A 144,179-nucleotide genomic window follows, 5' to 3' on the forward strand; every position below is an offset into this window, starting at 1 on the left:
GAGGTTCATTTAGTTCACACTTGTGGAGGATGAAAGTCCAGACAATATGGTCCAGGCCCAGCGGAAGGTCTTGTCAATTGTGCCATGCCATTGTAAAAAGGAGTGTAAACTCTTATCTATGTATTGTCTCTGTGCTTCTGCCCTAGTCAGGGTTTTTGTTGCTCTGATAAAATGCTATGACTGAAAGCAATGTGGGGTGCAAAGAGATCATTTCACTTGTACTTGCACATCACACTCCATTATCAATCGAAGGAAGTCAGGGCAGGGACTTAGTAGGAACCTGGAGGCAGGAACTGAGGCGGAGGGCATGGAGGAGTGATATTTACTGCCTTGATGGCCATGGTTTTGCCCAGTCTGCTTTCCTGTGCCATCCAGAACCAGCAGCCCACCCACAATGGGCTGTGCCCTCCCACTAGGTAAGAAAATGCACCACAGACCAGCACACAAGTAAATCCTATGGAGGCATTTCTTGACTAAGAGTCCCTCTTCCTAAACGACTCCAGCTTGTGTCAAGTTAGTAACAAAGCAGCCAGGACACCTTCTTCCTATAAAGCCATTTAAATTCAATCTTGGAACTCTACCCTGGTGATCCTATATAAGCATGATCATTCCTCAAAGGATCCCTCTCTAAACATAGTCAGATCAAGTTTCTGCTCTTTTAATATTATTAATGCATTCCCTTAAGGTTTTATTTAGATTCTGGTGCCCATTCTTAATAGTTCTGTAGTTTTCTCGTGCCAACCAGTTGCTCTTAATTTCACCTGTTTTGGTAGCTGGTCCTTGGAGATGCACTTCCGCAGTCCGGGTCCAGTCCCTGAGATCTTGGGCCCGCTCAGATTGCAGGAGTGTCCTCCTTACCCTTTGTCTATGCACAGAGACCTGCTGGTCCTGTCTTCCTGCTGGTCTCTATGGACTGCTTTGTGATGCTGGCCATGAGCAGCCTTATCTGCAGCAGACCATCTGTCTGTGGCTCTCTGACTACAACTACTCTTCCTGTCTCAAAGCTCCCCTGCACTCCATTGCTCTCCAGGCTCATGGGCTTATCCATCCCATTAGGTCCTGGGAGGAAGGCGTTGCTTCTGAGAACAGCGTTGCCAGGGAGACTGCAGCCTAGAAATAGCAGCTACTCTTCTTAGTCTATTTTCCAGTTCCCACTTTCAAAATCTTTCCCCTTTTTTTCACAGCTTCAGGCTAAGACACAAAACAGCTGTGCTACTGTTTGAAAACTGCAGCTCCCATGTAAAATGCCCGGATCCCAGAAGAATGCCTTCTCAGCACAGCTCCATGTCAAATGCCTGGATCCCAGCAGAACGCCTTCTCAGCACTTTTTGTTTTTAGAGAAGGAAGCAAAGCCTATCTTTCTATTCTGATGCAACTCTGCATGTTTTAATTGCATAAGTGATACTTTCTCATTGTTAGAAATTTGGAAAATACAAACAATAGAGGAAAATAACTGCTGATAACTTCCAAAATGAGCTTTGCCAAGAGATACTATTTCTACCATCTCTAAATTCTCTAGTTCATACACTTTAGGAGCAAAGTTTTGCCTTCAACTAAATTCACACTCAGAAGTCTGATGTGCCCGAGTTGGATTAGAGGTGGAGAGTTGGGGCCCGCTGCTCACCTTGACTGTCATCTTCCCACAGCAGACTCTCAGGTACCTCTGTGAGCCTCTTAGCATCCTCCATGAGGGTCCTGCAAGGCACTGGCTTGCAGACACACTACCAAAGGCACAATAGCTTTAAGACATTGCTTGCCTGGAAGGTAGAACACATGGTATTTTGGGATTGAAGAGCCTTTTATTTCTCCATATTCTACCTTTTTCTATTTTTAAAAACCTTGTCATTTATTTGTGTGTGTGTGTGGTGTGTTGCACAAAAATGTCAGGACACTCATGTGGAGGTCAGAAGACAGCTTTCGGGAGTTGTTTCACCCCTTTAACCATGTGGGGTCCAGGGGGAAAACTTAGGTCTTTGGGTTTGTGGGGAGTTCCTTTACCTACTAAACCATTTTGACATCCTTCTGCTTCTATTCACGTATTTAATTATTTATTTTAAAGAGCATCATTGGCCTTAGTCCAAAACAAGTTGATTAGCTTGGAACTCAATTCCTGAGAAATAAAAAAAATAAAAGAATTCCTGAGAAATATGCATTCACATAAACTTTAGTGTAAAGATCATGCGAATTATTTTTTCTTGATAAGTTACATTTTTGTGGATCTCAGCAGTTTTCTGTTCAGCACTATAGATGAAAACTAAAATTTAATGGTGAGATGGATTAAGTGTTAAATATTTAAGAACAAAAATAGAGGAGAAACTATTTGAACTTTTTTTTCTCCCATTACTTTGAAGTTTGATGTTTGACCTTGATGTGATACACACACACACACACACACACACACACACACACACACACACACACGCACGCACGAACGCACGCACAATGCTGATTGGCATTTTGCTCCCTCACACATTCAACTTGAAATTGAAATGTTGTTTTACATTTGACATCTCAGCATCACCATTACAAGGGAGTCAAATAACACAGGACACTAAACTTAGAATCAATCTTTGTAGTGAGATATCCACTCTGCCCAACCTGACCACGCCCGTTTGGGTGTGGACGTGACGGGTTTTAGGTCTGGGGTGCAGACAGGTGGCTCTCTCTTGCTTCTGATTGGGTCACAGAGGGCAGCCTGGTTGAGTCCTTGGAGCTGGAACTTGCAGCCGTCACCCACTTCTTGCATAAGTGCATTCTCCCCGAAAAAGGTTACATTAATCTACTTTGAGACCAGTCCCGAGAATCTTGATCTGTGCATCCACAAACATGGATGAAGATGGAGCTGAATTCTTAAAAGATCATGCTTTACTTATTCTAGTGTGATAGAGGATGTCCTTCTGCGTGCTGTCAATATGTGTTTCTCTTATTGGTTAATGAATAAAGCTGTTTCAGCCAATGGACAGGCAGGATGTAGCCAAGCAGGAAATATAGGTGGGGCTCCCAGACTAGGAGAATGCTGGGAAGAGGAATGCAGAGAATGAGCTGCCAGGGAGACACCATGTAGCTACTGGGAAGGTAGGATGCCTGAGCATTCTAGTAAGCCAAGACTACATGGAGATACAAAGATTAATAGAAATGGGCTAATAATTAAGAGAGAGCTAGCCAGTAAAACGCCTAAGCCATCAGCCAAACAGTTTATAATTAATATAAGCCTCTGTGTGTTTATTTAGGACTAAATGACAGCAGGACTGGGCACGACAGAAACTTCTGTACACACTAGTAGGCCATAAACATTGCTGGAAGGTCGGGTGTTGATGGTGCACACCTTTAATCCCAGCACTTTACAGAGACGGGTGGATTTCTGTGAGTTCAAGGTCAGCCTGGTCTACCCAACAACTTCCAGGACAGCCTCCAAAACAATACAGAGAAACCCTGTCTCGAAAAAACAAAAACAAATGCAAAAAACCAACCAAACAACCAAACAAAAAACACTGCTGAAGTGTTCACTTTCTTAAGTTTTTATGGTTTTGCATAATTTAAGAACCCTAGCAGGATCCCCGTCCCCCAACCCAATTATCCTCACTAAGTACATTCTTTAAAAATGTTCTCATTGCTTAGAGAGGTGGCTCAGTGAGTAAAGCGCTTGCTTCAAAGCCTGAGGTCCGGGTTTGCATCCTGGTGCCTACAACAGAAGCTAGACACAGTGGTACACACCTGCACTCTCAGGACTGTGAGGCAGAGACCCGAAGACTCCTGGGGTTCCCTGGCCAGTCAGTCTAGCCTAGTGAGTTCCCCTTTCAGAGGAAGACAGAGTCTTGTAAAATAGGGTTAGAAAAGACAGAAGAAGACTCTTAACACTGACCTATAACCCCACCTGCACATGCACACACGTGCACACACCGCACACAGACACACCACCACCATCAATTATAATAATGTGATCCCACTTTGGTAATGCATGTGCTTTTCTCATGTGAACAGAGCTGGTATTGCTTACCAGTTCCCATCTTGTGTTGAGTTTTCTGTATGTGGGGCCAGTTCCGGGTGGGAGGTTCTAAGCTAAGCGCCTGCTCTGTGTAGGGACACTCCAGTCCTGTGTTTTTGAACTGATAGGCAGCTAATCCATATTCCTCTCATCTCAGTCCTGGGCTGTGGTGAGACGGGGTGGGGCTGTGACTCTGCCTTCTGTCTCCTGTCTCATCACCCTGCCTGGGCATGCTTCATTGATCTCTTTTGTGATAGAATTTATGATAGAGCTTGAATGATTAAGGTAGGACCCTTGCCCTGCCCCGGCATGGATCTCCCTTCTGTTAATGTGGTTTGTTTTCTTAAAGTATGATTGCAGCAGTGTGTGCTCTCCCAGAAATAAATGTTTCCGAGAAGAGGTAGAATCCCACAGATGTGATTTTGAAATCAGCTACACAGTGAGTGATAGGCTACACAGCAAGACCCTGTTTCAAACAGACAAATGGACGGACGGACAGACGGACAGACATACAAAGGAGTTGTGAGAGACAGAAATTAAAGTGTAACAGGAAGCATTTGTTGGGCTTCCTTGAGTGATCCAGGGCAGATCCCTTCGAGCCTTAGAACTGTGGCGCCCTCTAGTGTCTCCACGGAGCTTCTTCCTCTAGGTTTCTGGCAAGATTATTCGATGGGTGGGCTTCCCCTCCTGCCAGCTGGTTACTTCTGAGTTTGTCACAGCAGGCGCTGTATGTCTTTGAAATCAGTGGGATTCCGGGATTTGCATTCCCTTTTACATGGCTTTAAATGGAAACAGATCACAGAGCATGAAACCATCACGAAATCCTTCATTTCCCGTGCTGAATGTTCACTGTAGAAAAAAGCGATCCTTACCATGTTTCGGGGTGAGCCCACAGTGAGATGAGGTGCACCAAGCTGTGGAAGCCGGCTTGTTGAGGGCATAGGTCTCCACAGGTTCTTATGAGGGTGCATCTTGGCTGATGCTCCTCAACTACAAGCTACAAGAGAGCTAGGCAGCTCCACAAGCCACAAGAAATCTAGATAGCCTCTTAATCTCTTGTAGCAACTTGCACGTGCCTTGAGACCCGGGAATGCACCCACCTGAACTGCACACAAGCCTGTGGAGGGCTAGATTCTCTTTTGTCTTTGCAATTTAGGTTTCAGCATGACATTTTGCATGTAGTATGCACTTAATAAACACTAATTGATAAATTAATGAATAGGTTTTTGTGAATAGATGACACTCCACTTAACTCTAGTTTCATATGGGAAATTTGTTACTTCCCTTGGCTTAACCTTGATGTGGGATGTCCTTCTATATGGTATGAATATGTGTTGCTTTTATTGCTTGATGAATAAAGCTGTTTCATCCAACAGACAGGCAAAATATAGGTAGGTGGGAATTCCCAACAAAGATACAGACAGAATGAGGGTGGCGTGAGAGACACCATGTCGCTGGAGAGGCAAGATGCCAGGGCATCACTGGTAAGCCACAGCTACATAGTAATACACAGATTAGTGGATATGGGTTAATTTATAAGAGAGAGGACTAGCCAATAATAAGCCTAAGCCATTGACCAAACAACTATAAATACATATTAAGTCTCTGAGTCATTATCATTTAAGTGGCTGCAGGGACCTGGTGGGTGGAGAGAAACTGGTCCAAGTGGGACTGAACTACATGGAGAAGAGTGTCTTCAACATGACTGTCTATAATGTCAATGCATACTCATGTAATGTCAATGCATACTCAGGAAGAGTCCTTAGGTTGATAAAAACCATGTTGAATAACAAAGTATTACTGTTTTTCACCCTTTCTCAGGGAACAAACTGAATTCTTTGTTTTTATTTTATGTGCATGGGCTTTTTGCCTGCATGTATATATGTGCACCATGTGTTTGCCTGGCACCCAGGGAAGCCAGAAGAGGAATGTTAGATCCCCCAGGGCTAGAGTTAGAAACAGTTTGTGAGCTGCCAGGGAGATGCTGGGAACTGAACCCAGGTCTTTTGCAAGAGCAGCAAGTGCTCTTAACTGTTGAGCCATTTCTCCAGCCTCTCTGTTCTAATTTCTGATGGGCTCCTAGGAGCAGCAGTGCTATGGAATCTTGTAGATGTCCTAGCACTCTGAGCTGCATATGCCATGACCTTGGGTGCATCTGGCAGGAGTACTGTAAATGGGTTTTAGCAGAGACCTTACTGAACTTGAAGCTCTCTGCCATCTCAATGGCATAAAATCCTAAATTATCTGATGCAAAGCCTCACGTTTTAGGCTAGTCCTTTGAGTCATTTGCCATAACGTTGCTTTTGAAGAGCTATAAAGGTTTAAGCGAAGGGGTTTGGATCAGCGCAATTAACCTGTAGCCCGAGGCTCACTCACCCCTGGGAAAAATGGCTCCTCTCTTGTTCTACAAGTACCCCATGAATGCTCCTACACTACAGGGCCCTCTTCCTACTTCTCACCACGCCTTTCCTCCTCTTTCCTGTCAAATAGATCTCAGTGCCAGGCTTTGCTTTTTCTGGACAAAGTGCACCCTCTGCTGTCCCCAGCACCCCACCCCCATGTCTTGTTCTGATGTTGACCTGATCTTCTGTTTCTCTCTAGCCTCCACCTGATTATGTGAGGCAGGGGTAAGTGAGAAAGAAAAGACTGTTATTCTCCGGCCATGTATGATGGTGCATGCTTATAATCCTTGCAGTTTGGGGGGCTGAGGCAAGATGGTACCTGTGAGTATGAGGTTAGCTTAATGATTTCATGCTAACCTGTGTGTTTTGATCTTGTGTGATGTGGTCTTGCCTTTTTAGAAATGAAGGAAGGAGCCGGGCGTTGGTGGCGCATGCCTTTGATCCCAGCACTCGGGAGGCAGAGGCAGGCGGATCTCTGTGAGTTCGAGGCCAGCCATGTCTACAGAGCGAGTTCCAGGACAGCCTCCAAAACAATACAGAGAGACCCTGTCTGGAAAAACCAATAAATAAATAAAGAAAGAAAGAAAGAAATGAAGGAAGGGAGGGAGGGAAGGAAGGAAGGAAGCCATTCTCTCTCTAAATCCTGGCACTAGACCCCCCAAGAGCTTCCTGCACCTTCTGATGTAGCTCTTTTCTGCTTCTGGACATCTTGGTTTGCTACTGTCTTGGAATGCTGGGGAAGAATCTGAACTATCTAACAAAGTGAAAGGGAGTGTGTGTGCTCTGAGTTCCCCAAAGGTCAAAGAGTCTGGGTGTCCTTATTTTTCTCACAGGGTGAGTTTTTCACCGTCATCCCAGAAAGATGATTGATGGATGGCCATTGATTCTTGTTTTCCTGCCAGCTAAGCGACAGGGGTGGTGGTACGGGGAAGACGTCCCGTCGGGCTGATTACTACCTCCTTTTTTATAGCGCGCATTAAGGCCTCCGTGGAAGCACAACCCGAGTGGACTGGCTCAATAGTCAGAATATATCTGCATTTGTAATTAATATATGTGTAGTTTAGGGCCTGCACTGATACTCGTGTGTGTATCTGTACATATATACATATATGGATATATGTGATGTATTTAGCTGATATAGATGCTGTGTGTATGTAGCTGAACTGAGATATATGTATAAAGAAGCTGTAGAAGTTACTTCCTGTATTGGTAGGTGCATGTGTATATGTGTGTCTGTGTATGCGAATATGTGTCTATGTGTTGATGTATGTATGTCGGCATCTCCGTGTGTATTCACGCATGTGGGTAGTCTGAGAAGCGTCGCTCCCAATGTGAAGCAGCAGACTGCCTCTGCTATGTCAGAGAGGCAGGTCAGTGACTGTGGAACAAAGATAAGGAAACTCTTTCCCCACCACCCATGGGCCTCTGAATCCATTCAGCTACTTATCTGATCCATAGGGGACCATTGGGAGAATTAAATATATAGTGCATAGCACAGTCACCTTAGTCAGGGTTTCTATCACTGTGAAGAGACATCATGACTACTAAAGGAAAACATTTAATTGGGGATAGCTTACAGTTTCAGAGGCTTATTCCATTATTGTGGCAGGACATGGTGACGTGTAGGCAGGCGTGGTGCTGGGGAAGGAGCTGAGAGTTCTACATCTTTTTTTAAAAAGATTTATTTATTTTATGTATATGGTGCTCTGTGTGCATGTACACATGCATGTCAGAAGAGGGCATCAGATCCCACTATAGATGGTTGTGAGCCACCATGTGGTTTGCTGGGAAATGAACGCAGGACCTCTGGAAGAACTCCCAATGATCTTAACTGCTGAGCCATTTCTCCAGTCCCTGAATTCCACATCTTGACCTTCAGGCAGCAGAAGGAGCCTGTGCGCCACACTGGGTGTAGGTTGCATGTATAATCCTTCAAAGCCGACCTCCACAGTGACACACTTCCTCCAACAAAGCCACACCTCCTAATAATGCCACTCCATTTGGGCCAAGCATTCACACACATGAATTTATGGGGGCCATTCTTATTCAAACCACACACTCCCCTTCCTGACCCCCATAGGCTTGTAGCAATACCTTAATGCAGAAATGCATCCAGTTCAACTTCAAAAGTCCCCATAGGGGCCGGGCGTTGGTGGCGCACACCTTTAATCCCAGCACTCAGGAGGCAGAGGCAGGCGGATCTCTGTGAGTTCGAGACCAGCCTGGACTACCAAGCGAGTTCCAGGACAACCTCCAAAGCCACAGGGAAACCCTGTCTCGAAAAAAAAAAAAAAACCAACAAAAGTCCCCATAGTCTACAACAGTCTCAAACCTGTTTAACAGTTAAGGTCCAAAGCCTCTTCTGAGACTCATGCAATCTCTTAACTGTAATCCCCTGTAAAATAAAAATAAAAATGCTATACAAATTTATTTTTCTTTGTTATTAACTTTTAAAGCTATCAGCAAAGGAATGGGATTTATTAATGCACTTTCATGCCTATGTGCCACCATTATACTTTGTTCTAATTTGTTCCCCCTCCATCTTCTCCATGCTACCATTGACTGGTTCCCTTTCTTTTTCCAAATAGTCTCCCTTCTGATCTCATGTCACATGTATTTCCATCACCCTCAGTCCCCTCACCTTAATGTCTTCCTTTCCTCTTATGACCATCTTTTGAGCTTCATCTTCTTGTCCCCTCCTCCACATACAGTTTTAAATCTAGGTTCTGCATATGGGAAAATACAGTGTTTGTGTTTCTGGGTCTGGCTTATTTCACTTAGCATAATGATTTCCAGTTGCATTCATTTCCTGCAGCCCAACCCTGAGAGAGCCCAAAAGCTTTAGCCGAGAGCCCAGTAACAGTGCAAGTGCCTCTTTGGAGGCTCCCACAATTCCTCTTCCTGTGGGCTTGTCTGCTGCAGCCTAGCTAGCTGCTACTGTGTGTTGCCAGTGTGTATTCCTCCACCATACATGAACCTTGACAAAGCAGCTGGAGATATATGCAGCAAAGCAGCTTTGGGCTGGGAAAGCCGGGTGTACAAAGTCATTCAGTGGCATGGAATTCTCCACATCTGGTTCATTTTTTAAAATGCTGCTACGGTTACTGGGGCACTGGAGACTAAATATAAAAAGGGGGAACAGAATTGCCATTGATGACCAGGTTTTCTCAGATTTGGAAACACCATCTGACACTACATTTGCCCCAAGCAAGGATGAAAAGTGCTGAAATCAAGCTCCATTAGAGGGGAGGATGTATAGACATTGCTTGTGCTGACAATGTCTGGTTTTGAAGCTGGCTTGCTGGATATCACATGACCTGCAGGACAGTGACAGATAAAAGCTGACACAGAATACCCTTGCAGTAGGCTGCAGGACTGGAGACTTTCAGCTATACACTAAGGTCACAATGAAACATGATTTGGAGAATCAGTGTTAAGAAATCATGTGGAGGTCTTAGCACTTCACTAAGCCTGTTGTAGAGGGACATCCATCAGGTGACACCTGCACTCTTTGTGGCATCACAGCTAGGTTCCATTTGCATCCCACTGTTTTCACTTCTGCAAAATCCATGGAAAAGGCATACTTGACTCAGAGGCCTCCTGTGAGACATATAGTACTCTGTTATAGAACGTGATCAGTGCTGGAGGTCACAAACTTGAGCTCGCCTGAGATTGGAGGTTTAATCCAGCAGACAGAAACCTCTGGGAATAGCATACATCTTAGCCTTAATGTATTTCCACATGACCAGCACCCACCCCTCCACCAGGGTGACCAAAAGCAAAGGAAGAACTGAACATGACCTGTATTATATTCATTTGGACAGTTACTGGTTATCCTACTGGTCATCATGTTACTGATGGTGTAGTCATCATTGGATTGTTTAAATGTATTGACTGCTTAATATGCTATGCAAAATGAAATAGACCTTTGTAAAAATTGCATTTGTGTGCATGTTTTGTTTTATTTTTCCTTTAACAGTGATGACTGCTGTTTAATGAGATGCATCCGTGGCTGTTTTAAGAATTGTTTAAAGACGTTGGTTATATGAAACTGCCAGTAGATCTCCTTTACAATCCCCAAACACTACAAATTATGAATCAAAGAGTGTACATTAAGAAACTAAATTGCTTTCAAAACTGTTTTACTGAACTACACTGACACACAATAAATGAAACACACATCAAACTGCCGTTTCCTAAACTTTGACATGGTTACACATATGTTCAGACACCAATCCTCTGCAGATGCTTCCTCCGCCGCAGCCCCGATGTCCTCATTTCACCTGACAACTCTGCCTCTCAGTCTCCAGGCAACAGCTGACCCCTTTCTGTCACTGTGAGTCACTGTGTATTTCTTCAAATTTTATGTAAATGAATTTTTATGAGGCACTGTTTTTAAAACCACCTTCTTTCACTTTTTATTAGTTTGAAATTCACCCATATTAATTTAGGTATCACATGATTTCTTTAACTGTGTGCTGGCTGGTTTTGTGTGTCAACCTGACATAAACTAGAGTCATCGGAGAGGAAGGAGCCTCAGTTGAGGAAAATCCTCCATGAAATCCAGCTGTAAGGCAGTTTCTCAATTAGTGATCAGTGGGGGAGGGCCCAGCCCATTGTGGGTGGTGCCATCCCTGGGCTGGTAGGCCTGGGTTCTATAAGAAAGCAGGTTGAGTAAACCATGAGTAGCAAGCTAGTAAGCAGCACCCCTCCATGGCCTCTGTATCAGCTCCTGTGTCTAGGTTCCTGCCCTGCTTGAGTTCCTGTCCGGACTTCCTTTGATGATGAACAACAATGTGGAGTGTAAGCTGAATAAATCCTTTCCTCCCCAACTTGCTTTTTTGTTATGGTGTTTTGTTGCAACAATAGAAATCCTAAGACAATTGAGAAGTCACACTCTGCCACCATTTGCTCATTCAATTTATGTATCAATGGACATTGTTGTTATGAAGTCATGTTCAGTTTGGAGCAATCACACATACTGCTATGAACATCTGTACAAAAGTCTTTGGACATAGGCTTTCCCATCTTCTAGACATGGAGTGGAGATTTATAAGACAGATGCATTTTCAGCATTCCAGGGAGCCACGAGCTATCTTCTGAAGTGGTTCATAGTCACTGGCTTGCATTTCTCCTGGTGATGTGTGACTTCAGGCCACTCCATTTCTGGTTTAAATATGATATGGCTAATATTTTTGAAAAGCTTAGCAATTTTGAAGGTACATAATGTCCTTTCATTATTTTTAATTTGCATTTGTGAAAAATAATTGAATATAGTTTTGTTTGCTTATCTTCTTCGGTGAGATATATTTATTTTAATCTTTTGCCATTTTGGAGACTGGTTGTTCTTTTTTAAAAAATCTTTGTGATTTAATGGTTCTTTTTAAAAGAAATTTAACTTCTTTATTGATTCTTTGGAAGTTTCACATCAAGCAACCCAGTTCTGCTTAACTCCTGGTTCCCCCACATCCTCCCCTCATCCCTGCAATACCTCCCCACACAAAAGAAAACAAAGCAAGCAAGCAAGCAAACAAAACAAGAACAAAACAAACAAACAAACAATAAAACCTCTTTGCTTCTCCTTCTTCCCTGCCTTCCCAACACCTCTTGTTTCATCCTGGTGGCATTGGAGCTTCAGTGTGTCACTTAGTATACCCTTTTGTCCTATCAGCTTTTTGGCAAATGTTCATTGCAATGAGTCACTGGTCTGGTTCAAGGCCGCTGGTTTTTGATACATCATCGTCACTGGATCCTCACCAGAACTCCTCTGGGATATCCCACAGCATCCCCGAGTCACGGAGATCCTGCAGGCATTGTTCCACAGGATCACAAGCTCCAGCAGGTCCGTACATGGGGTAGGTATTAGAGTGTGCTGTGGGCCTGGCTGGTAGCTGAGTTGGTCAGTCTGGGCCATTGGGGTCACCTGCCTCAGGCAAAGGGGCGAAGTCAGCACCCTACAACAATGTCCTCGGGGTTGGTTCTCTCTTACCTGTGGTGAGGAGTGGGGCCATCTCTTCTGAGTGCAGTGACTAGCTCTCCCACGATGGTCAGGGTCAGCTCTCGCTGCAGTGTTCAGTGAGAAGCAAGGCCAGTTTTCCCTGGGCCAGTGAAGAGCCGGGCCAGCTCAGCATGGACCTCTGATTTCATCTCTCATGATTCCTAAGGGCCCTATTGGCTCCGTGAATCCCAGAATTCAAACATAGTCCCCAGCTACAACTGGTCCACTGACCCAGACATGTCCTAGGCAGCAACTCAGCCCGGTTGACATCCTAGCTCCAAATGGTAGCCTTGACCACTCAAATCAGGATACCGTTGGGAGCAGCATGGCCCCCAGACACCAACAAAGCCACAAGTTGTGGCCCATACTTCTCACAGACCCAGATGTAGTCCTTGCCAGCAGCCTGGATTTGGTTGTCACCATGGCCCTAGGTGGTGCCCCAGACCAGCAGAATCGGCATGTCTCTCGATGACAACAGGAGCCTGGGCATCAACACAGAACCTGGCTACTGTAGGATGAGGAACCCAAAAATGACCCTTGGCAGGAGCCCAGCCCTGACATCACCATAGCCCCGGGTGGCAAGCAGGCTTCTAACACCAGCCTACTCCTCACCATTTTCATTCTTCCTTTCTGCCTCTTTCCACATTGCATGAACCGGTCTGCTTTTCTTTCCTTTCTCTCCCATTTCTCCACCACATGAGCTTACCATAATGGGGCCCATGGATGTCTTATCACCAGCCAGGGCCTTGAGGACCCTGGCAGGCCTGTGGCTAGCTAGTCCCCGTCTGTGCAGAATTGCATGGCATGTCTTCCCTTAATAGTTCTTTATATATTCTGGATACAGGTCTATTTTTTATTAGATATGAATTGCAAATATTTTCTCCAAGTCTGTTTGCTTTTCATTTTCTTAACTTTTTTTCGTGTTTTTTTTTTTCTGTGTAACCTTGGCTGCCCTGGAATTCCCTCGGTAAATCAGGATGGCCTTGAATTCAGAGATCCACCTGCTTCTGCCTCTCAAGTGCTGGGATCAAAGGCATGCAGGACCAACACTCATTCACTTTCTTAGTTTTTTGAAAAGCAAAAATAAATCTTGATAAAGCACAGTTCATCCATGTTTGTTTTCCTGAATTGTGCATTTAGTGGTGCATCTTGGAAATCTTTGCCTAATTTAAGATCTTGAAGACTCTCCCTATATTTTCTCTTACAAGGTTTAGGTTTTTGGCTATATGAGTCATTTTAGGTTTAGATTTAATATATGATAAAACTATAGATTTCTGGATAGTTTACTGGAAAGATAAATTTTAAGAGAATATTGTGACAGAGAAAATTCAGCGTCTTACTCAGTCATGTATTGTTCTTCCTAAGCACACAGAAGAGTGCATCTTCCAGTTTCCTTACATGTAGTTAAGTATGATTGTCTTAATCTACACCATGACTCTCAACCTGACCCCCTTGGGGTTGAAAGACCCTTTCACAGAGGTTGTGTACTGGATATCCTGCATTTTAGATACTTACTCTATGATTAATAGCAGCAGCAAAATTAGACTCATGAAGTAGCAATGAAATAGTTTTATGGTTGGGGGGTCACCACAACATGTATTAAAGGATCACAGCATTAGGAAAGTTGAGAATCACTAGTCTGTATAATATTGAGAGAGATAATGTGCCATCTTCTTAATTTCTCCATGCAACTCTTTGCATGATCATGCACACTCCCCATATATATTTTTAGGCAAACTCCACTGCCATGTGTCCAAAATAGCAGAACTACAAAAGGATTTCAGATCCTGAACTAGCACAGAAAAGACCACTATTTTAGTTATTTACTGCTGTATAACAAACTACCCAAAACCTGAGTGATTCATATAACAGTGTTTCATAATCTCTTTGATTATCAGTTGACTGTGCTCAGTAATGGTTCTTGCTTTGGACCTTGCACAATTACTGGCATTTGTGGCCTAGGGCATAGTTGATCATCTGATGACTTGGGTGGAGATGCCTATGTCCTAGGGTCTTATCTGGGTTCACCAAGCAGTATGTTGACACTTGGTCTCTACATGTAGCCCCAGAATCTCAGCCTGGTGGTTGGGTTTCTAGAGGAGGCATCCCATTTCTGATAGCTATACATATATGTGTGTATATATATGTGTGTGTGTATTCATATATTTTCATTATATATAATATTCATTTTATATATATGTACATATGGCCAACTAATTAAAGACTATACCTAGTAGGTTCAACATCATCTCTACTATATTCTATTGATCATAGTGGTCACAGGGCCTGGATTGAAGAGGACAGTAAATGTTGCTCTTGATTGGACATTGGCAAAATCCCATCACTGAATAGCATATGTCACCGGCCTCTTAAGGGATACCGTATTTCATGTCTTGTCATCAGAACTGTTTTAAACATATTGATGGCAAGTGTGAAGCAAGCATTTATGATTGTTACAGGTTTCTGTTCCCTTCACTTAAAACGTAACAGTGCTCATCTCTCCCCACAATGCTTATTTTCTACCAGTTATGTTTTCTGGGTTACTATTGCTACCCAGTTCTCTTACATCTTGGTTTAACACTTTATTTTCCCATTCGTTTCCTCTGTAGTAGATATTTTGCATTGTTCCCCTTCTCTTAGTTGTTTGCTATGTTTGATGATTTGTTTACTGAGTATGTTTATGATGATAGTGTACAGTCTTGGTATACTACCATAAATTATTTATTTTATAATGATGAATGCTATAATTATTTTTTTTTTGTTTTTGTTTTTGTTTTACGAGACAGGGCTTCTCTGTATTGTTTTGGAGGCTGTCGGTCCAGCCCGGCCTCGAACTCACAGAGATCTGCCTGCCTCTGCCTCCCGAGTGCTGGGATTAAAGGCGTGTGCCACCATGGCCCGGCTAATTCTTTAACTCTATTTGTTAATTCTGCCCCCCAACAATCTCTATATTTTAAATTTCACATGACATTATCATTGCTGTTTTAAACAGCCAATACTTACCCCATTTTTCTCTTCTTAAGGGTACTTTTCATCACTTTTTACACTCGTGTGTTTTCACCTGTCATTTTCTTTTCACTTAAAGAACCCCAAGGTTTCCTTTGACATGAGTCTGCTGGAAACAATTCTTGCTAAGTTTTGTTTCTCAGAAGATGCTTTTTTGTGCTTTTCTTTCCTTTTCTTCTCCCCCTATCCCTTGGCTGTTCATTTGTTTTGTGAGACAGTGTCCCACTTTGTAGCTCTGGCTGTCCTGGCACTCACTATATAACCCAGCCTAACCTTGAGTTCACAGAGATAAGCTGCCTCAGCCTCTAGGACACAGGGATTAAAGGCGTATGGTGGCTTTGCTTTTATTTCTTAAGGATGTTTCTGTTGAATCTGAATTTGTAGATACTGTTGGTATTTTGTTACTCATACATTCATAAATGATCAGCAATACAACATAAAATCTGAGTATGTATTTGGGATCATCTATTTGGTTCTACATTCGTAATGAAATAATACTCTTGATTCCTTATTAATGTCAAAGCACTGCTGAAGATATTGGCTCAGTGGGCTTATTTATACATATGCTGTTACTTTCTACTGGGGATAATTACAGTTTCTTTCCTTCCTTCCTTCCTTCCTTCCTTCCTTCCTTCCTTCCTTCCTTCTTTCTTTCTTTCTTTCTTTCTTTCTTTCTTTCTTTCTTTCTTTCTTTCTTTCTTTCTTTCTTTCTTTCTTCTTTTTTTCCAAGACAGGTTTCTCTGTGGCTTTGGAGGCTGTCCTGGAACTCGATCTAGAGACTAGGGAGGCCTTGAACTCACAGAGATCCTCCTGCCTCTGACTCTCAAGTGCTCCGATTAAAGGCATGAGCCACCAACGCCCAGGGACAATTATAGTTTCTTTGAGAATTTTTGTTATAAAAAGTGAGGTGTGTGTATGTGGAGGGGGAGTCACTGGAAAGTTGGCTCTTGGAGGCTACTCTTCCAGAGGACCTGGTCTGTTGCCCTCTGCTGTCTTCCAGGGCACCAGCACATACGTGGCACGCAAAAATATACACCAAAAAAAAAAAAAAAATCTAAGGTAGGGGAAGTGTCCAACAGCTAAGGGTTGAATCATGATCTTAAAAAGATTGACTTTAACACGTGGGTAAGACTTAACACAAAGAGACACCTTTTTATCACGAACACATGCTTATTTTTCATTATGTTTTTAAAAAACGTCTATTATTACAAACATGGTTTTTAGGCTGTACTAAGCTTGGATTGTTTCCAGGCCTGGATCCCACGTGCTCTTCCATGGTCGCCATGGCTACCTGCCCCGGAACCTTGGCGTGATGACGCTGGTTTCCGGCGGGATTTTTAGAGTGACGAACAGTTTTGGACCAAGCGACCATGAGAGGCCCAGAGCTCGGGCCCCAAACAAGCATGGAGGGGGACGTACTGGACACCCTGGAGGCCCTGGGGTGAGTGTTCTCGCGGACCGCTTCCCCGGGGACGTACCCTGGCCCTGCGCGTGGCCGCTACAGCCGGGCGCGCGCGCTTCCCAGGCCCGCGGTGTGTGGGGCCGTGCACAGGCCTCTGCGCTCCCGCTACCCGGGATCTGGTGAGCCGGGGGCACGGAGCGGCTGTGGCGAGAGCAGGCCAGGCTGGCGCGGGGCAGGGTCCCGCTGTGCTGCGCGTCGCCTTCACCCCGCAGCCGGCTCTCCCCGGCCTTCGGGGCCCTTCTGTGGGGGATGTATAGCCCGCGCGCGCCGCACCGCACCGCAGTCGCCTCTGGACCGTTGTCGTAGCACGCCGCTCAGTCTTTGGCTTTCCCTGGGCTCAGGAGGGCTCACTCCAGCTTCTTAGATCGGAGACTCTCTTAGTTGAATGCGAGTCCCGATACTGAACCTTCTCTGCTCCTTAATGCACGTTTGTGTGGTAGGCAGGGAAGAAATGACAGTTTTCAGAGCGACATTGGCTGTAAAGGATCTACGGTCTGTTGCGGTTCATAATTCTGGGCGTTAGGTGCTATGACGGAGGACCACAGGGGTGGCGGCGATGATGCGATCTGGACACGTATTACTCCCTCCCATCCTGGTTTTCTTAACAACCCTGCTCCTTCCTTTTTCGTGAACTTCATCCAGTTCCCGGAAAACAGGTGCAGTGTCAGCTTCTTTCACTGATGGATTCCTGGCGACATACTAGAGTGGGGTCTTGGGTAAATGAATGAAGAAGTAGAAAGGAGGGTGCATACATATAAGCAAAGGTCCAAACGGTTGAGGGTTGATAAACAAATCTCTTAACTCTAGTTGGTGCCATCTGCACAGTCGTTTGCCCCCTTACGTGCAAGGGGTAACTGTGTTCTTAAAGAAGCCCGAAACCTTCAGGCCCCGCCCCCTTACTTTTGTTCCCTTAAACTTCTTTGTTCCACCAGCAAGTGTTACTTTTATTGTACTCTGATAATGCATACTTTGTTGTTACCCAGCATAATAGGACCTTGCGTTCACTTGATCTTGAATAAAATGTTTGTTAAATGAAGTAACAGAACCAGGAATTGTTTCAGGGCCATTTGTACTTTTGTGAAATTCTCTTAGTTCTCCTGGAGATGTAATTATATACTAAGTTATAGTAGTGGGAAGTGTTTTGGCTCTCAAGTCCGACTTTTGAAATTTTGGGGTTCTTGTAAGTCATTTATGAAGTGGGAAGACAGTGGGTTTTATCCTTTTTTTTTTTTTTTTTTGGTTTTTCGAGACAGGGTTTCTCTGTATTGTTTTGGAGGTTGTCCTGGAACTCACTCTGTAGACCAGGCTGGCCTCTAACAGACAGAGATCCGCCTGCCTCTGCCTCCCGAGTGCTGGGATCAAAGGCGTGCACCACCAACGCCTGTCGGGTTTTATCCTTCTTAAGCTTATTGTTCTTACTCTAGTGTTTAAGAAAGTGAAATTTGCAGTGTTGTTAACATTTACACTAAGGAACATTTGTTTACATTGAATATGAGAGTAAAACAGCTTGCACACTTTAGAATTGGGTTTTCCTGAAACGGTGAAGGACAAGATTGTGAAGTTTGAAAACTCCCTTTAGGATGATGAAATGTGGAAAAAGTTACTGATTATATATGTTGAAATTGATCACTGTCTCCAGATCTCCATGAAGATTGTGAGTAATGTATTTCCATCAGTGAAAGTGCTTTAGGTTGTCATGTAAAGTAAGAAATTAATGAAATGACTCAAATAGGAAAACTGTGAAGACCAGTTCAGAGATGCAGCAGGTTACAAAAGGGAACCAGTTAGGAACCAGTTTCCTCTTCCATGAAGTGAGCATCCTCACACAGATGATTCCATGCTTCTTTAGTTCTAGTGGTCTGTGATTTTATGAAGAGTCCAGCTCAGCTAGTTGGTCAGGCTGTACATTGCAACCTTGCTGATGAAGAGGTTCTGGTCTGGCATACACTACCAACTCCCCGAGTCCTCATCTTCAGAGGCATTTTATAATGTTGCAGATGTTCCAGAACTTCACAGTCTAGGGTGAAAACCACTGTTTAGTTCAGACATTTATGGAGCATGACTGTGTCTTGGACACTATTCCCAGGAGTCAGTGGTGAGCAAAACAGACTGGTGCCTGACTTTATGGAGCTCACAGCTAAGTGCAAAAACATAATGTCCATTTCTACACTGTACTAAGTGCTTCAGAGGAGAAAGCAGGGTGATAGAACAAGAGGCTATGGCTTAGTGATAGTTCCCTGAAGAAATGATAGTTCAGCTGAAGTGGGAAGGATGAGTAGAGATTAACTAACCGAGATTAGATGGGGAAGGAAGCTGGTGTGTTCTGAATGTTAGAGTAGATGTGAAGACCTTGAATCCTGCAGGATCATGCTGTGTGTTAGAACAAAAGGAGGTAATATGGCTGGGAGGCATTGTGAAGGACTGCAGAGTTTGAAGGGGACCAGAGCATGCAGTACAGTACCTTTACAGCTAGCTATGTGGTTCCTTTCCTTCTTTATCTACTGGTAGGACCTCCCAGACAATTAGAACATCGATTGGGGAATTTTATGTAATGGTTTGGGAAAGACATGAAGCTGCTTAGTGGTAGTGGGTGCATCATAGTGTAGAGGAAAGTGCATTAGTGATGCATCCTTAGTACTCAAGGATTCAAAATTGGATAGGGAAGACAGTGAAGATAGGAGGGAGCCAGGAAGTAAGGAGGACACAGAGGAACAACTGGCGTGGAGGTAGCAGCCAGGTCAAAGAACATTTGTTGGTGAATGATGACAAAAGCTGGGGAGATAGGAGGTATGGTCAGGGAGGGGCGTGCTTGAGTTCATGATTCGGGAAGTATATTAGTTCTGGTGATGGCAAAGTCCAGGGACAGAGTGAGTGGCATGAAGTGGAGAAAGTTGGTAAAAAGGAGGCTGGGGAGTTGAAGGCTCAGGGTGTTAGATAGGTCTTGCTTGTGGGCTTTGGAGAGACACAGCATAATGAGCAGGGGTGGAGAAGAAAATTGACCAGAACAGTGTTAGCTGCACAAGAGGCTCACAGCTGGAAACCCTAGAGAAACTGGCCAGAACTGTGGACAGCAGTGGGTAGGTGTGAGAGCAAGGAGAACAAAACTCCCAAGGAGCTGCTGGATGGTAAAGTAGTAAACACTTCAGGGCTAGGCTTAGCCTGAGATGAGGTGGAGATGGTAGGGGAGCGCTTTACACATTGGACAGCATGGGTGTGGAAAGCTAAATTGGCAGCAGGACCAGTAGGGTGGGTTAGTGGCAGGAAAAAAAGGGCTCGTATTGCTTAGGCTGATATTAAAAAAATTAATAGGGGGCTGGAGAGATGACTCAGTTTTTAAAAGCACTGGCTGTTCTTCCAGAAAACCCACGTTCAATTCCCAGCACCCACATGGGGGCTCACAAACTATTTGTAACTATAGTTCCAGGAGATCTGGTGTCATCTTCTGGCCACAGGTACCAGGCATTTCCCTAGTACACAATCATGCAAGCAAAACACCCATATTCATAAAATAATAAATTAGAAAGAAGGAAAAAAATAGGCCTGGCTGATGTCTGTTTGAAGAAGGTTCACAACACTTTAATGGACTAAAGCCATGGTTCTTTTATCAATCTTGAGGCAATGTCAAACTAGGAACTGCAGTTCCTGTGAGAGGCAGTGGGTCCTCTAGGTTTCTGGAGTAACAGTAACAATTCCCCAATTAAATAAGAATGTGAGAATGCTAGCCTCAGTCAGCAACAGAATTTCATTGAAATCAAAGTGGCAGACTACACCTCTTACATGCTTGCTGTGTGTTTTCATAGAGAAAGTTGTGGCGACAGTAAGAAAAAGCACCCGGGGCTCTGCTCCTGCAGACCGGCTGCTGGTGGATGCTGCCCAAAGACTAGGAAAGCAGTTTCTAGACTGTACCCAGCACTGCTGACTTAGACTGCATCTGGACAGATACACTGTTTCTCATCCAACTTATTATTATCCCACAGAATAATTTTAGATACTGCTGCAGTATATAAAAAAGAGACATTTCTGGAAGGTTCTGTAGGCAGTAGAGAACCCTAGGCAGTAGAGATTAGCCAGTTGCCATGATTATGGCCATCCTGAGTGAGTTTCTACTTCTCTCACCTATAAAGTGAGCCCAACAGTAGTACTACTCACTGTGTGGGGTAATATGCACATTTGGCACTGGCCTAGCATAATCTGAGCAGTTTACAGATAGGATGCATTCCTGATCCACATTCAGGTTTGCTAGATGCACTGTTTTCTCTGTTTTTCCCTTACCCAATGAGTTAAGATGTGGAAGATTATGGTTTTGTTTTTCCTTTTCCCTAAAGTTAGTATTTTTGGTGATTTGATCAGTTTTTATTGAAATTTATAATTGAGATTTCAATGAAAAATGACCTATGTATAACTTAGATAATCATTTTATTGTAGAAATGAACGCAAGTAGGGAAATGAATGTTTACTCTTAGTCTCAGTAGGAGACTTTGTAAGGCCTAGAGGGAGGAGGAATATGTAGAGGGGCAGCCTTTAGCCGGTGCAGTGTCCCAGCCACAGCTCTGCCTTGTTTTGGCTGCATCATCTCAGTTATTGTTTATTTTATTTAGTTACAGGAGTTGACAGAGGTTCAAGAGTTTATGCAGAGTGTTTAAATCTGAAACCATCACTTATCTGTTGGCATTACAGAATTAGACTAACATGGACTTCACAACATTGCTACACAGATTAAATAATTAAATAATTTATAAATATGCATGTCTAACCCTGTGCCTGACTTACTGTTTAAATCTTATTAAGACTTAATTTCTTTATCCGCAAAATGCAGATTTGAAAATATTCTTCATGAAAGACAACTAATTTTTGACTCAGCAGGAGGTAAAAATACAAAAGTTTGGTAACTTTAGTGAGTTATGGAGGAATGGGTATTATTTCTACAGTAGAGAAAATGTATGATTTATTATCAGTAAATGCTAGATTTATTTACCTACTTCACATACCTGTGTACTCAAGGTTACATAACAAGTTCTCTGTAGAAAAGGGTGACAAGTAGGAAAAGTGTAAGGAGCCCTGCAGTGATATGTCTGCAGGTTTGTCTGAAGTAACCCTGTGTGTGTAAGTGAGGTGCCAAACAGTGTGTAGCAGCTCTCTCTTATCTCAAAGAGAAAAAAAGGATGTTGATTTTTAGGTTAAAAATAATTGCAGCCCCAAATGAATGAATATGGTTATCTATGGGGTGGAAGTCCAGTAGAGGAGACACGATTCAGATGACAAACTGGGAATGTGGTTACACACAGCTGTAGTTCAGCACTGAGGAGGCAGAGGTAGGAAGAGCTAGCCTGACCTGTACACTGAGGCCCTGCTTAAATTAAAAACAGACAAAAACATGGTTGGCTAGATTTGTGTGGATGTACCTTATTTTGAAAGTTAGACTTTAAAACTATATATTCTATATAATTATACAGCAAAATCATAAAAGTGAAATGAAAACAAAAAGCAATTCCTAAAAATTAAAAAGCAAGCAAAACTGTTTATCAAACTGTTGACTAGGTGAATGGTCTAGGAATGAATTCATATTGGATTTTGAGTTAAAGCTTCCTCTCTGGAAGAGAAATCCTGACTGGATTGTCAGGAAAATAAGGAACTATTTGCAAATCATGGGGACAAGTCATAAGACTCACTGTCCATGTGAATAAGCTTCTAATCAGAGAGAGAGTGCAATTTAATCTCAAAGTGAAAGCTGAGTAGCTTCTATTACATTGAATATGCTAAAATCTGTGAGTATATGATGCCTAAGAAAACCTTAGTTGCAGAAAGAGTAAGTGTAGAAAATTATTATCTAATACAGTTGAGGTGACATATAAGGTATCTTGATAATTTAGTGTATTGGCTAATACAATTTATGGAAGTACATAAATAATAAACTATGAAATAAATAATATAGGTTAAGATTCTCTTTAGCTTTACTAGAAATTTGCATTTATGCTTTTTTTCACTGTATTTCTTACTTTTGGGACAACACAATATGGGGCTATTAAGAGCATTTGGTATTGTGGCTTTTGTTGTTTTTTGTTTTTCTGTTTTTTTTTTCCCCGAGTCAGGGTTTCTCTGTGGCTTTGGAGGCTGTCCTGGAACCAGCTCTTGTAAACCAAGCTGGTCTTGAACTCACAGAGATCCGCCTGCCTCTGCCTCCCGAGTGCTAGGACTAAGGGCGTGTGCTGAACTAAAGGTGTGCACCATCTAGCTTGTATTGTGTTATTTATATTTTAAACTTCTAGAAAAATGTGAAAAGCCAAATACTAGTTACATAGTGTAAGAATAATCAGTAAATTGTATAGCTATTTCACTCTGTCCTGAAAGTAGCTGTGATCACAAATCAATGTAGTCAATGTCTATATTCTGGGAAAATAATTATAAAAACAGGCAGCATGACTTGGCAGAGGGGACTAGAGGGTTCCCCCTAGAGAAGCTAAGAAATTAAAAAAAAAGAGAATTTAGAAGTAAACAAGAAAAATTAAGAGTTCTTTTGCTCTTACCTTTCCTCCTTCCATATCCCACAACCTCAAATTGATGGCCTCTTTTTATTTATTATTGTTACATATATCTCTCTCAGTTTACACACTAATATATAAATGCATCCTGCTGAGTCCATTTTTGTTGGTATATAGTTTCAGGGCTGGATATCTTGCCATGCTGGCCACTATTGTAGTTCTCTGGTGTTGCAGCAGGGTAGGACTATTAATGCTGCCCTCCTTGGCAGCTTGTCTAGTACTTTCTGGTACATGGGAGCTAGGTTGCAGGAAGGAGGCTTTCTTTGGGTTAGATTCAGCTCTATGTCTTCAGCAGTAGGGGCTTACTTTCAACCTCTGAGAGGTATCCAAGGACAATAGCAACAGTCTATATTGTTTGGGGAGTCATCTGGACTCCCGTGGGGCTATGGATCTGAACAGAGATCAATAGAAAAAATAAAAATGGTAGGACACAGCCCCCAAAATGTTCATCATCCTTAGCAGTCAGGGAAATGCAAACTAAAACAACTTCATCTCACCCTCATTGGAATGGCTACTATCAAACAATCTTTCTTCATTTTTAAACTGTTGTTTCTTCCTTTCTAGGTATAAGGGTCCATTGTTAGAGGAGCAGGCGCTCTCCAAGGCAGCAGAGAGTGGACTGTCTTCACCTGAGTTTTCGGAGCTCTGCGTTTGGTTAGGCTCTCAAATAAAGTCCTTGTGCAACTTGGAAGAAAGCATCACTTCTGCCGGTATTGCTGCCTGCTCTGTCTACCTGTCCACTTAATAGGAAAGCAAATTGTATCTTTGTCAACAGTGCGACCACTGTATAAGGAAAAACCACTAGTACGAGGAACCTCAGTACTGGGCATTAGAAAGTCGGAATTAAATTTTGTAGTAATCCAAAGCTGATTTTTAAATTTGCCCTAAAACTGTAAGCCATTACTGCCTGTCTGGAAAAGGTAGTACGAATTGGCTACTTTAAAAACTGAAGCTTTTCACTATGACTCATTTTGAGTTAAGTTTTAAAAATATGTGCTCTTCAATTTAGATGTTATTCTAGTCTTTATCTTAGAACATGGGTTCACATGGCAATATTGTGATTATAAACCTCTTAGTACCTTATGCTGCTCTTTCATTTCATCATCATCTGGTAACTGGAGTCTTCCTGCATTTGGTAGAATTTCACATAGTCCGATAAAGTGAAAAATGAGTAACTATCAGGTATTCACCGAGGAAAAAAACAGCATTCTTTTCCAAAGCTAATTGCTTTCCTTGTCATACATGGCAGAACTCATTTGAAATAAAATATCTCCATTTAAAGCATGATGCAGATTCCTCATAATTATATTAAAGATAGCAGTGAAGGTAAATTCCATGATTGCATTCATTATCTGAACACAAGAGAACACAAGAGAAGCAGTAGACTTGGACAATTGCCCTGGAACCAGTTAATAGCTATTGCTCCTACAAATGCTTTTGAATATTCTGGTTGCTAATACTCAAAATGCCCTGCTTATCTGATTTCATGGAGACTCCTTTTGGAGAGACTTAAATGTAGAAATATTTTCAGTCCTGTGATCATGTCCATCATGTTCTTTTTTTTTTTTTTTTTTTTTTTTTTTTTTTGGTTTTATGAGACAGGGTTTCTCTGTATTGTTTTGGAGGCTGTCGGCCCAGCCTGGACTCGAACTCACAGAGATCCGCCTGCCTCTGCCTCCCGAGTGCTGGGATTAAAGGCGTGCGCCACCACCGCCCGGCTCCGTCATGTTCTTAAACCTAGATGTCACCTTCTGTGTGCAGACAATTATGTGCTTGCTTCCAACCAAGCGTTGCAGTTACCTATGTAAAGATGAAAGTGAAAGTGAAAATCTGGACCTGAATGTAAAATGGAAATTAACTGATGAGTTTTACAGTGGTGGATTATGTGGTAAGTGCTCAATGAATACCTATGACTTCTTTTTTAAAGGGAGAGATGACCTAGAGAGCTTCCAGCTTGAGATAAGTGGATTTTTAAAAGAGATGGCCTGTCCGTACTCGGTACTCGTATCGGGAGATATTAAAGACCGCCTCACGACGAAGGATGACTGCTTGAAACTTCTGTGTAAGTTGTCTTTCCTTGAACATTTAATGCATGTGTTCAACAAGTTCTTGTTATTTTCAGATCAGAATTCATACTCTGATTATTGAGACATTAGATACCTTACGTACTGAAAAGACTTTTGTGTTTGACTAAAAATATTGCACCATCTTAGGCATTCTTACGTAAACAGCTTACACTCTACTCGCATACATTTAACACTCACAGTGTAGTCAGTAAAACCCCGTGTTTGTGCTTTCTGCTGTATTTTAGCAAGTTGTCCTTTGCCTGGCTCATCCCTCACCATCTCTGAAGCCTTACTTAATTTTTTAAAATTCTTGGGAAAATTAGGCTGTTGTGCTGATTACTGTAGTCTTCTCAGCAGTGATGGGCACAGGTTGACTGTTGAGACACATTTATTGATCACCTTCTCTTAAACCAGAAACTGCCCTAGGCACAAGGAATACATCATAGAAAATCAGATAAAATGTAGTTTGTGCCTTCAGGGTTCTTGATTGAACCTTATTTTTATTAGGGGGGTTTGGAGCATATATCAATCTGTATTCCTACTGATGCTCTAAGGGTGCCCTTAGAGTATTATGTAGAACTTTGTGTTGTTTTTAGAATTCATTGAACAATGGCTATTTGTCATTCAAGTTTGAGGAGTTCTGTAGCTGCTCTTCTCATTTGTTCTTTGTAATTTAGTCTTGATTTTGATATTGTTAATACTTGTGTATGTAATTTGGTTCAGCAATTGTTTTTCAAGAAATTCTCATGCATGTATTAATGTTATGTTTCCGATTTTTTTGTTACAGTGTTTTTAAGTACAGAACTTCAAGCTTTACAGATATTGCAGAAGAAGAAACATAAAAATTCTCAGTTAGATAAAAACAGCGAAATTTGCCAGGAAGTTCAAGCTGTGTGTGATGCCCTTGGGGTCCCCAAGTCAAACACTTCTGACATTCCACTCCTACTGAGCCAAGTGGAATCAAAGGTATTATTTTTATTTACATATATATGTACTATATATACATATACATACATATTTTATCAAAAATTCAACTAAATGCTAACATGTCAACGCTGTATTCTAATTGTGATATGGAGTATCAATTTCAACAGAAACTTGTCTTACTAGAGGTTTATATTGGTGGTAAAGCCCTGGCCTACCATTTGGAAGGTCCTGGGTGCCCTCCACAGCACCAAAACAAAATATTATCCCCAAATTTTTATATGTAAGATAAATTTTTGATTTATGTTTAATATACATATAATTTAATTTGTAATTAATATTCAAGAATTATATCTTGATGAATGAGTCTTAAGGCTTTGCCACATGTTCCCCTGATAAAAGTCACTTTTCAAATTCAACGATTACTTTCTTAGCTAGAGTTGTAATGCAATACACTGAAAGAAGTGGTTATTTTGCAAGGTGAAAGACACTCGCTTCCCCACACCCCATGGGATATTTGCACTCTAATTTCTTTGGCAGTGAACAAGCATACTTTCTTGATTATTTAAGAAGTGTGTATTGTGTAGCGAATGAATAAAGAAGTACACCGATAGGGTAGTTAAAAGAACTATAATCTTGTACCTCCTGCGTTTTACCTTATCATACCAGCTGGACTGTTTACCTAAAAATAGCTTCCTGAGCCATTCAGTTCCTATCAGAAGTAAAAACTTCTGTATTTTATTTTTTCTGCAAATGATATTCCTACAAGATACTCTGTTATGATTGAGAAAGACATTTTTTGCCTTCTAACTTAAGCTGTTCAGTAATGTGACAGCAAATCCATGTCATTTACTGTTAAGCATATTTACATGTTGTGATAATAGGTGTTTTTATTGCTTGCAATCTCCATGGGAGGAAACTGAGGTACTGTTTCCCAGTGTGGTAGACCTGGTGTTTGAGAGTAAATCTTTCTCTGTCCTGCCAGCCAGCTCCCAAATAATAACACAGAGACTTCTTGTTAACTATGAAAGCTTGGCCATAGCTTAGACTTATTTTTAACTACCTCTTGTAACTTAAATTAACCCATTTCTATTAATCTATATTCTGTCACGTACTGCCCAGGCATCTCCTACTTCCTGCCTAGCTATGGACTGTTCAGCTCTTTGTTAAACCCATCACAAGCAGTATATCTTCACACAGTGTACAAATAGCCCACACTTGAGTGTAGGCAGTCAGTTCCCAGAACTGCTCCTCTTGGCTCAGTCTATAGCAAGTTTTTTTAAGTCTCATTGCATTTTAGAAATCTAAGAAATTACAAATGTATATACATTTAATGTCATCTTGAGTGAGAGGTGACAGCTGACTCATAGTTGTTAAGATATATATAACCCTACAGATAGTTAAGGTGATGGGAAGCTTACAGAAACATGTAACATGAGTAAGTAAAAGACCCAGAGACTGATACTGGGGTTCAAACTTCAAGTTGAAGATCAGAAAAGCAAAGCAACCAGCCACTAGCTGTCACCTCTAGTTCAGCCTGAATGGGCTGATTCTGTCTCCATGAGCTCTCACCAAGTCTCAAATTGTAATCTCTCCTCAGCATGACTGGAGAATGAATGCCTCATACTGAATCCTGATACTGACTTATGTACTTTTCATGAGTCCTGGGATTAAAGGTGTGAGCTATAATTCTCCTTTAGACTGATGCACTTGTGTAGGTCTGGGTGACCCTGGACTCTCAGAGACCAGTCTATCTCTTAATCCTAAGTACTAGGATTAAAGGTGTGTACCACCACCTCCTAGCTTCTGGCTGGTGGGATTAAAGGTGTGTGCCTGACTTCTATGGCTTGTGACTGACTTTGCTTTCTGAATCCTCAGGCAAGTTTTAATAAATCATAAGTAATATATTACTACAGAAACAGCATGTTTTAAGAAAATTAGTGAATTTAAGCCAGGCATTGGTGGTGCACGCCTTTAATCCCAGCACTTGGGAGGCAGAGGCAGGTGAAGCTCAGTGAGTTTGAGACCAGCCTGGCCTATAGAGTGAGTGCCAGGATATGCTCCAAAGCTACACAGAGAAACCCTGACTCGGAAAAACACAAAAACAAAAAACAAAAACAACAACAACAACAAAAAAACCCATAAACCAAAAAAAAAAAAAAACTCAAACCCAAAAAACAAAAAAAGAAAATGAATTTAGAAGTGATACCACATCTCATACAGTAACTATATGGTCAGTGTAGAGATAGATGGAATTTGGGGCAATGCTGCAAGGCTCATTCTATGATAATGTTTACGTATAACTCTCAAGATCCAATCTGCATGTCAAAATCTACCAATATGAAATGTACAAAGTAATGAATTTATTATAATTATTGACTAACTTTAGAACATTCTTAACACCAAAACCCTTGCTCCTGTTTACAGTTTTTCTTATTATCATCCCAGTTTTTAAGGTGTTTTGAATTTTTCTTTGAGTTTGTTTTGTAGTCATTCACTTTATTTTCCCTGCATGCATGGATGCGTGCCACATGCATGCTGTTGGGCCCTGTGGGATTGGGTTACAGATGGTTCTGAGCCACCATATGCTTTCTGGTAATGGAGCCTAGATCCTCTCAAAGAGCAACGAGTGCTCTTAATCGTTGAGCCATCTCTTCAGCCTCAGTTTGAATTCTTAAAGCAACATTACTGCTTCTGATTATTTGCTGTGGCTGTTGTATAAGACACCAAACCACTCTTTAGTTAGGAGGACGAGCCCAACTTAGAATGTTACTCTGCAGTCAGTTTCTTCAGGCTTAATTACTGTTATTGGAACCTGCGATGATACTAAAACATAATTGTCTAATATCTTGTTTTGAGAATAAAAATGATTCCTTAAATCAGTGGCCTTGTAAAAGTGATTAAAATGTTTGTGTCAGGACTGCAATAAGCGAGTTTATCCCATGTTGTCTTGTAGAGCACTAAAATAAGAAGTACAAATTGCAGTATTTATTTGAGAAAAATTGATGTACTTATTAAATGTCATGGTTTCTCTCTTGAGAGTTTACCAGAAAATAAAGAGTTCTATCTTGAAAAGAAATTCCAACTTGATTATACACACACCATTTTAACTTCACTTGTATACTCTCTTACTCTGGCAAGAATGCTCTGGTTCTTATGCACTGGCAATTTGGCGCTGCTATGACCCTCTTTCCTGCTGGCTGAAGATTTGTTTTAGTTGTTTTATTTTGACATGATTATTATTTGGTGTTCAAAACAACACATCAAATAAGAATAAGATGGTTTTAAATTATATATGTGTATTTTTTGTAATCTTTCATATTTACTTTTAGGTGAAGGATATTCTCTCTAAAGTCCAGAAAAACCATGTGGGAAAACCACTGCTAAAGGTTGATTTAAGTTCAGAACAGGCAGTAAGTGTTCCTCTTACTAATTCTATAACTAAATTAAGGCATCCCTATACTGGTTCATTTTTACCGTTTGTTACCATCGTGAAGAGACCTAGCTCACAGCTTTAGACTCAAGGTGTACATTGGCAAAGTGCCAGCTCTGGCAGCGCCACCTCTGTCACTTGCTGATGGCTAGGAAGACTGGTGTGTGTGCTTGTGAAGCACATACCAGATGAAAAGTCATGAGGCTGGTATCCCACAGTTCTCTTCAGGGTCATTCCTACAGGGAACCTAAAACTTTTCCCTGAAGACTCTCTGCCCCCTTTCCTATTCCTTCTCAACCCCTGCCACCTTGCAGACCAGACCTCAACACAGGTACTTTTGAGGGGACAAGCAGCATCCAGTCCATTGCACTGGTTTCCTTAGTATTTTGGAGAACTAGAACAGATATTCTAGAGTACTTTATCATAATACTTTAATCAAGTTATTAATTTAAAATGTCTACCTAGCCAAGAATATTTATAGTGACCAATATATTAGCAGAGCTGTGATTTGAAAAGGTAGTTTGTGAGACCAGCAAGATGGACAGTTGTTGGCATATTATTTCCATAGTGCGCACTGCTTAGCAAATTGATGTTTTACTTAAATAAATATATCTAATGAAAGATAAGCTTCTTTAATAGTTTCTGACCACTATAAATGTTTTATCATTAAATGTTAGTTAAATATTTTTCCATAGTCCCATAGGAACATAAAGTAATCATTAAGTATAGCATTATTTAAAAGATGGTAATATTCAAATTTCACTCAAAGAGCCTAATCTTGTGGTTTCATTCCCAAATTCTCTAGGAAAAACTGGAAAGAATCAATGATGCTCTTTCCTGTGAATATGAATGCCGCCGGCGGATGTTAATGAAACGGCTGGATGTGACTGTGCAGTCGTTTGGGTGGTCTGATAGAGCGAAGGTGAGACTGCTTTCCCGTTGGTGTCCTGTAGGTGGTAGTATGGGGCAGCTTCTGTCATGCTCTCTCTTGTTGTTAGTACCTAGGCGACTTTCACACTTTAATTCTATTCTGAACCACATGTTCAGTTTACCACTGCCCTTACATACAATGATTATTGTCTCCTATAGATTCATGTTTGCTGCTGAGTTCTTCCCTGGCTTCCTCCTTTGGTTTTAATTTGCACGGTTTTATTTATTTAAAGGTTTTAATTTTTAAAAAAGATTTGTTTATTATGTACACAGTGTTCTGCCAGCATGTATGCCTGCATGCCAGAGATGGCATCTGATGTTATAGATGATTGTGAGCCACCATGTGTATTCTGGGAATTGAACTCAGGACCTCTGGAAGAGCAGCCAGTGCTCTTAACCTCTGAGCCATCTTTGCAGCCCACAGTTTGATTTATGTTATTGTAAAACAGGTATTTCTGTGAGCGCACTAAGGTGGCGATAGTAACTAATGAAGAAAACAGTGTGGAAACAGGTTTAGGTAGTACTGATGCTGGAATAGGTTTCTTGTTTCTTAGGCATGTCTGCTCATTGAAGAGAGTTGTGGGATGAAGCCATTCCCAAATAGCTTTCCAGGTAGCTTAGTGCCTTTAACCTTTTCTAGTGTCAGTCTGGGCTTCTCTCTGCTCCTCCCTCATCATAGTGTAAAAACCTTCCAAACAGTAAATAGGGACAATCATAGGACCTTCCCTCTGTCAAGGACTGCTATCTTGGGCTCTGTGATGGCCAATACACGACAGTCATTGATTGCCATTGTGTGTCTAGCAGCTTTTAGTCCATACCCTTCTGGTGCCTGTTATTCAACTTTGACCACAAGTGGAGTTCTGATTGTTGTTATTGTTTGGAGCAATTGAGCAGTTCTTCCTGTGTGATAACACTTGGTGTCACATACCACTGTGATACATATTCTAGAAGCTTGGTCCCCACCATGGTAGTGGTCAGAGGAGTCTACTGGAAGATAGGTCATCCGCCCTCATGAATGGTCTAATCCTGGTCTCGAGGTTTGGGCTTATAAATGAATTAGTGATTTGTTTAAAGTGCAGCTGTCATGAAGTTGGCCCTTTGTAACACAGTTTTCTCGTTCCATGTTTTCTATTTCATTAATTTTGCCTTCTGCGGGGCTTGGGATTGGCTGCTGGTTGCTTTTCAGGACCCTTGAGATGCACCAGTAGGTTGCTGATTTGACATCCGTGAGAAGACTATCTTTTTAGAACCCCAGAGGTTCGGAGAAGTTGTCTTCTCATTGTCACTTATCACTAGGAATTTTACATTTTCTTGTATTTCTTAGATGATGCACTGCTAATTCAAACATGTATTGTTTAGTCTCCAAATCTTTAATTTTATTTCATTGTGTTCTAATAGGACATAAGGGATTCTCTCTCTCTCTCTCTCTCTCTCTCTCTCTCTCTCTCTCTCTCTCTCTCTCTCTCTCTCTTTTGTATTTTTTGAGACTTAAATTTGGGTCCTATTATAGGTTTGATTTTTGGAAAATGTTCTATCTGTTGCTAAAAAAATCTGTGTTTCTTGTCTGTTAGGTGGAATATTCTGCATATATCTGTTATATATATAGTCTAGTTGATCCATAGTGAATTTTAGATCTCAGTTTCTTTTCTTGCTTTCAGTTTAGAAGATTTATCTAAATATGAGAGGGGAGTATTGAAGCCACAACCCCCATTATTGTGTCAAGACTTATGTGGCCTTTTATGCCTTTTAGTGTATGAAATTAGGGTCTCCAATATATTCAGTGCAAAATGTTTATAATTATTGTATCTTCTTGATAAATTGTCTCTATGTAATGTCCCTTTTTATGTCTTCTAATTAGTCTTAGTTTGTGTTGTGGAATATTTGTTTACACTGTAAAGATGTATCTCTGCCTAAGGCACTTTTGATTGGTTTAATAAAGAGCTAAATTACCAATAGTAATGGCAGGAGAGAATAGGCAGGACTTCTGGAGAGAGGGAGGACTCTGGGAAGAAGAGAGGTGGGGATAGCAGTGAGACATTCAGTACAAAGCACAGGTAACTGAGACACATGGCAGAATGTGGAGACAGGTTAATTAAAGTTATAAGAGCTAGTTGGAAAAAAGCCTAAGCTAAGTACAGGCTTTCATAATTAATAATAAGTCTCGGTGTCATTATTTGTGTACTGGTGGTCCTGACAAGAAAGTATTACTACAGGTTTGAAGTTTACTTTATCTGGTGTAGGGATAACTATGCCTGCTTGTTTACAGTTTCCATTTGCTTGGTAATTTGTTTTTCATTTTTCATATCTTCGCTAGCTAAGTGTTAGTTGGAGACAGTATATGGTTGGTTCTTGTTTTTTAATCCAGTCTATTAGTCTATATCTTTATAGTGGTGAATTGAGGCCATTTACATTTTAGGTTATTACAGACAGAGGCTTGCTATTTCTTATACATATTCTTAGTGATGTTCTGTTTTGCTGAATTACTGATACTTCTTTTCCTTTTCCTGTGTTAGTTTTGAGGGTTTGCTTAGTTGCTGTGTTGGATGTGGTTGTTTCTTCCCCAGCTCTGGTTTGTTTATCTGAACTGCTCATGTGCTCTGCCTGCCTGCCTGCCTCTCTCCTTCCTTCCGATAAAGTACTCTAATAAGAATTTTCTACAGTGCTGGTGTTTGTTGTGAATTGCCTTGATTTATATGAAATATCCGTATTTTTTTCCCACTAGTTTTGGAAGATGGCTTTTCTGGGAATAGCATTCCTGGTTCACAGTTGTTTACTTTCAGAGCTTGAAATATTTCATCCCAAGGTCTTCTGGCTTTTATGGTTGCTGATGAAAAGTCTGGAGTAATCCTGGTATTTCTGCCTTTGTGTGTGAGTTGATGTGTTCCTGTGCTTTGGGGGTTATTTTTCTATGTTGTATTTGACATTCTGACTGTGACATGTAGTGAGGAGTTTCATCTCTGGTCATATCTGGAGTTCTATATACTTTTTGTGTTTGAATACTATTTCTCTAAGTTTGGGAAGTTTTGTGCTATATCTTCAATAAATAGTGTCTATTCCATTTCATTTTAACTCTGAACTTCTACACCAGACCCTTGGGAAATTTCATTCATGTTCCTTAATATTTTCCTCTTTGTATGTCTATGTTTTTGTCTCAGCTTTGTCCTCTGTCCCTGACCGTGTGCTACTGTGCTCTTGTCTATTAATGATACTTTCAGATGTGACTTTTATTTGATAAACCATACCAAGTATATATCTGTTTCTTTTTCAATATTTCAGTCTCCTTGATGAATTTTTCCTTCATAATTTGGACACCTGCCTCTAATTTTATTGACTGTCATTCATTTTAGAGACTGTCTCATTGAGGTCATGGGTGGAATTCCTTAATTTGTGCATCTGTTTCTTTGAACCTTTATATGACCATTAATTCTTTGCAAAGTCTTTGAATTATTTCTCAGATACTCAGCTATCTATCTCTATAGCTTTGGATTGCCTCATAGGTGTGTTGGTCCGATGGGGATGGGTCACGGATGGTGGCTGTGTCATAGTATTTGTGTTTCTATGTTGTATTATGTTGTATTTTGTTCATCTGTTGGAGTGGGCTTGTCTTTAACTTTTGACTTCCTCTTCCTCCAGTCCAGTTAAATGTGTTATATTCTTCCTAGAGCAGTGGTTTTCAACCTTCCTAGTGTTGCAACCCTTTAATACAGTTACTCATGTTGTGATGACCCCAACCATAAAATTATTTTTGTTGCTATTTTGCTTTTTTTAATTTTAAATTTTTTTATTTATTTAAATTTAAAAAAGGCTTGCTTTACAATCCCAGCTCCCTCTCCCTCCCCTCCTTCCCCGCCCCCCACCAGCTTCCTCAGCCCCCCATCCAATCCCCACTCGACTCTCCAGGGAAGGAGAGACCCTTCATGGGGCATCTCCAAAGTCTGTCATATCATCTGGGGCAGGGCCTAGGCCCTCCCCCATGTGTCCAGGCTGAGAGAGCATCCCTCCAGGTGGAATGGGCTCCCAAAGTCCACTTGGATGCCAGAGATAAATAATGATCTAGTACCTGAGGCCCCAAAGATTGCGGAGACCTCCTCACTGATACCCATGTTCATGGGTTCTGGATCAGTCCCATGCTGGCCTCATCAGTCTGGGGTCCATGAGCTCTCCCTTGTTCAGGTCAGCTGTTTCTGTAGGTTTCACCCACCTGGTCATGACCCCTTTGCTCATTGCTCCTCCCTTTCTGCAACTGGGTTCCAGGAGTTTAGTTCAGTGTTTAGGTGTGGGTGTCTGCCTCTGCTTCCATCAGCCACTGGATGGAGACTCTAGGATGGCATACAAGGTAGTCATCAGTCCCATTATCGGGGAAGGGCATGTAAGGCAGCCTCTCCACTATTGGTTAGATTGCCAGTTGGTGTTATCCATGTAGATCTCTGGAAATCTCGTTAGTGCCAGATTTTCTCCTCAAACCTATAATGACTCCCTCTATTATGATATCTCTCATCCTGCCCTCCTCTATTCTATCCCTGACTCAACTTTCCTGCTCCCCCATGTCCTCCTCTCCCCCTCTCTTTTCCCCTTCACTTTACCCCAGCTCCCTGTCCCCTCCCACAATGCTCCCAGTCCACTCAGGAGATCCTGTCCCATCCCCCTTCTCTGGGGTACCATGCATATCTCTCTTAGGGTCCTCCCTGTTTCCCAGATTCTCTGGTGCTGGGATTGTAGGCTGGCATGCCCCTGTTTCATGTCTAAAATTCATATATGAGTGAGTACATACCATGTTTGTCTTTTTGTGTCTGGGTTACCCCATTCAGGATGGTTTCTTCTAGTGCCATTCATTTTCCTGCAAATTTCAAGATTCCATTGTTTTTTTTTTTCCACTGAGTAGTACTCCATTGTGTAAATGTACCACATTTTCTCTATCCATTCTTCAGTTGAGGGGCATCTAGGCTGCTTCCAAGTTCTGACTATTACAAATAATGCTGCTATGAACATAGTGGGACAGATGCCCTTGTTGTATGGATGCACATCTTTTAGGTATATGCCTGAGTGGAATTGCTGGATCTTGTGGTAGACTGATTCCCATTTTCCTGAGGAATCTCCATACTGATTTCCAAAGTGGCTATATGAGTTGGCACTCCCACCAGGAGTGGAGGAGTGTTCCCCATTCTCCACATCCTCTCCAGCATGAACTGTCATTGGTGTTTTTGATTTTAGTCATTCTGACAGGAGTGAGATGGTATAGTGGTTTTGATTTGCATTTCCCTAATAGCTAAGGATGTTGAGCACTTTCTCAAGTGTCTCTCAGCCATTTTCGACTTCTCTATTGAGAATTCTCTATTTAGTTCTGCAGCCCACTTTTTAATTGGATCCTTTGGTGTTTTGGAGACTTGCTTCTTGAGTTCTTTGTAAATTTTGGAGATCAGCCCTCTGTCAGATGTGGGGTTAGTGAATATCTTTTCTCATTCTGTGGGCTGCCTTTTTGTCTTGCTGACTGTGTCCTTTGCCTTACAGAAGCTTCTCAGTTTCAGGAGGTCCCATTTATTAATTGTCAGTCTCATTGTCTGTGCTACTGGTGTTATGTTCACGAAGCGGTCTCCTGTACCAATTCTGTCAAGGGTACCTCCCACTTTCTCTTCTAAGAGGTTCAGTGTGGCTGGGTTTATGTTGAGGTCTTTGATCCATTTGGACTCAAGTTTTGTGCATGGTGATAGACATGGATCTATCTACAGTCTTATACATGCCAGTATCCAGTTATGCCAACACCATTTGTTGAAGATGCTTTCTTTTTTCTGTTGTATAATTTTAGCTTCTTTGTCAAAAATCAAGTGTTTGTAGGGGTGTGGGTTAATATCAGGGTTTTCAGTTCGATTCCATTTGTCTACCTGTCTGTTTTTGTGCCAATACCAAACTGTTTTCATTACTATAGCTCTATAGTAGAGCTTGAAGTCAGGGGCAGCGATGCCTCTGATGTTCCTTTGTTGAACAGGGTTGTTTTGGCTACCCTAGGCCTTTTGTTTTTCCATATAAAGTTGAGAATTGTTATTTCAAGGTCTGTGAAGAATTGTGGTAGGATTTTCATGAGGATTGCATTGAGTCTGTAGATTGCTTTTGGCAAGATTGCCATTTTTACTATGTTGATCTTAACTATCCAAGAGCTTGGGCGATCTTTCCATTTTCTGGTATCTTCTTTAATTTCTTTCTTTAAAGACTCAAAGTTCTTGCTATACAGGTCTTTCACTTGTTTGGTTAGCGTTACCCCAAGATATTTTATATTGTTTGTGGCTATTGTAAAGGGTGATGTTTCTCTGATTTCTTTCTCAGCCCATTTATCATCTGTATATAGTAGGGCTACTGGTTTTTTGAGTTAATCTTGTATCTTGCCTCTTTGCTGAAGGTGTTTATCAGCTGTAGGAGTTCCCATGTAGAATTTTTCGGGTCACTTACAATATCATCTGCAAATAGTGAAAGTTTGACTTCTCCCTTTCTAATTTGTATCTCCTTGATCTCCATTTGTTGTCTTACTGCTCTAGCTAGAACATCAAGTACAATATTAAAGAGGTATAGAGAGAGTGGGCAGCCTTGTCTTGTTCTTGATTTTAGAGGAATTGCAATTAGTTTCTTTCCATTTAGTTTGACGTTGGCTGTTGGTTTACTGTATATTGCTTTTATTATGTTCAGGTATGTTCCTGTTATCCCTGATCTCCAGGACCTTTATCATGAAGGGGTGTTGGATTTTGTCAAAGGCTTTTTCAGCATCAAGTGAGATGATCATGTGGTGTTTGTTTATATGGTGAATTACACTGATAGATTTTCACATGTTGAATCATCCCTGCATCCCTGGTATGAAGCCTTACATGGTCATGGTGGATGATTTTTCTGATGTTTCTTGGATTTGATTTGCCAGTATTTTATTGAGTATTTTTCCATCAATGTACCTGAGGGATGTTGGTCTGTAGTTCTCTTTCTTAGTTGTGTCTTTGTGTGGCTTGGGTACCAAGGTAATTGTAGCCTAGTAAAAAGAGTTTGACAACGCACCTCCTGCTTCTATTGTGTGGAACACTTTGAGGAGTATTGGAATTAGCTCTTTGAATTTCTGCACTGAAGCCATCTGGGCCTGGACATTTTTTGGTTGTGAGACTTTTGATGACTGTTTCTGTTTCATTAGGGGGTTATAGGCCTGTTTAAATTGCTTATCTGTTCTTGATGTAATTTTGGTAAGTGATATCTATCTAGAAAGTTGCCCATTTCCTTTAAGTTTTTGAATCTTGTGGAGTATAGGTTTTCAAAGTATGACCTGATGATTCTCTGGATTTCCTCAGTGTTTGTTATTATGTCCGTTTTCATTCCTGATTTTGTTAATTTGCAAGTTCTCTCTCTGCCTTTTGGTCAGTTTGGATAAAGGTTTGTCTATCTTGTTGATTTTCTGGAAGAACCAACTCTTTGTTACATTGATTTTTATATTGTGTTCTTTGTTTTGACTTTATTGATTTCAACCCTCAATTTGATTATTTCCTGTCTACTCCTCCAGGGTGAGTTTACTTTTTTTGTTCTAGAGCCTGTGTTTTTTTATAGGCAAATTAAGATCATTAATATTGAGGGAGATTAAGGACCATTGAGTGTTAATTGTTTTTGATTTGTTGTTGTTGGTGTTACTGTTTATGGATTTATCCCACTTTTTCTTTTGACTTTTGGTAAAGTGGGATTATCTATTGCCTATGTTTTTGTGAGTGTAGTTACCTTCCTTAGATTGAAATTTTCCTTCCAATACTTTCTATAGGGCTGGATTAGTGGATATGTATTGTTTAAATCTGGTTTTGTTGTGGAATATCTTGTTTTCTCCAATTATAGTGATTGAAAGCTTTGCTGGGTATAGTAGTCTGGGCTGGCATCCGTGGTCTCTTAGTGTTTGCAGAACATATATCCAGGACCTTCTGGCTTTCAGAGTTTCCATGGAGAAGTCAGGTGTGATTCTGATAGGTTTGCCTTTATATGTTACTTGGCCTTTTTCCTTTGCTGCTCTTAATATTCTTTCTTCTGTATGTTTGGGGTTTTGATTATTATGTGACGAGGGGACTTGTTTTTGTAGTCTACTCTATTTGGTGTTCTGTAGACTTCTTGTACTTTCATTGGCATGTCTTTCTTTAGGTTGGGAAAGTTTTCTTCTATGATTTTGTTGAATATGTTTTCTGCACCTTTGAGTTGGGTTTCTTCCCCTTCTTCTATCCCAATTATTCTTAGATTTGACCTTTTCACGGTGTCCCATGTTTCCTGGATATTTTGTGTTAGGGATTTTCTTTGTCGGTGAATCTATTTCTCCTAGTGAATCTTCAATGCCTGAGTTTCTCTCTTCCAACTCTTGTATTCTGTTGGTTATGCTTGCATCTGTAGTTCCTGATCGTTTAATCGTTTACTCACCTTTTGTAATTGCAGCATTCCTTCAGACTGTGGTTTTTTTTTATTGTCTCTATTTCAGCTCTCAAACCTTGCACTGTTTGAATTTTTTCTTGCAATTTTTGATTTGTGTTTTCTTGTATTTCTTTAAAGGATTTTCTCATTTGTTCTTCTAGGGTCTGTATCAGCTTCATGAAGTTGTTTTTAAGGTGCTCTCTTCTGCTTCCTCTGTGTTGGGATGTTCCAGTCTTGCTGGTGTAGAGTACCTAGACTCTAGAGGTGTCATATTGGTTTGTCTGTTGTTGAATGTGTTCTTATATTGTCGTCTTCCCATCCTCTGTTCCAGTGAGTGGGGGGGATCTCTTCCTTTCCTGGTAGGTACGGGTCCAAGGTTCTCTTCTGGTGAATGCAAGCAGGTCCAAAACTCTGGTGGCTCTTATGGTGGGTGCAGGTGTGTATGAGGCACTCCCTCTCCTCTGCCCTGAGTGGGGACCAGAGTAGACCTGCACTCTCAGCATGCTCCTGGTTGCTTGGTCCTCTGGGGGTGAGTCGGCCTGGCTCTTTGTTGTTATTTTATAGCTGTAATTTTGCTACTTTTATGAATTGTAATGTAAATATTTGATATGCAGAATATCTGATATGTGACCCCTGTGAAAGGATCATTCAATCCCCAAAGGGTTGAGCTCCACATGTTAAGAGCTGGTATCCTAGAGGGATGTCTCTGAGTTCATCTTTGGGGACTGGTGAAACTTGGTGTTGATTGTCAAATGGAAGCTCTGACATGATTTCCATCTTGGCTGTGCACCACAAGACCAAGACATTGCACACTAGATCTGGAGACAACCACATGGAGTCAAACCTTTGGTCTGCCCTTGGAGTCTACGAGCCCGCTAGGGGCAGGATAGCAAATTTCAGACACACTGAAGTCTGTGTACTGTCTGGGGCCTGTGGCTATAGTACAGGGCTGGAGTAAGCTCTGGAACCACAGAAGTATTGGTTTTCAGTCCTATGGTAATCAGAAGTTAAAACCTCACAATAGTACTGACCTTAGACCCCTAGATCCAAAGCTCAGACCCTGCATGGGTCTCTGAGACTGCAGGAGATGGGAACTTGGTCTCATGGTGCTCCTGGGTCCCTCTGGAGCATCTTTCTCAGGTACTCTCTGGATCCACTGGAGCAGGCGGCCTGTACCTATGGGAGCTAGAGCCCTGGACGCACAGTGCTTTCTGTACCCTCAGGAGCTGGGCCTAGGTGCAAGGTGCTCTCTCCAGTGTCTTTTGAAGATTATACTAAATTTACCTTATGATGCCACAATTTGCTTAACTCTAATTTTATACCTTTCCCTATATTATTTAACATCAATTTTATATATAATTTTTATAACTTTCATAATTTACTGTAAATTTCAATTTATTATGGTAGATTCCTAAAATGGTATTTGTTACGTGAAATGTTATTAGTTTTAATACTTGAAGCTTCTGTACAGGGGTAAATACTGTCATGTCTCACTTTATCTTCATACTAGAGATATCTATCACCAACTTTATTTCTAACTTGATAATTTGATAGATAAAAAGGTTAACTTACTTGTTTCTTCTTATCAGGAAAATTAAACTTTTTCATAGGCCTATTAGTCATTTGAATTTCCTGTTTTCTATTTGTGTCTGGATGCTATTTCCTGTGCCTTCCTGGTTTCCTTTTAATTGATCTTTTTTGTTAAGAAAGTTCATGTATTACTTTAAGAATATTTCCCAGTTTTCTCATGATTCTAGTTTAAACCCTTTGATGTATAATGTATGGAAACAACTCTGCTCTATGGGATGTCTTTTGGTGAATGTGTGCCTCACTGCTGATGTCATCACTGATGTTCTGAGTGTCCACCAGCTCATGCCACCCCATGGGAAATAATCTTTTCTTTTGCTCATTAATCTGTGTTGCTTCTTGGATTATTTTTACATTCACTTATTTACGAGACTCTAAATATTCATTTTCTGTCTTGTTTCATCAATCTTTTTTGTTCCAAGTTTCAGTTAAACAGATAGGCATGGCAGTTAGTTGATGTCCTGAGTGTTGTGTTCAGGGTGCAGTGCTACAACTGGGATTTCTCACTGTGTTTTAGGGACTTAAGTTCTCTCCCTCCCTCCCTTCCCTCCCTCCCCTCCCTCCCTCCCTTCCCTCCCTCCCTCCCTTCCCTCCCTCCCTCCCTCCCTCCCTCCCTCCCTCCCTCCCTCCCTCCCTCCCTCCCTTCATCCTCCCGTCCATCCCTCTTATATCTGTAACTTAAGAAATCTGCAGATGGGGGTGATAAAATGAACAATTATGGAAGGGTGGTTTGAGGATTAAATACCTGCTAAGTTGAAAGCATTTTAGCACATTTAATAAATGTAAATGTTAGCTTTAAAATGATAAATTCAGCTGGGTGTGGTCGTCACGCCTTTATTTCTGGCACTCGGGAGGCTGAGGCAGGTGGATCTCTGTGAATTCAAGGCCAGCCTGGTCTACAAAGCAGAGTTCCAGGATATCCAGGGCTACATAGAGAAACTGTCTCAAAAGAAAAAAAAAAGGTGAATTCATATTTCATTTAAGCATATGTTAGGACTCTTCTTTAAAAATACTTTAAGTCATTCTTCCATATTTAGGTTCTAGTTAACATTAGATTTTTATTTGTTTATTTTCTTGTCTTGCTTAAAACCATTCCCAATAGGACTCCAGTTGCTCTACATGTGTAAGTTAAACTGAAGGAAAGTGACAACAGCCAGTATACCCATCAAGACATTTGATGGTCCTCACCATTTCTTCAAGTTCAGCTTTTGTTTCTGCAAGATTTATTGCCTGTTTTGTATTGTGTTATATAATAGTATTGTTTTGTTTTACTTATTGTATTATTTCTTCCTATTTATTTGACTACATACATTGCATTGTGTTTTGGGATGCTTCCTCTCTTCTCTGTTTCCTTACTTGTTTATTATGAATTGTCTTCTTCTAAAGATTATGATCACTACTGCTTTTCATTCAGATTTGCTTCTGCTAATCCCCTCCCCTCCATTATCATTTAGGCAAAAACAGATAATATAGCAAGAATTTACCAGCCCAAGCGGTATGCCTTGTCGCCCAAGACAACAGTCACGTTGGCACATCTACTGGCTGCCCGTGAGGATCTGTCTAAGATCATCAGGACAAGCAGTGGCATCAACCGGGAGAAGACAGCATGTGCCATTAATAAGGTCAGTTTTTCTTTCAGCTTCATGGAGAATAATTAACAACTTTCTGGTTTGCTATTTTTATAGATTTTAGTCCATTTTTTCATGTATGTCCATGGATGAGAAAAGAGTGGTAGAGGGGCTTATATCCTCTACATTTATTTATCACTTGTACGCACCTTTCCATTTTTGTAGTCATGAAGTTAATCAAAGCTTCCTGAACTAGAGGAATTGAGAAGTAGATTCACAGTAGATTCACCAAGTATTTGCTCTACCCATTTAATTAGTAGGAATCTGTAGGAATTTTTGCCACTACTTATTTATTAAATTAAAACCTCTATAGCATTGTTCAGCTCATATGACAGTGGTGTTCATGAAGTTCAAGATGTCTGTGATTTTGCCTGTGTAATGGCAGAGCTCTGCAGACAAATCCAGAATGTCGCCATCAGCTTGAGTAGGAAGGTTTCTGTATCTAGTAGAGCATCCACAGGCAGTTTTATGATGACTAGAGAACAAAAGTATCCATAGCAGTGGTGCAGCAGTTGATTTGAGATAGGATCCCTTGCCAGTGGCATTGGTTCCCCTCCCTCGCCCCTCCTGCATGCTAGGTAAGTGCTCTGCCAAGCCCTCATGCTGTCCCTCCTCCTTGCTGTCCCTCAGCATGGGTGTTTTAAGACAGTCTTTTCTGAGTTTTTACTTTATAGTTTGATTAGTTGAGGGAGAGTTTATGGGCTGTTTTGGGGCAGCATCTCTGAAATGCTTGTGTTTTTAAACGACATTTAATAAAGATCTAAATTGTAATTAAAAATTGATTTAAATGCTATATATTATCTACTTTTTTATTTATTTAGAATAGCCACATTATGATCTTGGGATGAGACCAGTGTTAAAACACAGAATTTGTTTTATGTGTACCTTATACACACAGTTTGAGGGCAATTCTGTGCCATATTTTTTGTGTGCCTGTGCTTCTACTGTGCAAACCAGGATGTCATTTGTAGAATTTTTCACTGTGCCATTATGTTGGTGCTCAAAAGATTTGAATTGTGAAGCGGTCACGTCTTGGATTTAGAGTTAGATTGTCTATGCTGTAATATTATAGTAAGTACATCACTGATCTTAAGTTCAGGAGAATCCTTCTCTGTGTCACTTGTTATGAGACAAAATTTGTCTGTGGCGACTCTACCCAGATTTGGAGTCTAGACAGATACAGAGTAGGAATACCCCCAACTTCCAACCAGTGAGTTTTATTGGAGTTACTCACAGGAATATGGATGAGGGGTTACTCACAGGAATATGGGGGAGGGGCTACTCACAGGAATATGGGTGAGCAGAAATGCCTCAGACAGCTATATCAGCAAAGCCAACCCTAGCATGGTGACAATTCACAAAAGCTGGGAATCTGGAGCACACTGCACAGTCTGCAGGCAGCTCAGCAGGTGGCACAGTTTGAGCTTCCTCCCAACACCTGGGCTGGTCTTCATTTCCTCATGCAGTGCTGCCTGTCTCTGCTTCTTCAGGGCAGCCCGGCTTCTTTGCAGCTTAGCTCCTGCGAGAGATGCTCAGCACTCTTCTGTTTGCACACTTCAGGGAAGGAGGGACCTAGTGAATCTGGTCAGTTTTAGGGACTTCGGGTTGTTTTCTTCCTGTGTGAATGAGCTCCCTGCAGGATGGAATGTCTCCCTCTGCAAGGAAACTACTAAAAACATGACTTGGGAATTGTTGTTACATTCAAAGGGTGCTGCATGTTATATAATCTTTATACACTGATGAACTAAATATATCTGAGGAGTGCAGAGTTATGGATAACCCAGTGCCAAATCAACCCTTGTGGGAAGTCAGAGTTGTATTAATAAGTGGATCTGAAGTTGACTAATGTAGGTTATATAGTTTGTGTCTTAAAAACATTTTGCTAAAATAGTTCTTAATGTGACGGATACCATGCTCGTCATAAATTTTGCTAAACAAATTTAATTGAGAGAAAATTAACAAGACTTTAACTGTAGGGAATACTGCTTTAATTTGTTTAAAAATATTGTACTCTGAGGAATTTGTCAAACATCACATTTATATTCTCAGTCTTAATTCATATTGCATTCAACCCTTTTATGAATTTGGCTTCTTTATTTAGAAATAATAACTTTAATATTATCTGAAACCTTTATGTAAATTTTAACTTTGAAAAACAGAAACTTAACGAAAACTCTTTTTACACAGGTGCTTATGGGCAGGGTGCCTGACAGGGGAGGACGGCCGAACGAGATTGAACCCCCACCCCCTGAAATGCCCCCTTGGCAGAAGAGACAAGAAGGCGGAGGGAGGGGTGGTTGGGGTGGTGGAGGTGGAGGTGGTGGTCGAGGAGGCGGTGGGGGTGGAAGAGGAGGATGGGGTGGTGGAGGAGGATGGGGAGGGGGTGGAGGAGGGGGAGGAGGGTGGGGAGGAGGTGGAGGAGGTGGAGGTGGTAGAGGAGGTTTCCAGGGCAGGGGAGATTATGGTGGGAGAGGAGATTATGGTGGGCGGGGGGGCTATGGTGGGCGAGGGGGCTATGGTGGAAGAGGTTATGGAGATCCATATGGAGGAGGAGGAGGAGGAGGAGGTGGGTATAGAAGATACTGAAGACTGCACATGTTAGAGCACTGCTTACTAGTACAATGTAGTGATAGTGTTCCGAGGAGCATACTTGAACATCACCCTGAGGTAGATCATGGTAGTGTCTCTGAGGGTGGCACTCTTGAATACAGAAGACCGTTTTATACCACCAGGTGACCCTGCAACATGATGTTTTCCATATTCTGTGTACTCCAGCATGCTGTGTCTTTTTAAAAAGAAAAAAAAAACCACCCAAAACTATTTTTAAAAATGTAAATATTTATTACCAGCAACTTGGAAAATGGAATGTATTTTATTGTCATGATTGAATTTAGACTGTAAACTGGTATTTTGTTTAGGGTTGAAACACAAATGACCCTCACCTGAAATAGAAAGGAATCTAGACCTTTGTTTTATTTGTATTCCTGTGGACCTGCCCTATATTGTTGATTCTATTTTACAAAACAGAGAAAGTGTCTAATATTTGTGCTTAGTAGGCAGTTGTCATTTTTTAATAGGATGAAATTCCTGCAGTTAGGTTTTTATTAAATTTCTGTTAACTAAAGCTGAAGTCTTTATTTCACTATGTATACATGGCTTATTTTTTAGTTGGATATGACTCCTGTGTGAATGGCTGAATGCTAAGTTAATGATCGGAAGACCCAGTGGTTGTTGTGGGTAACTACAATGAAATAATGTTTTCTGGACACGGATAGTTACACATATAAATTTATAGCAGTTGTGACAGCATTCACAAGACTTATATATGCAAGATGAAGCCAGACAAAATCCCTGCATGGAGTGGGGAGGTGGTCCTGAAGTCCCACTCCCCTAGCTGAGAAGCTGTTGGCAGTTTTCTTCAGGGATGTGGGACAGACATGAGAGGTTGCCCATGCTCTGGTACATGTCCTAAGCATGCATGTGGACACAGGACTAAGTGGCCTCAGTTAAAGAAAACAAAACAAGCGCATGAAGTTGAGAAAGGAAAGTCTGTGGTTTGTGTGTGGAGGAATTTAGGGGTGTAGGGGTGGATTTAATCAAAACATACTATATGCTTGTGTGAAATTCTCAAACAATAAAAGAAAAGAATTGAGACCGAAATTACTCTAAAGGAACAAAGATACATACTGATTTTCCTTGATGCTGTGAAAAATAACCTGTTTCTACTAAGTACCCTTGCTTTAGTTCTAAAAGGCAGTAGTATATCAGAGGGTATGATAAGGTATCCTTCGGGAAACACCAACTTAGGGATTGCTATTGGTGACTTGGTAATGGGAACAACAGTCAAAGGCTTGGTGACCAGGAGTTGTGAATTTACATTCTTGGGGACAATTCGCCCACACCCCTGTCAACAGGGTCAGTTCTACTGTGCTGCCCAGGTGAGGACCAGGGCCTGTTCTCCCAAGTGCTGCAGCTAGTGAGGGTCTGGGTCAGGTTCCCTGTTTGCCACAGGTGGCAAGGGAGTAGGTAGGCATCTCTCTCACCCATGCCACCTGAGTGGTAGATTAGGGCAGGGCTGTAAGCATTACAGCCCAGATGGTATTCTGGCAATTTGGAGCTCAGAATCCCACAGGTCACAGTAAATGTAGCATCTTACAGCCCTGCTCCAGGGAAAGGCTGCCCCAGTGTAACAGCTCTGCTCCAGCAGCAAGGGCTTCCCCAGTGAGGTTGCTACAGTTTAACTCCAGGAGTTTTCACTTTGCTAAGGGAAGTTTCCTAGGTTAAAGTGTTACAGTCCTGTTCTGCTCTCCCTCCATTCTCAGAAGGAAAGTCTCACCCAAACCTCATTCAAGAGATTTATTGGGAGGAAAGAATCCAGGAGAATGTTTGCCTCTGCCAGGGTGGAAAAGGACAGCAGCAAACTGAACAGACACTGGGTTTATATGTGTCTTCTTAGGGGCGGAGTTTTTCCAGGGTGGAAATTGGTCAGATTTCAGTTCTTTTTATTTTTTTTATTTTCCAGTTTAAATTTAGATAAGAAATGAGGTTGCTTCACAAGTCAGTTCCAGGTCCCTCTCCCATTCCCTCCCCTCCTCCCGTGCCCTCCCCCCAACCCCCTCCCCCCCCCCCCCCCCGTTATCCCCTCATTCCCTCAGGGAGGGTAAGGCCCTCCATGGGGGTGTCCATAGTCTGTCATTTCATATAGGGTAGGGCCTAGACCCTTCCCCAAGAGTTCAGGGTGAGAGTGCACCTCACATTGTTCTATGGGAGTCCAAAGTCCGTGTGTATACTTGGGATGGGTACTGATCTGCTGCCCAAGGCTCAATAGATTCCCTAGGCCTCCTCACTGACACCCAAATTCAGGGGGTCTTGATCAGTCCCATGCTGGATTCCCAGGCTGATGCCTGGGATTCAAGAGTTAACCTTTGTCTGGTCAGCTGTTTCTGGGGGTTAAACCAGCCCAGTCTTGATCCCTTTGATCATCAGTCCTCCCTCTCTGTTACTGGCTTTCTTGAGTTCAGCTCAGTACTTAACCAAGGGAGTCTGCCTCTTCTTTGATCAGCCACTAAATGAAGTTTCTGTTTCCCAGATTCTCTGGCCATAGGATTGTAGGCTGGCACTCCCCAGATCTATGTCTAAAATCCATATATGAGAGAGTACATGCCATGTTTCTCTTTTTGTGACTGGGTTACCTCACTCAGGATGGTTTCTTCTAGTGTCATCCATTTGCCTGCGAATCTCATGATTCCATTATTTTTTTCTGCTGAATAGTACTCCATTGTGTAGATGTACCACATTTTCTCTATCCACTCTTCGGGTGAGGGACATCTAGGTTGCTTCCAGGTTCTGGCTATTACAAATAAAGCTGCTATGAACATAGTGGAACAGACATCTTTGTTGTATGAATGGGCATTTTTTGGATATATGCCTAAGAGTGGAGTTGCTGGGTCTTGTGGTAGGTTTATTCCCATTTTTCTGAGGAATCTCCATACTGATTTCCAAAGTGGCTGAACCAGTTGGCACTCCCACCAGCAATGGAGGAGTGTTCCCCTTTCACCACATCCTCTCCAGCATAAATTGTCATTGGTGTTTTTGATTTTAGCCATTCTGACAGGAGTGAGATGGTATCTCAGAGTTGTTTTGATTTGCATTTCCCGGATGGCTAAGGATGTTGAGCACTTTCTCAAGTGCCTCTCAGCCATTTTAGACTCCTCTATTGAAAACTCTCTATTTAGTTCTGCAGCCCACTTTTTAATAGGGTCCTTTGGTGTTTTGGAGACTTGCTTCTTGAGTTCTTTGTAAATTTTGGAGATCAACCCTCTGTCAGATGTGGGATTAGTAAATATTTTTCCCATTCTGTGAGTTGCCTTTTTGTCTTGCTGACTGTGTCCTTTGCCTTACAGAAGCTTCTCAGTTTCAGTAGGTCCCATTTATTAATTGTTGATCTCACTGTCTGTGCTACTGGTGTTATGTTCAGGAAGCTGTCTCCTGTACCAATTCGTTCAAGGGTACCACCCACTTTCTCTTCGAAGAGGTTCAGTGTGGCTGGATTTATGTTGAGGTCTTTGATCCATTTGGACTTAAGTTTTGTGCATGGCGATAAACATGGATCGATCCGCATTCTTCTACATGCCAGTCTCCAATTATGCCAGCACCATTTGTTGAAGATGCTTTCTTTATTCCATTGTATATTTTTTGCTTCTTTGTCAAAGATCAGATGTTCATACGTGTGTGGGTTAATACCCGGGTTTTCAATTCGATTCCATTGGTCTACCTGTCTATTTTTGTGCCAATACCAAGCTGTTTTCAGGACTATAGCTCTGTAATAGAGCTTGAGGTCAGGGATGGTGATGCCTCCGGACGTTGCCTTGTTGAACAGGGTTGTTTTGGCTATCCTGGGTCTTTTGTTTTTCCATACAAAATTGATTATTGTTCTTTCAAGGTCTGTGAAGAATTGTGCTGGGATTTTAATGGGGATTGCATTGATTCCGTAGATTGCTTTTGGCAGGATTGCCATTTTTACTACATTGATCCTACCTATCCAAGAGCATGGGAGATCTTTCCATTTTCTGAGGGCTTCTTTAATGTCTTTCTTTAAAGATTCAAAGTTCTTACGATACAGGTCTTTCACTTGTTTGGTTAGCGTTACCCCAAGGTATTTTATGTTGTTTGTGGCAATTGTAAAGGGTGATGTTTCTCTGATTTCTCTTTCAGCCCTTTTATCATCTGTATATAGTAGGGCTACTGATTTTCTTGAGTTGATCTTGTAGCCTGCCACTTTGCTGAAGGTGTTAATCAGCTGTAAGAGTTCCCTGGTAGAGTTCTTTGGGTCCTTGATGTAAACTATCATATCGTCTGCAAACAGTGAAAGTTTGACCTCTTCCTTCCCAATTTGTATCCCCTTGATCCCCCTTTGTTGTCGTATGGCAATAGCTAGAACTTAAAGTACCATGTTGAAAAGGTATGGAGAGAGTGGACAGCCTTGTTTTGTTCCTGATTTTAGAGGAATTGCGTTGGGTTTCTGTCCATTTAGTTTGATGTTGGCTGTTGGTTTAGTGTATATAGCTTTTATTATGTTTAAGTATGTCCCTGTTTTCCCAGATCTCTCCAAGACCTTTATCATGAAGGGGTGTTTTTTTTTTTCTATTTTTATACTTTCTGTTCCCCCATTTCCCCATGTCTTTGTTCAGCTTGTGGCACCTATGAGCACCTGTGGACATGGTCTTACTGAAATTTTTTGAATTAAATAACTGAACTTTCCTCTGGGCTGAGAACATCATTGCTGTTGGACCACATGGACTGATGTCAAAACTGTTTAGCTGTTTCCTTGTACTCTGTAGATCTAGATCTTATTAAATAGAAAATACATAACATCTAATTCAAAAACATTTACCAGCACTTGTGGCAAACAGTGAGCCTAACACAAAAAACAAACAAACTTATAGCCAGAAAATGTCCTGAGCAATGTTTGTCTCTACCATGTGAGGAAGACAGAGTTGCGGATTGGGAATGAGGGTGGATAAGGATTTTCATCTTTCCTGCAGGGTCAGCGTGTTAGAGTGATTTCATTATTCCATATGAAATACTATGAATTGTTCTTTTTTTCTTCCCACTCCCAAGCAAACTTAATAGAATGGAGTAGTTTTACTTTGAATTACAGTAAAAATTCAAATGAAATGCATGAAGTTAAGAAACACAAGACCAGCTGGTCGGTGGTGGTGTATGCCTTTAATCACAGCATTCAGGAGGTAGAGGCAGGCAGATTTCTGTGAGTTCAAGGACAGCCTGGTCTACAGAGTGAGTTTCAGGATAGGCTCAAAAAAAAAAAAAAAAAAAGAAAGAAAGAAAGAAAGAAAAAAGAAAAGAAACACAAGACCTTGAAGTTGTAGGGATCCAAATGTCTTTTATCATATAAATAGTAGACACAGAAAACTTACAATAGGTATCAAAAAGTTTACAGTCTGTACATTTTTTTCCACAGCTTTTACATTATACATCTTTAGACAGAATTTCACACGTGGTCAGTAAGGGGGTGAGTCAGTCAACAGAGAAGCCACATCGCTATCGTTGATAGGATCTGTCTTTGTTTTGGTGAAGACAGATCTACTGAACACTTCAAGCAGTATCAGTAGGTCCCACCTGCTCCTCCAGCTCTGCTGGAACAGATCCATTGCAGACTCCAGACATCTTTTGTCCTATCAGGACCTTAAGAATCTGATGTGATTACTGCCTCTTGCAGTCTTCTCTATGGGTTCTACAGTGCATGAGATCACCTAGCCATGACAAATGACCGGAGCCCTCTGGATTCCTATGTTACATGCTATTTACATAAAAACTCATTGGTTGATCTTTACTGGGGATGAGTAAGAAGAAAAAGACAGTACTTAAAGATTAGGCTATACACTTGTACTGGTGCATAGCAGAGGAAATTATCCATAGTGAATAATAAAAATTTGAGGTTTGCCTTTACTTATAATGGTTCCATATAATTGTTCCACACCGTATTACACCTGCTAGAGGTGTATGTACCAGGGGGTAGCTATATGCTTTGAGAATTTCTGAGTTTGGATGTAGAACTAGGATAAGATTGTGTATAAAGTGGTTGGTTAAAGTCCAGTGAAACTTTAATCACCAGCCAGTTCTTTGTCACTAAAACTCCACCAAGAGGGACACAAATGGGCAATAGTCTTTCATCAAATAAACTTTAGTGATCTGAGTACTTTAGGGGCAGCACTACATACAGTTGGCAATCCTCTGGAGACTGAGTGCTGCTGGCTGTAGTTTTGGAACTCATTTTGCGAGATGGTACTCTCAGAAGTTGTTCACCCTGTGTATGGATCACAAGTTAGCATGGTGCCAGACCTTCCAAGCCTGGAAGCAAAGTCTCCCTCAAAAGGACACAATCAGATGAAATGTTTTTGAAAGCTAAAAGGAAGCTGATAAGAGAGTTTGTGAATAGCTTCCCAGGCAACAAGTCAAACCCACTGTTTTTTTAACCTTCATGATAGAATAATCAGAGACTGTTACTCATGGGTTTGCAAGACAATATAATTTACATTGTGAGGAGTTTGTCTTATAACAAACAGGACTATATTTGTGAAGTTGTGTAAATGACTAAAAGGTGTTTGATTCACGTCTGCATTCTCTAAAGGAGAAAGTCCAAGCTACATGCATGCCTGCTACTGTATATACATATTCTGTACATATGTACATGCTTTCAGCTGTTTAAGCCATCATTTCTGTTAGTTTACTTCTAGATAGTAAAAGTTAAGACAGTTTAAGCACAAATTCAGTTCAAAAGAAAACCTTAAGATTTAAAAAGAGTGAGAGAGAAACTCGAACATGAAGAATTAAACACTGTCCACAGATCATTTCTTCTCGAAAGTCACAGATTCTTAATTGTACCCACTAGAGACTATCTGGACAAACATGTTTATGTTGTCTTAGCTAAGTAGCTGTGTATGACATGGTAATTGCTGTTTGTGGTTACTGAGATTTAGTTTGTATTTCATGATGACGAAGACCTAGAGCTATGAGTTGACCTGCATTTGGATAATGTCAAGTTCAATTAAAAAGCTCTGGATTTATAACCAGGCTACATCTCTACGAGTTCACTTCTAGATAGATATGCTGATGTGCCTACAAGCAAGGGAGGAAGGAGGGGAAGCAAGTGAGGATGAGCTGGGAATGAGGCTCTTGATCGGACCTGAGGTAGTGAAGTGGGGATCAGTTTCACACACAATGCAGGCATATCAAAGTCACCACTTTTAGGGTATTGTTTCTATTATGAACAGGCTTTGGGTCGAACTAAGTAAATATCTCAGTTTGCAGAAGCCCTGGGGAAGGCAGCAAATGGATTCTCCAGGGACTTTTTATCGACGACTCAGTAAAGCAGGCTGCCCGAGATGCTATCAGGAAACTATGGTCTTATTTTAGCACTCGTTTGGTATTGGTTCCAGTAAAAGAAAGAAAAGGCCGTTAATACGAATGCTCAAAGCTTTACATACTTGAGCTTTTCTTCCCATTGAGTCAACTGACTGAAAACCAATGACTCACATTAAGAATATTCTAGGTAAAAACAAAACAAAAAACAATGACACTGATGCTAGTGACTGACTTTCCCCTTTTCAAGACTGTTAATCCGAAGTTGCCCGAACTTCTGCAGTCAGTTTTTGAAGTGAGATCCCAGTATACTCCTCCACAGATTCTGTTCCTAGGATTTCTGGATTAAGAACAATCTCCCCGATCCATCTGTGCTAAGACATGATTGTTTTTCGAAAGCTGAAGGGACTCTATTTTCTTCTGTGCATACTTCAGTTGGATCTTCAGGGCATCATTATCTGCTTTCAAGGTATTTATTTCCTAAAGGGAAATGAGAATAAGGCATGTTAATAGAGAGGCAGTGAATGGGAAATCACTTATAGTATCAAGAGTATTAGATTTGATTGACATCTCCTATTTACTGTGGTTACGAATTACAAACTATTTTCAAAGTAGTTATTTAGTTGTGAGCATAAAATAATACATTAACTATCATGGACATGTGCAAATAGCAATTACTCTTTGCTATCATATCACAGATGTGAGTGGCTAGCAGACAGAATGATCCACTCATGGGAAGTGGGTGGAGGAAGACACGACCTTTGGATAGTGTGTAGCAGGCATTGTTACTTGGCAGAAAGTGGTCTGTGGTCTGGTCTGTCTGAACTATGAAAGCAGTGCTTCAAAACTCTGCGAAATGAGATGTTATAGTTCATTTAACCTGGTTCACCACCCCCACTACAGATAATTAATGTGCCTTTTTTGGAGGAAGACTTTTGTCTCACCCTCAAGCTGGGATTCCGTGTTCTATTGGGAGTAATTTAGCTGTACAGCCATTGGTTCATCTCCAGGCTTCTGGTTTCGAGGAAAGGTGTCCTCATGTCAGACTGACTTACATGGGCATCAGAAAATATAGGTGCAATGTCTGGTTAACTGGGCTCCCTTTGGGTTCTCAGACTGAATCACCCAGAGTGCTCTCTACCAGTATACGGGATTAAGTGCTGCAATAAACCCAATGCACTGTGTGATAATAGAACACTGTCGAAGACTAGGATATCTTAATCCTCAAGCATACCTTGGAAATCAGTGTTGGCTTTATAGGAGCAGAAAATGCTCACACATAGTTCTAGAGCCCAGGCACATCTGACCCTAAAGTCTTATTTTCCTTTTTTATTTGGTTCCATGCTGATTCAGTTAGGGCATGAGCTAAAATAACACACATTATTTTAATATGTACTAAAATCCACAGCTGTAATCAGCTGTCCTTGTTGCATGCTATTTTAAATACTGGTTTAATTGGACTCCTTCCTTGTGGTGAGGACTGTTGGACTAAAGGCCAGTCATTGCATGTCCCTAATGGAAAAGTAGGGTACATTATCCCTCTAAAATGCTCATGGAGAATTCTGGCCCTCGGGTCTCTGATTCAGGTAAAAGAAAAGAGAAGCAGCTAATTAAACATCAGGGCTTATGGCCCTGATGACTGGGTGGGGATTATTTTGTCACCTGTTTCTCATAGCATTTTTCACAACTATATTGCAACCATTAATAGGCATGTCAGATTTGAAACCTCAGCATGGACTCATAGCCCTGAACTTCACAGGGGATCAACCAGTTTTCAGTGTTTAACAACTGGCATAAAAATGTCTGGGATTAGGTCTCCACATTTAGGAGGCAAAAATCAGGCAAATCTTTGAGTTTGAGGACAGCCTAGTCTACAAAGTGAGTTTCAGGACAACCAGGGGGCTATATAGAGAAACCCTGTCTTGAAAAACCAAAACCAAACCAAACAGCAACAAATAAAAACATCAACAACAAAATGTCTTAGTGTCTCAGACCAAAGTCCCATACTTATATCATGTTCCATTTTCAAGATTTTTTTTTATTCTTCTAAGAGGCAACATTTGGCAGTTTCTCTTCCTAAGGTAACCCAAGGGTGGCTTCCTTCTGATTAACCTTGTTTGCTAGCATGCATTTTAAAGGTACTTTTAGTAAAAGACATGTTTTCTTCCAGCAAATCTGTTGCTTTTTTGTCCTCCTGATACCCTGTTCTTCATTCCAGTCACCAAGTCATAGACATTGTCTAACACATAGCTCTCTGATTCTCCTGGGGGCCTGGCAGGGAAGGAACCTCATTGGTAACAATGTTGAGCATCCTGGAGCCTTGCCGGTGGCAGCTTCCCTGTATACTATGCCAATAAGCACATTGAGCTAGGTCATGGTGGGGTTATGTACTGACAGGCCTCCTAACATGATACAAATCTTGATGTGTGAGGGAAAAGGGCAGGAAAACAGTAAAATTAAACACCGTTAAAGCTAATGCCTCTTTCTTCCTTGACACTAAAATGGCTTAGATTACCTACATCTGGCAACTTTTTCCCCTTGTCTTGCCTGCTTACTTAACCTGCTGGTAATCAGGTTGAATCTTCACCCTTATGCTTTTCCTTATTGCATTCTACTTCAGCAGGAGAGATAAAAACGGGAGGGGCAGTGCGAAGGGGACACCTGTTCCAGTTCCTGGTAGGTCCGGAGCCGGAGGTGAAGCTCCTGTTTTGGTTTTATCAGCGATTCTTTGTTCTCCCACTTGACGAATGCCCGCTTTCGGAGCAGCACTGGGCTGGGGCATGGTGACGTGGGGCTGGGAAGCACAAAAAGAGCATCCTGTGGCGGCTTCCTTGGGGATGACAGCACGAAGTGACCAGCAGGCACCTCGCCGCCCACCCAAGGGAACGACTCTGTCTGGGTGGTCTTGTGGGCAACAGTCCTCTTCAGCCGAACCGAAATCTTCTGTGAGGACACGCCCAGGAGCATGATGGTCCGATCCTTGCTCTCCTCGCTGTGGTCCACAGCCTCCCCATTTTGAAATATAAAAGATCCTTCCTCGGGTGCTGTGGAGAGAGATACATTTGTTAGCGCTCTCAGACGGCGATGAACTCAAGACTCTCAACATTGGTTTCAGGTGAGAACTTTTCCTATGTCAGGAGTTCTGCTTCTACGTGGCTTGTTTTCCGACATGCAATGTCAGGCTCGAGTAGACGCAGAAGCCTAGGGATTTTGTGTCAGGATTCATCCACACCAAGGAAAGAACATCTTTTCTTTTTCACTTTTTAAAAAAAGATTAAAAAACGTATATGATGTTCTGCCTGTATTATGTATGTTTGTGTGTAAGCATGTAGATTACATGCATGGAGTGCCCTTGGAGGTCAGAAAAGGGTTTGGAATCCCCTAGAAGTGGAGGTACAGGCGGTTTTGAGATACCATGTAGGTGCTGGGAACTGAATCCAGGTTTCTGCAAGAGCAAAATGTGCTCTTAATCTCTGAGTCATCCTTCTAGACCCCAAAGCATCTTTTTCTTTTTGCACAAAAGTTACCCAGATAGTTGCTGTTCCTGTCAGTAAGTTAGAATCCCTGCCTTGACATAGCAAGGTTTCCTAGCACGTCTAAAGACATCAGGATAAGCATACAGATAAATCCTGTATGTGCTTTCTCTGGATTCGAGCTGTAACTCGGAGTTTGAGCCAGGTACCGGAGTGCTACTCAAGCAGATAGACAGCAGGGACTCTGTGGGACTCCCTTGTGTGATTGGTACAGATTAATGGTGGGGTGGCAGGATTAGCTTTGTGGATGTGTATTCTAAAATGTATCACCCTTATTTGATTCTGGAGGGGTAAGGACAAACCAGCCATCTGGTTTTCTTTTAGTCAGTATCCCTGCCTGAGACGAAGTCTGGAAATATTAACTGGAAGGAGTCATTTCCTGAGAAAGTAGAGATTAGTGGATGCATTTGAGATGAGTGGGAAGATAAACTGGAGGCCATCCAAGTTTACCTTTTGCAAAGATTTAGCACTAATTTGAGCTCTATGCAAAGTAATCAGGGTTCCAAGCAATAATACATCATTTATTGATAAACACATTTTGGATTCTGTTTATTTCATTAAATGGATATGAAAAATATCTTACTTTCCAGAACTTAGGGAATAAAGTGATTTTATGTATAAGAAAGGTTTTTGTATCTTTTGGGGATACATTTGTATTAAAATCATACATCTTTCTTATTACTGAATTTAAAAAGGGATTGCTTTGTGTCTGTGTGCAGAGGCATGTATGTGCCTATCTGTTTTAGTCCTATAGGCTAGAAGAAGGCCTAGGGCATTCTCCTTTACTTTCCAGCCAGTCTCCATATCCTTTACCCTTCCTTATTCATGTGACAACATCCATCCCATACAATGCAGGACCTTCAGCAAATGTGACTCAAACATACTGAGTCACTCCACAGAACCAAGGCCACTTCCTGCTGACCAGCTCAGTGGAATGTCTTTCAAATCCCAGAGATGGGAATGATCAGGTGTTCTGACCCACAGAGCTGTCCAAGGTCAGGTAACATGTCCTTTCTCGAGAGGCCTTCTGAGTACAGCATCCCTGAGCTTCACAAGATGGTGTGGATTCTTTCCCAAAGCTGGCTACTGGAAAGATTCCAGGTTTGTTGTCTAGTCTGGTAAAATCCTACAGGGTTGTGCGATTCCCCAACAGCCAGGCTCACCAGTGCCCCACTTGCAAGTTTGCCAGGACATTCCTGATTTAATGCTGTACAGAGACTCCCTTTCCTGTGGCTGGAGCTGGGGCATTAGGTGTCAAGGTGCCTCTTTCTTGTGCCACACCCACCCCGGTGTCTCCAAGTCTTATGTTTCCCCTATTCTGCTGCTGTTTTCCCATTCAATCTAAAAATGTGTTTATATACCCATTAAACAGTTGTAAACTTTATTTAGTGTGTGTGTGTGTGTGTGTGTGTGTGTGTGTGTGTGTGTGTGTGTGTGTGTTCACCATGGCCTATATGTGGAGGTCATAGGACAACTCTGGATTCAGTTCTCTCCTTCCATTTTTTAAAATGATTTTTTAAAATGTTCATATGTGTTTTGCCTGCATATGTGTCTATGTGAGGATGTCAGTTCCCCTGGCACTGGAGTTAGACGGTTGTGAGTTGCCATGTGGGTGCTGGGAGGTGAATATGGGTCCTCTGGAAGAGAAGCCAATGCTCCCAACCACTGAACCATCTACCTCTCCACCCTCCTCTCCTCCCATCTTTATGTGGGTCTCAGGGTTGGACTGGAGCCACCAGGCTTGCATAGCAAGCACCTTAACTTCCGGAGCTATTTCGCCATTTGAGAAGCAGGTGAGAGTTAGGTACCTCTGTTCGGCCATCTTGAACTCCCTTCTCCCTTTCCTGCCTTTAACACAGTTACACTTTAAACCAATCAAACTTCCCAAATTATGCTCCCTCTGTTGTTGAGATGGAATTCTAGATGTACAGAAATGTGGAGAGTGAATCTTGAGGATTCTACCCTCTGCTGCGGGAGCGCTTTGTTTCAGAGCGTGAACAGCGCACACGCTTCCACCTGTCATTCACAACATACCTGCCTGACTTCTCCTTGTTTTTCTACTCCCCTGCTGCCACAACACCTCACTCAGCCCAGCAGCACCTCCTGCAGCTTTTCTGCCCGTTGGCCCTTTGCTCTGCCTGTCATCTCTGGAATAGTCCTCATCTCCATCGTGATGTGCACCGCCTTTCCTTCGAAACTCAGCTGAAATTCCACCTTCTCCAAGAAGGCTTTCCCAGCAGCCCAGCGCAGTGACCCCTCTAATCTACACACATGTCATCTGTGTTACCGCAGCCTACTTGACCTTCACTGGCTCCCGATTTGCTCTATGTTGGTATTCTGTCATTTCTTCCAGTTAGAGACACTCTCTCTGCTTCTTTGCCCTCCAGACCTGGGAGTCTCTGTTCTGCTTGCTTCATATTGTTTCCTGATCACTCTTTACTTGCATTTGCCATGTGCAGAGTTAGCTGTGGCGATTCTGGCTCAACCCCGGTTTGTCCTTGAATGATCTGATTAACTTGGTGAATCTCCAAGCAGATTCCCAGAGTTTCTCCTTTTTTCCCTGTATTTACTTTTCGGATTTTAGAATTTTAGTCATTTTTCTTCACCTGATCTCTCAAGGTTCTTAGTCTAGGGCAGAGTGTTAATTTAATGGTCAAGGCTCCTCTTTTGGAAGAAAACCAGGGATAATGTACATAGTCATTGAGCTAGAAGAGGAACCTACTTCCTTTCTGCTGCCAGGCTTAAGTGCCAGTCACATTGTTTTTCTGGGTTGTTAGCAATGAGTCTGCTCTGGTCACCTTTCATGCATAGTGGTCTCTGTTAAACACAGAAATCAAATTCTCAGCCATGTCTATCTCCTTCTGGAAACAGAGTCAAGCAGACCTATGGTTTCAGCCTCTACTAACATTGTTTCAGCTTCTGCTAATAGTATGTTCGTAGGACATATCTGAGCTATGGTGATGTTAGTCTTTGCTTCTGAACACAGCTGTCCATTTTACATAACATGTTTAATACGTTACATTCATATTGCATGTGTTATGTATGTTATACATTCACTCTCTCTACCTCTTCCCCTCCCCATTCTTGGTTTGTGTTTAAGGATAGAGGAAGAAACTTAACATGAGATCCTATCATGGCAAGAGGTCCATATCTACTCTTGGATCTAGTAGCTTGATGACTTTCTTTGGGGGGGGGTCTAACTTCCACTCTGTTACAGCACCCAGAGAGTTAAAAATCCATGACAAGTCAGCCATGGCATAGCAAATTGAGGTCAAGGCTAACTGGGAATAAGAATCATAGGGCGATCTTTCTTACCTGCCAAATTAACCCTTTCCTGTACATACCCATGACAAACGTCCCCAGTACCTGCTTACCATGGAGCAGATCTTTGGTTCCCAGTGGGCAAAGGTTGGACATTGGCACCACAGAGCTGATGTTCTCTGTGGACACTGCTGGGCTCTTGATTCGCTTCTTGCACTCAAACACCACCAGATCTTTGCACTGTTTATGGCAGTTCATCCCGCAGTCTGAGGACAAGACACCCTGCTCAGAAGTCTTCACTCACTTCTCTAGCATCTCTCTCACAACCAAACTCATGCACTGCTCTCTTGTCAAACTTGGCTGGTCTAGCCTCTGGATACCTGATGTTCCTAAGGGATCTAGGAAAGAGCGCCTCCTGATTCTTAACCCCCTGGTAAGTCCCAGAGCTTGTCATCACTGCATCAATGAATCTCAGAACTAAGCAGCATCTTCTCATCATGGAGAGAAGAGATGCCAACCTGGAAAATTAGGTCCTGAGGTATCTGCTTCAAAAAGAAAAAAACTGACTGGTCCTGTGGTAACCTTCCCCAGGGTGATTCCCTTTCCTTGAGAATCTGCCCTTCCATGCTTCTACAAGGAGCGCAGCCATCCACAACTGAGGCAAAGAGAGGGTCTAGTAGAGGGAAACTACCTGACTGGCCTTACAGGCATCCCTCTCTTGGCTGGCAACAATCCCTCTTAGGGTGCTCTTTGGAAACCAGTTTGGACACAAGGCTCTGAACTCAACCAAAAAAGTTTGGACTGAATGGACAACTACTATGCACAAGAAATATTACCAAGGAGCTCTTCAGATAAGGGAAGAGACCTCACTCCCCAAAGCTGAGACTTACCTTTACAGCGATAGCCTTGCTTAATCACTCCCCAGAGCTACGAGGCAAAGAAGACAATATGACACAAGTCATTCATCTGTCTGGTGTGAGGCTGCGCCTTGGCATTCATACTCTATCTTTGTTCTACTGTCTGTCAATGGGTAGACCCTGGTAGTATTCATTCTCTATCTTCACCCTATTGTCTATCAATGGGTAGACCCTGGTAGCATTCATTTTCTACCTTTGTTCTACTGTCTGTCAATGGGTAGACCCTGGTAGTATTCATTTTCTACCTTTGTTCTACTGTCTACCAATGGGTAGACCCTGGTAGCATTCATTCTCTGTCTTCACTATACTGTTTGTCAATGGGTAAACCTTGGTATCATTCATTCTCTATCTTCACCCTACTGTCTGTCAATGGGTAGACCTTGGTAGCATTCATTCTCTGTCTTCACTCTACTGTCTACCAATGGGTAGACCTTGGTAGCATTCATTCTCTATCTTCACCCTACTGTCTATCAATGGGTAGATCCTGGTAGCATTCATTCTCTATCTTTACTGTCTATCAATGGGTAGACCCTGGTAGCATTCATTCTCTATTTTTATTCCACAATCTATCAATGGGAAATCCTTGGTAGCTCTCTCATGTCCTAGTCCTCTAACAAGAAACCACTGGTCAGAGACAACTGCTATTTATGCAAAAGCTCTGTATGATCCAGCACTCTGCAGGCCTGATGTGGACGAACCCTGAAAACCAAGCTCTTGAGGACTGAATACAGTCCTGGGTCAGAAACTTGGGTTTGGAGGAAACCATTAGTTGGGTTGGGACAGAGAACAAACAGCACTCAGGTAATCTCTGAGATAAAATTTTTTAAAAATCAATTTAAATTTTGGACAATTTCCCTCATGTATATAATATATTATAGTCACACTCATCCTCCTTTTTCATTTTCCCATTCCTACCAACCCCCACGCCTCCTAATAAGTCTCCCTCCCACTGCCACATTGTCTTAGTTTTTGTTCTATGACACACTGAATGTAACCAGGGCTGCCCTGTGGGGTATGAAGCGACCCCTTGGAACACAGGTAACTTAATTTCTTTTGAAAAGGGATGAAGGGCATCTCCTATTTCTTATTTTCTAACATTGGAAGTAGGATGTAACATTTTTTAAAAGGTATATCCAAATCCCACATTTCTGTACCATTTATCCCAGAATAATGAACCAGGAAAGAAAAAAAAAAGCAGGAAGAAATTGGATACAGGCTAAACCCACACAATAGAGCACTATGTTTTCTGGGTGTTCCTTTGGGTTCTGAGCTGGAGTAAGTATGTAAGGTCTTTGAGGCCGTGCCTGTCTTATTCATTTAAACTGTCCTGTACACACACCCCAACACGTAAGCTCCAAGTTCAACTCTGACACTCTAAGAGTAACTTACAAAGCCAGCACAGTTGTCACAGAAAGTGGGCTTCAGGTAGGTGGTCTCTTGAAAGTTGTGAGGAAAGCCCAGGCCGAGCTTGGAGTAGATGGAGCTGGCCCTCATGAAGTAGGCCGTGATCTCGTCCCTGCTGATGAGGCCTTCCCTGCAGCAAATGACAGGCAAGGAGGTGAGTAGGGCCAGGGTGGTTTCTAGCCTTTGAAACCAACCTTTCCTTTGTCCTTCCTGTGCTGCTTCCCGGAGTTCTTCTCAAAGTAAGAACATGGGACAGCACAGAGTGACAACGTGAGGCAATGTGACTGCTCGTCACACCTGGTAAATGGCTAAATGGATCAGTGTGTCCCAGACTTGAAAGGGAAGAGGTGTGAAATGTGTGTTGGAAAGCAAAGACCTCATGATACAGTGTCTGACTTGAGGCAGGAAGGACACCTGGGGAACCTACTGGCCATGCGTTTGGTTTTCTGTAGAAAACGACGAGAAAGCTTTTAGCGCCATAAGAAAAATGTAGGAAATGTTGATAGAACTATGAGTTGTTTCCACGATTTGTAACACCAAAGCAGGAAGGAAGGCCGAGTGTTTTCTCCTGAGCTGGTGGCATTGGGAGTCTTTGAGTGTGAACTCTTCAGAAAGCCCATGGATGTCATGGTCTGCTGCAGTCCGCACTAAAGGAGTGAGGCCTTCACTTGAGGGTGGCTCCTTCTTCCAACACGTGTCACGGAAGCATGGGAGCACATGTGTTTGCAAGTTCTTCAGTGGCCGCTTACACAGTCCCACACAGTCCTCACCTGTCTTTGTCCATCACACAGAAGGAGAATGGAAAACTTGCAGCAATCTTTTCAAACTCCTCTTGAGAGATGTACCCATCCTGGTCGAGATCGTAGTTCTTGAAGACAGACTAAAAAAAAAAAAGAGTTTCTTCCTCCACTTACTGAAGGAAACCATCTATCTGTTCCTTTAGCTAAATGACAAGGGGACAGATACATAAAAGCTTGGCAAGGGCCTAAGTAAGAGCAGCCCTGAGACATACTCCCTAAACTGTGGCCCTGGCACAGCAGGGCACATCCCAGCCCTCTGCTGTCCCAGCCACTGCAGGGTGCCCCGGTGCGTCCAACCTGTAAACATCAATTGTGCCACACACTGGCTACTGCACACAGCTACTGCACTGGATAGAGGATGGGCATTCTCTCCACTCTGCCCTCCCTTCAGGACTCCGTTCCCTTGTCTGGGAAGCTCACAGCCCAACCCAACTGGGAGTGCTGTCTTCCTTGAGTTCTGTGCTCCTCCTTGTTCTGCATGTGTGAATGGAGCATAAAGACAGCATGCAAATCCATCCCCTTCCTCAGCAGTTAGCCAGACCAAGCAGTGTCAAGGTTCCCATTCTCCTTGTTAGCAATGTCATATGCTGACATTTACCTCATATTAACCAATACCTTTAAACATATGTTCCCCTGAAAGGGCCTTTAAGTAAGGTAAACCCACCCCACTGGAGACCAGTGTGTTGACATTATTTCCTCCGAAACATTCTATGGCCACAGTGTGTGGAGTGAAGCAGCTTTGTGCTCCTAGCCATCCTGGCCCATTCTCCCCACATCCTGAAACTAAAGCAGGCTGCACCATGATTTTTGTCTGCCGAAACGGGTACTTACATCCACCATCCTCTGGACATGTTTGCTGATGGTCTTAGGGTCAGGTTTGGGAGATACTCCAGAGGCCCAGTCAACCACAACAGGTGGCTTCGAAGGTGTTAGTGGCTAAAATGGAATAGGGAAATTCTTGTGACTAATGCAGGGTAGCAGGGCTCCCTCCTCTCCTGATACTGGACTGTGTGCCATGGCAGGAGACGGAAGGCACATAGTCAGAATCTGTCTGAGTTAGCTTGGATAACAGATTCCACAGTGCTCTTTCAGGGCCTCAGCCGCAGACAACTTTACTTCACCGTGGGCCTGACCGCCAGGTCCCTCTCCATTAAATCTCTTGTCAGACCTATGAACAAAGGCTAACTTGAACACGAATCATGTCAATTGCCTCTGCGCTCCAGTCACATTTTCAGTAGAGATGGATGAGGAAAACTAATCAAGACAGCGAGGTGCACAGGGGAAAAATGCAGTCTGCACATGCTGAGAGAGGATCTACTGCTGATAATTTGAAACTTGGCTGCAACTAAAGTTCCCCTGAAATCAGAAGTTGCTGACCCCTTTTCTGAAATGCCTCTAATGCCCTGGATGTGGACCCTCCCAACCATTCTATAGCAGCAATGTGACTTAGCAACCCGAAACAAGAGATGATTTTGTGTGTGTAGGCCACTCTCTTCCATGAAGTCCTTCTTGTTTGGGAGTTGGGGAGCTTTCTAGGAGATGGAAATAATTCTTCAGCTTACTTGCCATAATAGAGGCAGGCTCAGATAATCTATAGTGGTCCTACTGTGTGCAAAGCCAGGCTGTGGTGCTGTTTGGAGCCCTATTGGGCACAGGCAGTCAGAAGGTCCAGCACATTCCTGACGCAGAACGTCACAGGCCAATGAAGCTTTTTCTTTCTACCACGGCAGAAAGTTTCACAAATTTTGCTTTTTTGTATGCGTATTGTTGTCACCAGCAACAGTCTTGGAAAAGAAACGTGGGGGCACTTTGACAGGAGGGAGAGCACTGTGCCTCATGATACTGCCTCCTCTTACTTGAAAGCCCCTGACAGGCTCTGCCCCACCCCATTGGGCATACAGTCATTTCCTGTTCACACAGTGGTCCCTTAGTCCTAGCAACAAGCTGTTTATGGATAAGAACTATGTGTCACACGTATGTTGAAAAGTTTTCTATGTGCTTTGCACAAAGCTGAGCACACAGCACAAACCATCCACTTAGTAAGCAACTGAAGGCCAGCTTCTTGAGGAGGAATCTGAGGAGCTTTTAAAGCTCTGTCATGCCCAAGCATCAGGATGAGAAACTCACCGGGGCTCTGTGGTTCCTTGGTTCTCGGGCATAGGAAAGCTCATAGATTTCATCTTCTGTGTAGTATAGATCCAGGGATAACTGCAGGGATTGAAGCAGAACACAGTTAATTGCTGGGATACTCTACCTTTCTTGGTTTTTTCTTGGTTACTTTTTTTCCAGTGGTTCATCTTCTTGGTGCTTAGCAGGGATTTTGTTTGTTTTTAGATTTACTCATTTTGAGTGCTCTGTCTGCATGTGAGTAGCATGCTTGTAGCATGGCGTGCTTTATGCCTGCAGAGGTCAGAAGAAGGCATTAGATTCCCTAGAGCTACAGTTACTGATGGTTTCACGTCATCGTGTGGATGCAGGGAACTGAACCCTGGTCCTCTGTAAGAGCAGCAAGTGTCCTTAACCACTAAGCCATCTCTCCAAACCCAGCAGTTTGTTTTTAAAACACTAAGTGGGGACAGTAAGATGTCTTAGCAGTTAAAATTCCCTGCTGTGGAAACCTGGAGATCTGAGCTCAATTCCTGGAATCCACAAAAAGCTGGTTAAAAAAAAAGCCAGGTGTTGGTGTCACATGCCTTTGATCCCAGCACTTGGGAGGCAGAGGCAGGTGGATCTCTATGAGTTCAAGGCCAGCCTGGTCTACAGAGCGAGTTCCAGGACAGCCTCCAAAGCCACAGAGAAACCCTGCCTCGAAAAACCAAACCAAACCAAAACAACAACAAACAAACAAACAAAAGAAACGACTCCACAAAGTTGTCCTCTAACATCCATACCCATGTCTTTGTATGCACACATTCTCTCTCTCTCTCTCTCTCTCTCTCTCTCTCTCTCTCTCTCTCTCTCTCTCTCTCTCTCTCTCTCTCTCTCACACACACACACACACACACACATACAATTAAAATCCAGAAAGTTTGGCTGGCATAATGCCTGCTATTTTGGTAGGGAAAAGATTAATTTGTTCTTCTTAGAATGTTTTATAATACTGACAAGGTTCTAAGATATTTTCCTTAATTTTGATTTATTATCTGTGCATCTTTATAGAGTTGATGTTGGTGTCTGAGGTCAGAGACTTGCCAAAGTCATTTGATTAAAGAAAAAGGGTTAGTGTAACATGGGTTCTAATAGGTCTTAATAATAAAAGCCTGGCTGGGCGTTTGTGGTGCACGCCTTTAATCCAGCACTCAGGAGGCAGAGGCAGGCAGATGGCTGTGAGTTCAAGGCCAGCCTGGTCTACAGAGTGAGTTCCAGGACAGCCTCCAAAACAATACAGAGAAACCCTGTCTAGAAAAACCAAACAACAACAACAACAATAATAATAATAAAAAGCCTGGAGTCTGATGTAGGAGAAAATGCTAAGAGACCAGAGAGAAGAAGGAGCAAGTCAAGGCCACCTTTACCTCACTAGCTTCCCAGCAGAAAAGAGACTGCCTATTTTCCTTTCTCCCCCCAGCTGTCTCATTTCCTGTCTCTCTGTACAGACCTTCAGACCTCTATGGTTAGCTGTGGCAAGCTCCACCCTCTGATCTTCAGACAGGCTTTATTTGTACAAACAAGATATCACCACAGGTTAGAACCCCAAAACTGCACCCAAGTTGTGGGTGAAGCTTGTGGCCCCATCAACATGCTCTGTGAGGTAGGAAGCGACCATGGCCCCCATTCCTTCCACTATGTACAAGGAAGCAAGTTTCAACTTGTGTAATTTTAGGACAGGAGGTTTGAATCATGCTCAGACCAGCCCCTTGGAGTTCACAGAGGAAGGGAGCAGACTTGGGGAGTGTAGGCCTACATTCATGCTGCTGACATTGAAGCATCACAAATTTGGGAGGAAGTGCAGCTGATCTCACCCCACACCTACAACAAACCCTGACCTCCACTCCCCACACCTACCCTTGGCTGGGATGTGTCCAGGCACAGAGATCTAAGCTGAAACTAGCAGAACCCAAAGAGTCACCCGCTTTCTTCTTGTTTCATTTGGCTGGTTTTTTACCCCTGCCTTACTGTATTTTATGGGAGTACCCCGTCTCCACTTGTGTCCAAGGCCTGCATTGATTGCTATCAGCTCCATCTTGAGGGCTTAAGGACAGCTTTTGCAGGAATAGGAGCACACCCCTAGAAGTCTGCTAGGCATGTTGCTTAAAAGAAAGCCTCTTGGGTCCCCTACCCCAACCCAAGTCTAAGTTGAGGCCTCTGTCACTTAATAATATCAATTTCTCTGGGAAGGTGAACTTAGTGCCTCTGTAACCGGTCCTTAAAGAGGAGATGGCAGCTCCGCTTAGTAGCTAGTATATGGGAAGGGAAGTAGAATGGATCTGGTACATAGCTAGTACTGAGTCATTATTCTTCCATGGGGACCTCACCGTTAGCAGGTGCACCAAGTCCTTGTTGGCATCCAATGGTGGGGCCACCTCTTGCAGCTGGACCAATTCATTGATATGATTGTAAAGGGCCAGGAGCTTCTGGACGTTAACCTTCCCATCCTCCAGATAGTCGGGCATGGCTTCGTATAGGGAGATGAGGTCCTTGAGGTGCACTCCTAGTATGGGGATTTTGAAGTGGGTGCACTCCCCATAGGCTCGCCTGTAGTTGTCATAGTTTCTGCAGGAGGACAGCAGTTCAGTCATCTCACCCAGAACCTACAAAGCAGAACAGACTGGTCACAGACACCTGTGGGGCTCACTCTCATGATTTTACCCCACCCACTTGTTGGACAGTGGGCAATGATACATCTCATTTATACCTATTACAACTCAAATTAAAACTCCAGCTACATGGATAGTCAAAGAAGTATGTGTTCTTTGATATCACTACATAGTTTGATTTGAAAAAGTTTTATCAGTATATATTAAATGATTTATTTTTAGAACTAATAGAAGCACTTGACACAACTACTAAAGGTACAGGAGGATACAGTAAATAAGTGCTTTTGTAACCCCAACAGTGAGTTGCCTTTCCTGGTGTCCTTGAAAGCTTCCAGAAGCATTGAGTGTAGTAATGTCTGGCCTGGGAGGTCAGCAGGGACTGCCTTTGCTGCTGGGCCTGGGAAGCTATGTGTTTTACTTGGGGAACTGCAGTAGTGTAGTGCAGGTTACTATTCTGTGGCTCAAGATTTTCAAAATGGGCCTATGCCTAAAGGGAGCAGCCAGAGACAGTCTTTTCAAGCACACCTGGTTGATGTCACTCACAGAACCCCACTCCCTATGTGTGATGATGCCAGCTTTTCAGAAAGGAAGATATGGAGCAACTATGCCCATTGTGTTTTCACATGTATTAGCCATATTACACACCATGCCAAATTCTTTTTTAATAAAATTGTCTCTAACAAGAACCATCTTGTACAGTGAGAAGTAGAAGCTTGGACTTCCCATTCAGTCACTCTGAGATAGAAAGAGACCCCCACCCCCTCCCCTTTGTCAAATACTGTTGGTAAGTGAGCTATGTGAACTCACAAGGTAAGATGAGTAGTGGGATGCAGGATATATTAATTTTTGTTTGTGTTTCCATGGTTTCTGATTTATAAACGATCTTTTCAGTGTGGTCTCAGCAGAACTGTTAGGGAATGAAAAGGTGACTAAAGATGTTTCTATGTACCCAGCCACAGTGAAGGGGCTTCTCACAGGTCCAGTATGGTGATGGAAGGGATAATTAAAGGGAATCCTTGAAAGGAAGATGAATACATGGGATAAATGGATAGGGATATCGAGACTCAGGAATCTTTCCCTAAAAGGAGCCCCCCTTCCAGTTTAGGATGCTTATGGTTTGTGGCTAGTAAAGTCTCACGACATCATTAACCAGCCCACTCCATGCGTGGCTCACCGCCTCATGGTGGGTGGTCCTTATATGGCCCTCTGCCACAGAGTTTAAAGAATATCCTGTGACCTGTAGCTAAGAATGTAAAACATGTAATAAAACTGTAGCAAGTGTCTGAGAGTGCAGCTTGGTGGCCCAGCTCTTCTCAATGATACTGTATCTAAAGAGTATGTTTCCATCTTTGGAAATTTAAGTGTCTGCAAAGTCTGCAGGTATTCTGGTAAGCTAGTCCCCTGGGCTGTCACCCAGAGTGCATTTGACACACACTACTAGCAACTGAACTTCTATTTGTTTTGGGGAAAACATTCTAAAGTAAGGAGAGCTGGGTAATGGAGTTGATGACAAGGAGAGTAACTGAACATTTCACAACTTGTAGATGTAAGGAAGAGGGACACATTATTTTAAGTGGTCTGGTAGAAGGGGACACAGTGACACTGAGGCCAGGTGGAATCTCTCACACACTCTCATGTGAGTTACTCACCCATCCTGATTTCCTGAGGGTTTGCCTCCCTGTCCCCTAACCTGCTTGACAAGGGACACGTAGTCTTAAAGGCCCCAGAGGAAGACAGCTCACTGACCTTGTTGATCTCATGTGGTACATGTGAACTTGTCTCCTTGAGCCTGGAGATGGAGCTGTGACACAGTCCCCCTATCACAGCCATCAGTGTGTTGAAGTTCTGTAGCTGGTGGAGCTTCTGTTGACATGGGACAGAAGACAGCAAAATCACACTGCATGTCATTACACGGGGTGCTTAGAAGCTGACATCTCTGTGCTGTGCATTTCCCATATAATTGTTGGACTAACAGCCAGAAGCTGCGGTGTTTTCCCCTTTTCATTGACCTCCAGACCAGATCTGAGATCAGCAGGGAGGTCGGGTGCCTCTTTTTTGTGGTGTCTGATCTGTGGACTACCATCTGAACTGTTGGTTTCCAAGAATCATTGAGTCCATCCTTCACAAAGACTTCTGGACCCAATCCATACTTTCTGGCTCCTTGGACAGGGGGGTGGGGTGGAGGGGGGCTTAGAGTAGGTCTCATCGGTCTCTAATGAATATCAGAGCAGGTGGGCCATTTCCAAACTTGGAGAAACACTGATGTAGACCATCCCGAGTCAGACAATATAATAAGCACAATCTTATTGCCTTTATCCTGTTGCCAGGAGAAGATGCTATTCCACTGTGCAATGCTTATGCCAGTAAAGGATAACAGCTGGGGAAGGGACATTAGAAGCTCTGTTACCCAACACTGAATACACCATTCATGGAGCCTTGATCTGAGGACCTAAGATAACTCAGGCTGGCCTGGCTCTGCTCATCTGCCTGCCATGTGGCCAGCTATAAGAAAATAATGTGTCTCCTAAAAAAAAATTAAAGAGCTGAGTCTTGATCTTGAGATGGCCCACATGGCCTTCCATACTGCTCTTGGGTGAGAAAGCGGAAGAGTTGCATATCTAGACCAGGAGACAACAGAAGGGTTCCACTGTGGGTCATAGGGGACATAACTCTGACAGACTAGGCTCAGGGTGAAAGGGCTAAGTCATTTACCTCAAGGCCTAGGATAATTGTCTCAGTCCAGCCACTCACCTGGGCCACGTGGATGAACTTGATGAAGACCTCTGCCCGGAGCTGCGGGGTGGGACGGCTGAGAACCATCAGTTGTACCCACTGGGAGATGCCATTGCACAGGGCAATGGACCGCTCCATGGTGGGGTTCTCCTTCACGCAGCTATTTACAAGGTAATTTTGATAATCAGAGAACTGGAGGGAAAAAAGACAACCATGAGGCATTCTTGGAGTTCTGAGGGGCGCATCAGCTCTGCTCAGTGATGGCTGGGAACCAGTATGGGCAAACAAGCCTATGACTATCTCCCTGGCATCTTTGCTACCAAGCCAAAAAGAATGATGGGTGGTAGACCACATCGGGGCCTCTTTATATGAAATCTATTAGGCCCACAAGGATGCGTACACGTCAGTGAATCCAAATAGCAAACTGAAGTAGATATGTTCTCTCACTTCTGAACAGAGTACAGCGTAGTAGAAAATGTCTCTTAGTTCTTGCTGTGAGTCTCCAGTTCAAGAACACAATTCTCTTTCTAGAACCTTTCTCTTTCCATCTGCTGTCTACAGATAACTGTGATCATAACCCCACCCCCTTCTTAGGACATGAGCTTGCTATAAACATCAAGATCACACATGGTAGGGAAGCACTCCTGTTCTTCACAGTTCTGCACAAATATGAAGTAGTGCTAATAGGAAAACCATGCTGACACTAGCCTGTCTGAATTACCTTGAGCAGGGCCAAGTGAGAAGGGTACCTGAAACACAGCTGAATAAACATACAGTGACCATGTTGTCCCAACCTGTCAGTAGCATTAGGTAGGATAACAATGGGGCTGCATGTGTGAAACTGAACTATCCTGGATGGTCTGGTCTTGGTGATGATTATAGCTGGCATGTGTCTGCTACAAGAATCTCTCTGCTTCAACAGTAAACAAGAACGGAGTCTCCAGGAATATTCCTATGGGAGGCTCTGGTGCTGTGTTGAACCTTGCACTTTGAAAGCCAGGTGAAATAGCTAGAGAGTGTGAGTGAAGCATCAGGACCAGGGTAAGTGCCAACGTCTGCCTTGCCGTTCTACCTTTCCAGTGCTCCAGAGATGGTGGGGATTCCAACCAGAGGAAGACAGGCCATTCCAAACAGCCTCGACTGACACCTGTTAGACTTGTAGTGCGGTAGAAAATAAACTTCCAAGAGAGAGAGAGAGAGAGACAGAGAGAGACAGAGATACAGAGAGAGGGGAAATGTGAATGCCTGCCTTGCATAAATAAAACAGACGTCCAGATGCCCATTCACTGGCCTCCATCCCATGGTGCTGTGACTGCTGGTCTTCCTGGTTCTAAGAGGATGTGGTCATCCTAATTCAGATGAATACATTATATCCCTTCTCACTAGAAAAATGTTCAATCTATTGGTCTCTTTAAAAGAGAAAATTTTCAATGTAATACAATTTTCCCAAATAACAGCAGAGATACATTTCCCCAATGTTGGAGGGAAAATTATTATTTGCAAAAATTTCTTAGGAAAGCGGCTGGAGAGATGGCTCAGAGGTTAAGAGCACTGGCTGCTCTTCCAGAGGTCCTGAGTTCAATTCCCAGCAACCACATGGTGGCTCACTACCATCTGCAATTCAATCTGGTGCCCTCTTCTGGCGTGTAGACCGAGCACTGTATATGTAATAAATAAATAAATCTTTAAAAAATTTCTTGATCAGTCCCATGCTGGCCCCTGAATGTGGGTGTCAGTGAGGAGGCCTAGGTAATCTATTGAGCCTTGGGCAGCAGATCAGTACTCATCCCGAGTATACACACAGACTTTGGACTCCCATCCAACAATGTGAGGTACACTCTCACCCTGAACTCTTGGGGTAGGGTCTAGGCCCTGCCCTATATGAAATGACAGACTATGGACACCCCCATGGAGGGCCTCACCCTCCCTGGGGAAATGAGGGGATAATGGGGGGATTGGGGGGAGGGCACGGGAGGAGGGAGGGAAAGGGAGAGGGACCTGGAACTGACTTGTGAAGCAACCTTGTTTCTTATCTAAATTTAAACTGAAAAATAAATTTAAAAAATTTCTTAGGAAAATAAAAGCAAACAAGAATCCACCAAAGTAGCCTTCTACGAAGGGGCCATGCCACTCAAAAGAAAGAAACTTTCATTTGTAAACAGAATACTGCTCAACTCAGAGATGCTGGCTCTGACTCCTGTCCTTCACCGTCACTTCTGCCTCCCCGTAGCTAAGCACTAGCATCAAGCAGACATCACACAGGCCTGGGACAGCTTGCCACTGTCGCCAGCACAACTCTGATTTCCAAAGTGATAATGGTCCCTTTTCAGAGACTTCCAGTTCTGTCTAGCCTTGGGGCAGGGGAGGTGGGTTAAAAAAACCCTTGGCTGGAGCCTCACAATGAGGGCCTGTTGCTCTGTGTGAGGGGTGCCCAGGAGGAAACTGGGTAATTAGCACTGGGAGTGTTTGGAGCCAGTTCCAAGGAGAAGCTCCTGGGTCTCTCTGGTTGAGTGATGGCAGTCAGGATATCAATGTTATGGGGGAAATACGACATAATCTCTGCAATCTGGTTTACTCGCCTCCATCTACATGCAGCTAGGCTCAGTAAGTTGTTGCTGAGTGACTGGGAGACATGAGTTCTAATAATGCTGTGCAGACCTTGTTCAAGCCAACCCTCTGGCCCTCCGTCCTACATCTGGGGAATAGAGGTCACTCTAAGACAGGCAGCAAAGTACTGACTGAGGGGAAAAGTGTGTGTGTGGGGGAAGTGTGTCATGCTTCAGTAAAGCACTTTGGCCAGTGACAGCATGTTGCACCTAACATGGTGGCCAGTTCTCTTGGGCAGGGGGCAAGTTCTCTTGTGTGGAGTCGTGCTCTCAGGTGTCCTGCAGAGTTAGTTGTGAGGACTGTAGTGAGGGCAGGATGTACCGTGATCGCTCCTTGTTGTTGATGGTTAAGTTGAATCCCTCCCCCTTCATCCCTCTTTACCTTTGCTCTATTTGGCTACACCAACAGCTTGAGTTAGGCCAAATGCTCTCTTCCAGTTGTGTGGTAATGCTGGCCATGCTGGCACCATTTCAGAATTTAGGTATGTTTTAGAAAGATTGGTCACATTTGTTTTGTTTTTAGGACTTCCCAGAGCTAGTCAAAGCCTACCCTGGAATTCTAACTCTTAGGGAACTTACTCCCACTTTTTCTTTTTTGAAAAATTATAAAACACTTTTCTAAAGGTCTAATCCTTTTCAGGGGTGAAGGGCGTGTGCATCCTAACATGCAAGCATGCATGTAGGGTATTGTGTGTGCCTGCAGTGTCACACCTGGTTAGGCTGAGTGCATGCTAGAGGGGTTTGTGGGCACAGAGGGTGTGACATGGGGAAGCAGAAACAGGGACAGCTAAAGGAACCCTGATGGCATTAGGCTTCCAGATCCCACAATGCCTGCTAGGGAAGTCTCCCGGCCCCACAGCAGGGAGAGGGTCATGCTGGGTCAGGAGGGCACCTGGCTGCTGCTACTCTCTGCTCATGATCATAAGATCCCAGAGTAGGCTTCCTCCTGCCCCCTGGCTACGTACAGAAATCCTTCGGAAGGACTTGAACTCAAGGTAGGTGAGGTGCTCAGACAGTTCTTCAGGTTCCAGATGGTCAAACAGCAGGGAGACTTTCCGCTTCTTGCTGGTATTTGATTTTATCCTTTGAGTCAGTTTCCTGGACCAGTCTCGAGAATTACTTTGGTGGGTAAATGAGAAAGGGAGAAGACAAGAAGAATAAATCACAATTGCTTTTCATGAGTAAGCACACCAGCATCACCCACAAGAATTCCCAAGGCATGGTTAGCTAGCTTTGTCTGGCATAAATGATGCATTAACTGAGTTTCCCTAAATCAATTTTTTTCTACAACAGCAATTCAAAGAAGTGAGCCTTCTGGGTGCAGCAAGAGGGACAGGAGGGCAACAGGACGGGATACTTTTTAGGCATTGGTCCTGGCTCTTTCTCTGACCTTATTATGCCTACTCTTTCAATGACTCTGTGTGTTCCTTCATTCCTGTTAGGGTTATGGGACTGTTGACGGAGATCATAAGAGGGGGCCAACAGAGGGCAGAGAAAAATAGAGAAGACACTGTGCTGCAAAGCTCATTGGTAGGAACATGTGCTCGCTCTGGGCAGAAATCCGTCATTTTCCTCCTATCTCCCCAGTTGTGAAAATGACCATACAAACTAGCTGACCCTAAAATGATCCAGGGATTCCTCAGTGTCCTCACAGTCCAGCGAGAAGCTCTCTTAGTCTCAGATTCGCTCTAAGCAGAGGAAAGCAGCTGGTATTGGAAGGCAGCAGGATGCAAGCCTGGGTTTCTAAACTGGCATTTCTGAGAGCCTCGGCTCTGGACATTTGAAGTTTGGGAAAGGCTGCAAAGTCTGTAGAGCTCTTCCCCCCTATTGAAGGCTTTCAAATACAAAGGAAAACGTAACTTGCAATTCCTTAGCTATATCAAGTCAGATCATATCCTCAACAAACATGTTCTGAAGAATGGTGCAAAACCCTGGGGGAGGAAATCCAGCTAGAAAATATCAGGACAGAAGACTAAGGTTTTCAAGTGGCCTGGGCTCTAGGTTTTTCATCTTAAAATGAAAAGGTTGTTACTTTGAAAAAAAATTTCTTTTATCTATGAAGTTGTGTAATTCACAGGTAAAAGAGAAATAGAGAGGACCCAAATAGATGTAAAGATTGATTTGGGATTATGGAGTGTGACTTTGAAATTATTTTGTGTGTGTGTGTGTGTGTGTGTGTGTGTGTGTGTGTATGTGTGCGTGCACGCATGCGCCCTCCTACATAGGTATTACATGCAAGGCTTGGAGTACAGCTATTACTCTGCCACTGGTGCACGTCTCAGCTGTGTTAAAAGCATGGCAGCAATAAAAAGATAAGGGATAGATAGAGACTCAGACTCCAGGTTAGTCACATACAGGCCAGTCAATCACAGACCCCAGGCCAAAACAGTATTTTGGGTGAATTGATCTCTCCAATATGCTGCAGTTCTAGAACTCTGTATTTTGGGAATTTGTATTATTGCAAAAACAATTAACCACAAATAAAAACCCCAGCATGTAAAATGTGTGACCTCCTTCCCCAAATTAAGAAGGGCTCATTTTCCAGAGTGAGTCAACCCTGTGAATAAGGAACTTGAAGTATGACATGAAGCATCCTTGAGTTCCTTCTCGGCTCTGGGAGTTTAATGGTCTTTCACAGACATCTATCCATATGTGCTCTAAGTTTCTGCTTGGGACCTTTCGCGATAGTGGCTGCTCCGTGTAGGTGCAGAGGTGCCTGTTGTATCAACTACAAACGAGGCCCTAGTCTAGACACTGGGCTGTTTCTCACAGACTGGATACCTTCTAGCAAAGTCTAGCTACCTTCTGCTCTTTGCTCATGTACCCGGCAGCTTCCTCACTGGGGCCTCTCTGCTTCCCTAGTAAATGTCAAGTTATTTTTGGTGGGGCTCCCGAACCTGCCTGTCTGAGCTTCTTGGAGGTGGAGGGAATGGGAGACTCAGTACTACAGCGCCGGTTACTGGAGGGGGGTGGTTTCAAAGGCCCATCAGGACTTTTAACACTCACATTTGTGTAGTGTCAATCAGGCGGCAGTGGGACTCTTCACCATTGGTTTTCACCAGGTCCTGGAACTCTTCCATGGTGCTGGTCAAGCTGGCATCCATTTTGAACATGATCCAGAATTCTGTTATCCAATACCTACAAGGAGAGAGTTAGGAAGAACACTGAGCCCAGGGCTTCACAGTAAGGCAGATTCCCAAAGGAATTTGAGGACACAAAATTACTCAGAAGAGGACAGAGGGTGAATTGTCTGTAGTAAAAGATCTGGGGGTAGAGGGTTATGGGAGGAAAGAAAACCATCTAGCAGACTTTGGTGTCTCCACACACAAATGCTTTGATGGGACAAGGCCTATATCAAGGGACCAGACAGGATCTAGACACAACCATGTAGACGAGCAAATATTAAAAAATGGGGTGTGTAAAGTATGTTTTATTACATGTTACTAAAGCTTTGAAAAATAATGTTTATCAAAACTTGTAAAAACTACAGAGACTTTTTTACAACAGAAAGCTAAGCAAAAGATACACAATATAAAAGCATTCTATACACACATTTTGTTTTGTTTTGTTTTGTTTTGCTTTTTGAGACAGGGTTTCTCTGTGTAAGTCTGGCTGTCTTGGAACTTGCTCTGTAGACCAAGCTGGCCTCAAACTTAGAGATCTGTCTGCCTCTGCCTCTGAAGTCCTGGAATTAAAGGCACACAAAAGCAAGGGGATGGAGAGATAGAGGAACATAAACAGAAAAGAGATGAAAAGGAACAAAGCATAATGATATTTATGTTTGAAAATGCCATAAGGAAACTATCAATTGTGTGTTAACTTAAAAAATTAGTGAAAACTACTAAAAACAAAGAACAAAACAAAACAAAGATTTCATGAAGGATATATACAAAATAATTAGTTATGACTGTTTATTATATTATTTTCAGAATTTTCAAAATATTCAATGAGCTATATTGCCACAACAATTAAGAATAAAAATAAAGAAAATACAGGCCCTTGATTGTCTTTGTATCCTTCTTTTGTATCATGTACAAACTGTCATAAGACTAAAAGGAAAAAGGATAAGAATCTTAAGCACAGGTACAAAAGAGGAAGTCTACTGTATTTAGTTGAGTTTCCAATAGTAAGCCCTTTTGCTGTTTTGGTCCTTCCAGAGGCAGCATCAATTTCCAGAGGCAGGCTACAGAGTCAGAGGCAGGCTACAGAGTCAGAGGCAGGCTACAGAGTCAGAGGCAGGCTACAGAGTCAGAGACAGGTTATAGTGTCAGAGGCAGACTACACTGTCAAAGACAGCCTATAGTATCAGAGGCAGCCTACAGTGTCAAAGGCAGCCTACAGTGTCAGAGGCAGGCTACAGTGTCAGAGGCAGGCTATAGTGTCAGAGGCAGCCTACAGTGTTGGAGGCAGGCTATATAATCAGAGGCAGGCTACAGTGTCAGAGGCAGGCTACAGTGTCAGAGGCAGGCTACAGTGTCAGAGGCAGGCTACAGAGTCAGAGGCAGCCTACAGGAGGTTGAGAGGGAGGGGCTGGAAGACCAGAAAGAGCAGAATCCAGAGAGCAGCTTTTCATCTCTTCTCACCCCACTCCACATCGTCTCTAAGTCACACAGACATTACCTGACAAAATAGCAGATTTTCAGGCAAATTCCTGGAGAATTCTTCTCCAAGGCATCCTTATATGTAGGGCTGTGGTTAAGGGAAATAGACGCCACATTACAGAAACCATAAAATGGCCATCTTTCGAAGTACCTACTAAATCAACCCCTGAAATGTGGGCAAATCACCTCTTGCCTGTGCCCAAGAGACTAGGAAGCCAACTGAATGAGTAAGCTAGAAAGAGATCCCCATCATCTTTTAAAATTTTCCAGTAACTGATTTATTCAGTAACTATTTGGGCAGTGACTTAGGGAAATATAAATTAACATATATATTCAAATGTGTGAATAAATAAGAACAATAACTTGAACATTTTCTCCTACACACATACACATATACATATACACACATATACAACATACATATATAAACATACACACTACACACATACACACACACACACACCAGGCATCATGGCCAACCTTTGTGCATTGATTGCCATGGCAAAGTCATGAAATATTCCAAAACATAACCAAAGAATGTTTTAATGGTCTTTATAATTCTGAATATTTTGAAAGGACAAAAGAATATCCCTGCATATATATGTCCTTTGAGATATAAGGAAAGGGTACTTTCATATTTATGAAACGGACGAGAACTCTAGTAGAAAATGTGGTCCTATTACCTTTCTTCTGTTGACAGATTGAAGAGCAAGCTACCTGGCTGTCCACCTCACAAGGCCATGGCCTTTTTCTCTATCTGATGACCGTAATATAGGGATCAATGGAATACAGTTAGGCCAGTGAGATGGGTCTAGTTACAACCAGCCACAATCCCATAACTGGAGTGGAAATGTTCTTCCCTCGGTAGGTGCGAATATATTCCCCTTTGGAAAGCGGAGTTAAAAACAGAAAAGGCAGGTCTCATCACAACCCTAGTGCTGTGTTTCCTGTGAAAACCTGTGTGTTTCTGAATGATTTTGAATGTCTTAGACCCAAAGACTTGAAAGTTCAGTGTGGAATATTTGAGTAAGTGCAGTAGACATGTGTTTTAAGCAGAAATTTCACTGTATGCTCAGCTTTAGAACACATAAGATAATGTTAGCCCATCAGAGTGCTATATCACAGCTCAAGAAAAAAAACCCTAAAAGCTTAAAGATGAGCAAACTAAACTTGAAAACACAAAGAATTATGCTAAAAATTTAATTTTAATAAATATAGGACTAATTTGAAAAATTAAATATGGATATATTAGTTTCTTATTAAATCTGTTCTTGAAATTAGAGCATGCACACACATTAGGCACACACACACACACACACACACGCACACACACACACACAAATCACAACCCTCTTCCACACAAAACCTCACTCATCAACAGCACAAGCAAAAGTCCAGGCTACCAGTGGCAAATGGATGAAGGAAAAGGTTCAGAAGCCAAAATGGCCACACACTTCTTTGTTCCAATAAGAAAACGTATAACATCAACATAAATAGCACGTAAGGGCACATTCTTGATAAATACTTTTGGAGTTCTATGTTTTTAATCAACTTTTTCAACTCATTGATGTGTTTATTCTTCCTTAGTAAAAGGGAAGGGGACACACACACACACACACACACACACACACACACACACACACACACACACACACACACACACCTTCTCCTCTGAAAGAGCTAAGTGGAAATGTCGAATCAAAGGTGTTGGTGTGTTTTACAGGGGAACCTCCTCCGTAGCCTTCTGATGTTTGTGCACAGGGGCTGCATTCCCTGCAACCTCAGCAGCACCTGGACTGCGAGGCTTCCAAGCATCCTTCAGACTCCCCCAGTCCTCAGCTGTTTGCTGCACCATGTTTCTGTCTTAGGCAAGGGTACTGTTGCCTGCAACTGAAAATACAGGAGCCCGTGCGGGGTTAGACAGAAACTGGTATGCTATGCTATGTGGGGTTAAAGAGCCAACCAACCAACCAAACAAAAACAAACATGGGAGGCAAGCTAAAATACCTTAAAATGTTAGCAGGAAAAACTGGTCCAGACCTTCAAGAAAATGGTTTATGACAGGGAAACGTAAACTCGAAAGCCATCTTGGGTCCGTAGACTGGTGGAGGAATCATCGTGTGAAACCACCCACAGAAGGTTGCTGAGTGAGAAGACAGCAGATGGACCCTGTGCGCAAGTGTGCTCGGGGTAGAGGTCACATGAGGACCTGGGAAGGACACGGGAAGGTATGGTTCAGGAGTCCTGGGGGAAAGGCGTCAGAGGCATAGGCTGTCAAATGCTGCTGGGAGGTATGAGCAAGAATGGAGCAAAGCCCACTGTGCCTGGCGGCTGAGAGGCCACAGTGGCAACTGAGGGAAGCCTGTGTATTTCCGTGGGAGCCGCAGTTGTGTTGAGGAGTGAGTAGGAGTAGAGATTGGAGCTTGTAAAGGCGGACTATTTAAGAAGGTTTCACGTCCAACTTCTAATCCTAACAGTCGAATAAAGGGGAAACAGGGTTGAGTTCATTTTTGGATGCAGGACATTTGAATGTGTCGTGGCTGGGGAGCAGGTGCCACTGAAAGGCTTGTGAGAGCACAGGGAGGAGGGGGTGGGGTGTGTGGGATGTGGCAGGACCGGCAGTGTAGGGGGTGCTGCAGGAACAGCACCCAGCGGTGCCCCAAAGGAGGCCACTCAAGTACGTTTGGTCCTCAGGCCAGCACATTTTCAGGGAGGAGTGTTTAATTGCTGGCACTGTTCACAATTATTGGTGTATGGAGTCGGGAAAGCAGAGTGAATGGGTTTGAAGTTCACTGCAGAGGAGGCTCCCACTCACTGCAGGTATGTCTCATTAGGTGGCCTCTCCCTACGCTCTACCCTTGTCACACCCCTGGGAAACTGGTCTCTGAGATGGAAGAACAGCTTCATGGAGGAGGTCTAGAGAAGGGAATCTGTCCTGCCTATTTAATCGTTCCTTTTCTTTCCCAGGTTGTAGTGTATCTTTTGTTTGTTTTGTTTTCTGGAAAAGGATTGTCACAGTCACATATCCTGACTCATCCTCAGAGACCAAGGCCTCAGGTACTGACTGGTCTCATGTCCCCTACAGCACTTTTCTCTTGGGGACTATAGCTCACAGTATCACCAGCATTCTGAAGAAAAAACTGGGCACTTACTATGCCCTGCTACAGGAGGCCCATGTTTAGCAAGGTCTAATTGGTCCACAGTCAGCATCACAGCCTAGAGTAAGAAGGCAGTGCTGATCGAATAGCTGAACCTTTCTTCGGAGCCCAGGAAGGCTCAAGAACTCATGTGAAGTTCATAAAGAAACACATCACTCATTAACTCAGACCCAGAAAGACAAATATAATATGTACTTACTCGTAAGTAGACATCAGACACAGAGCAAAGGACAAACAGACTATAGCTTACAACCTCGGAGAACTTAGGTAACAAAGAAGACCTTAAGAGAGACATACATGGAAAAAAGACAAGATCTCCTGAGTAAATTGGGAGCATGGGGGACAGAGGGGAGAATGGAAGAGGGAGAGGGGAGGAGCCAAGGGGAGTGGGGAAAATGTATAGCTCAATAAAAGAAAAGCCAAAAAAAAAAAAAAAAGAAACTCATGACTCAAGACTCACAACTTCCCTGGTCAGTCTGTGTAGGATGAATATTTGTGACTAATGTATAAGGAAATTTTTTTACTAGCAAGAGATTATTAATGTTGCAGCATTTGTATGTTGATTTCTTTGACCACCTACCACTCAGGGAAACTGGCATAAATAATACTGTCCTACCTAAAAGAAGCCACACACACAGGTGTACACATACAGTTACATATACACACAGGTGTGTGCACACACACACACTCACACACACATACATACACACTCATACACATACATACACACTCACACACACATACATACACACATGCTCACACACACATACATACATACATACATACATATACACACACTCACACATGCTCACACACATACACACTCACACACTCACACACGCTCTCACACACATACATATACACACTCACACACATACATACACACACTCACACACATACATACATACTCATACTCACACACATACACACACACACCCCTATACCCTTAAAAGGACAGATGAAGCCTTTTACTGCTCAGGTTTATTCCAAACCAATGAAAATAAAAGCACACTTGAGGCTGCAGCCTCAGCTGATGCCCAAGGATATAGGCTCATGAGTTTTTGTAGCAGCTCGGCTGAGGAGATGATGATCCGGTGCATGGTCAGCATGACTTGTAGCAGTTGGTTACTTCGACACAGATTCCCATCTGCATCTGAAAATGCAAAGAACAGCATGTGAGTCCCTCACAGAGAAATGGTGGGGCCCCCGACTATGCGTCAATACCCCAGGGGACAGCCAAGAACTGTTCAAACACAGGTATCTTTTGGCTGTCTGGAGCTTAATGTCCTCCCTCCTGGATTTGCCATCCTCCCGTAGCCTTCTCATATCACCAAGTGCTCGTTAATCAAGCTGCCCCAAAGGTGGTAGAGTCTACATCCAGACTGAAAACAAAGGCAGCTGTATGTTTTATGGAACCGAAAGTTTATACAATTTTGGGGATGAGAGAGACTTCGCTAGGGTCAGAGTAGGAAGTCACAGGGTTAATGGACAGTTAAAATAAATATCTTTCAGAATTTTTACAAAGGCACATGGCTAGTTAGATGTGTTCTTAGAGCTGTCTCCTGGCCTTGGAAGGAGCTCATGCAAATGAGCAGCCAGAAGCACAAGCTGCCCCAATTTTAAGGCCTGTGGTGGAATAAAAGAGGGATGGCTGGAGTAAACATTGCAGACAAGTAGTGGCAGTGGATTCTGAGGGTGGATTTTGCAATGATTTGCAAAAGGCACCATTTGCATTTTCCAAATCCCATTGGGTAGCACTCACAAGCTATGTTCTGTATAGTAGCATTGGGTGTAAAGATGCCCCTAGGAGTGGTTTCCATCATTGATTCAGTCTCTATGGTATGAAATATCGTGCTGCTTGTCTCCACCATATCTACTCTCTGACCTTCACCATGAATCACATTTGTTGGGACAACCTTTTTGTATACTGTATGAACGTATCTCTGTCTTACCTCACCTGCCTAAGGCACCTTCTGATTGGTTCGGTAAACAGCTGAATGACCAATAGCTAGGTAGGAGAGGGTAGGCAGGATTTCCAGGGTGAGACAGGAACTCTGGGATACAATTGGAGGTGCAGGAGACTCACTAGCCAGACATTAAGGAAGTCAGGCATTTGGTAATGAGGAGAGGTAACAAGCCACGTGGTAGACGTAGATTAATATAAATGGGTTAATTTAAGTTTTAAGAACTACGTGGGAACAAGCCTGAGCTAAGGACAAGCTTTCATAATTAATAAAAAGTCTCCAAGTTATTACTGGAGAGCTGGTGGTCCAAAGAAGGACCTCACATACACATTAGTCAGGATCATTTGCCAGCTGGATTCTTGTTGAGCTTAGTCTTTTGAAACAATCAGCAAAAAATGAGAAGAGAATGAAGTCAAGTTGTTTCTTTCTCACACATCTCTGCTTTGCCCCATTTCCAACCTCCTGGATGAGTCGTCACAGTGGGTGGGCCTTCCCTCATGGCTAAGGTGCTCACTTGGATCTCAGTGTTGTTTTCTCTTGGCTCATTGGACTTTAGGATGGGAACTCCTGCTGGGGGTTAGGCCGTTCTGGTGTAACATCTCTCAGTTTCACTCCCATCTCCATAAGTAGTCCTGTCTGTCTGTCTGTCTGTCTATCTATCTATCTATTTATCTATCATCTATCTTCTGAACTATCAGTCATCTATAATGCCTTCTAAAATACATTGTAAAAGGAGTGACCAATTTAATTTTTTTTCAAGTTTAGTGAGTTGCAAATGAAGGACATAATCTAGAAAGTCCCGAATCCTCAAATGCTGACCTAAAGTCACATGTCATTGAGAAAGCTTGATTATTTATAGGCTCTCTCCAGCCGTCACTGCCTGTCCCCTCTACCATAAAAGGTCCTGTGGAAGCTCACACCTCCTCTCTACTCTCAGCTCCCCTTTTCAAGGACTGCTAAGTTTGTCTACCCTGGTGAGACTTCAACACCAACATTTTTCCCTGTTGATTTATATCCACTGACATTCCACTGTGCTCCTGTATCTTGTGCTTAAACCAAAAGTAAATCGATCCAAGTTCTCTGCATCTCTGTTTTCCCTCTTCCTCAAGATCTCGGGGTCATCCCCTTCTACCCCCTGGTCACTTTTCAACCATTCTGTTTCAATTTCTCTCTCCACTAGTCTGTTTGTTGGATAGTTGGTTCTATTCTATCTCTTACTTAGCCTAGGTTGTTCTTGAACTAGAGATCCTCTTGCCTCAGCTTCCCAACTGCTGGCATCCTAGGTGTGAGCCACCACGATTAGCCTGAGTACCTAATTTTCAGGGTTATTGATCAGCTATACACTTCCAATCATTCCCCTGTCCTCATCTTACTTTATGATTCAGTTAATCTTCACTCCAACCAAAGCCAAGCTGGTGAGCCTCCTCCTGGAAGGCTGTCTTCTCTTGGCTCCATCGCTCTGCACTCTGTCACGTCTCTCTCAGACTCCTCTTCCGTCTCCTCTCCCTCTGCTAAGCTCTTAAATGTCAGCTTGTGCTACAGTATAGTCCTCCCACTTCTTTCTGCTAACATTTTTTAATTTAAAAGTTCTTAAATTTTAAATTAAAAAGTGAACTCTTTCCCTAGATGAATTAATCTAGGTTCTGACTAAAACACCATCTCTGTGCTGATACCTGCCAACTGCCATTTTCAGCATCGAACACAAACTTAGTATGTCCACCCGCCTAGTTTCCTTAGAGGCCTGAGTCCAAATGAACTCATCCACACAGAACTCTTGACTTCTCTGGTTTACTTCTCCTCCAGTCTTCCTCATCTCCAGAAGTGCACCACCAACCACCCAGTGAGTTACCCCAGCTAAAAAACTAGAACTCACATGCAGTCCTTTACTTTACTTGCGTCTGATTCATCAGTGAGCCTTGATCATATTTCCAAAATGCACCAGTGGCCTGCCTACCTCTCTCTAGCTTTGATATCTCCCCAGAGTAACCACCATGATGCAACAATCTAACTGGCCCATCCACTCTTATCTACCCACAATCTCTTCTCCACACAGCTCCTGAAGCCTGGAAAATCAGGTCATAGTCTTCCATTCCAAGGAGTTGCATTGCCTTTATTGTGGCAGGCAGAGCTCCACATGCCCTCTCCTCTTTGAATATGGCTCTTCATTTTGAAATGTTTTTGCCCTTCCCTCCACCTGTTTCCACCTCAGACACTCAGAGGCTGTTGCTAGATCATGGCTTTTGCATTTCTATGGCCCTCAATGTTATCTTTCTTCCAGTGGATCTTTTGTAACACGTAAGTCTCATCCCATGAGAGGTCTTCCTCTGGCTATCCCATGTAGCCATTACTCTGTTTGAATTTCTTCATTGAACATATGATCTGGCTGTCCCTTTGGTCTTTAAAAATGTTTAGCTTTAGAATATTCAAAAGAATACAAACCTTCTGAGACTTGAGCCTTGTGACTTTCTCTTCACAATCTATTTTCAGAGTCCAGATTAGTACTGACACACGGTGGATACTCATCATGGGCTGACTAATGTCATGAATTGTGCCAGTTCCCTGACTTTCTATGTCTCTTTGGTAAGTCAGTTTGCTTTCGTCATTCGCCATTTCACTCACTTGATGTAGTACACATTAGTACACATACTTATTTTCTTCTTAGTCACCTTTTTTTTTTTTTTTGGTTTTTACCAGACAGGGTTTCTCTGCTTTGGAGGCTGTCGGTCCAGCCTGGCCTCGAACTCACAGAGATCCACCTGCCTCTGCCTCCCGAGTGCTGGGATTAAAGGCGTGCGCCACCAACGCCCAGCCTTAGTCACTTTTTTAACTTTAAAGTTGCAGATTGCTAAAACATTTTAATAAAACATTCATTTAACTTGATTATAGCTTTGTAATCCCATCCATAAATTCTTTAAAACTTATATTACGATAGATAAGATTAGACTTGCTTTCTATATGTATGTTTCATGGTCCACATAATTTCTGTATAATTGCTGCTTGGCACAAAAATACTATATAACAAACTATCTTAAAAACATTTGCTTTTGCTCAAGAGCCTATGCTTTGGCTATATGCTGACTGATTCCTTTGTTGAGGGCCCAGTTCAACAAGTCTCCTAGCTTCCTTGGACTGGTAAGCTAATGTGAGTATATTCTTCTCATGATGACAGGATACTGAAAGCTACATGGAAATAACCAATAGCCTCTTAAGCCTATGTTTGGAAGTGGCCTGCTGTCACTTGTGTCTCATTTTGTGGTTAAAGCAGGTCATGCTTTTGAATCTAAAGTTGAAGGGCAGGAACTTCCAGTCACATGGGAATCATTAGACACACAGAGAAAAAAATTGAAGACCGCAATGCAACAGCATCAATGAGAGCTACAGGAAGTAATAATATTCATGTCCCTCAATATAGTGGTGAAAGATAGGAGAGTGTGAACTATATTTATGAGATGCCCTCACTCTCATGTTCACACGAATTTATTCAGGATATACTGCCTCTCAGACATGCTATCCTTGTATCTCCTTACAGCTGACAAACACCTTCCCATGGATGTTCACATAGGAAGGAAAGGGTCCTAGAAGTATCCTCAATGAGATCAAGCAAGGTCTTTGGAAGGATTCACATGTCTAAAAGGGCTCACCATGGAGAAGGTTAGGGAGACACAGAAACTGTTCAAATGTTTTATAATTAACTGTTGGAACAAGTTTAGATTTGTTCTGTGGGATCATAAAAGGCAGCACCCAAATTGATGGACAGACTGTGGGAAACAGAATTTGGCTTAATGTGTGGCCGGAAAGTATACCTGATATGCTCATCTGGCGCTGGAAGCATTGGCATCACAGAGGACTCAGAGTCTGGAGACCATACCGAGTGAGCATGCTGTATAGTGATTCCTATTTACCAACGCCCTCTGAAGATGGAGCCTGTGCTGAGCATGGTAATGTGATTTCTAATCCTTGGAACAACCCAGCAGTGTTCGCACAGTTCACAGTTTGCAGGAGAGGAAATTCTAGGGTAGAAAGGTTGGGTAATATGTTCTAGGTCAAAAAGATACTGGAGCATGGAGGGAAAGAGCCGGCCCAGTCTGCTTAATTCCAGAGCCTGTGTGCTCTCCTCCACACCTGGCTGTGTGATACTATACCATCTGTCAGGCCAAGGGACTCCTTTATTTAATGGGACACTGACTCAAGTGAGCTTTAAGAACACTGTGTCCGGCCCCTCTGGCTCCAGGTTCTAGAAATGCTTCTAGAAAGCCTAGTTGGAGCCAGTCCACATATACAACAACCTTTGTAATCTGGTGATTTCTCCAAGTCTCATATGTCATGTTTGCTCGATCTGAACTTTAATGTTGTCTTTACGATGCCAGGGAGCCCTGCCTAAGATTCACAAGCATCTTCACACTCCACTTCTAGCCCCCCCCTCCACCAACACCTTTTTTCCTACAGTCTGAGGGACACACCCACACGATGGTCTGTGAATCCTGCATGCTTTCTGTGGGGCGGGGGGGGGGGTGGTGGTGCTGGCAAATGGCAAGTCCAGGAGGGAATGAATCACTCACTAAGGAAGGCAGAGCTGAAGTGAGGGGAGGAGCAGAGAGGAGCACTTTTCTCTACACCTAGGCAGGGGTTCCCATCTTCTCTCGTCCTGGTTTTCCTTTTTCAATGGGATTGACTTAGTGCCGTCTCTCACCCGCGCACTACCACCATCTCTCCCCAGTATGACCTTTGATGACTAGATGACCTCACTGAGGGGTCGTTCCCTTCCTTCCATCATCCCACAGAGCAAATACACTTCTTCGAGATGCTGGCCAAGGGGGGATCTAGCTACCTTCTAGGGTGCTTGATTTCATTTGGATATAATTGCTGTAAGCCCATTTAAATATTTCAATGAATAATTCTACTTTGTTTTCATCTTTAGGCTTTTAAAAATGCAGGGTGTCATATGAAAAATTCTAATAAGCAAAATGTGCAACACATAATAAAATGTGCATAATTTCCACTACCATCTGCTGCTGCTTATTCTTAAAAGGGCTGAAACCGCAGTGGAGTGCAAATGTCACTTTTACAGTCTCTGAAACTTGACTCATAGAATGATGGACATATACTTCTCGGGAAACAAACTGATGAAATGCATCTAACCTCTGGACCATTTTTGCTTGATATAGTGAACAAAAGCCATGTGAGTTCTGGAGTCATCTGTCCATGAGAAGACAATCCACTTTCCATCATTAGTCCCAGTACAGGAAAAGACTATACCTTAATAGAAACATAGATTCTTAATTGTTGTCTATCTTCATTTTCTATCTAATGCACCATTTCCTTGTAAAAGCACTGCAGGTCAGTGGGTGGGTGTCTAGCATCTGCTTGTACCAATAAAGACACAGGACTCTCAAACCATTCTATACATCAACTTTTTTATTGTTTCAATTTTAAAGAGTTAGCAGGATGTCTAAAGGTGCCCATCCTGGTAGAGTGTTTATTTAGCATGTACAAGGCCCACAGTTCGGTGGCTTGCACTGCAAAAATATGTTTTTGACATTATTAACCAACACTGATTATGAAACTATCCTGGGAGAAGCAATGTACTAGGTACCACCAGGTGTCTGAAGAGCAGAGGAAAGGCTGCCACTGAGGAATTCCAATGTCAGCAGTGGAATGAGCCACAGGCAGCAGACCTAAGAGTTTGAGGCACCAAATACCAGGAAGAGAAATCACAGAGGCCATGCTGAATGGTGAGAGGGTTAGGAGAATGGAGAGATGACCCCACATACATGTGGTGGTTCAGGAAGGACCTCATGAGGTCTCTGGAAAGGTGACCTGTATCCGTGTCATCTGTGTCAGTGTCATCTCCCAGACACTCTTCCTCCTTATTTTTGGCTTAGAATTAAATACGCTTCTAGCTTCAGAAGGATGAACTGCTTCCTTGCTGTCCAAATCCTGTGTGAAAAGCCCGCAAAGGCTGCATTCCAGTTCCCCACCTAGCTGACAAGGAGAAGGGGAGGCTTTCCAGTGAGACTTGTCTGAGGGACACGATGAAAATGCCACTCTGCCAAGCTGACACGAAGCACAGAGGCGCACGACCGACAGCAGAGAGAAACTCTAACACACAGCCTTTTTGTCCCCTTTGTTTTGGTTTCCATGGAAATATCTTGATGTGTGAAAGATTTTGAGGGTACCAAAGGCAGAATGTCAGAAATTGGTATACTGAGCATGAATAAGCATGGGGGTGGAGGTGGCTTGCATAACAGGAAGTAACATGTGTGCTCCATCTAGGGAGCTGGGAAGCCAGGACCAGAAACCCACGGGCAGGGCTGAACCTGTCAAAGGAGATCAGTGCCCCAGAAATGAAGGCAGACTGGATCCAGGCGGAACCCAACAGGCACACTCAGAACCCTGAACACAGAACCCTGAACACAGAAGCAAGCGCTTCAGAGAAGTAAAACAAGAACGTGTTCTAAACTCTGCAAAGTAAACCCAACACTCACTGGGTTTTCTGTGTTGGGTTCAGGGATTTGTGATGCCCAGTGACGGTGGCAGCTGAGACAGGAGGCTTATGTGCAGAAGGAATGTACTTATGCATACCTTCATCTTTCACAGCTTTTACTGCCTCGGCAGCTTAGGATGTAGAATACATGTCACCTTAATTTTTAAAAACGTTCTCAACCCTTCAAGACTTGAGAGGAAGAGAACAGTGTGGAGAAACCGAGTGCCGGTGACTGGGATCCAGGACAAGCTCGCCAGTCAGCACGGCTGCTTTCAACAGCTCTTCTGGGGACAACAGGTTCCTGGTCTGTGGCGTTTCTGCATTTCTGTGGTGAAACTATTCTCATTATGGTCTGTCTCAAGGAAACAACATAAAGCCACAGCTGGGAAACAGAGTTTGGAAGAGGTGCTGGCAGTCAGGCCCGAGGGTAGGCAATCATGCAACCTCAGCAGACCTGTGAGGTCTAAGAGCTGAAGCTTACGCACCAAGGTCCTCTTTTAGTCTCTCCTCTGGGATGACCATGGACTTGATATTAAGGATAAGAAATGGAGGCAACATGCCTTAGTCATGGTCATGGGGCTGGTGAATTGAATACCTGGCAGGAAGGGCCATTGGTCCCCAGCACTGGGCTCCCTCCTTGGCACCTGCTTCTCCTTGGGGTAGTAAAGTCTTAGGAGAAGTCACCCATGCTATGAGGATATTCCCACTAGTGCCTCTCCAGTCCCATGAACTGGCTCCGCCTTCTTTGTAGAACTACAGAATATGCTCTAAAGGTTTCTCCAGCAATCCTAACCCTGAGACCTACCCACCATTGTTTATGAGCACATGAGGCAGTTACTACTGGTACCATTTTACTGGGTCATCTAGAATGCAGCAGCCAATGAGCCAATGGTCACTAGGTAAAAATGGTGTCTGTCCTGCATGGTGAGGAAAAGTATTCTCTATTTCTATAGCAAACCAGGCACCAAAACAAAACAACACCACAACACACCCCTCTCTCTGTCTGTCTGCCTGCTCTCTCTCTGTCTGTCTCTCTCCCTCTCTCCCTTGTTTCTCTCTGTCTCTCCCTCTCTTTTCTCTGAGAATACTTTCCTTCTGAGGCACGAAGCTCAGTGTAAAGAATGATCTAGATGAGTGATTGCAGCAGTCTATAAACGTCTAACCAAGTGCATAGTTTGCCTCTAGTGAGGAAGGGCTTTTTAGCTGTGTTGTCTCTGCGGCATAGGAGGCTGCTTGCCTGAGTCTGGAACTGCCACATCTGTGGAACCCAGGACCTGGAAAGTCATGAAGGAAGTTGTCCTTAGCAAGTCTGCAGATTGGACACAGTTCTGAGAGTGAGTAGGCAGAGAGCAAGGAGCTAAAGACTGGGCCAGGGTGAAGCAGAGCAGGAGGGAAGACCCAGGGAGCCGACTCAAGCAGGGAGCCGACTCCAGTGCAACACAATGGCTTCAGACTGGAAAAGCCACTGCTGGAAGACCGTGCCAGAGTCGACTCCCAGCACCTGGCACGCAGCAGAAGTGCCTGGTCCATTAGTACATTGTAGTTTGATTGGATTTGAAGGAAACTGCTTTTGACACAGCCTCATTGGCATGAAGCCTCAGTGATCTATCCCACTGTAGTCCCAGAGGAATGCAGCTAGGCCAGGGATGTGCAAGAGGCCATGTCCCAGCTTCTCAGAGGACCCAGAGAAGTGCTAGAAAGTGGCTGGTGGAAGGCTGGGCACAAGTCGAGGGATCTGAAGAAGACAGAACAGCAGAAAACCCGGGCAGGAAATGTGGGGCAGTGCTCTCACCTTGCTCATTGCAACTTATTTCTCTTCTCACTTCTTTCTTGGCTATTAAATTCTAGGCATTTCCAACACAAAACAGATCCGTGTGTGTGTGTGTGTGTGTGTGTGCATTTGCCTTTTGTTTTCATATTCTTTATCTTATTGTGTTTTTTTCTTTTTTTGATAGAGAGAGACTAAAGTCTGAGGGTGGGTAGGAGGGAAGGGAAGATCTGGAAGGAGTTGGGGGAAGGGAAAGAATATGACCAAAATACATTGTATGAAAGGAAATATTTAAGCTGTAAAAAATCATGTAAGTGTGGCTTTTTCTAAATAAAATAAAACAAAACTCTGGGCTTGGAGAGGAGGGCAGCAGGTCAAGCAGGTACTAAAAAGGGGAACTTCCTATATACCCACACAGTGAAATAATGCAGAGCCCATCTGTGAATTACTGGCTTGCCATGACCTCAACCTTCTTCAGAAATGTTTTCTGTATGTGTAACTTGAATTTATCAAATCAACAAAGCTAGATAATGGATAACCTCTGTCTAGTGCAGGACAGCCCTATGGCAATCAGTCATGCTGATTTTAACTACAGACGTACCACACGCCATCTTACCTCCCCAGATAGTTCTAGAGAAAAGACCAGCACAATACCATGTAAGGCAAAAATCACTGAGCACTGTCTACCATAGTCAGAAACTCTTCTGAAGGCCCCACTCCCTTTGTAAACAATCAGTGATAGATTACATTTCATGGAGTATTTACACATGCTTTGTAAACTGTGTAGCACCATGACAATGGTGAGTGGTCCCTATTTCTCTGGCCAGATTTAGGACATTATTTGTTCTCTTCATGTGCTTTTATCGCTTCTTGACTATTCTGGATCAGGGCAGTGATCTTCAATGAACACTTAGCAGAAGCTGCAATCCCAAGAGTGACTGTCCACTGTGGTCTGTTACACCATCTGAGCCACTGAGGTTGTTTTAGTTGGCCTTCAAATGTTGACTTCATAACAGTTAGTTCCTTGCCTCCCAAGAGTCTTCCTAGAGCTAGGTTTTATCTGCACCTTCCCCTCTGCCCCTCAGAACTTAAGAGGTGCTAGGAAGAAGGCTTCGTGAGGATGTGGGCAGCTGATCTGAATGGGGGAACTGCATGGGTGGGTGGGAATCTCTCCCATAGAAAGGAAGACATTGGCCACTAATTCAGTTAACCAAGAACCCAGTGAGAATGTGGCTCACAACATTCTGAGCGATGAACCAATGTCATGTGACTGCATTGTGGTAACTGCAGAAATACAAAACTGAACATGACTGTGCACTGTTGGAAGAAATTCAGCTCTAACCTATCTTTCTTTCTTTCTTTTTTTTTTTTTTTTTTTGGCTGTGGCTGCTGTTGCTGACATACCTGGATTTCTCCCAGTGCCGTACCAACACAGTCTTTCCATATTAGCCCTGTGAAGACTCCTAAGTTGTTTTAATGCCGTCTGACAAAGGGACTGAAGTTAGGGGACCATGTCACCTGCTCAAGTTTATGTGGTTTGTAGGCAGTAGACACGGGGTTCTGACCAGATTGTCTAGCCCTGAGAGGGCCTGAGCATTTCTGCACCCCCAGCTTGCTCATTTTCAGAGCCTGCTAATGCCACTCTTACCCTCTTTATCAGAGACACAATCAGGAGAGACGGCAGACATTTGGGGGCACCCACGGTCCTGGACTGAGTGCAAACCATTATGACGTCTCTTTGATCTGTGGGTCTCAAGCACAAACATGACCTGACAGTTGTCACATAAGCACATGAAACCCTCACTGAGCTGTTGAAGCATGATCAGCCTGCCCCGGCTATGGTCGACAGCCACCTTCTCCTTTGATGCTGTCCCTTCCGCGTTTCACAAACCCTCTGGGTGGCTGGTATTATTTTCACCATTTATAGGCGAAGAATGGTGGTGATGAGATGTGACCTGCCCGAAATGAGATGACAACTGAGAAGATGCCTCCATAAGATCAGGTTGTAAGCAAGTCTGTAGTACACTTTCTTAATTGATGGTGTAGGTATAGCCCATTGTGGGTAGGACCACCCTTGACTTGGTAGTTCTGGGTTCTATAAAAAAGCAGGCTGAGCTAGCTATGGATAGCAAGTCAGTAACTAGCACTCTTCCATGGCCTCTGCACCAGCTCCTGCCTCTAGATTTCTCCCTTGTCGATTTTGACATTAAAAAGATTACATGGAACTATGAGTGAAATAAGCCCTTTCCTCCCCCAAGTTATTTTTGGTTATGGTGTTTCATCACTGCAATGGTAACCCAACTAAGACACCCAGGGATAAATCAGAGATTTTGTAATTTTTAAAGTCCTACAGTGGGGATGTGAAGATCAGTCAAGTTTGGTTGGACCTATCTGAACCATTTATTCATGCCTTAACCCTTCGGTGGGTCTACATACTGCTACTAAGTGGCCCCACGAAGTTCTCCCAGTTTTAGAAATCAGTGGAATAAATTGAAGGGTAAATGCTTAAGTGGGTGATTTTTTTTAGCAATACTGCAGACACTGTGGTGGGGCCTGGCCAATTCTAACTGGAAAAACATAATAGAGAACACATCAGAAATCAATTTGCTGTGAGTCAGAGAGCCATGATGGAAAGTAACTAACATGCCTGGGTCAGGCATGGGGTGAGTAAAGTGTATCTCAGTGGTAGAGATATCCTTGCCTAGCATGTCTGTACAAGGTCCTGGGTTTGATACTCAAAACCAACCAGACAAAACTCCAAAACTAATTAATCTGGGCTTCAGGGAGACTTCCATTTTATGCTAGCATGATCAAATGTTCCTGTGAGAGGTATATATTGCCAAGAACCTCTCTCACTATGTAGCTTGTATATTCATCTCTTCAACAATTCCTATTGAGTAGAACTTTTTGATTTCTATGAAGTCCAATTTGTTAAATATATTATTTAGAGTTACTTTATATCCTGTCTAGAAATGCCCTCCTTAAATCTTGCATGAATATTCACCTCTATTTCCTCCTATGAGCCTTATTGAAATAAAATATGTTGGATCAACTCGAACTATTTTTCATGTATGGCATAATTTATGTACCTATACCTGTACATGCATGTGTGTGTATATGTGTGAACATGTGTGAATATGAGCATGCACATGTATGTATATACATGAATGCAAATATGATTGTGTGTGTGTGTGAGTGTGTGTGAGGGAGAGAGAGAGAGAGAAAGAGAGAGAGAGAGAGAGAGAGAGAGAGATCTGTTCCACCAGCATTTGTGGAAAGGACACCCATTTTAATAGACTTGCTTTGGTGTCTTTGTGGACGAGCAATTGACCATGTATGCATTTATCCCTGAACCTGCTATTCTGTCTCTCTGACCTATTTGTTTTTTCCTTGTTCCTGTTCAATTTAATTAAACTGCAACTTTATAATAAGTTATGAGAATGGTAGTATAATGTTTCTGAACCTTATCCCCATCTATCCTACATCCTTTCATGTCCCGTGAGCCCTGGTTATATCACCTGAAATGTGAGTTGATTTTCACCCAGTCTTTTCCCTTTGAAATCACGGCCTGCTTTTGACTTAACTGATAATTCCTTTCTCAGCATTCAGTGTAGAATTACATCTATCCAGTGAATTTTTCCCTCTGATACTTTTTACTTTTCAGTTCTAGAATTTTCACTTGGCTCCTTCTGTTTCTCTCTGTTGAAGTTCCCCATCTGTTCATCTTACTTTGAATTCTCCAGCATATTTTTGAGAGCTGTTTAAAATTCTCTGCTAATTCCAACCCCGTGTCACCTCTGAGTTCACTTTGGTTGACCTTTTACTCTAAGGTTGCGTCACACTTTCATGCTTTATTTACTTTCATTAATTAATTTAATTAAAAAAACACGGTCTTTCTCCCTGGAACACAAAGATTGCATGCCTCTGCTTTCAGAGTGTTGGGATTAAAGGCGTGTGCCACCACTTCTCTGCCCAATCTAACTCTTCACATCTCACTTATGTTTCCAAAGTTCTGTCCCTCCATTCTCAGGTCAGAATTGCAGCCTTCTCTCACCATTAGGCCTCCTTGACTCATTAGTTATTGCAGATTGGGCAGGGAGGTGGTGGAACTTAGTATTTGGTCAAGACTAAGGGAGACCCACTCTCTCTTCTACAGTACTCCACATATCCCTGCCATCCCTGAAAGCCCTGAACATGTCCCCTTTTCACTGGGCTCCAGACCTTGCTTTGTGCTTTGTTAAGTGGTTCTAGACAGCAAGCCAAGGTGACTTGAGAACTCGTCTCCTGTATTTCATTAAATAATTAATCTCCATTTTGGACTGTTTTCTAATACATGAAAACAGTTGCTTTAATCTAATATTCAATATTCCATTGATGTCAGAAATGGATTCCTGTCTTGATGTTTATGCTTTTGTAAATGGGGAATCTCAATTCTTGGTCCATTTTTTTTGGTAAACACACTTATTCTTTATGTGATAACAGAAGCTCTTGCACACTTACACAGCATCACATTATTGACACACACATGCTTGAGAGCACTAGATGTTGCTGTAATGTATCTGCCTTCCCTTGGGAAACAAAATGCTGTCTCCCCAAGTGACTCTGCTCCAGTGACCACAGAATCCAATCTGAAACAGTCAAAATTCTCTGGCATTTATTAAATTGAACATGGGTGAAAAAGCATGAAATCTCTGAGGGTACGAGACACATGATGGCACCGTGCTCCCCATTACAGAGAGAATGAGTGTTCAGTGAGAAGAGGGACCTGACAAGTGAAGTGTGTGGGAGGAGACGCTAATCCCCTAGGATGCCCCAGACTCTGCTTTCGGAGGCTCTCATGGCCTGTGGGTGTCTTGTCTCTCCCTGGGCTTCAGGTGTGTGGAGCATCCTCTCACCTCCAATAGCATCCATAGAAAAGTCAATATTTTCATAATGGTTTGAAAATTGAGAAACTTTTACAGCACATTAATATAGCTCAACTTCATGTCAAATTTAAATGACAAAATGACATGCTGGGCCTATCTATACTGGGCTCAGGTTTACTATGGCAATATCCAGTACCTTTATTTTAAAACTCTGTACTTTTTTTTAAACACAAAATTGCTACAGTTCAACACTGAGACTGGACCTTAGGAAACAGTTGGGACAAACATTCCCATAACATAGGAAGTTTTCTACTGATGAACTTTCAGGTGTTTTAACTTTCTGAGAAGAAGCCTAGTGACCTGCTGTGCATCTCACATGTTGTGAAAGTCCGATGGTCACATCCAGAGCTATGGCTGTCCACAGGCATGGCTATCTTATCTGCATTAAGCATGACTATTCACCAACTCTGAGTCCATCTGGGTTTGTACAGAGCCTGTACCTGCCCACTAATACATACTGGGCATCCACCTTTTGATTTTGTAACTGAGTCTGCAACTGTGTACTTGCCAACGCTCGGGCTGTGCCATCACTGTGTGCACTTTCTGAAGGTGGCTTCCACCTGACAGTTTTCTCTGGCTCTTTTCCACCTTCACGGCTGTGCAAGACCGGATGGACATTCTGGAAATTTAACATCTCCTAGGAGCAGCCCATAAGCACTGACTGGGGGACATGGTTCATAACACATTTCTCTTGGATTCAGGATGGTTCTGCATCTTCTACTTTGGCTCCCAGAGTGGGTGCTCATGTGACCATGCAGTGTGCTGAGCATCCTTCTCTGCCTACACCAGCTTTTCCTAGGCCCACCTTCCAAAGCACACTACTTGTGCTCAATTCCTGCTTTCAGGATCTGCTCTAGGACAGATCAAACCAAGGCAAACTTGTTTTCATCTAACCTGAAACAACCTTTAAAACTTTCCATCACTTAACCATTTTGCAGATGAGAACAAGTATAGTAAAACTGTTTGTTGAGGGCAATGTTTGGTAAATAGCAGAGTCAGGATTAGTGTCCCAAACCCACAGAACCATGTGGCCTCCCATGGCCTCCTGCTGCAATCTGTTCTCTGCCTTGCTGGGAGCATGCTGTGCCAAGGCCATGGCATTTCCATCACCCAGACTGTGAGTGGGGAGGGAAGTTCTGCATTATCTTACTTACTTAAAAACAAAAACAGCAAGTAGAACCAGGAATGGGAAAAGCCAACATTAAAGCTTCTGATTTCTTTTCTTTTTGAACACCCAGGAATTCACCATCTGATTGTAGACAGAAAAACAGGCTGATTTGACATGGGGTGCCCAGTACAGGGCATTGGTAAGTTATTTTCATGGTGTCTTTCCTCCTCTTTATGCTAACATTATTAATGTTCACTAATTGTGCAATATAATAGGTTTCCTTTTGAAGTTTCCATGCCATAATGTATACAACATGTATATAACACACTGTGGTCATATTCATCCTTAGATTTCCTTTTCTTGTCCCCATCCTTCCTCCCACCTTTCCTGTTCCCAAATAGTGCCCCCTCCCCTTTTTGAGACAGGTCCTCACTCTGGAGCCCTGCCTGGACTCACTGTGTAGACCAGGCTGGCCTGCACTCAGAGACACCTGCTTGTCTCTACTTCCCAGGAGCTGAGATTAGAGGTTAGCACCACTACACACCACTCCCCTTTTTCTTTTCATACTGAAAGCAGATTAATGATAATAAACAGAGGTTGCAAAGGGTGGTTGTGGAGGTGAGAAAAGGAGGATGGATTTGAGACAGTGTATAGTGTATGTATGTATGTGTGGAAATATATTAACCCTATACATATATAATAATTAATGTCAGTAAAAATCTAAAAAAAATTCAAAGTACATGAACAAAATAATTGTGATTCTTCAATATCAAACTAAATATCCAAATTTCAATATATACATAAAATTATAAAAATATATCAAATTATATAATGTGAGCCTATCTGCATACATACTCAGACATACATCAGACTGATCTCTTTTAATCTGGAGTCTCTTTCTCCATGTTTTCCCCTGTGACACTATGAAGGCACACTTCCTAAGTTAGATAAATCTATAGCCATCTTAGGTGGTTGATGCCTAGGTAATGGGACTCTAAGTCACAGGGCACAGAGACAAATGGGAGTCTACAGGAAGAACAAGTGAGGGTTATGCCTTGGTAGGCCGCACACATCCTTAGCAGGAACTGAAGACAGCTGGGGAGCCAGCAGTGTGGTTCCTGTGGCAGGCCTCTGCAAAGCACTGTATTAGATGCTGAAGTCTTATTGTGTAGCCCGAGTTACCCAGGACTGGAGATAAACAGCGATGCAGGCTTGGATGAAGCAAAGTTGGAACCCAAGGTGAGAAAGAAGGGAAGGACGTATGGAAAAGTTCCTAAGATCATGCATGAAGTGAGGGGATGTAGGAGTAGCCCACTGCTCAGAGGATTTAAGGGCTCTGTAGGGTATGACTTCATGCTACCAAGTTATACGCACACACAATAACCAGGGGGACACCGCTTCCTGGGCACTTTAGTTCCTCTTTAAAATGGGGCTGTTCAATATTTGTACTAACAAGTCCTAGGCCGTGGTTAGACAGATCACTGAGAGGAGACAGAACGACTCTCTGTTTGATCTTCCAATTGGAACTCTCACTTTCTGCCCGTGAGGCTATCCCATTTGTGAATCTTCACATGATTTCATCTGCAATGGCCACACTGCTCCCATGATTCCGTGCTCTCCTTCAGTATAAACTAGCAGTCTCTGCTGCATCTTCCCCTTGAAGTCCCTACATTCTTTTGTCCGTTTCAGTCAATCATTGGTGTGCCCCCAGTTCAGGCCCATCCTGACAACCATTACTGCCAAAAATAAAGCCCTCTAACAAGATCCTCGGTGGTCTTCCTGGGCCCCTGGCACGTTCTAGAATACAACCAAAGTAAACAACACAGCTTTCGTGGCTGTTGCTCACCACCAGGTCCTCACTGTAGAAGACAGACCAAGCAGGATGCAGCATTGTCTAGACTCTATCATAAATCCCATCAGAGGCTCTGTAAGACTCCTTAAGGAAGTTGCAATGAAAGCAAGAGATTTTATTCTTTGTTTCTGACAGCAAACCTTTAATTCATTTTTACCGCACATAACAAAAAAGACAGCTCCCATCTCCCAGGTTCAATTAGTAGAAGTAATCCTCCCCCCATTTATTCTATCTGCAGTCAGCCCTGGGTTATTTAATTAGCATTTTAGCATTGGAAAAATAAGTACTTACTCTTCTTTTCTGGAAATGCCTCTAATTCCTCAACAGCATCATTTTAGTTGCCAAGCAACCCTCAACTTTATGTCCTATAGTTGATGGAATTATGCCAGAAATTTTAATATTAATTTTAGGATAGAATAGCAACTTTGTATGGTAGCATGTCTCTTAGTAAATACTAATGTCGATCACAGGATCATAATTGGTTAAAGGATTAACTTTGAACACACAGAGGTATGGATAGTCTATTATTAAACATTCAATAGATTCACAGTATCTGTGAATGTTCATAGGAATCAATTTAGAAGTCCAAGAAATAACTGAGAAAGTTCATAGGCTAATATTTGTGGGGGCGGGGTATGTGACTGTAATTTTTCCTTTTGTTATTCTATATTCCTAAAGTTTTCTAGAGTGAAGCAAATGGTTTTTTAAATTATTAAAAATTTCCAAAAATATGAGCTCTGAGGTTTAGCTAAATATTTGTAGGTACAAGAACAGAAATGTGAATTAAATAAACATGTGAAATATTAACATAAACACTGTACTGTTCATAACAACTCATCAACAGTCAGTTATCAGTGAAATAATACTTTGAATATTTAAAAGAACTAGGTAAGTGTGTGTTAATGTTTTTTATATCTCACCACAAAAAGGCCCTTTAAGAACAACATAATCTCAGGCTATATTAATAATTTAGAAACATGGGATTTAAATGTGGTTGAGTTTTCTAAGGGTATTGGTTCTGTAAACAGTTAAGAGCACTTTATATATAAAAACACTTAATATATAAAAGCATTTCATACTTCAATTCTGAAGGGTTTTCTTCAAGGTTAGATTCAGTATCATATTTGAGATCACATATTTTTTTTCCAGACATTGTGTGGTTCCAGAACTGATTTTAATGTGCTCTGACAGTAGCAGGGAAACCAGGGCACTGAGTGTCAAAATGACCTGTGCATAGCATTCTGCTTTGCAGCCAAAATGAGACTGTCGTTAAGTCAGAAATAGAGCCCAAGACTTTCCTCCACCAACAACTTGCAAACCTTACTGGTCACTCCCAAGCGTATATGACACGTATTATACACTGAATGTATTAAAATAACTTTGATTTTGATTAAAATGACAAGAAGATATTCCCCAATTGGTTGGGACATAGATTTTAAGCTTAGAATTCATAAAGGATTAAAAATCTAAGGCAAATACATAAGAACACACAATCTCTACATATTGTGATAGTAAAACTAGTGGAGGGATGAGAATGAGGGAAAGGCCATCTGCAAATGCTGTCCAAGCAGTCAACAGGCTCAAACTTCTAGCAATGAGAGCATTAAGTAGCAGGTAGCAAACAGGTAAGGGATGGGAAGGGACCTTTCATGATCAGAAACACAACTACACACAAACTTATTAAAGACAAACAACAGTAACAAACAAACAAACCACTCAGCCAAAGCTTGTGTCACACCAGTGATGCTGTCAGTACACAGTGGGAATTAAGGCAAATTAGAAACGGGTGGAACCCAGAACAAATAGAGATGGCATATAACGTGAAGCTCAGAAGTACAGGAATTGAGAAAATAAGGAAAGGTTTAATCCTGGAGAATGTTAAGAGACTAGTTAAGAAAAGAAAATATCACTTAGGAGTAGTCTGTTCAGTTCCCAATGAAAATCTCTTGGATTTAGTCTTTGTTCCATAATTATTTCTTTAAGAAAACTCCAGCTTTGCTGATTTATTTCTTCACCCTTTTTGTATATCTTGTCTTGACCAAATTGACAGTTTGCTTCTTAAGGCATGAAAGAGGCGAAAACCGTGGTAGCTTTATGCTAACTATGATAAAGAACAAGATCGTCAGTTAGGTTTAGGATCCCTTCCCCCTGAACATCCCTCTGTTAGCACCCTTGGTCCGGTACTGTAGACAGTGGCATGCTGTAAGAGTTGAGCCATGGGCTCCTCAGGGCTGGGTTTGAGGAGAACACAAGGGCAGGAGTGTTGCTCTTCCCAACAGCAGCAAAGCCAAGCTTAGCTCCCAGCCCTGCCTTGCTGCAGATGGAGCTGTGGAGACCCTGAACTGCATGGAATGCCTCTATAGCATTTTTACCATGCAGATGTTATGGATACATCCTCAAAAACACATGGGGTAGGAAACATGATCACCTATGAGGAAGTGATCATTTTGGATTGCTTGTCTTTTATGAGCTTATTCATCACACAGGCACATAACTTAATTTTCAGTGGTGTCTATGTGTAATAACTGGCTTGCAAGAGTAGAGAAAAAGGAACAATTTTGACTTTGTGAGCTGGATAATCATGTAGTATACATACCACTTTTAGCAGATAAGGCTACTATCTCACCCCCTACACACACTTTCATATCCATACAAAAGAAAACAAGCTTTGACCCATCTCATCCTCTACATCTGCAGCACGTTATCTCATCTCCACCTATTCCTGTGATTCTCATGCTCATGACTGGCTACATGGTTTTTTTAAGATCCAAGAGGCATAAAAAGGTGCTCCCTTTTCAACAATTGCAAGACGGTGGTAGCCCTGGAGTTCTATCCTCGAAGTTGGTCCTGCCTACACAGTCTTACTGTTTCTTTGGCTTGTCTCCCAGGGCCAGAAGCCAGGCTTGGTTGTATCCTAAACCCTAGCACCAAACCTCTGCAAGTGCTACAGGCACAAGTCAGCAACTGGAAGGCCGGCGAGTGAGTTTGCCCCTGAGGTGCCTGCCCTTCTCCAGGGCTCTCCAAGGTTCCGTCAGTGTCAACAGAGCACACTGCTTTTGGATTCATATTATTCCACAATGAAATCCTTAAAAAAATCTGTTGGCAAACTGGCTTGTTTAGCTGGTTGTTCGGGGAAAAGCACGTCACAGCTACTTCTTGAAGACCCCCGAGTCCTGGAGGCTGCACAGAGATGAGGGTGGAGACCTTATTGCAGGGTCTGAACATCACAAAAGCTGCAAACGCAAGCCTGAAAAGACTGTCTCTGAGACCAAGGAATAAAACCGTGGGCACCACAGACATCTCCTTTCTGTTTGTTTCCCCAAGTGTGAGATGCATAGGCTGTAAATTTTGTAGACTGCATGCAGCAGTTGAGAAGAGAGAGAAGTGCAGGGTAATCATACAACAGTGGTACCGGGATTTCCAACCCTCTCCCAGGCACAGCGTTATATCTAATTGAGCTTTCATGCTCCCACGAGGCTGGCTTCCCTGAGAGCCTTACCCGTTTGTAATTGAAAAACCTATTTGTTCCACTGCTTCCAGAGACATATTTTATGTTTTCTTAGAAAGCCTGAGAACATGTTCTGGGATGTCCTGTGATGTCCAAAGAGCATGTGGGCTACAAGGCAGTGGTGCTCAGTATCAGTCCGTAGTGAGTCCTGGGCAGACAAAACCCTCTGGGCTTGCGTGTCAGGAACCTGAATCTGACATAGTCCCCTAACGATAGCCAGAGAAAACATAAGCCTCAGAGAGCAGATCAGAGCTTTGCTCTCAGCAGCTGGCCCAGGACTGAGCTGAACCACATCCCTCTCCTGAATTCCAGTTCCCTGTCGGTTCAGAGAGCACACTAATAACCCACAGTGCTCTGGGGAAGCCCAGTGGGGTCAGTTCAGGTAAAGACTCACTCCCATGATCCCTCAGTGCTCAGCTACTGTGCATCCTCTGCCTTCCAGGCAGCTGTAAGAATCGTTTCTCTGGGCCCATCTCCTGAAAAAAAATGTACCCAGAATTCCTGAGAAACTGTGGCTCTTAGGCATCACTGTTTTGAAGACTGACTTTGCCCCAGCACACAGAGACGGCTTCTGGAGATGATGCCATGCTGGGCACTTCTGTCAACCCTCCCAGCTGTTTAAGACAGGGTGCCCTCGTGACTGTTTTTTTTTTCTATGAGAAACCTTGCAGATCAGGGGAGTTCTCCGGGGGAAGCATCAGGGACAGCTGTAGCCATCACATAGGGCCTGTTATCAGCAGTAGCAAAGCCTTCATATGCGACATTATATACACAGGTTGGCTCTTGCAGTTGCCAGTTCTAAGTACCCATCTGTGTGGTGGTGTGGTGCTTGTCCCTCTCCTCTCCACCTTGCCTCGGGAGCCGGAGTTGAAGCTACAGAGATGAGAAACGTCCAACTTTCCCTTTGCTGTGCAGGGGGCTGTGGTTCTAACAAAGCACCTGTTTGCCTTTACAGGGCTCCAATCTTAGAGACTGGTATAGTGTTTTACCCATAATGCATTAAGGTCTGTAAAGTGCTTAGTGGTCAACCAGGGCATAGCACAGAGACTATAGTTACTAGTAGTAGACTCTTTCTAGATCAGGAAACATTGGTATACTGCACACACATGGTAATTTATGAATATAAATTTGACTCGAGAATTAATATCCGTTAGACATCTGATGGTATATAGGTGGAGTTTGTGACTATTTCACACACTGAATGGAATCTGGTTTCTAACTGGGGAGACCAGGCCTACAGAAGCACAGGATGCAGGATTACTCTATGCTGCACAAAGTCTTTCCTGAGAATATGAGGCCTCTTTTGGGGAGAGAGCTGTACCTGCCCCAGCTCAGGGTATGCATGACTGCTGGAGGCAGAGGCAGAGGAAAAGGGGCACCATGTTTTCTATTTAGATTGTGGGTACAAGACGTGTTATTTCAGTTCTCAGGTGCCCCACTTTTTCTTGCTCATCCGATGGAGAAAATAATACCCGACCTATTTCAGGTTTGTTTTGACTATAAAAGAAAAATCAATACATATGGAACACTAGGAAAAATAACACCCCATAAATATAAGCTACTCAGATGAACTGTCCTTGGCCCTGACAGCCCACCCAGGACACAGGGGAGCAGCTTGCTCCGGGCACGTGTGCACCTGTTCTCTGTTGCTGTGAGAAGTTGTCTTGTACAGAAAGGAGACATGAAAGAACTTTGTAAATTGGGGTATTTGGGTTTTTTCCACTTGGCCCCAATGCTGTTAGCCCTCTCGCAAAGTGAAAAAGAAATGAAGACTTTAAGAGAACTCATAGGCCTTGAAGCTCTGTAACCGCTGGTGTGATCCACATACATCAGACAGAATGTTCCTGGCTGTGATGATTCACCTCATTATGCTCAGGGTCGGAATGGGTTAACTAACAGGCACACATGGGGTCTGTGGCTCGCTCTCTGATGAAAACAGAAGGTGGGAGTGGGCCAGTTCAGGGTTAAGGCAAATGAGCCCACTGCAGGGTTGGTGTTTCTGATCGCAGGACTGCTGTAACCTTCCTGGCACTGGGAGGGCTGCTGGGGCCTCTACAGCACCTCATTTGCATGTGTGTCCTTGAAAACTCTGTACTCCAGCCTTCCTCTGAGAACAGTTTCAGGAGGGGATAGACAATTGATTCTGAATAGTGCTAAAGAGACAGCTTTCAGTATACACTTCTTAACACCCAGGAGGTTCTAAACAACATTTAAATTATCCCTTAGGTACACCTGAGAAAGAATGCAAACTCAGTTTCCAGAAAAATTTACCCACCGATTCTCCCATCGGGTCATTCATCTTCCCTCACTAGCACTGTTAGTCAGACTTCCTGTGACCAGGGACACTGTTTACTTTGTTCAGTAGTAGTAGTCACCACCTGAGGCCATCAGGCCGTGAAGACTGGCTACTGAGGCATCAGAACTAAATTTTACACTTGATTTTACTTTTACTAATTAATATATATTACATATCATATATATCAATAGTCCCCATGTGTTTAGGGGCTTCTGCCTTTGACAACAGTACACAGGCAGAGGGAAACATATCCTAGGTATCTGCATGAAGGTGAGGGAAAGTGAGGAGGGGGATAAAGACAGATAAAGTAGCTGTCTTTATCATCAAACGAGCTTTTCATAGGTCAGCGTGAAGCTCCTCGAAATAGTCAACTCATAACCAAGAGAAGGCAGACTCATAAAGGCATACTCTCTGACTGTCTCCAACATACACTGGATTTTGCTGTGTACTGTCTTTTACATAAATTCTGTGACAAGAAATTCTGTAACCTATAATACAGAAACTCTGGAATTTTTTCCACAGCATCCCCATGTTCCAGGGACTGTGAGTAGTGGCTGGTCCTTCCCAGTAAGTGCCTTGTCCAACTTCTACATAGTAAAAAGAACTTGTTCCTGAACACCTTCATCACCTTTATTTATTATCATGGTGTGTGTGTGTGTGTGTGTGTGTGTGTGTGTGTGTGTGTGTGTGGTGTGGAGTGGTGTGTGTGTGTGTGTGTGCGGGTGTGTGTGTGTGTGTGTTCCTGAACAGGGTATTTCACAGGCGCTGTAAGTGCTAATGAAACAGGTACTTGATCACTGTCAGTTTTCTAGGGCACCACACAGTGCAGGGTCAGGTGTAACTAGGGACTTAATAAATGCTTCTTGGTAATGACCCAAAGGACTTTAGCCTCAGTGGGTCGTACACAGCCATGCATTTTAAGGTTCTCATTTCCACCCTAAGGTATTCCAGAAAACAATGTACCACTGCCTTTGTAGGACTGGCTAGGGGGAGTAGATTATGATTGGTTATTTTCAGAAAGGACTTCAGAATTAGCCATGTATTTTTGAGGTTGAAGCTACAATTATTTGAAAGCTAAGAAAACAGTCTTTAACTCATCAGGTAATTGCATGATTGGCAAAAAAAAAAAAAAGATAAAGATCACAAGATAAATACATCTATGGTCCTAGGGTTCTCACTAGTGAAATAGAGAATAAAGGTCCTTGATCATGCAATACTTATACTATGCTCTGAGAAGGCCTAGGAAATACAACCAGCAGTCAAGGAGAAAGACATTTGTAGCCTATCTAATATTGCTAGCCGCTACCCTGTTCCCACTGGTCTCTACCAGCTTCTAGGGGTCTCCTTGAATGTATATATTTTCTAAGATGATTGTGAAGCACAGTTATTCAATCTGGGACTGAAGAAGTAGGTTAGTGTTAGTATTCGTCTCCAATCAATGTTTCAGGTAAGGATAAATCAAGGAACAGAATGAGTGGCTCTTTCTTGTTCAGGGATAGATAGGTTGCACTCAAGCCCCTATGTGCTAAGTGAACACTCGACCACTGAGTCTGAGTCACACACCCAATCCTCTCCCTCTTTCCAAGGCAAGAAGTATAGAGCAAACAGTATTTTAAAGTAGTGGTTCTTAAAGTGGGGTTCTGGGAGCAGCTGCCTCAGCCTCACCTGGGACCTTGTTAGAAATGCAAATCATTGAACCCCACCCTAGCCAGACCTACTCAAGCAGAAACCCTGGGGCTGGGACCCAGCCATCTGCATTACTAAAAAAACTCCACATGACTGTGTGTGCAAGAATGTTGAAGAAACACTTTTTTAAACCAAAATTGAGACAGTTGCATGAAATGAATCTCCCCAAAGTGCCAGGTCTTTCCCAAGTCTATAAATAAGGTCTGAACAAGCCTTAACATTAACAGTTCCCACTTCTGAGAGCTGAGCACACCCCCTTCTACTCTCCAGGAGGCTGGGGCTGGGGAGGGCAGATGCTTCAGAGCTAGCCCCACAAACTCATCTGCTTCCCAGCATGAGATGCAGGAACATAGAAAGGGGACACAGGGCAAAGGATGCTGAAAATCTTTGAATTAATAGATTTAAATGAAATCCATCAATTTTAATTCTGCACTCTTTGAAGCAAACCCAATATTTAGGACTTTCAAATCATCATTTCACAAGCAATCATCAAAAGAAAATGCTTAATTAAAAATAAATCTTTTCAGGTCACTGCTTGCTGGCAGCACAACTCTGCATGTGTTGGTTGACAGAGGGAGGGCAGCACCGGAAACATACATTGCTGGCCCCTGTGCCCACATGCTCATTCCTAGCTCCTTGACCCCTCCTCCCCCAACCCGATCTCGCAACACATGAACTCCTGGCTTTTAGTCACAAACACAAGCACAATTCCAGATTGTAAGGGGAATTATTGAGATCTTATTTGTTCAGATGATCTTAATGTTTTCAAATTCTATTTGACAGTTAGAGACAGACGTATTTTTTTCTACCCCAGGAAGGACAGAAAATTATCACAGCACTAGAGGCCGATATCATTTTATGATATCCCCCACAAGACAAACCTCCATGCAAAGAAAAGGGCAAGTCCCCTCGGTAACTTTTCTCACTTCAGATTGCAGTGCTCATCACGACCTATTCCACCCACATAGTCATGTGCCATAGCAGTGCAGACTGTCTCCAACATTTCAAAAGCTCAACAGCTATTTTTAAAGCCAAAATACAATCTAGGTTGCTCTTGTATAAGCCACTTTTTAAGGAAAAGAAAGAAATAACACGGCAATTTCTATGTATGTGGGCAGTTAACCAACTCACCAAAAGACTGAATGCAGCTGTCAATAAGATCATCCAGGCTGGCTCCTTTGGCCAAATGTCCCAGGGACACCATCATTCGGAACTGGGTGATCTGGGCCAAGCTGGGTTGGGCAGGGATAGGGCTGTTGACTGATTTGGCCTCTAGTCTTGCTTTAGGGCCAGCTCTGGAGCCATGGGAAGGTTTCCTGGGTGGGGGAGAGATATTCCAGTTAGGACATTCACAGCAGCTGGGGTCTCACTGGCAGCTCTAGGCTCTGAAGGCAGAGGGAAGAGGAGTTAGGGCAATGAGTCCCTGAAGCTGGGCTGGTAGAAGGCATACCCCTCCCACTTGGCAGAAGCACTGAACGGACTGGTTGGCTGTTAAAGAGACATCTCCCCAGCAAATGACAAGGTGAGATTCCAGGGCAGCAACAGCTTTCTCCCCACTGGTAGAAGGACTACTCTATGCTGCCGTCTCTCTTCCAGAAGGAGAGGGGCAGAGGGAAACTGGTGCCTTGGCATCCCTTGGCTTCTAGATGCTAGACTGCTGACCTGGGGTCTCAAGGACTGGTTCAGTTGGCTTCATTTTCAGCTAGTTTCATTCATTTGAGCAATGCCTAAGATGCCGGAGGGCAGGGGGCCTCAGAAACACTTTTAAGAACCTTGCAGGAGAACCCAAAGACTCAAGGGTGGGAGAAAGTGGGAGTTACAGTGGTGGCATTTAAAGTTTAGAGCCATCTCAGCCTTTCTTGCAAACCTTGGTTGGTTTAATAAATAGTTTCATTTTTGATAACACAAGAAATCACTATGAATCATTCATACCAGTGAACATTCTATCAAGCCCTTACTTGGGTCCTTAATGAAGAGAAGGGTAGGGGGTTGACTCTAAGCTGAACTGCCTGCTCTAGAGCTGAGTGTAAAACAGCTATTTGTGCCTGGATATGACTTAGGGATCTGTTGGATCTTCATCTACCATGCTTAGCTTCACTGGGCATGACTTGGTTGATACAAGTGATTCTGCAAAGTGTCTACACAATGTGTTTTATTTCCCTTCACTAAAAAACAGAGACCCATGACTATAATCTTTGAAGGTTCAATGATGAGAGGTGTTGTCGCTCATCACTTTTTGGCATATATTTAGTTCTCTTTTTCCTGTTGCACCTTTGGCTAACTCCCAGTTCACTGTCAAAGAGGAAACATAAAAAAACACTCTAGAACCATAACATGTATTATAAGCATAAACCGGCATAGATCAACCAAGTACTTATTCCACGAGTAGGACATGGCAGTAGGCTAGGAGAGACCACAGTAAGATAGCCTTTGTAATCACTCTGTAATTACACCACATGTCCTTTGCATGTTAATTATTCTTGTATAAAAGCATTGGGAGTTCCTTAATACAAACCCCTCTAGTAGAACCTGAACAAGACAGCTAGTATAACCAAATAACTTCTAGGTCAATGTCCAAAGAGTGCCGAGGGCAAGAAGCACGATGTTCTCCAAGGAAGGATAAGCACTTTCCAGGGACTGTGTGGAAGAGCTGCTCTGACACTGTAAAAACCTCATCCAGAAGGAACCAACTTAGTTAAAAAATAAAACAACAAACCAACAAAACACCCTGGGCACACCTGGGTTTGCAGAATTCAGCTTGCACAAAGACAGCACTCTGAACATGGGCCACAACACACAGCCAGCCTCCAGGGGGACACTGTGGCCCTTCCAGTTCTGTTCTAACTTCAGAGCATCAGTCGGTGATGTACATGTGGCTCTGTTCCAAACTGAAGTGGGACCAATAAAGTCTAGTCACTCTGGTTACTGGGAACCTGCTAGTTCAAGCCACTGACTCACAAAGAAGGATCAGGTTTGGGTTGCAGAACTCCATCAAACTCTTGGCCATTGCTGATTTTTATTCAGGCCCAGAGAGAGTCAGATGAAGTATGAGAACAAAATGGTGATTTGAAAACAGTCACAGCCCTCACACAGTGAGTTTCCATGCTCCAATGACACTGCGCTGGGATCTGCACTGTGTTTGAAGCTACAGACCAGAAAGATGTTACCATCCCATATGGAACCTGAGTCCTAAACAATCTGAGGCTATTCATATGGGGCTATCTTGGGGGACTAGTACCTGGGGTCTCTCTAGCTCTATTTATCTAACAGGCATTTTTGGAGGAGCCTGTGTGCTTATCACCACACTGGAATTGGTGAGTAGATTGTCAAGAGACTGAAAGGGTTTATTCAATGTACCACAACAGTTAGATCCTTCAGAAAGATGGCTGATAATGTAGAGGTAACCTCTCAGTTCTTACTTGTTCAGCGGGTCCCTGGAATGGTCCTCAGGACCTGAGTGTGGGTCAGTCTCTACAAAGCCCTTTTCCTAACATCCGCAGACACAAGACAGAGCTATGTCTGGCCACAAGTGCAGAGCAGGCCAGCAGCCAGCTTCCTGAACACTATGCCACACTTCCTAGCTTGGCTTACTTCCCTTCCTAGAAACAACCACAACCCGGTCCAGTGCTGAGGGATTGGGAGGGCAAGGGAAAACAGGGAAAGGAAGGCATTAAAAGCCAACAGCGCCCTATGGGTGACGAGCTCACTCTCTGCCCAGTCTCTTGACTGCTTGCCCTGGAAAACTCTCAGATCATGTTTCCCTCTCGTCTTTCTTTTTAAGAATATAGTTTTTAAAAAAAAAAATAACTGTTTTTGAGACAGGGTCTTACTATACACCCTAGAGTGGTCCAGACCTCGCTACCTTCTATCAGCCTTCTGGAGCTGGGGTTGCAAGAATGCCTCATTACATCTGGTTAAAAACAATCCTACCACCCTACCAGGGAGCATCTAAAGGAACTAAAAGAGACAAACTGTTTTCGTTCATGATGTCAGGGACCAAACCCAGGGTTGTCACGTGTAGGGCAGCTTCTTCACTGAAGGACACCCCCTCCAGCACCAGCTCCCTCCCCCCACCTCCTGGTGGAAGGGTCATAGGTAAGGATTTACACCAGCGGTTCTCAACCCTCCAAATGCCATGACCCTTTAACACAGTTTCTCATGTTGTGGTGATCTCCAACCACAAAATTATTTTGTTGATACTTCATATCTGTGATTTTCCTACTGTTATGGATCGCAATATAATACACGACATGGGGAACATCTGATATACAACCCCAGGGGGTTTGAGACCCACAGGTTGAGAACCATTGATTTAATAGTGCTTTATTATAGGAAGTTTCGAGAACATTTTCACCACCCACAGAACGAACAGCTGCTAATTCTACAAAGGCGTATTTTAAAGGGCAGTAGACACACATTTCCAGTTTAATTTGTAAATTAAATGAAATAAACCAACAACAAAATCTTGAAGATGTTTTCTCAGTCCTACAGTGGCTAGAGCAACCCCCCCAACCCTGACCCAGGGGAGCCTGTTGAAGGAAGTTTGAATTGGTTTGGGGGACTTGGTCTCCAGACACAGATACCCACAGGACAAGGGAGAGTGGGAGACATCCCATGGTCTGCTTAGAAGGAAAGACGACTTTCACTGGCCACTTCCGAGTGCACCTTCCAGTCCTGCCCCATGCTCCCCACGACGATACAGAGATAATTTAATGGACAGACCCACTGCAGTATAGTGCAAAGGAAGCACCCGGGATGCCATGGCCCGGCAGGGAATTAGAATGGCCATAGTCACAGACATAGATCGGGCATGGTGCGCTCACATCTGAGTCCACATGAATGGCATGGTGAAGGTACAACCTACTCAGGCCCAATCAAGGCGAAGCGGTGTCCAGACTGCTGCGGGTTTCTTGTGCTTTGAGGGCAAGCACTACATTCCTTGACCCCCTACGGCCCCTTATTGCTTCCAAGAGCCGGACTGTTCATAGCCACTCTTCCCTCACTTTCTGTCATCCCAGAATTCCCCCAAACATCTCTCGAGAGTATTGGGGGAGGAGTGCAGACTCACAGACCACTGATTTGGAAACTTTTTTTTTTCTCACCGGGCAGGCAAGAACTGCCACCTCCGCTTGCAGCCCTGCCTGTGGGTCGCTCCAGAAAGGGCTGGAGAGACCACCAGGTGGCGCTTCCCGTGCCCCGCGCCCGCAGCAGGTGCCAAGAGCTCAGAAAGTGTGCCAGTGGGAGTTCCGGGGGTGACATGCCGAGGAGCACCCAGGGAGGTCTACTGTTGTGGGGCACCGTGAAGGGGAAGGCCTGGACCCAGACCACTCCAGATCCGGCCAGGCGACCTGTGACCTCGCCACCCCAATAGCCCCTACTCTGTCTTCCCTCCTAGCCCAAAGTGCTGGGTTCCAGAGGTGTCTGCCTCACACCTATTCTCCCCCGACGTTAGTCTAGACCCGACTCCCGGGTCTCCGGCCATGGTCCACCCTGGAAAGCAACTGTCCTCGGAAGGAGTCACCTGCTCCTCCGATCCAGCGCCTTACCCACCGGGAGAGGACCGCGGGGACACAGCTCAGCTATCACCCCCACTAAAGATGCCGAGCTCCCCGAGGAGCCACAGCTACTTACCGCGGAGCCTCTCTCGCCTTGCCCAGGGTGCCCATGGCCGCGGCGTGCTGTTCTACTGGAGCCGTCTCACCTGGAGCGGCGGGACCGGCTCGGCGGAGTGCGGCGCATCTCTTGGCCGCCGCCGGCCCTCGCAGCCCGGCGCCGGCCACTCTTGGAGCCAAGCGAGCCGACCCAGGCGCACCCGCAGGCACAAAGTTTGTGCAAGCGCGCTCCCTGCGCTCGCTCTCGTGTGCGCGCGCACTCTCTCGCACCAACCACCTGACAGGCGCTGATGTTATCATCAGGCTGGAGGAAACGTGGGGCGCCCTCAGCACTTCTTCGAATCCTGCCCCCATTACTTGGTAGCGCCCCGAAGAGGGCCTGCGCCGCCCTCGCCTCTCCCTTCCCGCCCACCGTTCATCTGTCCCAGCCCAAAGGTTAGGTCTGAGGGGTGCAGAGTGAGCTGCCCTGAAACTGACCGAGCTAGAATCTTGCAGAAGAGTTGCTTCCACCCAAGGCCTCGGGTCCCCTGGGGGGTCTGCTGCGACCCCTTCCCGGATCACAGGACTGTCTTGTATGTATAAGTGAGGGCACTCACGTCGGGTCAGGGCAGGGAAGGCAGAAACCCCCTAAACCTGGGCACTTAGTTCTGTTTGGCACATTTTACAAGAGAGGGCATAGATGTGTGCACTGCATCCTAGAAGAAGTGGTGGGTGTGGAGGTGAGCTCCGGAGGTGGGATCCATGTCGGGCAAGAGAAAGCTGCTTGGAGTTTGTGGGTGTGGGATACCAGGGGAGCCAAGCGGGAGATGCAGACTAGGGGAGGTGGCTTTCTGATAGAGCCAGTGTGCCAGCAGGTGTGGCCAAGAGGGGGAGAGCTACCTACTACTTGTCTGGGGCCTGGAGATGTTAGTGACAACAGCAGCTAATGCTGAGCCAGTGCTGATCTATGTATGTGCTTCCCACACATGGCTTCGTTTAAGCCACCCCTCCAAATGCAAAGATTTAAAGAACAGCAGGTCTCACAGCCAGTAAACAGAGAAGAGAGGTGGCCCAGACTGAGATCTGCCTGGCGCCTCTAAGTCCTTGTTGGCTTGGCCTGATAACACACTCCTTATCGTTGTTATATCCCATAATCTACCCAGCCACAATGTTCTGGACTTTTAAGAACTCCTTCTGCTATATCTCATGTATTTCCTCACGTTTATGTGCTGCGTTGTCCTAGAAAAGAATTGAGCGTCATTTTTACAAGAACACATAACCTACAAAAATAAGTAAAAATAAGTATGTGGGGGGGGTTGGGAGGGGATAAGGCCGATAAAATGAGACTAGGAATGAACATTATTCTAAAAATCATGTACCAATACATACTTACACTTTAGGAAAACAGAATCCAATACACACTTGCTTCAAGTGGGCCAGCCAAGCAGTCAAGTCTAAGAGGGAGGCCTGCTCTCTAAGCAATAGTGGAGAGGCTACTTTAGATGCCCTTCCCCTCTAATGAGATTGATGACTACCTTAAATGCCATCCTAGAGCCTTCATTCAGTAGCTGATGGAAGCAGAAGGAGAGATTTACAGCCAAGCACTGAGACAAACTCCTGGAATCCAGTTGTAGAGACGGAGGAGTGATGAGCAAAGGGGTTCAGACCATGCTGGGAAAACCCACAGAAACAGCTGACCTGAGCAGGTGAGAGCTCACCAACCCCAGTCTGGCAGCTGGGGAACCAATATAGGACTGAACCAGGCCCCCTGAATGTGAGTGTCAGTTAAAGGCCTGGGCAGTCTGTGGGCCTCTGGCAGTGGAGACAGCATTTATCCTTAGTGGGTGAATGTGCTTTGGGAGCCCGTTCCCTATGGAGGGATACTCTCTCAGCCTAGATGCACCAGGAGGGCCTAGGCCCTGCCCCAAATGACATGACAGAGTTTGATGATCCCACTCCCCACCCATGGGAGGCCTCACTCTCCCTGAGGAGTGGATGGGAGGTGGGATGGGGGATTGGTGTGGGGCTTGGGAGGACAGGAGGGGGAGGGAACTGGGATTGGTATGTCAAATAAGACTTTCTAATTAAAAAATAATTAAGAAAAAATAGAAATGTTTCAATAATCTGCAATTCTTGTTGCGGAGACTAGGAAGAAGTTTCTCCTGAGAGTGCTCCTGAACATTATTAGGCAATGGTTGCCTCAGGGTCCTGTGGGATGAGGGCAACAGTGTGCAGGCTGGTGCGGTGAGTGCTGTCCTGGATGACTTGAGGGGTCACTTTAGTTTCTCAGAAGGATAGGATACCTGTGGTAGCTCAAGAACGCACTCACCCGAGACCGCCTATGCGTGTCTTCTGCCTATTCCCTCCTTCCCTGAACCCCTAATAATCATGCTGGCCTCATCTCCCTCTTCATCTGCTTGGCACATGAAGCCCTGCTGAGCGGGGACCAAAGGTCTCCTTCTTTGTGTACCCCCATCCTGCCCTTTAGTCCACTACTCCCGCCTTTGCTGTCTGGCGCAGATGGAGCCTCTCTAAGAGTCAGGTTCCATCCGGCCTGTCCTCCCACCCCCTGCCTGGTCATTCTTCCTCTTCTCATTCAGGAGTTCTTAATGAAGGCCCACGGACCCCTTACTAAGATGAGGGACATAGAGTGTGACTCCTTAGCAATCCTATCTGTATTTTTGTGTATATTTTCCTGGGGGAAATGGTTTTACTTCCATTGGCTTCTCTATGTGATCTACACTCCAGTGAGAATGGTTTACTTCCATTGGCTTTTCTTCAGTGAGGTGTTTTCATTTTCTTCCTTGGCTTCAACAAGACCCACAGGACTCTCTGTCTACTCTCTGATCGAGTCACATTTCCCTCTATCACTCCCCTTTTATTGTCACTTCTTCTTTGTCTCCAAAACCACAAAACGGTGTGTTTTCCCATCATCCCCACCAGAATGTGTCATAGACTTGTAACTGGCCTTCCTAATTTTGAGATTTCCTTTCTCTGATTTTTTTAATAGGTCCTTTCCATGGTTATATTACCATGTTATTTCTCAGCCTCCAGACTTTAGGAATCCCCTATTACCTAGAAAATAAAGTTTGGACACCATACCCTTTGCATTTTCATGGATGGGCCCTCTCGTCTGGTACCTAACTCGTTAGGTTGAGTCACTCCTGATGACTGCTCCTTGCTATACCCTATGAAGCACTGCATTTGCTTGTGTTTGCTGCTGTCTCTCATTTCTCCTTGCCTGGTCTACACACAACATGGAGTTAAACCCAGGTTATCTAGAATACCAGGTCACCCTTGAGGGCAGATATGGATACAGGGCATACACACCTCTCTTCAGAACTGGCCTGATGACCAGCCAGGCTTGGGGAATCTACATGACATTGCCTAAGACTTAATCACCCTTTAAAGATGTAATTACTAGATGCCTCCCCAGTGTCATGTGCTGTTCTTGCTACTGAGAGTCTGGGAGAGAACAAGACAGGCAAGATCCTTGTGTTCATGAGCTCACATGCCTAGCACATGGACAGTAACCATGTCAGCAGATAAATGAATATAAATATGTTGTGACTTCAATGCTCTCTTGTCCAGGGATTATCAACTCAGTGCCAGAATTCCTTTATCCTTATGGAGATACACCGAAGGATACCCATGGAGGCCTGCACATGGTCCCATGTCCCAGTCAAGAGTTCATGGCCCTGTAAGACAAGGCCAATGTACATGGGCACTCAGCTCCAGAGGAGAGTAGAATGGAGTCAGGTTATGTCCTCTTTGCTGACCACGGTTCTGTCCTAAAGCAGAGATACTTAGCCTCATCATTTGTGTGATTGTGATGGTTGTTCTAAGATTTGTTTTCTTGTGTGTATGTTTATGCATCATGTGTCTGCCCAGTGTCCTGGGAGGTCAGAAGAAGGTGTTGGAGTCCATGGAACTAGAGTTATGAGCACTTACTTGTGAGCTGCTATATGGGTGCTGGGAATCAAACTCAGGTCCTCTGCAAGAGTAGTATGAGCTCTTAACTACTGAGCTATTGCTCCAGCCTCTGACCCATGAATTTTTATTTTATTTTTTGCCTTCTTAATTTTTTCATATGATATATTTTGATCAGTTTCTTTCCCTCCCCCTAATTCATTCCAGATCTTACCACACTCTACCCACCTAAATTCATGTTCTTTCTCTCTATTTTAAAAAAGGAAATCAAAGCAAAAAAACAAGAAAATAACAAAACAAAGAATCACACAAAAATCATGGCATCTAATCTTGGGTTGGCGGTCTACTCCTGAGTGTGGTTATTAGACTCAGTGCACTTTACTGGTAAAAACTGATTTTTCTTCTCCCAGGAGGTATCAATTGCAAATAGTTTCTTGGTTAGGGGTGGGTGTTTGTGCCCACTTTCCCTTCTGTCCTGAGAATGTCCTCTGGCTTGAACTTGTGCAGGTATTACGTGTGCCATCATAGTCTCCATAGGCTCACATATGTGTCAGCTTCCTTGTGTCTGGAGGATGCCCTTTCTTTGGAGGCATCACTATCTCTGGCTCTTACAGTCTTTTCACCTCTTTCACACAGATCCCGGAGTCTTGAAAGGAGGACTTTGATAAAAAGATTGGGTTTAGAGCTGGGTGCTGAAAAGTGTCCCATTCTCTGCACATTGTTACTTGCAGACTTCTAAGTGCAGTACATTCTCTGCTGTGACTCACCTCAGACCAAGGCTAGGAGGGTGTCTATGTGAGAGGTGCTCACTACTTTCCTTTTGTCTTTCAGACCTGGGCTTAGAGTTGGACGTTGGGCTATGTACAACAGAGGCTTCCAAGGGAGTCTTTGTCTGGAGGAAGGCTTGGGGAGCTCCACTACTTTGAGGTGTCTTCTCCAAAGAAGCAGCGTTATTTGTTTGTTTGTATTTTAGTAGGTCCTATGTAACTCAAACTGGCCTTAAATTTGCTATGTAGTTGAGGATGACCTTGAATTTTGAAATTCTGATCCTCTTGCCTCTTCCTCCAGAGTGCTGGCCTTAAAGGCACCTACTGATATACCTGGTTTATGCAGTGTTGGTTTTTCCAGAGCTCAATCAAGCTAGTCAGCCATTCTACCAAATGATCTATTCTCAAGTCTTCAGTGGGGGTTTTATAAAGGTCATACATAGTATTATGCTAGACCACTCCAAGTACAGATCCTGAATTGGAAACCCCATTCTTGTTTTTAGCTGCTTTGAGGATTTCTGTCTGAGTGTGTGGATTTCTTTAAGAGAGTTTGGCAAATTGTATTTATTTACTCCACAGAGCACATAGGCAGAAACAGGGTCTCTAAATAGTTTCAGTTTTGACTTTAGTATTTTTTCAATATATGTTTTATTTAAATTAGAAACATGCATGTTTCACATGTCAATCCTAGCTCCCTCTCCCACTCCTCCTCCCTTGTCCCCCCACCGGTCCCCCAACTCCCCACCCAATCCCCACATCATTCTCCAGGGAGGATGAGGCCCTCCATGGGGGAATTTCCAGAGTCTGACATTTCATCCAGGGCAGGACCTAGGCCCTTTCCCATGTGTCCAGGCTGAGAGAGCATACCTCCACGTGGAACGGGCTTCCAAAGTTCATTCCTATGCCATGGTAAACACTGATCTACTACTACCCAAGGCCCCAGAGATTTCTGAGGCCTCCTCACTGATACTACATTGGGGAGCAGGAAGGTTGAGTCAGGATAAGAATAGAAGAGAGCAGGATGAGAGATACCATAATAGATGGAGTCATTATAGGTTTGAGGAGAGATTTCCAGAGATCTACAAGGATAACACCAACTGACAAACTAAGCAATAGCAGAGAGACTACCTTAATAGCCCTTCCCTGATGATAAGATTGATGACTACCTTATATGCCATCCTAGAACCTTCATCCAGTGACTGATGGAAGCAGAGGCAGATACCCACAGCTAAACACTGAACTGAACTCCTGGAACCCAGTGACAGAGTTGGAGGAGTGATGAGCAAAGGGGTCATGACCATGCTGGTGAAACCCACAGCTGACCGGACAAGGAGGTGCTCTTGAACCCCAGACTGATGGCTGAGAGGCCAGCAGGGGACCGATCCAGACTCCCTGAATGTAGTGACTTCAGTATTTTTTAAGATGCAAACGTGATAAACACATGATAATGCAATATACTATACTATAATACCATACCATACCATACCATACCATACCATACCATACCATACCATACCATACCATACCATAGAAAAGGTCTAATGATGTCTGTTCCTGGAGAGAGAGAACTTCCTGGAGGGAAGAACCAAGGAGGGCTGGGACCAGATTACTGCTTTAGCAGGCACACATACCCCTGTACAGGCACTGATACAACGATCCGGGAGAAGTATCCCTCATGATACTAACTCGGTGAATTCACTTTGTTCAAGTAGCAATCAGTATCACCTTTTCATAACAATCAATGAACTCACTGGTTAAAGTACAAGTTTAGAGTTGTACTGAATGTGACTCTCATCCCTTAGATGTCTTAGGTAAGTGACTCCAAATAAGTTAACATATTTCCTAAATCTGTTCATAAAAAAGGGCTCTATGCCCTCTTCAAATGAGTTTCCAAAGAATCAGAGTATGCAGCATGAACTTTGCCCCGGATGCAGTCCTCCTAGTGCTTTGATTGCTTCCTGTCTGCCCAGGGCAGCTGCTGCCAGAGTGTATGTTCCAGTACTTTGGCAAGCTGCTGTGTTCACACCCATGGATCACCTACTCCATTTGTTGACTGAGGAAGGGCCCATTTCTCCGAAGAAGTAAGGTCCAGGCTAGTGACACAAAGGGTCAAGAAAAGTGCACTGAGCCAGAAGGGAGAGGAGAACAGAGGGGTGGGGTGGGGGAGGCTGAAGAAAAAAGACCTGCAGAGGTTAGGGAGAGCCAGTGCTGAATCACAATACTGGGGACACTCCCAGCCTCACACACCGCCTGGGTATCAGTCTGCTTCTTCCAGCCTTGGCAGAGGCTGGGAGGTTCTGAATCTCCGGGAGTCCCCTCCAGCTCCTTCCATCCTCCCTCCCCTTTGATTGTGATTCGACTAGCACACACCCTGAGCTTAGATAGTGGGTGCCTGGGACAAGCGGGACTGGAAAGAGGGCTGCAGTGATTAAGATTCAGCACCCGGCCTCTTTCCAGAGACGGAAAGTACAATCTAAACAGCAGTGACTCCAAAGTTACAACCAGTTTGGTCACACATACTCTATTTTTAAAGCTTGTATTGTATCCCTCGCTGAACTCATTCTGCTCAATCACTTAACACCTGCAAAGGTGCATGAACAAAAGCTGGAAAAAAACAGTGTATAGAAAGAGTCAAGTGGCCAGGATCAGCCAAAGGATGTGGTTTTCTGGTGAAAACAAAGCAAAGCAAAACAAAACACCCCTGGTCTTTTGTAGACAAACTTGCATGTAAGCAGCCAAGAAAAGCATTGCAAATAAACGTGGGGAGAAATCTCTCAGACCGGGTTCAGCAGCAGGTGTACCCTGGAGCTCTGCAAGGGAACGTTTCCTTTAAGGGAAGCTACCTCCAGAGTGTGTGTGTGTGTGTGTGTGTGTGTGTGTGTGTGTGTGTGTGTGTGTGTGTGTGCCCATGTGCTCACGTACAGTGGCCAGAAGAGGATGCCAAGTGTCCTGGTGTATCACCCTCCTCTGTCTTACTCCCTCAAGTCAGAGTCTCTCGCTGCCCCTGATGCTTTTCTTTTTGGCCAGAGAGTTCCTGGATCCTCCAATGTGCACCTTAAATCACTGGGAATACAGGTACATGTGCACCTGTGCAGAGCTTTTACTAGGGTGGTGGGGACCAAAACTCAGGTTGTAATGCTTGGACAATAACCCCCTGACTCAGAGTCATTTCCCCACTCCGCTCATTCTATCTCTTATTCAATGAAACCTAAAGGAGTCAATTTCACACCCAGATACAAATGATTTTACTATTTGATTTTGACATTGACAATCTGGTAGCCAATTCCACTATTGCTGTGTCAAAGCATACCTATCCTATACAGGCTTGAGGAGTCTTTGCTTTTGTTGTTGTTTTCAGTCTGAGTCACTGTCATGAGAACAGAGGGTGACATTCTCAAGGGCAGAAAAAAATCCCATGAAAATGCACCTTGGGTTTAACCAATCACTTTTCTGTGTTCACTTCTTTTGTATCCTCTGGCTTTAGAGGCAGAGAGCATACTCTGAGTGAGGGCAGTTATCATGGAGCAAGTACCTGTGTTCTTTATGCAGAATGAGTGTTCTGCAAATAATAGAGCTGATGCAAGACTAGATTGTGCAAATCAGAGCTGCATTGTTTAGGGGCAGAAAAATGCTGAATGGTAGCTACAGTTTGTTGCAAGAATTAATCAAGACTAGTATGCGTGGCTGTCTAGTTTGAAACTGGCTTAAGCATTTTGGTGGAAATAATTTCTCAATATCAGCCCCTCCCCAAATTCAATGTAAAGGAAACACTATCATTTTGCTTGTTCTGTTGCTTTAATTTTTTTCTCCTTCATATTGTTTAAGATAGAAAATGCTAGAGAAGTCTTCATTACAGCTTCCCAATGTGGATGGAGACCAGTGTCTGACCAGGTGTCAACCAAGTGTTCAGTCATTGATCTTGCTCATTAATCAACAAAAACTATGGCCATTGGCTGTGAGAAGTGTGATCATTGCTGCGAAGTGTGATTCACAAGAGCCTCTGAAGTGAGATCTACTCCCAGAGGAGAGTTACTTCATGCCAGATCTTAATTTGGCCCATGCAGGTGTGACCCCACTGTGCTGCTAGTTGCTATGACATTGCTAGCTTGTATCTGAGATGGGGGTGTGGAAAATCTGGGAGAGGCTTATGATGGGCACACGAAATAAGCAAGTTCTGTATAATCAGTACTGGCTGTTGCTTAAAAAGAAATCCTTGTAGAACTTAAATGTGGCTACGGCTTTTGCCTGGTCATGGCAAGAGGAAGAAAATGAAAGAGTAAACACGAAGTGGGAGATAACATCACCAATTCGAGTATCTTAAAACCCCCTCCTAAAGCCCTCCAAACTCAGCATCCTCATTTTTCCATAAAAATTAAAAAACACATTTTGTAACTACATTAGCATAAAGGTGATATAATCTGGATTGTGCTCATTATTAAATATTCTTGTGTGTGTGTGTGTGTGAGAGAGAGAGAGATAGATAGATAGATAGAGAGAGAGAGAGGTGTCGATGCGTGTGTGATGTGTATGCTCTTATGTGTGAGTGCAGGAGTTCTGTATGCGTGTGGAGGTCAGAGAAAAACCTTGGTTTTCAGTCTTTCCCTTCCACCTTATTTGAGACAGTGTCTCTTTGTTGTTCACTGTTGTGTAAACAGACTTAACTGGCTGCTGATCTTCCAGGGGTTCAATAGTCTCCTACCTCGTCTTTCAGGAAAGGGGCTGGGACAGCCTTCTTAAGGGTTCTGGGAATATGAACCCTGGTCATTATGCTTAGGCAGCAAATGCTTTACTCACCGAGTCATCTATCTTGCCCGAAATACACATTTTGTCTGTTTATAAAAGTAGTGAAATTGAAACACTTTTTGTAGGTGCTGTGATTGCATTGGGTCCTGGGCCCTGAACCCCCCTGGAAAGTGTGCCTGGCAGTTAGACTTTTTCCTTTATGGAAGATTTGGTGTTCTCACTCTGCCTCAGAAGAATTGTCATTAGCAGGAGCCATTGTCATTGTCATAGTTGACATTTAGAGAGGAACCACTCTCTGTTTCCTACAGGAAGGACAAATACCGAGCAGTTATGGGATATGGGGGGAGGGCTTAAACATTTTTATGTTCTTATTTTCTTGAGACAGGGTCTCATGAGCCCAGGTTGGCTTTGAATTAAATATAGATCTTAAACTTATCATCTTCCTGCTGTCACCTCCCAGATGATAGGATGACAGGCCAGTGCCCACAAACCTGCCCTGTGTCTTCTTTAAAATGTGGGGCTGTAGCAATGACTTTTTGGGACAATGAATCTATTTTGTAAGACACTGTGATGTGTGTGGGGACACTAAACATTGAATAGCCATTCAGCCTTACAGAACTCCAATGCAAACTATGACCTCTGGGTGATAATGACCTAGGTTAATGAATTGTCACACATGCGCTGTTCTGGAGGGGTATTCTGTACACATGTGCAGAAGAAATGACTGTCTTCAACACAATTTTGCCTTGAATCCAAAAATTGCTCTTTAAAAATTAAATATATTTAAGAAATTCCATCACTCAAAAGATTGAGGCAGGAGAATAGTGAGTTTGAGGTCAGACTCTGACAATGTGTAAACAAAGAATCTAAGCAAATGAGAGCTCAAAGTATCATTCAAATACTAGAGACTCTCATTTAAAGGGACCCAAAGAATCATATCTACCCCACAGCTACCAGCTGGCACATCAACTCCTAAGTATTTGTCTGGATCATACATGTGTCTTTGTTGTTCCTTGTCACACTTGGAGCTGTTATACCAGAGGACCAAACAAAAAGGACATGGCAATCCTGGACTCCTGAGCAAAGTCAGCTGCACCATCAGGCGAAATTACTAGGAGGCAAAACCAACCAAACAGATAAGCCACAAAGACTGGATGCATGCTAATTTGCACCGACCTGGATGCTGTGATGGAACAGAATATTTAAAAATATTTACTAATGAATAATTGATTTAAAATCTTTGATTGTATCTCCTTGTTTTCTGTTTCTCTAGCCCTCATGAGGGAATGACTCCCACACATCAGAAGCTGTTCTGAGGAAAGCATGTCTATGACCTCATTCACCCTCACAAAACACTGTGTTGATTCTCAGTTGTCATGGTCCCTGCTTCATAGTTGAGGAACTTAAGGCTTAGAGGGGCTGCGTCACTCATATGAAAAGAATTTGTGAGAAACTAACATGGAACACAAGCTAACGACCCCTCTGCCATGGCATTCACTCCTGACAGCTTAGATTCTGTAGTCAAAACATTTGAGTTTGCTGGTCATTAGTCATTAAAAAGTACTGCATAAGAAAAGGGGAGAAGTAACTATGTTTAAATAGATGCTGGCGGTCCCAGCAGAGTGCTAACCTCTAAACCATTTTATCTACTGAAAGTTTCTACCCTGAGCATGAGGGAGACCAGAATCTTGGCTCACTTATGAACTGTTCCTTGCTCAAGTGCCAAACATCTCTACAATGGCTAAGAAGAATCACTACCCAGACTTCTTTTGGCCTTGTCACTAAGTTGTCACTTTCACATTATTTAAAAAGTGAAAGAAGTGCTCTCAGTGCACTGTTGATGTGTTGGCTGGAGTCATAGTACGTTAATGCATCAGTTTTCACAGGGTAGGCACAGTGAATGTTCTCTGTCTCTCTCTCCATATCTTTCCTTCCTTCTCTCTATTTTAAAGGACAGACTGGGCCAGAAACATGTTTTTGTTACCATCTTTTCCCCATGATCCTTTTTTCAAAGACTTTGGTCTATTCCAAGAAGAAAAGGGAAATTCTTAGATGAAGTGACCTGGGTGTTAGTCCTTGGGTATTGGATCTTTCTAATAACAACCCAAGAAGTTTTACTTTTTAAGCTGTTTCTATAACAGGATTTTAGCACTTGGTTGTGCACATGTGTACAACCATACCCACACCCCCACATCCACCCTTGACACTCACACATACAAAAGGGGCAGAGAATATGTGTGTGTGTTTATGTGTGTGTGTGTGTGTGTGTGTGTGTGTGTGTGAGAGAGAGAGAGAGAGAGAGAGAACATAAGCATGTATGCACGTATATAATTTATTCTTATGACCAAGCTGTTACTAGAATTGTGGTCTGGGTCTCAAAATCTACTTTAAACTGGTATGAATTTTTTGAGATGCTAACACAATTTCAGATACTTGGCCTGACCAGGTCCAATTAAAAATTAATACCTATCTAGAATTTTCTTTTCTTTGTCTCCTTATGTCTCCACTCAAGACCATTATTTCCCAAAAAGCCTGAACTTAGGCATTCAGCATATTCCTCCTTGTTCCTCTGCAAGTCCTGTGTGTGGCTTCTGACTCCAGTCTGTCACCCAGGAGCTGGGAGCCCTCCATCCACTGCACAGCCAAAGTGCCTCCATGAGGCTCAAGCCAAGACTTCTTGTCATTGCTGTTCATTCCGGCAGTGCCCCAAAGCTCTTTTGCCCTTTAGGGACTTGTGGCCCATTTTTCACTTTGTTTTCTATCTAGTATGGACACCTGGCACCTCAGTCAGCTATTCAAGCACACACCAAACCTTTCTCTGAACAACAGCCTCTACAAACTGCAATTACACAAAAGAGCATCCTGGGATGATTGTAAACTGGCAGAATGGTAGCGAGAAGACCGGGCCAGCAGTCAGCGAAGAACCTATTTTTTTTTTTTTTTTAGCTAAAAAGAAGCGTGATATGTCCAGGGGCCCAGGAAATGAGTTGACTGTGTCTCATATTAAGTAACCTGGTGAACACTTGTATTTCTGTCATAGTGTCTTGAAGGAAGGATTAGCTTGAATTTGAACAACTGTCTCTGTATTTTGAATGTTGTTAATTTTTGTAAGGGGTGACTGTTTCAGAGCCGGGACAGGTTTCAGAGAGTCAGAAGTGACTCTCAGAGAATTGGATTTTCAGGTCCTGATGTCTCTGGCAGGGGTAGCTCTCTCTGAACAGTAAGTGATTGTGAGGTAACTTGAGTAGGACCAGAGTGAAAGCGAAAGAGATGTCAAAGAAGTATCAAAACCCATCCAGTTCTGGGTTTAGAAGGTTACTCTGCACTAAACCAAAGTTGTTCATTTGCATAGAGAAAGTTCAGACAACTGCCATTTGAATCCAGGAAGAATTTCACTTTGATTGACAGGCCAGCCACCATTTAAAGATGTCTAGTACTCACTGATGAGCATATGGCCCATCCAGAAAGGGAGGGGGCAGCCCTTTTCTTGTTCTCTGCCATTATTCTGACTGTGAACCCATGAGAACCAAGGCTGCAGTTGCAGGAACATAGTGACCATAGAAGAGATATTCTAGGAAGGAACTGCACCAAGGGAAAGCCTGCCAACAGCACCCCCTCGTTGGTCTTAAGTAACTGTCAGTGTGAACATGAAGTATACAGAAAAGTCATATTAATTCTCACAGCAACCTTAAGAAGTGAATCCATCCCGAGTGTAACAGGGAGATTGCTGGCATCCTGAGGGTGCCATGGACAACACACTGGTTTTGTGTGTACATGGGGGTGGGGTTTGGTCATGAGCACTCTCTGGAAACACAGCGACTGGACCCTTGCAACTGGAGAATGACTGTCAGGGCAATTCCAGGCTTCCATGTCTGAATATGGAGGAAATCCCTCATCTTCTCAGAGATTTGAGTAGACAGTGGGGTAGTTCCTCCTACGAGATGACTTCCCATCCCTGTTCATTATGCACAGGAATCCTTCAGCAGGCTGAGAGATAGGTGCCCTATAGAGTGAGTCATTGACAGGTTCTACCTTGCATCATGTCGTTAAAATGCAGCTTGGCCTTCTGACCAAGAGAACATCTTGTTTTACCTGTAGAGATTGCGTCATAGGTGGGCAAGTGGCCACCTTGCTTCAACCCCTTAGTTTCCAGTTTCTAGCAGGGATCTGAGGTGCCTGACTTCATAATCTATGCACACGCTACAGTTGGATTTTCACACATTGCCTGTGTGTTTAGTTGTTTTGACTCATTAAAAAAAAAGACAGGAAGTTGGATTGTTTTTCAAGAACTGGCTTGTGGAAATTTCCCACATCTTAGACACAATTTCCATGGTGCTTCTTGTTAAGTTTTATGTCTGGCCTTCTAGCCAGGGAAGAAAGTGCTCAGCTGGGCCCAGAACAGAGGCTTTAATGCTGCCCTTAAATATGCCATTCTTCATCAGGGACTTAGAAAAATATGCTGAAAATACTAATTTTTAAAAAGCTTTGAGTACAGATGTGAGCAATCTTCTGAATTTTATGTCTTGTTTGGCTGAGAAAGTAATGTGTAAGAACAGGACTGAGGTGAATTTCTGAAGGGGACAGTTAGTCTCAGGCTATGGCATTACTCCTTACATTCTTGGGAGATGCCCCAACCAGGACAGCCCCACACTAGTTATAAAAGGACAAGGACCTACCTAAGAAGGGATCAGGGGCCATCAGACATGTGTTCTATAGTTCATTTAGCTTCTATATAAGGATTTTATATTCAGAATATTGGTTCACTATTTCTTCTCCTCCATTTCTTCCTCTCATGCTGGGTAAGTCCCCTCACCTCTGACATGTTGGGCTTCTTAGCTGGGTCAGTCAGTAGCACTGCTCATTATTGTTATGCAGCTAAATTTCCACTGTGCTCCATGCTCTTCAGTTAGATAGGCAATACTTATGCACATTCAACATTTGAGAGCCTAGGGATTCCAGAGGAATAAAATAGAAGCTCACTACATTAAAAATATATGTATGAGGCAAAAGTTATGAAGCCCAAGCACATGATTGCTGGAACAAATCGTGACCTATTAAAAGGAAAGCCACCTTGAAGGATTCATATACTTTTTAAAACACTGAAGATTACAGGTAAGTTTAGCAAAGTGGACCATGTAGCATTTTGAAAGAATATTCAACTGGTGCCCATCCTAGGAGATTAAAACAATACTGTAAACTCCATATCCTTGAAGATAACCTGTAGACTTTTAAAACATGTGACATTATGCTTCTTTTCACCAAGAAATTGAACTGGATGTCACAAAGTTAAGAGGTTTGGGGTGACTATGTGCCTCATGAATTTTTCAGGACCATCTGAGGACTTCTGGGTTTTAGTATGATGCTTCTACATGTGGGTCTGTTCGTGTGTGTGTGTGTGTGTGTGTCTGTCTGTCTGTCTGTCTGTCTGTCTGTCTGTGTGTGTCTGTGTGTACATATATAAATGTGCATGTTATGATAGATTTTTAACATCAGAAGGGTCGAAATAACCAAGGTCTATAGATGTAGCAAGCATGATAGGAGGTTTCACAGTATAAAACAAAAGGAGTAGGGGTCAGAATAACCACATCACAAACAGATCCTTTGCAAAATAAAAGTTTGAACCCTGTATCTGAGACAGAAAGTTATTTCTCCATTTGCATAGGGTTTTTCAATTTTTGTTAGTGGGTAAAAATATTTTAAGATTTGTGACTTAGAACAAAAACAATCTGTTTTTTCTTCTTGACTTCTCAAACAACAACAACAAAATCAATACAATTTACTTAGTCTCTGGAGCAAAGCTGTGATCTGGGTTACCTGGAACTTTGGCTAATAGAACTTTTCAGCATACACAACGTGTTTCTGCTTTGTCTTTATTTCAGTCTCTGGCACTTTAAGAGGAGAGTATGCTTGAAAAAATTGATATAATTGGCATTTCATATTTTTGCAGCTACTTTTAGATATTAACAGCTGATTTCCTAATTACACTTTTCTGTGGTTCTTCTAAGGGATCAAAAGTGGGCCATGTGCACATTTGTGTGGAACATAGGAGCCCACTGGAGCAATGGGGCCAGAGATGTAGCCTGAAGAGCAATGTGGTCATGGACACATAAGGTCTTTTCTTTATATGGTACCCAGGTTTAGGTATTTTGTTATAGTAACATGTAATGGACTAATTCAGTCTTATTTCTTTTAGTTAGAACTCTAGTCTAGTATAGTTGTTACAAGCTGTATGGGGCCATTGAATACTTAGAGTATGGCTGGTATAATATATAAATATAAATATATAAGATATAAATGCAACGTGCACATCAAATCCTTAATATTTAGTGTGAAGTAAATGATAGATAACTCAATATATTTTAAACTTTGAGTGTTTGTTAAAATAGTTTTATTATAATTTAATTAAATGAAGCATACTGTTGAAATTCATCTCACTTCATTTACTTTTAATAGAAGCACCAGAAGATTAAAAATTACACCATATCTCCTTCGAGTATGGCTGTTTCTCAAATGTGTCTCCCCACTTTTCATCCATGACCATGAGACAATGAAGTGTCTATGACAGTTGTCTTTATTGAATGGAAAATGGTGAAAAAAGTCCCAAGAAAGGCTTATTTCCAGGAAGGGCCTGGATGGAATGTTCTAGTAGGTAACTTTGCAAGGCCTTTGTAACAGGGACTGTAAAATCCCCTCAACTGTGGTTTCCTCTGGGTAGGCCAGGCCATTAACTTGACTCTATTGAGACTTCCTTCCTATAGACCAGGAAAGAACTGTAGTTTGTTACTGTAGTGCCCAAGACTCACTTTCACTTTCATTTAATAGCTTGACTTTTCTTTCTGTCTCCCCAGTGCATGCATCCCCATCCCGTGTGTGTGTGTGTGTGTGTGTGTGTGTGTGTGAGAGAGAGAGAGAGAGAGAGAGAGAGAGAGAGAGAGAGAGAGAGAGAGAGAGAGAGAGAGAGAGAGGCAGTCTCATGTAGTCAGGATGACCTTGAACTTGCTATGAAGTTGAGGATGATCTTGACTTCTTTGTCTTCCTGACTCCCAGTGTTGGTCTTACAGACACCATCCTTGGATCCTTTTCAGTTTTGTTTTGTTTTTTAAATCTCTTTCTGTGCTCTCTCACTTCTAGATTCCATTTCTCAGTTTATATTTTGGGAGTGCCAATGTTCCTGAGTTCCGTCCTAACCATATCCTCAAAATCCCTGGACACCAAGTCCCTGAATGATAAAGGCAGTATTTCAGACCTCATGCTTACCTCCTTTGACTCAGTCCCACCTCCCACCCCAAAGCTATAGATATGATTCCTGCCCATCAGCTTTCCAGGGCCTTTATACAACCCAGCCCATTTTCCTTGCAGGACCTTCATATAATGCTTCACTACGATTTTCTTTTTGAAACTGTTTCAGTTTTATTACAAAAGTTGCAGTGGCTAAAGACAGAGAATATAGTTAAGGAAAAGTCATTCTTAGGTGCCATCCTCATCATTAACAATGAGGCAAATTGACTGTTCTCAGAAGAAACACCTTACCTTTTGGATAAGTTCCCTAAGTGTGATAACATGGTACCCTAAATTTCGTGACATAAAACAATACAAATGTGTTGCTTTGCTGGTTCAGAGTTTGGAAGCTGTTATGTGCACTGTGGAGCAAGAATCAAGATAGCCAACAATGGTTCTCACCAGTGACTACATTAAGAATCAATGCTCCCATTCATACAACAAGGACATCTGTTCCACTATGTTCATAGCAGCATTATTTGTAATAGCCAGAACTTGGAAGCAACCTAGATGCCCCTCAACTGAAGAGTGGATAGAGAAAATGTGATACATTTACACAATGGAGTACTACTCAGCAGAAAAAAAAATGGAATCCTGAAATTTGCAGGCAAATAGAAGAAACCGTCCTGAGTGAGGTAACCCAGTCACAAAAAGACAAATATGGTATGTATTCTCTCATATATGGATTTTAGAAATAGATCTTGGTAGTGCCAGCCTACAATACCATGTCCAGAGAGTCTGGGGAACAGAACCTTCATCCAATGGCTGATGGAAACAGAGGCAGACTTCCACAGCTAAACACTGAGCTGAGCTCAAGGAATCCAGTGACAGAGAGGGAGGACTGATGAGCAAAGGGGTTAAGACTGGGCTGGTTTAACCCCTAGAAACAGCTGACCTGACAAGGGTTAGCTCTTGAATCCCAGACTGATGGCTGGGAATCCAGCATGGGACTGATCAAATCCCCCTGAATGTGGGTGTCAGTGAGGAGACCTAGGCAATCTATTGGGCCTTGGGTAGTAGATCAGTATTTATCCCTAGCATACAAATGGAATTTGGGTGCCCATCCAACAATGAGAGATGCGCTCTCAGCCTGGACTCCCAGGGGGAGGGTCTAGGCCCTGCCCTGGATGAAATGACAGACTATGGACACCCCCATGGAGGGCCTCACCCTCCCTGGGGAAATGAGGGGTTATTGGGGGGGTTGGTGGGAGGGCATGGGAGGAGGAGAGGGAAAGGGAGAGGGACTTGGGATTGACATGTGAAGCAACATTGTTTCTTATTTAAATTTACATTTAAAAATAAAAGTTAAAAAAAAAGAATCAGTGTTCCCCTACAGTGATGTGACTGAAGGAGAGAAGTAGTTCTCCCCACCAGTGACTGCAGGAGAGAAACAGATTGCTTGACCCTTTTGGCCACTGGCATTCCTTGGAGTGAAGGAAAGAAGCTCTCACATCTTGTGCTTATGATTCCTTCTTCTAGCTCTGTGAGCAGAATCCAACCTCTACCTCCATGGTCATATATCCTTTTAGAAGTCTATTATCTGTCTATCATATCTTTCCAACTCCAAGACACATTCCCTTATTGGTTATCCAATACTGAGTACAGATATTTACACTCATACAAGTGCTTGGTGTTGCAAAGTGAAGAATAGAATGAAGGCTTTTTGTTTGTTCATTTGTTTGCTTTTCTGGTGAGAGGAGAGGAAAACAAAAGCAGAGAGGAAGAAGTTCCCTTCTTACTGAAGAACCGGATCTGACACCTGTAAGACAGAACTTGATGGCCAGAAATGGAAGAAACTCTTAGAAGGAGATGCGTTTCTGGGTACATTCATAAACAGTTCAGGATTAGGAAAAAAGAATGTGTCTCAACAGTCACCAGTCGAGAATCATGCAGTTCTGGTGTACCAGAAATAGGGGAAGGGAGGTGGCACTATAGAATGGAGAGACTTATTCATGCAGCAGCAACAGTGGGTGATGTCATGCAGAGAGATCTGGCAGTTGAGAGAAGGGCCAGGCTAACCCCCCAGGCCAACAGGCCAACTGCTGAGCATTTTGGACAAGATGGAGTCTCAGTTAGACACTTGGAAGAATGACCTTCAATGATATAGAAGGAGACAATTAGCTACAGAACAAGTGCGTGCGTGCGTGTGTGTGTGTGTGTGTGTGTGTGTGCGTGTGTGTGTGTGTGTGTGTGTGTGTTACCATTTAGCAATCAATTTATTGTAAACATTTTCCCAAGTAAGTGCCTTTCTTCCCTGCTAACTGGGACTTCCCAGTGTCCCACATCTGGGGACATGATGCTCATTCAGCCACTTCTCTTTCTTGCCTGTGATTCCTGTTTCCTTCTCTACTGTAGAGTGCAATGGGATGATGCTTTCACAGTCCTAGGAATGACTTTCTTAGGAGAACTTACTGGATGTTTGCAGCATCCATTCTGAGGAAGGGAAGACAACACTGGTGACTTTTGGAACATTTCTTTCTAGGCAGTAGACACTTCCTACAGAAACCTGGGAGTGTATGAGTAAGAGGTGGACCTGTTCTGGTAGAGTGGAGCTGGCCCGTTTATTTCTGTCTCCCCACCCTCTCTGCACCAGAGCCTCTGAGGACCTTCCAATCTTACAGGGCCACACTTTACAAACCTCAGGACCAGGGGGCCCTACATTCTATTCTGTTGACTTGTTTGCTCTAGTGCTCTTATTGAACCTTAGACTGTCTGGCCACGTCTGGCTGCTGGCTCTTCTGTAGATCATTATCTCTGGGTCCTCACTGCACCTCCTTCCTGAGTGGTCAGAAGGTATGTATTATTTTCAGAGACCAGCCATTTCACAACACCTCAGAACCTGGCAGGATTCTGCAGATAAGATTGAAAGGGAAGAATGGACCACACCTTGATGAGGGAGATGGCTCTGAGCCTGCCTGAAGTTGATGGATTTGGGGAATTCCCATGACTCAGGGCTTGGGAAATATTGACAGTAAATTGTGTTTAAATGCAATTTTAATATATGAGTGAAATAGAAAACAAAGCATTTACTAAGTTACTTTTCTTGCCACAGTAATAAAATACCTTGCACAAGTAACTTACAGGAGTTTTATTTTGATTTTAGTCCTTCATGGCGGGAAAGTGAATGAAGCAGGAACTTCAGGCAGCTGGTCACATCACACTCACAGTCGGAATCAGAGAGAAAGAAGAATGCTGGCCCCCAGCCATTTTCTCAGTCCAGGCCACATTTAGGGTAGGCCTTGTCACGTCAATTATCTAAATACATAGACTCCCTCCCAGTTATGCCCAGATATTGGTCTTCTAGATGATTCTAGACCTGTGATTCTCAGTATCCCTAAAGCTGTGGCCCCCAACCATAAAATTATTTTGTTTCTATTTCATAGTGTAATTTTTCTACTGTTATGAATTGTAATGTAAATATCTGATATGCAGAGCCAAATGGGGTTGAGACCAACAGGTTGAGAACCACTGCTCTGGACCCTTTGAAGTTGAGAATCAATATCAACTGTCACAAAACCCCAAGCTTCTGTTTGTGTATATTAGAAAAGGAATTCAGACAAGGCAAAACACTCACCACTGGCCACACAGCAGCTGGTGGTGTAGTCACATACCATGAAAACCACAGACAGATATTATGTGCTTTGACTATTTTTTTTTACTCCTTTTCGTTTTCTATAGTGGAGAAAGAAGAAGAAATACCTAACATTCAAAACAGTAACTGTGTGTGTGTAGACAGTGAGAAAGATGTCTTTCTTCTTTTTATTATTATTTTTAGAACTCTGTCAGCTCTTTCCCATACGGACTTTTCTGCAGAGGTTCAGTCCTGGGTCCAGGGGAACTCGCAGCAATGGTTTCACTCCATTGTTTCCCAGCCTGGCTATTATATTGACCTTTCCAATGCCAGATTGCAGAGAAATATGGGGAGAAATTTCCAGACTAGGTAGTGTAAATGATGATGAACAAGATGCAGACCCTGCTAATAGTCAAGATTCTGCGTGGGTTGGCAACGAATCAATTATGTTTAAAGTTACCACTGCCCAAGCCTGCCCAGAGTGTGTTCTGGAAGGTGCTTTCATGGTACTAAAATTGGTGCTGCAGAAATAGGTGAGACATGGGTTGGTGCTGGGAGAGACCATCTGGGTCTGCTAGTGTTCTGTAACTGGAAATCCTTTTGCATGAATCTGACTGAGGCTGGTGTGAGGACATGACCTTAGAAGGGGCATGAAAACTGGGGATAGGCACACAGTTCTCTGAAATTGAACACCAGCACTTTCCATCCAAAAGCAAATGTATCTGGAGATACCCCTGACTCAGAGACCAAAGGGGTAAACTCTTGAGAGTTCATAACATTGGGGTTCATAGGTCAGGGATAGAGAAAGACAGAAGAAGGAAAAGGACCAAGTTTTCTAATGGGATTGACCTTCTTTGGTGTAATGGTTGCCTGATTCATGAAGTCTATTGGGATGCAGTGTGGAGGCCTCTAAGTTCTGGAGGCAGCATTTAAGGTTTTCCAGAGGTGAATGTGTCAAGACCTCTGCTTTGCTTCTTCATTCCTCCAGTTGACAGGTTCCATAGTCATTTCTCTTTGCCTAAGTCTTATGAAAACCACAATCTATTGCAGTGGTGGGACAGGATGTCTTACCGCCTCCCCAGTCACTGTTGCCCAGGGATCAGACCATGTTGATTCCCAAGGGTGCTCAATCCATGGTCTCCTTGTTGAGCCCATTAGTTAATTCTGGTCATAGAGAGATGAGGGGGGTGTGTGGTTGTATGGGAACCAGAAGTAGAGAAAGTGTCCCATTGATGAACAAGAGTTATGCAGAAAGACTGCCTTCTCTCTTGGGTTCTTTCCTCCAGTCTGTCACCAAGGACATCACCACCTGTTTCCCTATGCTACCACTTTGTTTACTTGGGGTTAATTCTCTGAAGTCCCAAATGCGTAGGTTCTTGATATTGGTGAAGGACTGAAACATTTTAATTTGCATTTCAGCACAGAAATCAGAGGGAATGAAAGAATGATAATAGGGCTTTGAAGTAAGAGAGACTGAGTTTGAATGTATATTCTGCCTGGATTAAGTTACTTATCCCACTCATTCAGTGTCCTTAACTGAAATAGGTATAATATTGATATCTACCATACAGAACACTAATAAAGTATGCAATTTATGTAAAGTAACTAGTGTTATAACTCCTCAAAATATAAGTTGCTATTATTACCACATGTCAGGTGATATTATAGGCCATTTTTGTCCATGCATGTGTTCATCACAAGAATTTCAAGTGGTGATATAGACATAGACATGTTTAACTGCCTATGCACCAGCTAACTTCTTCCTTATTAAGAGAGTATTATTATTTTTTTAGGAAGCTGTTATTCTTGCTCATCACCCTGTTTTCAGAGAAGGTGGTCCTGTCCCTAGTGCAAGGAAAAGGGCAGAATGGTCTTTTATATCCATTGTGTCACCTGTTCCCAGTGATTAGTTCAGAAGTAATCAATTGGCATAGATAATCCTGGTCAGAGAGAGATAAGGGGAAGAATGGTTGGGAGAAGAAGATGAAGCCATTGATAGGAGAGACTTGCTTCTCTCTACCTTTTGGTGACCTGACGTTTACCTGGAATTGCAATAGTTATGAAAGAAGCAAACTCAGAGGGAGGAGCATAGCAAAGCAGAGGTAGGCTCACTGCTTGGCACACCTGTGGCCATGCCCGGGCATTTCCTGCTATGTGTGATGGAACTTCCCATGATACAGCTCTTGAGTCATGACTTTTTCTGGTATTTACAGCTGAGAAATGTTAAAACCTAGATAGTTTAGTTCTGTATCTTGCTCCCCATGTCCCAGATGAACAACTGAACCTTAAAGGGATTTGCATTATTTATTCCAACTCAGATAGGTAGCTAATGGCCAGCAGGTCAGTCTTAGGTGCCCCCTGTGGACTCTGGCACCCAGGGCATCATAGCTTGAATGTTTGTCCTTTAATAAGTAAACAGCTTCTTGGAGACCCATGATGAGAACCGAGTTGTGTTGCCTCCAGTTAGTCTAATGGCTCATACTTAGGGTGCTCTGCAATATGACATGCTTCAGCAGTTTTAACGAGGCTCCCACCTAGGGCTCATAGTAAGTCTCATGGGTTTCTAAACAGCAAGAAGGTAATTATCTAAAGCGAATCTCATTTCTAGGGCACACTTTACCACACTTAGCTCTGTGGTGAGTACTGTTTGCGTTTTACTGAGATAACAGATTTGGGTTGGGTAGATACCATTTCTTCAAAAAAATTTTTATTAATTCTGTGCAAATTTTATAAATTGTATCTTGATCATATCCATCCCTTCCCTCAACTCCTCCTAGATTTATCCCCTTCCCACTCGGTATTCACACGACTTTGTATCCCTTCAACAGCAAAACATTTAACTGGGGTATCTGGAGGAATGGTGGGTGTGGAGTACATGAGATTAAATCAGTTTGGGAGGATGTCGCACCTTTTTCTTCCCTGAGGGCCCTGGGCCCTGGTTTAATTGGTAACTCTCTTGATTTTTTTCTGGGGAAACATATTAAACCATTCCTTTGATTCTACTAGAGCCTAAAGTTAGGACTCAGAAGTCTTTATCCCAAGGCTGGTGTTGCCACATTGACAGACCTCAGCTCCAATCCCAAAATGGATGTCTTTCTTACTTTTCCTTATTTTGATCAGTGCAGGCAGAGACTGTCTACAAATCTTTAACTGCTCAAATTCCTGACCCCCAAGGAAGAAAAACGCTGAGCCCTGGTCCCTCTGGAAAACTTTCATCACTCAAGCTCCTGTCTTAGAAACAAAGACTGAAGCTTTCTGTTAACACATCTGGACAGACTTTGGTCATTGGCCATTGCTTTAAATTTCAACCATACAGATAGTTACTTATAAACTATTGTATGTTCTGCTGGCCAAACAGACTGCTTTTGGCTACTGTATGGACAGAACCAAAAGAGGGCTGGAATTGCATGTAGTTCAGTGGTATAGTATGTGCTTAACATGTGCAAGCACAAATCAAACACTCAAACAAAAATCTTCAAAGCCACAATATTTCCTGAAAATCACCCACATTCCTTAAAATTGTCCACATTCTCTACCCTTCCTGCTCTTTGTGGAGAAAGAAGCACAACGTTTCTGAATGGCACTGGGCCAGTGAGCTATGGCACTGCTGTGATTTTCCAGGGCCATTTCCCCCATTTGCATGTTAATAGATTTGCATGCCTTTCCTCTTGTTTCATCTTTGCCAGTTTGATCAGCAAAGCTTCAGAGGGCAGAGGGCAATCCCTTTAGTACCTGCACTAATTATGAGTAAATTCCTTAGGATGACATTTTCAGAGTCACAGAGGCACGACTGGCCCCATTTTACCTCCTCACCTCACACAGTTCTGCAGTAGGCAGCCCCAGGCCTCCATGACCTTCACATGGCAGAACTTCAAGGTGAGTGACCTTGGCTGACAAAGCCAAGTAGTAGAGTATTAGGCCCAGAACTGTGACTGTGAAATTACCCCTGGTATTGTACTCATGTGACAGTCAAGTTCACCATTCTTCCAATTTTAAGAAGTGGTCATAGCAGAGGAAACAAAAATAGAAGGAAAATAATTAACACTCACTAAACACTTACCAGCCTCTGCTTAAAAACCCGAATATACCATTACTGTTTGAATTATTACTCTGTGCTGGTCAAAATGTCATAACATATTAATTAGAATAGTCATCAAGGCAATAGTAGTAAGTATATAGGGAAGGAAATATAATTTTCCTTTTATTCTTCCTAATGGAATTCTCTGTAAGAAAAGACAGATTAATAAGAGAAATACATACAGAAATTTTCTAGTATACATTTCTAGATTTGGGAGTAAAATCCAGAGAAATCAGTCAATCTCCTGAGAAAACACCAAGGAAGTTTCAGACTTGAGCACTATTAATATGTGGGACAAAGACAAATGGCTGGGGTGGAAGGAAATGGCCAGGAAGGCAGGGATGGTTCGTGTAGCAGGTAGAAGCAGTCCCAAAGCCTTCTCCATGGATCACATGTCATGGGATGCAGCCATGCTTCTCTTCTCGGCTCAGGAATGGAAACAACTCCTTTCTAATGTGGTTTCCTTCGGTGCAGCAAATGTCTCATACACTGGGACAATGTCTGCAGTCTCTTAAAGCAATCAGTTCCAAGTAACCAGGTAGTCAGAACAATCAATAATCAATCAATCAATCAATCAATCAAACAAACACAAGCACAAACATTTTTAGGGGTGCTGTGTTTCTGGTATCCTTTAGCCCTATTGAGGGTACTACGTCTTGTGTCTCACCAGATACTAATATTACATAAAGCTGGTGCAGAGAAAGAGTTAAGTGATTTAATCAGGTTATAAGTTAGAAAATCAGAATTTAATTCCTGGTATTCTGGGTCTAAAACACAAGTTTAATCACCTCCCTATGGGGTCTTAATAGGCAAAATATTTCATGAGAAGAAACAGATGGTTTGAAAATGGTAAACAGATGGTAGAAAGCAAAACATTTTCCCTAAGCTAGTTTCATCTTTCTACCTTAGCTGTGCCTAAAAGGCGGTGGGGCAGGTTGGGCAAAGCCCACCCTCTAGGAAGGGCTTCTGGAGGTCAGTCTGACTATGTCCTGACTAGTCTTTAAGGTCTCTGGGAGATAAGGAACATGCACTCTCCTTTTTGATGTTTGCTCTAAAATGTAATGACTCACCTACAATGGAATACAGACACATCATACGCTGACTTAAGTGTTTAGGAATAGGACTCTCCTTCACCCCTTTCCAAGTTGGGAATTGAACTCAGGACCTCATGTGTGCTAGGTAAGTGCTATATCACTGAGCTGTATTCCAGTCTGGCAATATGTGTTTTTCATCAGCTTCCCAGGTAGGCCACATTCGGAAACCAGTTAACATTTGTGTCTCCTTTGTGCTCTGTGTTTAATGACAGCAGGATATTTGCTATTGTGGGGTGTCCTTGTCTGCTCTGTCTGTAGGGAGGCTACAGGGACAGGATTGTGGAGTCAGGCATTGGAAAATAAGGAACTACTCTCCATTCCTTGCTTCCTACCCTGATTTCTCTTGTAAAGTAGAGCAAGAAGAAACCAAACACAAAGGACTGGAATGAAATCATTGCCTAAGAGACACAGTGGGGATCAAAAGAACAAAAAATATTAACTAACATAAATAATCGTAATTAGGACTACCTCTTGCTCTCTTCTTTTGAGCTTCCCACAGGTCTACTTACAACTTGGCTCTAGCACACAATCATGTGGTCACAGCCTGCCTCAGTTGATCATTTTGTCCACACCTACTGCAGTCACAGTTCTTCCAGTAAACTCCTCCAAGTCCCGAAAGATAGTGCATGTGACCTTAGTGCCCTGTCAAGCAGCACGTGAAAACTCTACTTTTCAACCCTCCTTCCTTGAGAGTCAGCATCATTTAGGGTCTAGTTTAAATTTAGGGTCACAGTCAGGAACAGAGGAGCAAGAAGAGATTTTACCACTAGTTATTTACACTGTGCAACTGCTACAGTTTAAGAAAACCAAACAATTCATAAAAGGCAACAAACGGATGAAAAGATAAACAGAAAATTGCAAGAAGCAATTCAAACACTGCAAGGGTTGAAAACTGAAATAGAGACATTAAAAAAAACACAATCTGAAGAAAGGCAGAAAATAGAAAAGCTGGACAAACAGTCAGGCACTACCAATACAAGCATTACCAACAGAATAGAAGAGATGGAAGAGAGAATCTCAAGTGTTGAAGATACACTAGGAGAAATGGATTTATCAACCAAAGAAAACCTTAAATCCAACAAATCCTTAACACAAAACATCCAGGAATTATGGGACACCATGAAAAGACCAAACCTAAGAATAATAGGTATAGAAGAAGGAGAAGAAATCCAGCTCAAAGGGGCAGAAGGCATATTCAACAAAATCATAGAAGAAAACTTTCCCAACCTTAAGAAAGACATGCCAATGAAGGTACAAGAAGCCTACAGAACACCAAATAGAGTGGACCACAAAAAAAATCCCCTGCCACATAATAATCAAGACCCCAAACATACAGAATAAAGAAAGAATATTAAGAGCAGCTAAGGAAAAAGGTCAAGTAACATATAAAGGCAGACCTATCAGAATTACACCTGATTTCTCCATGGAAACTCTGAAAGCCAGAAGGTCCTGGATAGATATTCTACCTACACTAAGAGACCATGGATGCCAGCCCAGACTACTATACCCGGCAAAGCTCTCAATCACTATAGACGGAGAAAACAAGATATTCCATGACAAAACTAGATTCAAGCAATATGTATCTACTAACCCAGCCCTACAGAAAATTTTGGAAGGAAAACTCCAACCCAAGGAAGCTAACTACAACCAGAAAAACATAAGCATTAGAGAATCCCTCTCTACCAACAGCCAAAAGAACAAAGGGGTGAAATTCCACACATAATTCCACCACCACCAACCATTGCAAATCGAAGAAGGATGAGCAATCAATGGTCATTAATATCCCTCAATATTAATGGCCTTAACTCACCCATAAAAAGACACAGACTAGCAGAATGGATTCGAAGACAGAACCCTTCCTTCTGCTGCATACAAGAAACACACCTCACCCTCAAAGACAGACATTACCTGAGAGTTAAAGGTTGGGAAAAATTTTTCAATCAAATGGACCCAAGAAACAAGCAGGGGTAGCAATCCTAATATCTAACAAACTAGACTTTAAAATAAAATCAATCAAAAGAGATGAAGGAGGTCATTACATACTCATCACAGGTGAAACCCACCAAGATGAAGTGTCTATCCTGAACATCTATGCCCCCAATACAAAGGCATCCACATTCGTTAAAGAAACATTATTAGAACTTAAATATCATCTAAAGCCCCACACAGTTATAGTGGGAGATTTCAACACACCACTCTCACCACTAGACAGGAATACCAGACAGAAACTCAACAAAGAAGCAAAGGGTCTAATAGAAGTAATGACCCAACTGGGATTAACAGATATCTATAGAACATTTCATCCACATAAAAAAGAATATACCTTCTTCTCACCACCACATGGAACCTTCTCAAAAATCGACCACATACTTGGCAACATATCAAACCTCAGAAGCTACAAAAAAATTGGAATAAATCCATGCATCTTATCAGACCACCATGCTTTAAAATTAGAATTCAACAACAACACAAATTGCAGAAAACCTACAAACTCATGGAAATTGAATAATGCTCAACTGCACCATCCCTGGGTCAAAGAGGAAATAAAAAAGAAATTAAAGACTTCCTCGAATTCAATGAGAATGAAGACACAACATACCCAAACCTATGGGACACTTTGAAAGCAGTGCTACGGGGGAAGTTCATAGCACTAAGTGCTCACATGAAGAAACAGGAGAACAGTTATACCAGAGAATTAACATCACAGCTGAAAGCTCTAGAACACAAAGAAGCAAACTCCCCCAGGAGGAGTAGACGCCAGGAAATAATCAAATTGAGGGCTGAAATCAATAAAGTAGAAACCAGGAAAACAATACAAAGAATCAATGCAACAAAGAGTTGGTTCTTTGAGAAAATCAACAAGATAGACAAATCTTTGTCCAAACTTACCAAACAGCAGAGAGTGAACACGCAAATTAACAAAATCAGAAATGAAAAGGGGGACATAACAACAGACTCTGAGGAAATCCAGAGAATCATTAGGTCATACTTTGAAAACCTGTACTCCACAAAATTTGAAAATTTAAAGGAAATGGATGACTTCCTGGACAGCTATCATTTGCCAAAGCTAAATCAAGACCAGATAAGCAATTTAAATAGACCTATAACCCCTATGGAAATAGAAGCTGTCATCAAAAGTCTCCCAACCAAAAAAAGTCCAGGTCCAGATGGCCTCAGTGCAGAATTCTACCAGAAATTCAAAGAACAGCTTATACCAATTCTTCTCAAAGTGTTCCACACAATAGAAGCAGAAGGGTCTTTGCCAAACTCTTTCTATGAGGCTTCAATAACCTTGATCCCCAAGCCACACAAAGATACAACTAAGAAAGAGAACTTCAGACCAATATCCCTCATGAACATTGATGCAAAAATAATAAAATACTGGCAAATCGGATCCAAGAACACATCAAAACAATCATTCACCACGATCAAGTAGGTTTCATCACAGGGATGCAGGGATGGTTCAACATACGAAAATCCATCAATGTAATCCACCATATAAACAAGCTGAAAAACAAAAATCACATGATCATCTCACTAGACGCTGAAAAAGCCTTTGACAAAATCCAACACCCCTTCATGATAAAGGTCTTGGAGAGATCTGGGATAACAGGGACATACTTAAATATAATAAAAGCTATATACAGTAAACCAACAGCCAACATCAAACTAAATGGACAGAAACTCAACGCAATTCCTCTAAAATCAGGAACAAAACAAGGCTGTCCACTCTCTCCATACCTTTTCAACATGGTACTTGAAGTTCTAGCTATTGCCATACGACAACAAAGGGGGATCAAGGGGATACAAATTGGGAAGGAAGAGGTCAAACTTTCACTGTTTGCAGACGATATGACAGTTTACATCAATGACCCAAAGAACTCTACCAGGGAACTCTTACAGCTGATTAACACCTTCAGCAAAGTGGCAGGCTACAAGATCAACTCAAGAAAATCAGTAGCCCTACTATATACAGATGATAAAAGGACTGAGAAAGAAATCAGAGAAACATCACCCTTTACAATTGCCACAAACAACATAAAATACCTTGTGGTAACGCTAACCAAACAAGTGAAAGACCTGTATCGTAAGAACTTTGAATCTTTAAAGAAAGAAATTAAAGAAGCCCTCAGAAAATGGAAAGATCTCCCATGCTCTTGGATAGGTAGGATCAATGTAGTAAAAATGGCAATCCTGCCAAAAGCAATCTACAGATTCAATGCAATCCCCATTAAAATCCCAGCACAATTCTTCACAGACCTTGAAAGAACAATAATCAATTTTGTATGGAAAAACAAAAGACCCAGGATAGCCAAAACAACCCTGTTCAACAAGGCAACGTCCGGAGGCATCACCATCCCTGACCTCAAGCTCTATTACAGAGCTATAGTCCTGAAAACAGCTTGGTATTGGCACAAAAATAGACAGGTAGACCAATGGAATCGAATTGAAAACCCGGGTATTAACCCACACACGTACGAACATCTGATCTTTGACAAAGAAGCTAAAAATATACAATGGAATAAAGAAAGCATCTTCAACAAATGGTGCTGGCATAATTGGAGACTGGCATGTAGAAGAATGCGGATCGATCCATGTTTATCGCCATGCACAAAACTTAAGTCCAAATGGATCAAAGACCTCAACATAAATCCAGCCACACTGAACCTCTTAGAAGAGAAAGTGGGTGGTACCCTTGAACGAATTGGTACAGGAGACAGCTTCCTGAACATAACACCAGTAGCACAGACAGTGAGATCAACAATTAATAAATGGGACCTACTGAAACTGAGAAGCTTCTGTAAGGCAAAGGACACAGTCAGCAAGACAAAAAGGCAGCCCACAGAATGGGAAAAAATATTCACTAATCCCACATCTGACAGAGGGTTGATCCCCAAAATTTACAAAGAACTCAAGAAGCAAGTCTCCAAAACACCAAAGGACCCTATTAAAAAGTGGACTGCAGAACTAAATAGAGAGTTTTCAATAGAGGAGTCTAAAATGGCTGAGAGGCACTTGAGAAAGTGCTCAACATCCTTAGCCATCTGGGAAATGCAAATCAAAACAACTCTGAGATACCATCTCACTCCTGTCAGAATGGCTAAAATCAAAAACACCAATGACAATTTATGCTGGAGAGGATGTGGTGAAAGGGGGACACTCCTCCATTGCTGGTGGGAGTGCCAACTGGTTCAGCCACTTTGGAAATCATTATGGAGATTTCTCAGAAAAATGGGAATAAACCGGCCACAAGACCCAGCAACTCCACTCTTAGGCATATATCCAAAAGATGCCCATTCATACAACAAAGATGTCTGTTCCACTATGTTCATAGCAGCTTTATTTGTAATAGCCAGAACTTGGAAGCAACCTAGATGTCCCTCAACCGAAGAGTGGATAGAGAAAATGTGGTACATCTACACAATGGAGTACTATTCAGCAGAAAAAAATAATGGGATCATGAGATTCGCAGGCAAATGGATGACACTAGAAGAAACCATCCTGAGTGAGGTAACCCAGTCACAAAAAGAGAAACATGGCATGTACTCTCTCATATATGGATTTTAGACATAGATCTGGGGAGTGCCAGCCTACAACCCTATGGCCAGAGATTCTGGGAAACAGAAACTTCATTGAGTGGCTGATCGAAGAAGAGGCAGACTCCCTTGGTTAAGTACTGAGCTGAACTCAAGAAAGCCAGTAACAGAGAGGGAGGACTGATGATCAAAGGGATTAAGACTGGGCTGGTTTAACCCCCAGAAACAGCTGACCAGACAAAGGTTAACTCTTGAATCCCAGGCATCAGCCTGGGAATTCAGCATGGGACTGATCAAGACCCCCGGAATCTGGGTGTCAGTGAGGAGGCCTAGGTAATCTATTGAGCCTTGGGAAGCAGATCAGTACCCATCCCAAGTATACACACGGACTTTGGACTCCCATAGAACAATGTGAGGTGCACTCTCACCATGAACTCTTGGGGAAGGGTCTAGGCCCTGCCCTATATGAAATGACAGACTATGGACACCCCCATGGAGGGCCTTACCCTCCCTGGGGGAATGAGGAGACAATGGGGGGGATGGAGGGAGGGCACGGGAGGAGGGGAGGGAATGGGAGAGGGACCTGGAACTGACTTGTGAAGCAACCTCATTTCTTATCTAAATTTAAACTGGAAAAAAGAATAATTTCTTGAATAATATTAAAATCACAAATCTGGTTTTCTAAGCATGCTATGCCAAAACATTGTACCTAGGCATTTTGAAAACTGAGGAAGCAAGAAAGACAATCTAGTCTTCTCTTTGTATTTTTCCCTCAAAGCAGGTCAAAAGCACACTCCCAGTACAGGGAACCTCCTCTTCTCCTAACCATAGAAGCCAGAGGAGAGAGACCTCGTTATCTCTGAAGACACAGGGACACAGAAGAATGTGAGCCAACAGGTCTTGCTGCATTCGGCCTCACTTTGGCAATCTATCCTACTTTCTTCATCCAAGAACACAAGTCATCCTTGTAGTCTCTTTTTCTCTGCCCTGGCAGTTCAAATTCTTAAGAGGGAATCCCTTACTTTGTAATGTATAGAGAACCAGTCTTGCTCTTTCTCTGAGCAAGATGGAGATATAGACAGTGGCTTCTCAGAGAAATGCTCAAAGGTCCCCAGTATTAACTGTGTTGTTCCCACTGCCCGAAACAGTAGAGTAGGTGTTCTCTGCCCCAGTACTCAGCCCTCAGCTAGTAGTTTTCCCTTGGAGGAACTACAAAGGAGACTATCTCTTTGGGAACCTGGGTTAGGGGGAGTGGGGGCAGGACGGTTGGAAAAGAAGCTGCCTCCTTTCTTGTCTCAGGGAGAGAACTACACTTCTACTCATCACTTTGACTCAGGAGACTCTTTATAGTATAAGATGGTCCCTGTGATGAAGAGATACCTGCTCAAGAAGTTGGACCTGGGTCAAAAGAGAGGCTGGCCTATGCCCTGGGGGACAAGTTGTCTGTAAGCTCCAGTACTATTTCCTGTGCCAACTGCTCTGCTGTTGATAATTCCAAATACATGAGGAAAAAAGATATTGGCCCAAATCATCATGGCCAGGTTAATTAAAGTAAGCGATTAACTAAAGCAAGCTTTTTAAAATCATGTATATGGCTGCCTCCTCCTAAAAGCAGGGTTTAAGAGGATGTGGGGAAGATAAGGTCTTTATAGCTCGGTGGTAGGGGGTTACCAAATGGGGGGTTTGGCAGGCAGGGTTACAGAAGCAGAGCATAATAAAGTAGTCATAACAAGGTAGCCATAACAACAGGTGGTATAATAACCTTTTGAAACAAAGGTAGGATTGCAAGATGGACATGACAACTTTTTGAAACAAAGACATGGTTGCTGTTTCCTGGAATAGGCAGTATAGAACCATTTGTAGTTAAGGTTATAGGTGGGGCACAGCCCAATCTTGAGAAACAGATTTAATGATACAGAAATGAACCTAGTTTGTATTTATTACAAGATGGCTTTCAAGTCTAAGATGGAGGCAGGCTGGTTCC

The 144,179-nt window shown here is 43.0% G+C and overlaps 2 protein-coding genes across 2 annotated transcripts; one reads left to right on the plus strand and one right to left on the minus strand.

Moving 5' to 3' along the window:
* Positions 1–16,682: 16,682 nt before the first annotated feature.
* Positions 16,683–45,487, plus strand: Fam98b (family with sequence similarity 98 member B). Its single transcript, XM_040746020.1, has 8 exons — positions 16,683–16,832; positions 23,957–24,102; positions 25,320–25,454; positions 26,246–26,424; positions 29,715–29,795; positions 30,621–30,737; positions 42,190–42,357; positions 44,551–45,487. Exons 1-8 carry the CDS (start codon positions 16,762–16,764, stop codon positions 44,947–44,949), a joined length of 1,296 nt encoding a protein of 431 aa, XP_040601954.1. The 5' UTR covers positions 16,683–16,761; the 3' UTR covers positions 44,950–45,487.
* Positions 45,488–50,246: 4,759 nt separating this feature from the next.
* Positions 50,247–111,457, minus strand: Rasgrp1 (RAS guanyl releasing protein 1). Its single transcript, XM_005064752.4, has 17 exons — positions 111,238–111,457; positions 106,738–106,922; positions 81,063–81,168; positions 76,877–76,939; positions 75,263–75,394; positions 73,222–73,375; positions 69,669–69,842; positions 68,664–68,780; positions 66,636–66,911; positions 64,288–64,368; positions 62,992–63,096; positions 62,131–62,240; positions 61,346–61,490; positions 59,930–59,966; positions 59,153–59,305; positions 54,907–55,289; positions 50,247–52,725 (listed from the first exon to the last, which is right to left on the minus strand). Exons 1-17 carry the CDS (start codon positions 111,270–111,272, stop codon positions 52,591–52,593), a joined length of 2,391 nt encoding a protein of 796 aa, XP_005064809.1. The 5' UTR covers positions 111,273–111,457; the 3' UTR covers positions 50,247–52,590.
* Between the last annotated feature and the right edge of the window lie 32,722 nt (positions 111,458–144,179).

The sequence above is a fragment of the Mesocricetus auratus genome, unplaced genomic scaffold (genome assembly GCF_017639785.1).
Source record: "Mesocricetus auratus isolate SY011 unplaced genomic scaffold, BCM_Maur_2.0 Super-Scaffold_100004, whole genome shotgun sequence".
Lineage (NCBI taxonomy): Eukaryota > Metazoa > Chordata > Mammalia > Rodentia > Cricetidae > Mesocricetus > Mesocricetus auratus.

Excerpts from the sequence above, each read along its gene's own strand:
- Rasgrp1 (XM_005064752.4), bottom strand. The coding sequence starts at position 111,272 with ATGGGCACCCTGGGCAAGGCGAGAGAGGCTCCGCG. Across the intron at positions 81,169-106,737 it reads CAGCTGCATTCAGTCTTTTG|ATGCAGATGGGAATCTGTGT; the intron begins GTGAGTTGGTTA and ends TTGCATTTTCAG. Across the intron at positions 62,241-62,991 it reads ATGTCCAGAGGATGGTGGAT|TCTGTCTTCAAGAACTACGA; the intron begins GTAAGTACCCGT and ends TTTTTTTTTTAG.
- Fam98b (XM_040746020.1), top strand. The coding sequence starts at position 16,762 with ATGAGAGGCCCAGAGCTCGGGCCCCAAACAAGCATGGAGGGGGACGTA. Across the intron at positions 29,796-30,620 it reads ATTTAAGTTCAGAACAGGCA|GAAAAACTGGAAAGAATCAA; the intron begins GTAAGTGTTCCT and ends CAAATTCTCTAG. Across the intron at positions 42,358-44,550 it reads CAGCATGTGCCATTAATAAG|GTGCTTATGGGCAGGGTGCC; the intron begins GTCAGTTTTTCT and ends CTTTTTACACAG.